Source organism: Bombus vosnesenskii, unplaced genomic scaffold (assembly GCF_011952255.1).
Source record: "Bombus vosnesenskii isolate JDL3184/JDL3185 unplaced genomic scaffold, Bvos_JDL3184-5_v1.1 scf7180000013273, whole genome shotgun sequence".
Lineage (NCBI taxonomy): Eukaryota > Metazoa > Arthropoda > Insecta > Hymenoptera > Apidae > Bombus > Bombus vosnesenskii.
In genome coordinates, this window is record NW_022882931.1 from 4,101,011 (window position 1) to 4,245,189 (window position 144,179).

General features: G+C 41.6%; 5 protein-coding genes across 6 annotated transcripts; 1 reads left to right on the top strand and 4 right to left on the bottom strand.

Annotated features, from left to right (window-relative positions):
- Positions 1 to 3,351: 3,351 nt before the first annotated feature.
- LOC117231704 (diacylglycerol O-acyltransferase 1) lies at positions 3,352 to 91,096 on the bottom strand. Its single transcript, XM_033490375.1, has 12 exons — positions 90,510 to 91,096; positions 79,532 to 79,660; positions 72,202 to 72,296; positions 60,075 to 60,127; positions 54,525 to 54,633; positions 35,519 to 35,674; positions 27,956 to 28,130; positions 26,529 to 26,637; positions 16,629 to 16,673; positions 9,300 to 9,478; positions 5,769 to 5,919; positions 3,352 to 4,813 (listed from the first exon to the last, which is right to left on the bottom strand). Exons 1-12 carry the CDS (start codon positions 90,626 to 90,628, stop codon positions 4,637 to 4,639), a joined length of 1,497 nt encoding a protein of 498 aa, XP_033346266.1. The 5' UTR covers positions 90,629 to 91,096; the 3' UTR covers positions 3,352 to 4,636.
- Positions 91,097 to 101,909: 10,813 nt separating this feature from the next.
- LOC117231706 (protein slowmo) lies at positions 101,910 to 115,243 on the bottom strand. The gene is made up of 5 exons (XM_033490378.1): positions 115,047 to 115,243; positions 114,752 to 114,917; positions 111,931 to 112,017; positions 103,353 to 103,526; positions 101,910 to 103,062 (listed from the first exon to the last, which is right to left on the bottom strand). Exons 1-5 carry the CDS (start codon positions 115,076 to 115,078, stop codon positions 102,826 to 102,828), a joined length of 696 nt encoding a protein of 231 aa, XP_033346269.1. The 5' UTR covers positions 115,079 to 115,243; the 3' UTR covers positions 101,910 to 102,825.
- An 877-nt stretch (positions 115,244 to 116,120) lies between these two features.
- Positions 116,121 to 118,159, bottom strand: LOC117231705 (ATPase WRNIP1-like). The gene is made up of 4 exons (XM_033490376.1): positions 117,672 to 118,159; positions 116,780 to 117,605; positions 116,316 to 116,543; positions 116,121 to 116,257 (listed from the first exon to the last, which is right to left on the bottom strand). The coding sequence occupies exons 1-4, from the start codon at positions 117,960 to 117,962 to the stop codon at positions 116,163 to 116,165; spliced, it is 1,440 nt and encodes a 479-aa protein (XP_033346267.1). The 5' UTR covers positions 117,963 to 118,159; the 3' UTR covers positions 116,121 to 116,162.
- Positions 118,160 to 118,724: 565 nt separating this feature from the next.
- On the top strand, positions 118,725 to 120,568 carry LOC117231703 (uncharacterized protein At4g17910-like). The gene is made up of 2 exons (XM_033490374.1): positions 118,725 to 118,854; positions 118,939 to 120,568. The coding sequence occupies exon 2, from the start codon at positions 118,977 to 118,979 to the stop codon at positions 120,543 to 120,545; it is 1,569 nt and encodes a 522-aa protein (XP_033346265.1). The 5' UTR covers positions 118,725 to 118,854; positions 118,939 to 118,976; the 3' UTR covers positions 120,546 to 120,568.
- On the bottom strand, positions 120,488 to 123,651 carry LOC117231701 (EGF domain-specific O-linked N-acetylglucosamine transferase). Of its 2 annotated transcripts, none has more exons than XM_033490373.1 (10): positions 123,160 to 123,651; positions 122,736 to 122,942; positions 122,519 to 122,667; positions 122,286 to 122,449; positions 122,087 to 122,204; positions 121,865 to 122,018; positions 121,584 to 121,784; positions 121,358 to 121,491; positions 121,196 to 121,298; positions 120,488 to 121,122 (listed from the first exon to the last, which is right to left on the bottom strand). In XM_033490373.1, exons 1-10 carry the CDS (start codon positions 123,337 to 123,339, stop codon positions 120,862 to 120,864), a joined length of 1,671 nt encoding a protein of 556 aa, XP_033346264.1. In that variant the 5' UTR covers positions 123,340 to 123,651; the 3' UTR covers positions 120,488 to 120,861. The 2 variants fall into 2 exon arrangements, with proteins under 2 accessions (XP_033346264.1, XP_033346263.1); XM_033490372.1 differs by having other exon boundaries at positions 122,087 to 122,207; positions 123,160 to 123,339.
- Positions 123,652 to 144,179: the final 20,528 nt, after the last annotated feature.

The window sequence follows — 144,179 nt, forward strand, 5'->3', positions numbered from 1 at the left end:
CAAACGTCGAGTCATTGTTATCGCGCCGGGGAACGACGTGGTCCGTCGCTTTTTAGCGATAACCAAGAGGGCGAAGCAGAGGCGGAACCTCGCTGGATGCCACATCTATCGTCGAGTCTCGAACGTCGATCGTTCCCGTTAACACACGAGTGAACAAAATAAATAAGACGTTGGATCGAATTTATAGGAGACGAAACTGGGTGAAGTACGCCCGGTCTGACTGCAATGTCCTATTCTACTTGACACGATCTACTTGATGGTATCGTTCGAGCGAGGTCCAGACGAATTATTTTTTAACGCCGCTTCCAATTAAACTAACTAAACGAACATTTAAATCCGGTATACATACTTTATCGACACATCGATCCATTTCTTTTTTAATACGAAATCGAATTTTCAAATTACATAGAAGCTTAATTGACGTACAGAGAGTTAATTGACGCACAAATGACTGATTGTAATTGTATTCAATCGAGATAAATTCAGACGAGAATAATATCGCAGTAGCGTTGAAAAATTAGAGAAACTAAACGAAATAATAACCTAACAACAACCTTCGTTAATCACCGATTGCTATTGCTAATAACGTACGCTTGATTTTTAATTTCCCCGTTGCTAATTACAATCATCAATACAGAATTCACACATACCTATCACTGTTTAGGAGCAGCCTGGGCATCCTCCAGCTCCAAAAACCCGCCGTGTGTCCCGGCCAAATCGTTTCTGCTTTTCGTTATCGATGCGAAACCAAATCGCAGGTGCTCGTCTTCGTTCGTAGAAATCTCCCAGTTTCCCGTGAAATCTGCTCTTCGGGTCTGACAGAACCAAAAATTAAGCACAAAAACACAGCACAATCGTCCTTGAGAAATAGCTGAGACCGCCTCGTGTTACCGGCGATCACCAATCGACCGTCTCATACGATACGTCTCCGAAGGCGTCGCGGCGCTCACTGCGGAGACTTCGCTGCGTACCCGCCCTTATAGCATCGTGTTGCGCTCACACCGTGCCCCCTCCCCTCGCTCGGTCCCCTCCTCCAGCGTTTCTCTCGCTCTTCACCCTTCGTTTCAACCCTCTGCACCGTACCGCGAACCTCGTGCACCCCTCGCGCCATCCTGACCACCCACGCCGCCACCCTGACCACCCATACCGTCACCCTTCCATCCCCGTACTCTGCACCGTCACCATTGCCACCACCCACCTTAGAGGATAACGCAAGCGTTCTGGAATAAGCGTTCAAAAGACCAGCCGAAGCATTCTTCGTGTATGCTTCGGTACCTTGTGCGCGAAAAATCGAACGGCTTGAGAAATGAACGTGTTCGAGATGCAGTTTCGCTGATTTCAACGATCGAACGATTGGTATCAGCATATCTATTTTTGTTCTTTTTCCTTTTTTTTCTTTTTTCTTTTTTTTTGGTTTCGTTCGAGAATTACCGATAGATATTTCAGATGGAACTTGGAATATCATTGATTGACATCGAGGATTATCCTTTTTATAAACTGAAGGATTGTTAGCGAAAAAAGGTTGGATGGCACAAGGTCTAGACAGATTCTAATTTACTCGAACTCACTGGCACTCGCGTTATCCCGCTGTAAATCACTTGGACTCGCTCCAGTGCTCGTCATACCGCGCGTGAACGTCACGCTAACCTTCTTCGATTCGTTCCAACTCACGAGGACCGGTTTCAATTTGAGCGAACTTCTAGAATCCACTGGAAATCCTGCGGAATCGTTTCAATTCGTGCTAACTTTTCCCACAAGCACACCGACCTGCACGAACCTATTTGGATGTGTACTGAGAAACTCGTGGATACCTCGACTTCTGTTAACTGTTTCGCAATTCTACTACTCGCTCTAAATCATATTAAATTTCTTAAATTCGATCTGCTTCGAATAGATCGCAGCTTCTCTGACGTACGACCCGCGTCTAATCACCGTTAGCATAGCCAACTCGAGTTATTTACATTAACACAGGACCCAATAGCAAATTTCCCTATCAACTGTTTTGCAATTCCGCCACACGCTTTAACTCATGTTAAATTTCTCAAACAAATCGGAGCTTCTCTCACGTAAAATCTAATCTTCCATCATTCCATCATTCAATTTGAATTAGTCATATTAATCCCGGGAGGGATCCACATAAAATTTTCTAATTTCACTTCGTGCCAAATTCTCTGTCCCCTCGAATCTGTCTCAAATCACGTAGTGTCCATTTCTAATTCACATTAATCCGCTACTACGCTCCTCAAGCCCAGAACTCGCGTCAACCCTCTTTCCAAAGTTCTCTAACTCGCGCAGCGCTCTCGTGTCAATAGATCTAGCGATAGCCGCGCGTATCCGCTCGAATGCGCGTCAATCCGCTTCAACTCGTTTGGATCCGCCTGCTCGTAAGTCTCTACGCTTGTCACGTACCTGCATGGTATATAACATCGCGTCTCTCTGACGCAGACGTATGTCCAACTGTCGGTGGTGAACGTCCCGCATCATTAATTTATCCATCGCCGAGACTGCTCCGGGGCAAACGGGTCGTGACATCCAAGCTCATCAGACAACCAGGAAAGCCCAGGGGATGATGGCTCGAAAAAACATCCTTTTCCGAGCATCTTTGGCCTGGAGATGATTCCATCGTCTTTTGTTCTTTGCTTCGAACGTATCTGGGAGAAGGTGATTGTTTCATACCTCTGCCAGGTGTTGCAGCTGTCGTTTCTTTCTTATTTTCTCGCGTTTCAAGAGCCGAAGGAAATTGAAGACGAAACAGAGCGTTTCGTTTAAAAACATGACGCGAGTATAGAGAGACATGGAGTAACGCGAGATCTTCCTGAGTTATTTCTCATTATAAGGAGATTAGTGAAACAGGTAATTTGACAAATTGTAGGCTTTTGCATATATTCTGAAAGTTGTATACGCGTCTTGGATTCGTCTTAAGGAGATCAGATTCGATTCATTTGATATGGTTTGCCTAAAGAGATTTTTTAAATGTTGGATCCCCGAGATGTTATAACTAATTAAACTGCGGAGTTTTATACATATATGGGAAATTTGAAGTTGCAAAAATACATGTAATATAATATATAAAATATCCAAAATAAGGTATTTATTATAATATTTAGTAGATGAAGCAAATTTCTATTCTAATTCCATCTCTTTAGTTATGTTCATAAAAATAAAAGAAAGTGCATAAAAATCCACAATCTAATTATAACTCACGGATCTACTTGTATTGCAGTTTTAAGTATCAAATGGTATATTTTGTATTAATACTATATCGTTACATTCAGATTTGCTTTCTATCCCAGTGTCGACGACATTTCCATCAAATCTTCTCTGAAGGGATGGAAGTAAATTTAACGAGGCTGGTAACAAAGATCTCGTTTATTCGACAACCAGTCGCGCTCGTACAGCACGCGAGCGGGGGCGCAGGACGAAATCTACAAAATCGTATGTTCGTATACAACTGGCACCAAGTTGCCTCGTTAAATCCTCGGCAGCTGCTCCTTCGTGATACGCAACGGTTGGCCTGAAATATTTACCGAATACGCAACAGCAAACTGCACCCGGGATAAATTTATTACGGCTAATATTCCCTCGATGCGCTCTTACCTCCCTTCCAAGCAATAAAACATCGTCAAATAGAAAAAATATGCTGAATTATTGTCTTAATGCACGCATAATATCACCGTTCGTGCGAGTTTCGCCGTTCGTGAAGTAAAGGATGCTCGAGGATTTATGAGGCACGGGCGCGATCAAATATAAAATCGTTTCAAAAGATAAAATATACATTTTGCACGGCACACGCCATCGATTAAAATGCCAGTCGCGTAGATACGCGACAAACAGTATTTGGTCTTTTCAATTTTATAATTTCATCGCTTTATAATATCGTAATCTTTATGAAAAGGCGATTGATCGAGCATCAACGAAGACGAGATGCACATGAGATGCAGTAATCTATAAAACGCTTGTAACAAAGTAAACAACAGTCTTACAGCAACAATTCCACGAACATTACCACCACCACACGTGAATGAGAAAAGAAGTAGAATATAATACATCGTACGACGTTTTGTCCTATCTTATAATAATAATTATATAATAACTGCGTCATATCGTGTGTTCATGTAAAATTCTCGAACTTGAATCGGGCTACTTTCTCATGATGCAGAGTTAAACATCGATGTATTAACGTATCAATCCACTAGGAATTGTAATATATTCATACTGTCCCACTCGATCCACCTTAAAAGGATAACTGCAATGCTAGAAAAACATCGAGATATAATTCCTATTGGATACCGGCTTACAATCATAAATACGGATATAAACTAGGCGCATGAATTTCTAAACTCCTTGAATCGAAGCATAATACTTAAGGCATTTGCTTGTGATTTAAAATTTCGTTTATGAAGTGTCACCGTTCCTTTTTCGCGATCGAGATAATAAAAAACTTAGACTCCCGTTAACGTCGAGGAATCGTTTGAAAAATAGCTTATACACGGATCGAAGGTAAAGTCTGCGAGGTGTGAAAAACAAGAGGAAAAGTACGATTGATGGAACAGTGGCGAGTTTGCCTCATTCACCGACTGAAATTCTTCTTGCCGACCTCTCTGTAATCTTCGCTTCACGTTCGATTCCTTGTTTCCTATACCGTGGAGTAATCCTCGATCAGGTTCTCACCGAAGTGAGTTATCACGTAATCGTGGTAATACATCATTATGCAAAGTGGTTGTCCGATAATGAGACTCGCCCACACTGTGATATTGCCCCATCTGGCGCCGCAATGCTTCTGCACCTTCTTACTTATCAGTGATAATGGTATCTGGAAAATCAATTAAAAAAGTTTCTTCATCGAGGGTGGCAGACTGCAAATTAATATTAATCCTTCGACAGTTGGATCGCTTCCGAGAAGATGATTCTTCCGCGGGAAACTTTCGAGCGACTGAGATAGCTGATATCGTGTCGGAGGATTTCTTTGGTTCTTTGTGTGACTGGATGTTTGACGAAGGAATTGGTTGATTAAAATTTCTTTCAACTCTTTCGGTACAGTACAGCTCGGATCAGGAGAGTGCCTATTGGCTGAACGTGGATGAACGTTTCAAAGTTTTAAGCCTGCGAAGATCGCGATCCTAGAAATTCCCGCTGCGGTGTATCTGAGAAATGCAGTGAGTTTAATAATATGCACTTCAGTGACAATGTTTAATGCAGTGGTGTAATGTTTCCTCTTTTATATAAAAAGAATGTGAAAAATGAACTAATAAAGTAACTAAGTTTGTAATAATCATTTAAATATAGTGACCAGAATCCTTCATTGATGCGCGTATATCTGTATGACGATCGTTATAAATAATACTAGTATGTTTGGGATATATTTTGTCATAATCTCAGAAATATAGAAATGTCGATGTCATTCTAAGAAATTTGCACTATCAAAGTCTAATCGGGAGCGACAGACACGTAGAAATGTCATATGTAACATAAAAGCACTTCGTTATTAATAAACTTGACAACGCGTCTATAGAAAAATATTTGTAAAAAGGTTTCTTATGTAACTGACAGATTTCTCGCGACTTCTGTAGAGTTAATAATAAATTCTCAAAGCTACTCGGCAGCTATTCTTCATTTTCTTATTCAAATATATGAGGACAAAATTCCCGAAGCTAGCGAGTGCACCAGCGATGGGTGATTATAGTCTCCCACCGTGCCGAAAAGATTGAACATCGGCTCCATAGACATAATTTAGATCGTGAGTCGAATATTATACGAGTAAATTTTACCTGTCCCATCATTCCCAAGAACGCCCACGTTTTGAACGTCTTCAACGGCACGCTGACGAGGTACTCGTGGAAGAAGGCGCTGATGAAGAACACGATGACGGACGCGGTCGTTTTCCCATAGCCGATCTCGATGATGGGAATGTACAAGTGCCTGGAACCAAAATAATCGCGCAAAAACGTTTCGAGCTTGGCCACGATTAAACGGAGGAAAATTACGCGGCCGTTTAATAGAAAGGATCGAGGCGTTCTCTGGCTCGTTTCCCTCGACGATTCTCTGTGCAGCGAAAATACCCGAGAGAGCGTCTCCTCGGCGTGTAGTCGCCCCTATTACAATGTTGTACCGCAAAATAGCGCGCGCAAGCGTTAAAAAAAGGACGAGAGAGGCGAAGGAGAACGAGGATGTAGATAAGGAGCGTGGCGTTTAAGGATCAGCGTGGGCGGAATCGTCTCGAAAAATTAAAGCAATGGCTGTGCAAGTTTGTCGGAATAGCGACACTGTGGTATGTGTCGGTTCACAGAATGGGGGAGGGGAACGACACGAGTCACCGAGAGACAGGAAGAGATCGTTAGCCGGCTTGGTTATCAGTAGCAGTGCATTGGAATGAAGAAAGCTGCAAGACGGCGAGGGAAGAGGAAAAAAATGGCGCAAAGAAAAGAGCCGGCGTACAAGAGCGAGAGAAACGGAAGGAAGGAAGGAAGGAAATTCAAAGGTGGGAAGCTGTCGTCGTGGACGGTTTCGTCGCCGCGATGAAGAGATGTCTTTCCTTAAAGGTCCACTCTCCTTGTTGCTCCACGAAATAGCGGCCCCTTTTCTTCTTTCTGTTTCGTTTTTACCATTCCTCCTTCAATCTCGGTCTTTCTCCTTCTCTCCACTTCCCTTGCTCGTGGTTCTCGTCGTTCATGGAAAAGACGCTTCGAAATATCTTCCAGTTATAGAGGCATTATAAGTGCCGCGGGGAATAAACAGCCTTAAGTGCGCGCACCACGATGCGTATCGGCTTTTCCCATTACAAACCTGAAAAGACGTCGTCTTCGTCGACAGTCGTCCTTCCCCCTTTCCGCCGTCTGCGACCGTCTACGTCCTCTCCCTGTACCCATCCTCCTCCGTGCAGCTTTTCCATTTTCACCTCTCGCGCCCATTCCCCTCCCCGCCCTTCGCTCGCTTTTCTACCACTCGTTGCCGCCGCGGTCGCATGGCTGCGTGCCAGTTGCAGCTCGCAATTGCAGCTGCATATCTCGGCCCAGACAGAGAAGAAAAAAAAGAGGGAAGAAGGAAGAGAAGAACGCGGAGAAGAGTTGGGAGCACAGGTGCAGTTCGAAGAACGTCGAGGGACGGGAATGAAATTCGAGTCTTGGGAACGTCGCCGATTCCGACGTTTCCGAACAGCGAAATAGATCTTTGTTTTTGCCCGGTTTAATTATATAGAATTCAGTTAATTGCAACTTAATAAGATTCTTTCCCGATTAATCTACCTCGGACCGAGGCGTTCACAGGCCTGGAACATTAACTGCGTCGCGTATCTGTCGAAACTCGACCGTTTCACTCGATCTTCATGCACAGGCGTGCACCTCCTCTCCTCTGAGAGTTATACCTTTAGACAGTAAAGAATTATTGTTTTCTCGTGTATCGTTTCTCACGAGATCCCTTCGATCCTCGGATTTCCAACCCTTCCACGTACACGACACCGTTCGTCTCCCGCGGCCCCGCAATAACAACTTTTCCACGGCTACCTTTTTCGAGGATTTAAACTTTCCGCGGAGCTACTTTCGAAGTAAAAGCGGCCGTCGTCACCGCGATGGCGCGAGTTGTTAGCGGCACGTGCACCGGCAAAACCGGTGGAAAAGTGGAAGGCCCTATATGGAAAGTTTCTCGCAACTTTGCTGATTGTATTGAGCAAGCGATGCATAATCCAATGGAACGATGACGGGTAAGACGTATGGGAATAAAAAGTGCCAACAGAGCGTAAGCTCGCGCTTATCTGACAGTGTACTCTGAACAAGATTTATCCAGAAGTTCTTGGAAAATCGTAAATACTAAGTTTGAACTTGACGATAGGTGACTGGAAAAAAAAAGGATATTCAACCTTCGAACAATCGTCAGAGTACCAAAACGTGATTCCATATCGAAAACGTATGAAATCACGTACTACAAAATTCTATATACTGGGATTTGAATATCACGCCTAATTGTTCTCGATTGAAATTAGTTTTTGACGTGTACAGATGTGAATATTTCATTTGTTACACAACGATTCAACTACCCTGTAACAGTCGTGTATGATTCGGGCAAAATGGAAATAGCAATGGTTTAAAATAGAAACTAATTTAAAGTGACATCGATGGTCGGTGTTACGCGCGTAAACGCGGCTACGAATTAATTTTCCGAAATGAACGTTAAAACAGAAGATTTCGACGTGCACAGATCTGCAGGTAGTTCCATTTTGCGGCAGAATAGTTTTCAAACAGCAGCCGCCGTCCGACACCCTTTCCAGTTACACAGACATTAAAAGTACTACTTAGAGTGGCAGCGGTTATATATATAGAAGGGTGTAGAGAAAAGGTGGGAGTGCACGGTAGAAGCTAAAACAATTAGCCGCAGAGCAGTTTCCACAGGGGTTGAAAGAGGCGGCGGTCCGAGGGATGGTGTACAGGTTACGGGGGAAGTCTCTGATTCGCGGAAATTTCTCTTCCTATTCGGAGACCAGACAGGTCCCGGGTTCTCGCGAAAAATGTAATTAAATATTCCTTAAAGCAGGACACACTCGTTAACGAAGTTTAGCCGCTTAGGCGAAAAGAAGCTCGATCAAAAGTACGACTCGCGACTGGATATTGTTTTCTTTCTTTTACCTCTCCTCGCCGATCTACCTTTATGTATCACGCCTCGCTCCTACCATTTACACCGTCTACTGCGGAACTATTCGCCAGGAAAGCTAAGTTTCATAATTTCTGCGCGCTCAAGCTCGAAATGACAATTTGCAAAGCTATTTGAAGTACTGCAACGCGTTCGATTAAACGCGACATCTTCTTCTGAATCTTAATGCAAGTTTGATCATACTATCGATTTTACTAGAAATAACTCGAAGTAGCTATCTTTTGACTCGAAGCTAAATTATGTCTCTATACTATATCGTTAATCGTAAAAATCTGCAAATTACTATAGCCCGTATTTGCAACGTTACACGAACTTCAAGTTTTACCAAATCTATACTTTTCAGCGAAATAACACGATTAACTGTCACGAAACAATACAAGATTCAACATCTTAAAACCTCAAAATTGTAGGTATGCTAGCAGCCTGCTGCGAGATAGAATCAAAATGGTGTAATCTAGCCTAGGCTATCGCTTAAACGTAAACGGTGGCTCCATTTCGAATCGTAGCAATCTACGATCTAACCTTTTATACCGGTATTTTTCGATCGAACCAAATAGGGTGTGCGCAAGATCGTTTACTCGACCAAACGGTGGCTGGTCGTCGCACGATCGAAATCCAGCGTATTGTGGCGCCCGGAACATCGTATCAGTGATACTTACCGCACGGCCCACCGATGTACAGGCATATTCCATGTCCTCCAGAAGGTGTCGATGTTATCCGCGTTCCACCAGTCGCAGTAGAAATTTCGATCAGCAAAATGTAACAGTTCACCCATCAGATTGAGGAGCGAATGGAACATCAAGTAGAAGAAGCACAGCCAGACCAGATGGTTCGGTATCTACAAAAACGCACGAAAACAAATATACGTTCATACGCGTGGTTAAAAAAGAGCATTTGGGATTATAACGAGAGTCGTATGTCAGAAGGGTGAACATTTATTCGGAGAACGGGTGCAAATGGAAGTCACTTTCATCTTCTCTATTACCGGCGGTGAAATGTTTTTCACGCGATGTATCGTTTCGCGCGCGTTGATCTTTGTTAGATCGCAAATGTACAACATGCGAGGGCCAGATAGCCGACAGCGACGCCAGCCAATATTTTATTTCCCTTTGTTTCGTATCTTCGTCCGGGGGCGGCTCGTTAATCCAATGCAAATTCGCGTCTCTCGATATTCCATTCCCGTAGCCTTAGGCGACAGTGCAATTTCGTGTAATTCTTAACCAGTGTTAGCGCACACTCGCCGAGTACAGAAACTGGCTGGGAAGAGTAACGACGCGATGGGAGGAAGAAAATATGATAGCCGCCGAGGCGTAACTACTAAAGGAACATCGATAGCTGTTTCGCGTTGCAGAATATTTGAAATAACCTGCTAATGACGAGAAAAAGAATTAACTGGGGGCGGTACGAAAAAAAGAGAAGGATCGGCCGCGTTATTCACATTGGACTCCAGGGCGAGAGGTAATTCCACGCTCGAGTCAGCGCGTCTTGTTAAGTCTTCTTGTTGCCGAGTCTTTGGCAGCGAATTTCCGAAAAATTGCGACGAAATAATATCACCGGGAGAGTGCAATCGCTGCACAGAATCGCAGAGAAGAACACAGAGGAAGGTAAAAGGCAATCGTGTCTGCAGCGAGATCAGACGGATTCTTCCGGCGTAACCATCTTCCTTTCCGGCTTGCCCCACTCGGTCCAACGAAGAATTTTGAAGTTATTTCGTTTCGAATGTCTTCTCTAATTCCCCCTGAAGCACCCTCGCTGCTTCCGTTGGCCCTTTACGCGCTCCAAAGGACTTAATAATGTTGCCGAGCACAAAGGTCAAGTCTGTTCTGCCGGCAGGCATTCGTGGCACTTTTATGAAAAGAGAGGGAGAGCACATCTTTCTTCGCAGAAGATAGGATCTCCTCTGTCTTTCCTCATTTCATCACTCCTTTTTACCACCATCACCATCACCACACCGCTATTGCGCCTCTCTTCCCTCATGGGTAGTTCACGTACTTCGCAAAAACTTACCTCCTCTTTTAATTTCGTTTACCTCGGGTATGACGTCGGTTAAAATAGTAGAAAGGGGTAGAGCACGAAATCACCCACAGGAGTGGGCGGGATAAAACCTTGTTGAACCGTTTGAGACACGCCAATGATACCACAAAGGAAAAAGTGGTCGGGAGAACTTTGAGTCTCGGCTTCCTGGCCAGCGGCTATTTCAAGAACGATACGGCTTCTACCGTGGCCCCAAGTTTCCATCAAGGAGGAAAAATCTTGGCGGGTGATATGTGACGCGGCAGAGCGAGAGACCCGCGGGAATTTGAATTTTCTCGGTTCGTTTGGTCGGCTCGTGGCAACTAAGTTTTCCTATTAAGCCCGCTCTTTTCAACGAACTGCTCTCAGTTACGTTACATTGTTATACTTCATTCTTCTTCTTTTTTATTCTCGAGAACCCACGAAAAATTATTTCCTGCTTCGGCGAAGCTGTTTTAATCTATTTAAAGATTTAAACCTTTCTTTCCTCTTGATAAACGTTGTTTTAATACATCAGGGACAAGACGAGGACCATGCAGTTACAGGAGTCTAAATTTCACAACTCGTGCCAACTTATATAGAAGATATAACAAGTGTTTAATAAAAGATCGAATCACTATTACGCGAAGCTTGCTGTGCTCAAATAGATCCAGTCCTTTAACCAAACAGAACGAACGTGCTTACGTTTCGTATCAAATGTTAGTCTACCGAAGATTGTATCGTTATTAAAGCAATATTTTTTCAAGAGATCGTCCTTGTGGCTCAAAGAGCGGAATGGAAGATCGATTCCTGATGGGAAATCGTATCGTGCTCGTCGGAGAAGAAATAATGACAAGGTTAAAAAGGATCGGGCAATTTCTCCGTCATCTCGACGAGACGTCTATAAAGTTTGCTCAATTTTTCTTCCGTTCCTGATTGTTATTCTTATATCCCGTTCTTCATACGATAACAGCTACTCCCGTTATATTACATAGCCGCGTAGACCTTGCCGCTGCAGTAAATAGTACGTGACATGCTCCCACGAGGGCAATGATGAGCAGACAGAAAACGAAAAGCGAGAAGAAGAACAAAAAAGAAAAAAATGAGAGTACGAAGCTGAAACGTGGTAAAGATTCCGAGGAAAATGGAAAGAGTATCGATTAACAATTCAAGAATTTTCAAAATGTATACGTTATTAGAGTTACAAAATGTAGGATTAAGATACGACAAAAATAGTCAAAAATATTGCGAATAGTATAATGAACGACGATAAATCTTTCCAAAGAATTAGCAATCAGCGCAAGTCGGATACATAAACGATTACGACGATCGTTGATCGCACTTATCCGCCACTTTTACCCGATCGGTTAACGATACCACCCATCACGATCGTGACTATATTACGTTCAACCATGAGTAAGTACATATCGGAAATTCAATGGACCCTTCTCCGGTCGTAGTTCTGAATCCAATATGCCTACATTATTGATAGAAATCGATCGATCGTTCGTTCCGTATATATACATAAAGTACACATTAGAGTCTAACGCAGGAGAAACTGCAATGAGGACGGGACACGATCTGCACATGGTCGACACCGAATAAAAGAGCAAAAGGAGAGTGTCTGTGTATCCCATGGTCTTCCCCTCCCCTCCTTTCACCTGGTACTTCGTCTTTTTCGTCAGAGGGGCTGTCGCGCGTCAAAGAGATTCCGAAACGAGCGACGAGTGGACGGGGCGAAGGATCGCGCTCGTATAAAGTAGATCGATCTAAGGAAACGACCTCGTTGGCAACGGACTGCAGGAAAATTGCGTTTCCCCATTACGACGAGATTAAAGTCTCGTCCTACATTGCAGTACCGAAACCACCTCCTCTTCGCGACCATCTCTATACACACCGATCCATCCCCTTGGTCGAACATTGCCACCCTCTGTTTTCCAAGTTCAGCCGAGGTTCGTATATAAGAACCGCAATTAACCGACGACGATCATGGTCAGTGGTCTGTGCGAACAGCCTCGCAGTTATTTGCGGTGTAAACGAAAATAAGGATTCGCTCGATCCTGTATCAGGCTCGTGTATCCCGGAGGTGGTCTCCTCTTTCTCTCGAGGGCTTCTTTTCTTCTGCAGACCCTCCGTTGTCGCAGATTTCGCTCCTTCGATCGGCAAACAATTATTTTTCCCGTTTCAAACTTCTTCCACTCTCTTTCTCTCTCTCTCTCTCTCTGTCTCTCTCTTTCTCGCTTCGCTCTCAGCATGATACGGCGAAGGTAGAAAACAAAAGGGGACAAAAGAGGCGCTTCAAGAATGAGCAATCCTTCTCGTGGCGTGACTTATGAGATTGGAAGAGGAGTTTTCGTTGCGTTCGCCCCGAGGAACCTTCGACCGAACCACTTATATCTTCCAGTTAAAGCTTGTGTCGATATCGCTCTTGGAGAAGGTTATTACTAGTCGACTCGATCCTCTGCTCTTCGATTTTTCCCAGTAATCCCCTTTTTCAAAATTATTTGATCGCGTGATCGAGCTTTTTTCCTGCAGAGAAATCGAATAATCCTCGAAGGTGAAGAGAAAGAGGGAAAGAGAGAGGGGGGGGGGGGGGGAGAGAGAGAGAGATGTGGTTGATTTTTCCGCAAAACGTCAGACCAGCTAGACTGTTGTTTACACGTCGAGCCGCAGACGTCGATAATTAATGACGCGATGGGTCCAATTAACTGGCACCCGGCAAAAATTTGTTAGCAAAGCTCAGCCATGCGTGACTTTTCGGCTGGCGTGTTTTAATCGCAAACAACCAACAACACGACTATTATACACGCTCCAGGAGGACATTCGCGGTAGTCGCTTTGGGACCAAGTCATATAATTGAATTCGGTTCACCGAGTCCGGTTCACTGATCGAAACACTACGGCTGGCTAGCTTCGATCTGGAGCATTCGGACTAACGAGAGAATAACGAGCACGGGTAACGACGATCGAATGGAATCGGGCTGACGATCTCGATGGACGCCATGGCAGATTGCCTCCAACACAACAGCGAAGACGCGAGTAAAATATACAGGGTGATTCTTGGCAAACAGCCGATTGTCTTCGATGAGCGAAGCTATGCCATTTTGGCGAACGCTGTGTGGTAAACAATGCAGAATATTTGTTAAATGTCTGTGATAAACTGCATTGGTAGCCTTTTACAGAGACAAGCGAACTTTTATCCAGTTGAACAAACTTCTTTCGATTCGTCGACCAGGCTGGGTAGATTTAAGAAAGACCGAAGTAGTGGAAACGTCGAATTTAAAACTTCCATCGGAACCCCAAATTTTTATACCTCCTTAGATCGATGAAACTGAATGTTAAGGACACGTTTTCTAGAATTTTAGAAAGCATCGATCGATATGGAAAGATTTTTGTTGCGATCTGTATAATTTAAAATCCTGAAGTACGCAGTGAAAAGAAAGATTCCATCAGGAATCTCCGAGATTCGAAGGGAACAACATCAATCATTTCGTAAGAGTCATGCTGTACACATTGTACGATTTCATTCGCGAGTGCTTGTTCAAATTTCCTCGCTCTCAAACGAGAGAACATACATATTCTTCTTCGCGTGCCAATCGATCCTTTGTTTGGCGAGCGTTGGCTCGTCGTTCGATTAATATATCAACTACAAACGAATATCGCATAAAAAGGCGAATATTTCGAAAATGCACGGCTCTTTCCAACACGTTGACCGATATTAAACATTTCAATTGTCAGGCATATTAGTTATACGTGACGAGGCTGTCACAGAAACACCGGTACGGACCATAAATTTACATTTACGGTTTTCCCGCGCTCGCGGGGCTAAAAATCCTTCGTCCATTATCGACGACAGGGGTTGCTTATTTGCACGACACTTGTTTCTAGCCGAACATGGCTTTCACGTTAATACAGGAAAATGTTGTGGACGGGGTCAACTCGAAAATCCATTTTTCTGATTACCCTTCCATTAATGTGACCCCCAATCCCCCATTTTCACCCGACATCGCCGCCGGCTTTTCGTACGCGAATAACAGCGTTCCGCGATATCACATTATACAGAATTAATCTAATGGTTTTTATCGTTGATGATGGACGCGTTGTTCCTTTGATACGCCAGTCCCGACGCGTATTTTACGCATCGTGTGACCCCTTTCAACATGCTACACGAGACTGTGTACTGTTATCGCTGTAAACCCGAAGTGAAAATTTTAATTAACGCATTGAAAGCGCGGTCCAAGGGAGGTGGGCGGGGTGGGAGGTAGAGTATCGGATCGTGGCTTTAATGGTATCCGCAAATGTTACGTGTCAAATTATGAAGCTGTGTTTTCCGAGTTTACGTCGCCGGTTATGGGATAACGCGGCTATTTCCCCTCGCCATTCGAAACTCGATAAAATCCATACACGTAGAACTACGCGGGTTAAAGCTCCCAAGCCCTTTGCAAATGAACGACGCCCAGGAGATATCACAAACTATTCGTATTTCGCGATCGCTGTTTCTGGTGTCACGCAGCAACACCGCCACCAAAGTGAAACAATCGGGTGGGGAGGAATACCCAAGTAAAATGAAGATGCGAGAGAAGCTTCATGAAATTACCTTGGTACGCGTTTTAAAGGCAACGAAAGTACTCCGAATACGAGATGGCGGACGTGGCCTCCCGCTGTTATATGTTTTCGTCGACGACGCGCTCGGAGCTTCTCCACTGCTTTCGGAACACCGGCCAGGAAATACGAAGTTCGTAAGAGAATTATACGTATACGTGCCGCATCGGAGTTACATTGCCTTCCACTTCCGGAATCGACGAAGCAACTTCCCCCGCGGAGGAAAACGTCGCCCCCGGCACGACAGAGGAAAGAATATCTTATTAAGAGGGGGAATAGCTCTCCCTTCGAGCGGTTGCCTCGAGTTGCTGGCTCGATTATCGATGGCAAAGGCAGCACGAGTTACAGGAAAACTCCGTTACCCGGCAGTCTCTACGACTTCTGCGAGCGTATAATTCACGCGGAGACGACGACGCGAAGGTGCACGGCCGGCTGTACATAGGACGAAAGTTGAATCATGAATTCGTACTTTCTGCCGAAAGTTTCACAAGCGAGTGCATTGAAACGGTTGTAGCCATGTTTCACCAAATCGAAACTGAAACGTTCTCGCCGTGTCTATCCGCGCCAGAGGTTTGCAACGACGCACTGTATTAAGTGGTATACTTATCGACGACACGGTTCCCAGTCCTCGACGTTACGAGATCGCACATCGCTTTCACTGTTCCAGCGAGGACCGACGAGTTCGCGAACAGGAAAGGAGATTGAATTCGCAAATATTGCTCCGAGGCTTTCCGCCTAAAAGCGGATGGCGACGGGATGGCAAACGATTCTAGGAGGATCTCGCGGAGAACACAGGTGCAATAATGTTTCGCACAGGCGTCGGTATAAGTTCGTACGTTGCTGAGAGAAAATACGCGCCACGAGTCTGGCTGGAAACAGGAAACGTTCATTTGAGGCAGGTTTAGTAATTCTAACGAGAGAACGTGGTTTCCACGTTTACTATTTTTCGAGGAATTCTTATCGCGAACCGATGAAATACAGTCGGAGGCAAAAATAAGCGGACAGTAGCGAAAATAGGTATCGATGAAGTTTCGTCAAATACGATTTGTTTGCACAAAATTAATTTCAATTATTTACTAGATTATTTATGTGCTACAAGTATATATAATAAATAAAACTTAAACATACAACACTAGTAATAGTTGAATTAAACTTCATTGATGCATACATATGCTTACAGTCCACTTTTGTCTTCGATTGCATTTTAAAAACATATGACTTGTGCTCGTTGTTGGCATTTCATAAAAAAAAAAAAAAAAAAAAAATTTAGATTTCTCACATTAAAAGATACGAATTCTCGTAGATTTAATCACGCTTCGATGATGCAAGCGCTTAAGTGTTTCTGGTCCACAGCACGCGCCTACTTTGTTTTCAACTGAATTGGATTATACTCACGGCCAGTTTCAGCAAACGCTCGGAAGCCTTCGCCACGTCCATATTCTGGAAAATAAACGAAGTTCGATCATTAATACAAAGGAAGTCACGTGAGCGCTAAATAAGGGAAAATAAATAAACTAAAAGGCCGAAATTGGGAGCTGCAGGAACGGGGACGGGGGTTGGGTGAAAGAATGGTACGAAACGAAAGTTCCTAATTGGATTCAAACCTGCGGAATATGTAGCGGAATTCGCCCAGTACGCTCAGAAATTTTTGCACAATGATCGCGATGAACAGTAGTGGCTCGTAATTAAAATTAGCTCGAAATAATTAGCTGGCGTGGAATTCTTGCAAATTCAGTGATGTAAGCACAATTGCATGGAATTTGAAAATATTTTGAGATATTTAAAGATTCTTCGGCCATGTCGATATTTGGCCGGTAGAAAAATATTTGCTACAGTTACAAGAAAAATTGAATTATATCACAATATACTATATACGATGGTATTTTTTTGTTTGAAAGAATAGTATCTTTTGAAAATAAATTCCGATTATATCTTCGGCAAGCGTGCGAAATACATAGGTGCAGATACGTAGATGCAGTTGTGTAACTATTAATATTTATATTTATTCATTGCGGTAGAAACAATGGAAATATATCCTCGAAATTTATCATACTTCGCGTTATATTTGTTGTATATTTTCCAATGAAAATATAATGCTACCAATGTTTCCTCCCTGCGATCCGCGTCATGTAGCAAGGTATCGTAATTATACGTGATAAAGAAAAACGTTCCTGTAAAAAGCTCTGAAATACCATTCCACGTTTAAAGAATCCACTTTATACACAATACTCTACAACCCCTGAATCTCTTTTATTTAACACGAATCGCTAACCATTTTTCTTTTTGAAAAGACAGTGGTAGTTCTTAACATCATATCGAAGTGAAAGCTAAAAAAGTTGAAAATGGAGGTTCAGATACTACGTCAGAATTTAAAAACTGCCATTTAAAGGAATGGAGGCAACAATACTCGGTTTATAAAGGGTATGCAAATGTACATCAATTGAAATGGCGACTGATAAACCAAATGGAGAGTACGAAGTTCCATAGATTAACAGCGTTCGGTAACTGGGCGCAATGAGTACTTGTGGTCGCTGGAAAGTATCCTCTTATTCCCCCACACTCGAAAACGTCGAAGGAGCTTTCCAGCAATGGAATTGATATTTCGTGCGGTGTACTAATTGAATACAGGGGAAGGAAACTACCCTTCCGGCGTTCTGCTTAAGTGGCGGTTTGTCGAGGTCTCTCCGAATGGCACAACACGAGAACTCACGGTGCTTATATACCCAGGCTTACAAATAAATACCTAAAGAGCCTCCTGTCGATTTCAACACGCCATTTGTATGCACACATACACTCAGGCTTACGTAAATACAGAAATACAGCGGGTGTATTCGTGACCATGTAATCTTTAGACTTTTACGGAGGATAAAAATCGCCGAGAAAGAAAAGGAATGGAAAAATGTAGGAGTGGGAAAAAACAGAACAACGATTCGTGGAATAAAATTTCGTTCGAATGAAGAATGTGCAAAGTTTCGGGGAAATATGAAATTATGCGTGTGCAATTTGAATGTAATTCGATTCCGTTTCGGAGACGGCAATTTCGCCAACGTTTCGCAGATTAAAACGAAACTATGTATAATTATATGCATCGTGGGATTCGTAATTACAGTGCTTGATGCATGTTCGTTATAAACCCGGAATATAATATTCTAATTTGAGGGGACCCGCGCGGTCTGGGAACGCTCGAACTGGCTAACGAGATGTTCCATGAATTCGGGCTTAAATAATCGTTTTGATCGGACCGATAAAAATTTCGCAAAGAAGATAATTGACGTTTCGTGAGCGGATATCAAGATTCGTGGATGAATATAATTAACGGAAAAAGTGTGAAAGCTCTTTCGATTGTTCTATTCTACGAATCCGACGAACGATAAGGAAGCGATGAGTTAAGCATCGCGTTGAATCGTTTGATCGTAAACCTGCCAAATTTTCACGGAGTTTAAATACTGTCACAAATACAGAATAAATCGACTTTTGCTCGTTAATGGAGGATTAAATTAAAAAATAATATATTTATACCAAAGTGATGTAAAATATATACCACCCTTTTATAAAATTAAAAATACTAGATAAACATTTGTTGTTTACAAACAAATAAACAATCTGTTGTTGTAAACAAATAAACAATTGTTCAACGAACTATTGATCTGTTCATGTTGGTCTTTTATAATGAGAACCGTCGTCATTGAAACACCCAATGAACATTCAATTTTATCGAAAAGAAACAAAATATTATAAATATAAATTTGTAGTATTCCAACGGAAGTAATTAAGTTTACAGGTATATATGTTTACAGGTTTATATGTAGCGTGAGTAAAGTCAATGGCAAAACAAAATCTTGTTTAACAAAGTTCTTGTAACTTTGATAAGACATCGCTGATTAAAAGTATAACAAATATTTTCCTCAAAATCTTCCTTTTTCATTAGTACTACATTCTAGGAAAAGTAATACCTTTGACATTCACTTTTTAACTCACTCTGAGACTGTAACAGGGCATCGCGTTTCTCGAGAAAATTAAGTACGCGTTATAAAGCTTCATGCTAATGTCACTTCAGTTAGAAACCCTTTGACCCTAAAAGCGATCAAAGGTCCGAAAGGAACTGCTTTATCTTCCCTCTGTGTTTGTAAAAAATGGTGTCACTGTTCGATGACGCGTGGCCCGTCCAAGAAACGAAAAAGGACTTGTTGAACTTCGCCGAAAAACCGACGGTATCTTGAACGATCGCGTTTCTATTTCCAGTTGAAAGGCTGCTTGGTTGGCTCGAGAGGTTTCCCGAATGAATGGTACAGCTTGAGTCGCGTTCACCGCGTGCACAGAAGGGGAAAGTGGAGAGGCGTTCGAAGCGAAAATAAAAAGAGAATGTATCGTATCTTTTCGTATCCTCCTATTTCTTCTCTTTCTTTGTCGCGTGAGATGGTGTGCCATGTGGATCGATCGTCTCTGACCGAGTCAAAGGCCAGAAACCTTGGGGTGGAAAGGGTTATAATAAGCCGTCTCGGACGGAAACGCCAACGGTCTCTAGCTACTAAAGTAGTCGTAACTCGAGCCCACGAACGGTGTTGTCTACACCACTGAAACTGAATACTAGCTTTCACTAGAATGAAACGCGACGAATACTTTTCGTCTCGCGAGGGTCCTATAAGCGTCTTCTCAGACTCGGTAGGAAAGAGACAGAGAGAAAGGGAGAGAGAGAGAGAAGGAGGGAGAGAGAAACAGAAACGAAAGAAGGGACGAGTAGCAAAAAGAAGGAATGAGAAACGGTTGGAAGAAGCCATTCCTTCCTACTCGCACTAGGACAGCTCCGCCGTGGAAGCTTGCGCGATATCGTTTCAATTAGCGATCAGAGATTTACGACTTTGCATCCACGAACACCTTCTTGTCGCGCTACCACGATTATTCTCGAGATACTGACGATTCACTAGCCCCGAATTGAATTCCGAGCGAGTCAACAATGGCTGAGCAATCGAGGGAATCGTTGCTATACACAGAGTGTTTATGTGTGCGTTTTATCTTCCCTTCATCTCGTTCCGTCACTCGCGGCAGAAAAATTAGGAGTAATTTCGAGAGAAGGGTCGCGGCACATCCGATGTTAGCTCGAGCAAACGACGTGGAAGAACACACACACACAATCTCTCCCTCGCTCTCTCTCTCTCTCTCTCTCTTCTCTCCATCTCTTGTTATTTTTCGTCGAATCAATTCTCCTAGCTCTTGTCATTTATTAAATGTCATAACGGACGCAACGGTACCATTCAGCGATGACGTTAGTTCTCTACAAAGCGGAGGGAAGATCGACGGTGGAGATACGTTTTTGAGCAACCGTGAAACTACGTTCCGTAATTGAATTCCCATCACAGTGTAAACGAAAGTAATAGTTCTTCCCGTTTCCCGTCTGTCAGCTGTACGCCGCTGTTATCACGAACAAGCCGAAAGAATTAAGGTCTTCTCGATACGTTTCCCGTCTCGGTTGCTCTCGAGTTGACGTTTGGTTACGGTTCGATACGTATAACCCTCGATACTCGATGTCCAATGCTGAAAGGAATATTCATGGAAGTTCGTTAACGATCGAGTGAACAGAACCTCAATTTCCGGTTGAAGATATCAGGAAACAGCGTCAAGTCGACAAAATAGAATAGTCTGGTTTCTTGCCCGTGTCACGGGCGAAATTATTAAGGATACCGTTTCATTTGCAATAATCACGGCTATCAACCGAACATGGACGATCGGCTTTTCAACTACCACGAGCTGAGATATTTTTACTTGTCGTATTTTATCTTCCGTCATCTCCAGTCACTGTTGGTCGTTTTACCTCTTAGATGGAACCGGACAAATATCCGACAGACTGAAAATTCCTTTCAAACGACAATGTTTAGCAGGATACTCAAGCTCAAAGCCGACACGAGGAGGAAAAAGAAGAAGAATGAGTGAATGGGTGAAAATAAAAATATTGGAAGTCGTCGATGTACAGAAAAGTCGGACACGATTTTTTTCCTTTCTCAACTGTTCGTTGACGTGCGTGCAGTCACGGCCTCCGAAGAAGATTGCATAACACGGCGAGTAAAAAAGAAGGCGAGAGAGAGATAGAGAGAGAGAGAAAGAGAGAGAGAGAGAGAGAAAGGAGGCAGTTTACGACCATTCATGATGGGAAATCGATACGATATTTCATCCGTTTTGTCGTCAACGGCCTCGAAAGTGCGAACAACCAAGCTGCAGAACCTGCACCCACTGACTCACCATCCTTTGTGCACTCTCCAGCACCCTCGAAAATCCTTTAAACGTTCATCCCTTTAAGCAGTAGCACGTCGTCGAGCCGATAAGGTGACGTTCGATGCGACCACGCCGTCACCGTTGCTCTAGAGTGTGAAGTCATTCGTGTGCAGGGATGTGCGCCGTGAAAGATAGGCGAAACGTACAACCGGCTATTTACACGTCACGGCAAACAGAAAATATTCAATGACCTATAAGATGAATGGCCTCTTGCTGGTAGCGCTATTAACCATCAATGTTATGTATGCGCGTCAGACTGAAAAATCTTATCACCCTGCAGAATACCGTTTCACATAGTGAAATTCCTATTTACCTTTAGTACAAATTATACCTAGAGTACAAATTATACGACATCGATGACTCGCGTGACCCGCAGATGATTTTAATCGCCAATGACATGAATCACCTCTATGGCACAACACGAACCCTAATGACGTTTGAGATTGATAAGTTGGTAGCCCGGTGGCGCGAAGTTACTGAGTGAAATCCTTTAGAAAAAATTATCCTTGTCAACCTGTAAACGTTCAAATAATTAATTATCCGGCTATGTTAACCATATAGAGAACCAAACAGTGGCTATGTCTGATTAAGATTAAGTTACGACGTATGTACGTGCGATCTTTCGTCTATAACAGGCACGTGATTCTATCCAGGTGTAATTAATAATATTATTCTCACTAGATACGGATAAATAGCCATTAATACCTGAATGAACGAGAAGTTTGTTAACAGAAGTTCGTTTGACAGTTGTGCTCGTGTTAATTAGTAATACTAAGTTCGATGATGTTCCTGATAGTTGAGGTAGGGTGACTTTAACTTCGGTTTCGATACTGTTTTGCACTCTACGTTCAGTGGCTCGTCAACGAAGCTACTAAAGGAGAAGTAAATTAATGTACACTGTTAATTAAAAAGAACACGCTTTAATGAAATTTCTTGTAATTAAAAAGTGGGAAATGTAAATGTATCAATAGCGAAGTTGCATGCAAATTGTATACGTAATCATGTGCAATTAACAATTGCAATTGTAATAGCAGATCATTTTATTGGAGTTTGAAACCAAAAGAGAAAACGGGCAATTTTTTATTGTAACTTATAGTTGAAGCATACATATAGATCTGGGGGAGGATCAGAACAAAAAGATCCCAAGATGGATGGGATCAATGTAAGAAAAGTAGAAGCGTGCAGACTATTTCTTTGAAAGTGTGACTCGACAGAACTGCTCGAGAAATTTCAGTTACTACGAAAACGTGGTATATATATATATACATATATAGTATTGAGAATATGGTACAATAAAATATACTGGAGTGATATACATAGTAATCTTAAAAAGAAAACACCAATTTCCTTTGAGATAAAAATATTCTCAAATGCAACGACGATATGAGATCTATGTTTATAAACAATGATAAATTCGACAATACTCTCGACATAATTTCGAGTAAACTTCGAGAATATTCCAACTCTAGTGACGCATAATGTTTTCGTTTTCCTCGAATACTGAGCAAGCCTTAAACGGTAGCATGCCCTTAAACAACTAGAACCGGACACTTGGAACACAGAACTTGGTAACAACAGGAGTCGCCCTTAGGCCAAGACAGCCAGTCAAAACTTGGGTACCGCTGATTAGATAGTTCCCGCTAGTTCCTTGTCCCGCCGGTGCTTTTCGAGCAGTTCTCTTCCTGCTCACCTATTCTCCGACGGATTATTAAACGTTTCCATAGCATCGAATCCAGTAGATCGACGTAAGCACCGGCGTTCAAGAAGAGATTCCGCGTCGATCCCGAACAAGCCGAGCTCCATCGGTACACGATTTTCAATCGAGGACAAATTGCTTCTGGTAAATTGTTCGAGATTCCCTGTAACTGTAAGATTCCAAATCCTACGGTAAAGAAGATGGTGTCGAAGAAATAGAAATAGAAATAGAAGCGGTTAAATCTTGACGTAACAATAGAACTAACCAGAGATATTGTTCTCGGTCTCGTCTTTCCCCTAGCCTATAAAGGAATCTTGAAACTGACGACATCGATCGAACTCAAGTAATTACCGTGCAAGGTGCACGAGAGTTAATTCCGGGGTGGCAAGCTCTTTCTCTATCCATTTCCACGTCGTCCGCCTCGTCATTTTCTCTATCTTCGATCGCAACGCCGGTCCCCACCCTTTTTCAACATTTTCTCTCCCTTTCTCGTTCAGTATGGCCACCTCGACTGCCTTTCTAGCCGACAAATTGGATTCGATAATTGCGAATCACGATGGCAGAGACGACAGTCACGTCGTTGATCGTTGCCGGCCAGCTGGCAGGGGGAAATGTCTCCGTCTTTCGACCTACTTCGCGATGGTCTATCACTGTCGCGTGAAGCTTGACACCGAGGGGCATCGAGAAGAAATCGATTTCGTGGATATTGCTTTCCTCTGCGAGCGGGCGCCAATGAATCGCGGCTATCCACGGGAATTGATAACTGCGCCCGCTGCTCATCACATTGTAATTACGCCCCGTCTCTCTTCGCCTTCCGTTTTTACTTCGCGACGACACGCCCCGCGCACCCTCCAAAGCTGCCGCGAGACTGGACTGGCTACTCATTATCTGGATATTATCTTTTGTTGCGCAGACAAAGCGAATAAAAGAGTATATTAACCGGAAGTTTCAGTTTTTTACTCTCGAGAAGTAGCATATTAGATTTTCCGAAGAGTGTTTCCCTAAGTACCTTCCACTATGATAATATTTCAATTTTGGAACTCATAAAAAATGTACGACATCGTGAATACGCTTCTCTTAGCCAGTACCATTAATTATGAAAGAAAATACGAGTAGCTGGAAACTTCTTGAATAGTTTTATAACATTCTACAGAGAAGAAGGTAATAAAAGTGGAGTGTGGTGGTTGTCAATGAAGTGTACAGTGAAAAGCGTCGTTAAGCGGTACGGAGAAACATTAAGAACAACTCTGGAATAACTGTGTTTGTGACATTCTAAATTTTAACATCTGACCATACACGAACGTATCTACTAATTCCTGTTATCAATTCCATTTGCGTGAAACTCTTGATCTTTCTCGCGGGAAAGAAAAATGTGCATACACGTGACGAACCATTCGAAACAAAGAAATCACCAAAATTTCCAACGTTTTAGGATGGTAGCGCATTGGTAACAGCCGACTACATTATACGGCCATCTATGGATATAGCTGGTAAACCGCGGATGTCCGGCGCGGATCAGCCGTGGTTAAAACTGTCCGCGTAAAAGGATCCATTTAAATCCACGAACTGGGCGAACACACGCGGGAAATTTCTGCCACCGATGCACACTGGCAGCGGAGCTATTCATCTCCTCGTTAACGAACAATCAAAACCGCAGCTTGGTTGAATTTTTTCAATTAATGTCACAGAATTAAACGAATAAACGTCAAATTGTTGATCACCCCCGGTACTTCACTAACCGTGAAACGAACTGGAACGTCTGCGATTTAACCGTTAACCAAAGGTAAAGAGTTACGTGGTGAAAAAGGGTAGAAAGAAATAAAAGATGAAAAGAAGGGACGAACAAATTAAAATGAAGCAAAAAGGTAAAGGAGGAAAAAAATTAGTGAAAAATGGTGGCAACGTCAGTACGTTGTTTGCCGGTTCTTCGTATTGTTTCCACGGCAATTGCTGCTCGCGCAACGCTAATTTCACGTGCTGGCAAAATTGCCGTCGACTCATTACGCGCACGAGATCGCCGTTGTCTTTATCGCGGTGGCTGTTTCGTGTCGGACCAATGCTAGGTGAAAAATAATTTTGCGACATTACAGTCTCTCACCCCTTTTCGAGTTAACACGCCCGCGGTTTACCGTGCCATATGAAAGCGACGTAACTCTTCTCTTTCGACTTTTTGACAACGCAACGTTGCGATTTGGCGGCTGTAAATAACAGATACGCCGAGATACGCCGCGATTCGATAACGAATAACGAGGCAACGAGTAAATCGACCAATCGACGAGAATGAACGAGTTTAATTGCCAGCTCACGATCTCAAGTTCCGTTCTTGTCCCTGCCATCGACGAAATTTACACCGAAAATACACCACACCATTACACAGATCGACTGAATTATCAAACAGAATTGCCCATCAATGTCGTTGTTCATTTAACTTTATCATTTTCCCTGGACGGACGTTATTTTCCTGCGCCATTGTATCGCCAATAATAGAAGATACAATCGTATTCTCCAAGTTGCATTCCGTCCAAATTGTCCAACTAGCTTATCCGCCATATTTACAGCTTCAGCCTGATTACAGTCGACTGTGGCGAGATACATCGGCGAAACACGTACAATTCTTGGTAGATTTTTGCGAGAGCCGGGCCTCACGACCATGTTTCCTAACAAATGATCCAGCCTGTCAAATATAACTGGAAAAAGAGGAGCGAAGAGGCCGCTTAACAGCCTGACGAGATAAAAACTGATGGGTCGTCAGGGCCATTATTGTGCGGTGTGCGTAGAAACATGTCATTACCCAGGGGTGCATGGGGATTTTCTGTGAGGAACGGGCGTGCGAGAGGCTGGATAGAACAGGTTGGGGTCGGTCGACCATATATTTGTGCGTATCGTAGCTAGCAGTCTGGGAATTACAAGAAAGATTGATCGTACCTATTTGCTGAAACCAAATTACACTTCTGTTCATCCACTCTCACTATCTTAGGAGCCATTTTGCTTCCAATGGCTAGTCTCCTAGATCTTATTTACGACCGTTCGTATAAATAATTAGCCACCTTAATAACGTTCGCGATACACGTCGATATATCGAACGATAGATTATTATTTATTTCGAGTAAAGAATAAAAGGGATAAACGCGTGATGCATAGCGCCGCGATACTAGTACCGTGGTACTGGTTCAACGAGCACGAAAGTAAAACGGATAAGGAAAATGGAAAATTGTTTTCTATGATGTACGATGTTCTAGAGGGCCGTTTCTCCAGGCGTAATGAGATTTTTCCATCGCGCCGTTGTACAGAGGATTTAACGGGCTATATGAAAGACTAAATGAAACACTTACGCTGAATGGGACTAGCGAATTCTTCACACACGGGATCATCCATTGCTGGAACAGCGACATGACTACTTGCAAGCCGACCACCACCTCCAAGATTCGTTTAATTAGAAATCTGCACAGATAAGTAAAACGTGAATTACGTAATTACAGACTCGTTCAACGCGGACGTAGTAAAACAAAAATATTGTCCCTTGTTTAAATATACTATTTCGCTTCGGAGAAAATGTACCGAGAGTTTCTAGTCCTGTAAAAGCATGACCCATTTCCACCGTACGTTAGTCAAACAGAGTCAGCCACGTCTTTTTAGTCTACGTCACGACTTTTCTGCAAATAATACATTAGCCACGTTGGTTACATTTCTCTTATCATGCACACTCCGTGTACGTCGAAAATTCGCCACGCTCGCCGAGAAAATCCAAAAATATGACTCGACAAGAGGGAATCATGCGATATGACGTTTCTTTTCCCCGTCGCAATTCGTCCCTGGGATTTTCGTGGGCCAACAACTGCCGGTGGCAAGAAACGTCGGCCAGCCACAGACTTCTCTTTCGTCGATGCATTCCATCCGACCGAATCGGCAGCGGCGGCGGCGGCGGCGGCGGCGGCTGTATGCATCGTCGAAATACGTCCGTACAGACGGAGGAAAGTGTTCCACGAAAATCTCCGGGATTCCGGATACAATCGGAAGTACGAACCCGGAAGCACGAAAAGGAATACATCACCTTGCCTCCGGGCGAGTCCATCCAAACGTACCCTCTCTCTATTTTCCCAACAATAGCCCACTTAAATCTAATTTCGCGAACATTTCCGCTCGCCAACTTTGCCTTCTTCCCTTTCGTTTCTCTCTTCCAAAAGGAAGTGTGCACCACCGAAACCGAGGAAGAAGGGAAACTTTTTCGGCAAGTGACGTGCAAACCTGGCCAAGATCTACCACTCTTACGTAGAAAAATGTGTACGCTGCGGAGATTAGAACGAAAAGCAACTTCAGCTGCGCAATTTTCTCGTAAACTGCAGTTAAAAAATTTAGTGATTTTAACAACTTAACCGAACATACCTTTTTCAGAGCGATCGATGTCGATTATTTAAGATGACTAAGTAAAAAGCAGTTTCTTAAAAGCAGGATACTGGAAGAGGTTTTACTTATTTTAAAACTAAATCTATATTTTCAAAAATAGAATATGCGAAGAGAGAAAAAAGGCAATATTGGGCTGTTCTATGATGGATGTTTTATAGAACGTATATTCCAGGCGTAGAATATCCAATGATACCAGGGGTTCTAAAATATACCTCCAGTTTCTCTTCTCTTTGTTTTAAAAATCTTTCCGACAATTTCACCGTGCACGGAAAACTAAAACGTTCGAATATTTCCTAAAATGTATTGATCAAACGGTTTATAAAAAGAAAAAAAAATTCGACCTCTCGCTATTTACCTTTTCCGAATCCTTTGTGTTCTGGGGAAATTCAGTTCGTAGCAGAGGGTAGGCGCCAGGATGTAGTAGTAAAGATCACGGAGATTCAAGTTGTCCGGATATTGCACCAAGACCATGCCGTCTACTTTGTGCTTCGAGTCGTCGGCCAGGTCGCCGTTTTGCTTCGTGATGGAAGCTGCAACAACGAATCGTATCCGCGTTAGACTAAAGGGAGAAAAAACAGATTACAGCGATGAATCACACGCCACGGCTGGCAAGCAACAGGAATTTCGCGAACCCTTGGACAGCCTCTCGTGCTTGCAACCGGGCCAAAACCGGAGAAAAGCAAAAATCGACTAAATAAAAGGAAGGAAAGAAGAGAGGAAGAGAGAAAGAAAAGGAAAAAAGAAGAAAGTGAAAGCTTCAACGGGGAATTTGATGAAAAGGTACCCGGGAAGTTAGTTGCTCCGCCGTGCAGTGCTCGAGAATCATTCCGTGCATCCCCAAGGACCGGGAAGAGCCGGTGTAGTTTAATCTTTCCAAGAAAAACCAGCGAGTATTTAAACTTCGATCCCTCGTGCGACGTAAGTTCAAATTGCTACGCGACTGTTACGGTAGTCATCGTTATTACACGATTTCAATATGAAGGCGGTGGAACACGTTAAAGCGTGGTAGTGTATACCACGACAAAATTTCGCCAGGATCGGCGGAAAGTTTTTCCTCGTTGGTTGACTCGAAACGCGACCGATTCTCATCTATGCGCCTAATCCCCTGCCAGCACGAATAGCTAACTGATAGAATCCCCTCATTTATCCAAATCCAACGGATAATCCAATCTGGAATTCAAATAAGCTCAGTTACGCGCCGGCTGTTACCCGGAAAGGGCCGTGGAACCGAGCGATCGGTCCGATTCGAGTCGTTGCGACACGCTCAACGTCCAAAACGCTGTTTGCAACCGGGAGGAAATCGACGTGACTGCCGCGAGTACCATCGTGCCGACGAGAGACGTTCGGAACGACGCCTAGCGACGTTCCATGGGCCTCGAGCCCTCGCCTCGGGTAATAAGTGCCCAAGAATTCGTCCAAATTAAATTCCTCCTGCCTCTTTTTCGTTCGTCTCACTTCCGTTTTTCTGCTCCGTTCTTGTCCCCTCTTTCTCGCTCTTATTCCACTGATCTCATAGCTGCTTCATTTATTCTCCGTCATGTTTTTTTCCCAGCACGGTGGCTGGGTGCTTGGTACTCAATACCGAACAGCACGGAATTCCTTGTTTCGTCTGGTCGTTGTTCGAGTTAATACGATGCCGCGCGATGATCAACCGATGTGCGCGATAAACCGTGAGATATCGCGAGGATTCCATGCGAGCAATGCCATTGCAGAGATGCGATTGGAATTTTTAATACACGATCCTCGTGCCCGGTGCGATTGCTCCATCGTCGAAATTTGTTGATTGATTCGCAATAGGTGTTCCAATGAGTGAGAAATATATTAATCGAATTGAATCGCTATAACCGACCTCTTTGTCAAAATATCGAAGGACTGTTCGATCGCTTTGCTGACCAATATCGAATGTAATAACCAGAAGGAGTCGAAAAGTGTCGTTAAAGTCTCGGGAACTTTCGGAATTTATTACGGTCGATAACCGGTTTCTATGCGATACTTTGTTCCTCTAATTACCATACGAATCAGCGTGCAATAATTCGCGGGAACAACCACGTCGGAAAGTGGCTGGCAACTGTGACCCGGGTATTTTCGAAAGAAAATGTTCTACAAACGACGTCCATGGATTGGAAACCGTCCGTTGGCTAATGAATCACGAACGTTTCGAGGATCCGCCTGAAAACACCTTCAGTTTATCGGGCAAATAAATTTCTAGAATTAGATCTCCATGTCGTCGGGAAATTGTGGCCAACTGGTATCGAGACAGCCGGGGTCTGTTAGGCTCGGTTCGCACTGTTCCAGGAAATTTACGGGTTCGCCGGATTGCCTTGTCGAAGATTGCAGCCAATCCTATCGGTCGGAAGCTTCGTCTCTTGTACCGCTCAAGCTTAATTTGTGAGATTTCTCGTTCGCTGTGCGATCCTTCCGTTCGATCGTTCGCCTTCCTTTTCCCTTTGTCGCTTTCTTCGACAACTTGCTGCTGGCTCTTTCACAGTTCCAACCGGTTCTATTTTATCACGTCATGAGTTACAGTGTATCATAGATCGGCAGTACTCAAACAATGATATTATTGAGATATGTATAATTTTGCGTGCTAGATTAGATTGGCCGCGAAGTAGTGACACACGTATGTGAATACGAGTGTGTGGAAGTATGTGTGTGCGCGGCGTCTCAAAAAACAGATGAATGTAACTGTTCCGTTGGCAGTGTGATATAGAAGATGGTGAGACAAAGAGAGTACTGAGACGCGTGCAAATGTCGATATCGACGAAGATCCTGGAAATTATTTATTAAATAAATCTAAAACTATTTGAATATGAATTCTAAGTGTGACCTTAGTGTTCCTTTACTTTTATTTCGGTAATTAGGATCCATTCTCAAGGAACAATTCTCAACAGATATGCGTAAGCAATCGATACGTGATTAATTCTATAAAAATTTTATCGTTCAAGGACTCATTTTCAACGTAATCGCGTGTAATTGTTAAAGCTCTGAATAACTATTGTAAGTAACTGACCTCTACCGAAATCTTTTAATTTTGGATGAAAATATCGAATGTTCCGGATATAGATTTGGGTATTAGAACTCTTGTTACTTTAGGAACTTGTATCGATATACTATGCACGATACAAGTTCCTAAAATAACACAAATTCTAATCTCCCGAAGAAATTGGAAAAAAATAGAAATTGCTTCCCTGAATGAAAGCCTGCACGATCTCGTAACATCCAGCTTGCTACCCCACGATGATAAGAACAGAGGGGTGCGAACTTGTTGGGTTCGTAGTTCTCGCGAGTGCTGCGAAGCCCGTGATACCGGCACGTAAGAAGATTTTAGACGCGTAGATGCTTCCGTGAGCTCGCGGTATGAAAGGTTGGACGTCAACGGAGTAATAAATTAGAGGAAATTCGTCCGACAGTAGCATTAAACGACTCTCTTCTCCCGACACATGATATATGACGGCATATTTAACGTTGCATAAGTATAATATTTAAAACCGTAAACGATAGAAATTTTGAAAACAGTGGCCTTGAAGAACCAGAAACTAAAAACTGTTGCAAAAATAGGGTCAATTGTACGATATTTAAAAAAAAACTAAGTTTTTCATATTCTGAAAATTTTTTACAGAAAAAAAATTTACATTTATTACAGAAGGATTTTAAGATACTATTGAACATCATTATTGGGTTACGTGTGAGAATGATATCGAGTATCAGAAAGATATCAGTATAACCACAATGGGTTTGGAATTTCATGCTACTACCATTAATACCAACAGCCGTGGTTTTAGTATGTTTTAATGAACGAATTGGTCAGAATGTGGAACTATGTATAACATTGATATTATAGAACAAAATGTTCCCTACAAACGAATAATTATTTCCAGATTTTTGTCTTGCTCATTACGCGAAAGTAAGGGATTACCACTAACTAGCCGATTTTTGCATCCATGAGAGACGTGAATCCACGAAAAATTTTCCATCTCTGTGAAGTTAGCAAACAAGTTTTATGTTACTACATAAAATCGTTAATGTAGATAATATAATTAAATAAATCCCCGTATTGAAAATTGAAGAATAAAATTTCATCCAACTATAATTTCATCCATTTTCATACTCCTAAATAGCACGATACTTTAAATATTTTATCACGAATTCACTTACACAAGGTTGTTCAAAAATGACTACGACGATGAACAGGATATTAATTCTAAAAACTGCCAACATTTCAAAAAGGAACGTCACGCCACAATGTTAAAACCCCCCGAAAATGAATACCTTCTGCAAATTCCCTCGTCATTCATACATTATTAATCCCGCTTGCTGCAAAAATTTTCAAATTTCTCTGCAAACAACTATCACACGACAGCGCGGTCTTCCCTCGACAAAGCGATGAAAAAAAAGGGGCTTCCTAAGGAAACTCCACGACATTCACCAGGAACTCGTTGGTCGGAATGGCGACGTGGCACGCGAAAGGATAGCCACGAACCACGTTTGGCTCAAGACCGGACCGTTTCCGCTTTATTTTTACTCGACCGATCGGCAAGGTCCGTTTGTTCGTGTCTACGTTCCGAAAGGACTTTCTCGCTTTGCGCTGGCTAAGAGAGACATTAGAGAAGATTGCTTATTGAAAGTAACGTTCGGCGAGAAAGGCCATCGAACTCGTTTTAACCAATCGATTGGTACGAACATCACAGTGCGGCATGTAGTGAACTAATAATCACTGTTCGATTTCGATCTCATTATTTGACGATATCATCAGTTTGTAGGCAAGTGACATAAGTATAAACAATAATTCCTCGATAGAGGATTAGTAGAGCTCGTTTGTACATCAAAATCTAATCACTAAAAATTAGCTTACTCATTCGTTACACATTCCTGTTCATTAATTCTTGTTACATAGCATTTGGTACGTCTCAGACATGGAAAATTTGAGAAAAGGTATATATAGTTTTCATTTTCCAATTAAAAAATTTCTTTCTTTCTTTAAGGAGCAATCTAAAAAGTGGTTCAAAGCATCCTGTAATATTTGTAATTGATATTGTTCTGTGTCAAGAGGGTATTGTATCGCATTGCTACGTAATCCTTTTCTGCTACAAACTGCTACCCTCAATGTCAGTTTTTTAGTGAAATCCTATTCGCAATCGCAACTTGGTTGAACAGTAGATATTCACCACACTTGTTCCAAGAAAATTTTTAAAGTTACACAGAAACTCTGTTCTTTACAAAATGTCGGTACAATATACGATGAAACGGAAGAGAAAATAAATGACTTCTGCATGGTACTTACATAAAAATGGAAAGATCGTTCCCGACATGGACACAATTTTCTATATTAAAATACGTCAACGTGTGTAGTTGTATAAAGAGATCAATAATCAAGACATTTAATCTAAACCAGAGAGTAGGAGAAACCCTACAGACGCTTTTACTCACATTGGATCGCTAATATCGAATATCAGGGAAATTGCACGTTATATGCATTTTTTTTATCTGTGTCCTAAATCCTCATTTAAATGTCACAGATAAAAAGCTTCCGCGAAAGTCGCGTACGCGCGGCAACGTAACGCTCGCAAAAGTCAACACCGTCATTATGCGACGCAATAATACGGCTTGCCTTGGCGTTCGCCCGATAGAGAGCAGAAAGGGTGCAGAGGACGAAAATTACACGGCACGAGGTACAGAGGCAGGATTATACACGCGCTCGTGGCTCCGCCGTAGCTAGGATGCATTCGTCGATCGCGCCACTTCGATTCGATCAAGAGAATCGATCGTAGAGGCCGTGATGCGTACTCTGCTCGCCGCAACCCAGGCGTCCCATCGAATTTCGATAATTATATCAGCCCGCGGCGCTTTTCATACTTCGCTTGGTAACGTTATGTGTGATCGAACAGCGGAGTCGATCTAGCGAAGAATTAACAGTCGTCTAATTTTTCTTAGTCTGAAATTTTCGTTCTTGGGCCGATGAATAATCATGGTAATTGCGCATCTATGTCTGAAAGGAAACGGCGGTCGGCTATGGTCAAACGTTTTAACATCTACATTATCCTACCGCGCGATACTTAACGTTCGACCATTTCTCAACATCTGTACCACGTGTTTCCGGGAAAGGTATCAGTACCGCGACTCACCATTCACATGCATCCACCATTATGTCTTCCTCTCACATTATCTTGGCGTTGATTAACGAGCCTAGGCCGCGAACAGGAACTCAGGAAACGAGAAGAGAACCGGCTACCAAATGGACTCGAATCGAATTTGCAAACAGCAACGTCAGAGGTATGTCTCTTTATGTAAGCGTAACGGTACATCGTACTCATAGAACCAGGCATACAGGCATCATTGTGAGATTCTCTTTTCCATGTTCTACTTGATTATTTGACTAACAATAAGTGGAGCAAATAATACCAACGAGAAACGTAAGAATGCAACGGTAAACATTGCCTTTGTAGGAGAGCAAAGAAAAGATTTCTCTTCTTTCCGAATCTCAATTCCCAAAAGTTTTAGTAATCGCTTATTTACCGAATAAAGATCGTTATTTGCAGAATCACGAATAAAAGGAGCACAATCTCGACAACGATAATACCAGCATAAAAGAAATACGACGCGATTAAACGGGCGAGTGTAGGTGAACGCGGCTTCGTGGAACATAGAGGGAGTAATTTTTTCAGATTGATTTTTTCTAAGTGACTTCTACAGCCCTCGAAGTCTCCTTAAAGCGTCTCTATGGAAGCGGAAGAGTTGTGTAACAGATTTCCACTGCACGAAAGAGGGTCATAACGCGTCACAATGATACACGAGGTCTTTGCAGTACTACCAATCTCCCGTACAGGGAGAAACAGAGGGAAGGCGAAACGAAAGGAGACCGTGGCGTAGGAGGTTGGAGAAGGGTTAATATTCCATGCGGTGAGTTTATTGGGGAAAGGTCGCTCGTATAATTTGACTTTGCCGGGCTGAATAATCGATATACCACCACCTAACCGGCCAATACCCGGAAACAGAGGCGAGGCTGATCGAGAGTTTAAATTGGGTGGAAATTATTCGCCTCTTCCACTACGGCTCTCTGTGTGCGTACCAAGCTGGGATGTGCACACGCGTCGTGACCAAGCAGGACATTCTGTATGCAACTTCAGGAGCGAACAAATACCAACAACGTGGAGGACTGTATTGCGACGCTCAAAAGACGCGCGTGTAGGCTGTAATGTATGCATGTCAGAGTCTATTACGCGTCACGAATATTTGCAGTTTACATCGGCTGGCTTTCAGGATAAATTCATCGCGTACTTTGAACTCACGAATGCATCGTAGCGTGAAAGAAGAAACAGAGTCAGTCGGATATCGATCTCAAGAGGAACATATATAAAACTGATATCCAGAAATAAATCAGAATAGAGGCAACAAATTCTGCACGCTCTTCTGCTTTTTTACTCGTCGCGTTCCTTTAATTAATTTCGCTTAGAATAGAAACCAACTCTGGCTGGTCGCGAAACGTGTATAACCGTTGCACACGGGATTTAACCAGTCGTCCAAAAACTTGTAACAAGCATTTTCGTGTGAGCCCCGTCACAGAGGCGGCCGACCAAAAATCCACGCGCATACGCTGTACACGCCCGATGGTCGACGTTTTTCGGGCGGTATTCGCGTAAAATTAGAGGGTGTTACGCGAAAGCACGAAACAATGTAAAGGGAATGCGTAATAGTTGTTATCGAAAATGCCGGGATGCGCGTACCATGCATTCCGAAATAACGTTTGCCGTTTCGTTCGACGCGATAAATTGATATCGTTGATAGAAATAAACGTCGCGCCGTCGAGTTATTATGCAACCGCAAATTGATACAAAAGTCTCTTGAATATAAAACGTCGGGAATAGGAAGGAAGTGGAAAATACGGTGTCAAAGCGAAATTACGCGAGCATTGTCTACTTACACTGTAGATTATCGCACGACAAAGATTTCCGTCGCATTCTGCCCTGGCTCTTTGCCTTTCTTCGGCCGCTTAGACGACACCACATGTTCACTTGCACGTACGACCATAGCTTCAGGAACAGGATGGCGTACAGCATACATACGTACATGGCACCGACTGAAACAACCGACAAAATTAATTGTATTTATAATATCGCAAATTATCGTAGCAGCTTATCATCGATCGCAATTTTATTTCGTATACCACGGTCTGGAAAATTCAAAAGATAATATTCGCGGCAATCTTGGTGAAATCGTTACCTCTCGACGTGGTTTTTCGTCTACATTTTGAATCAAAGAAAGAAGTTACAAGTACGTCGATCGTCTACGCTGTTAAAGTCAAATATACGAGGAGATATTAATACAATTTTTCGTTTCCTTTTAGTACCCTTACTGTCGAGTGAAAGTTAATTAATTCGCCCCCTTGCCATCTGTAAAAACTGATTACTCGGAGAGCGGCTGTCGATATGTACATTGGATTCTCAAACAAAGTAAAAACGGAACAATAGCCTCGAGCTTACCGATCTTTAATCAAGAAGAACGAATAAGGAGAGACGAAGCAAAATTTACTTTCCGAGAATTTCATTAAACAAATTCCGAAAAATCCATGGCATTCGTTATCCCCGGCGCGTACTACGTTCCTTCTAAATTCAAAAAAAAAAAGAACAAGTTAGAAGGACAAAGAGACGCACCGTTACGAAAAAAAGATGAATATTGAGATGAAAAAAAGACGAAAGAAAGAGAGAAGGGAAAACGGTGTGGTGACATGTGCAAGCTGGTGCACGACGTGCAAGTACATTTTAATCATCGCAATTTTACGCGCCTCCGGGAACGTGACAGCGGATACGTCTGCGTGAATAAAGCATACGCTGTTACACCGGATGTACGTGTCCGAATGTGGCAATTAAAGGGTTTATAAAGCACGGCATTACGCATTCACGGTCGGCAATTTCGTCCACGCTGAATTTATCCTTCTTTTTTCTGCCTACTCTTTCTTTTTTATACTTCCTCTTTTACACTGAACGTCCCAACAAAGCCTGTGACTGAACGAACGTGTAATGATTAAAGGCTCAGAAGCATTTCTCGCGATTTTTCCTTCCGTTGACCGGAACATCGGGACGCGAACACATTTTCTTTTCCAACGCCTCGGCCGTGACTCTGTCCGACATAGTCCGCGTTTAATTATAGCCAACGGTATTTGCATCACGATTTTAAGAATGTCAGTTATTATTATGCGGTGGCAGTAAGGGCTGCTACAGCTAATGGCGCGGAATTATAGACGATGACGAAGCCCGAAGCTCATATTTTCCGATATTTCCATCGATCCTGGCCACCTCCTTCGTCCCGGATTGTTCGTATCTTAATTAAATCGCGTTTGCTACCTGGTTATCCAGGTGTGCTGAGATTCCGTACATTAATGGGACGTGCTCTTCAAGGGGCACGAGTAAAATGTTCGTTTCTTTATTTTTTACGTTTTTCTTTTTTCTCGTTTTTAGTAGTTTGCTGTTCCTATGTTTATCGTGAAACTTTTTCCCAGGACAGGGCTGACCCGTGCCCGTCATCAAAGGCAAAACAGTTTTAATAAATATTTATTCGGATTAAGGTTTTATTTGCATGTAAATAACGTTGGAAAACGCATTGCGTTCACGCGGATGAAATAAGGCCGGCAGCAAAAACTTCGACCTCGAATAAACGTTTAATTGCTGGATTCATAACTTTAGCCGCGGCTAGGCGGTCACTTGCTTCTTTGACTCCTCAGTACCACATCGCATCGTGACGAACGTTATTCTGTTCTCGATTACTCAACGAATTAAACGAGCGAGTCGTTGAACAGAATATCGAACTCTCGTATCGAAGATGAGAACTAAGCAGCTAGAATAAAGTAGCCATGAAACATGATCTCGTTAAGACAAAACGATGAGATAAACCGTTTTTTATTTCTCTCCCGAATCACGTCGCTAGATTTTATTAAAATTTGCAACTTGTTAGTCCAAGAATGATAATGGCGAACGAGGACACACTATGGACCAATCAGAACAAATGCTTCCTGTATTTCGTGTTGATCTTACTTAGCCTACGGTTTTAAAGGAAGTGGAGGTACAACAACTTATTGTTCCTTCGAATCATCTGCCACTACTCGGGCGAAACTTAAAAACGTATCATCGGTATCCGGCTCGTCCGTAACGTTTACAATTTCTACTAAGTCTTCCTCCTACAAAAAAATTTCTGTTTCAACAACTTCTTGATCGACTTACTGCTTGTTTCTCGTTACGACATAAATTTTTGTTCCAATCTATATGACGATAAACACCGAGTATTCCCGCAGCGCATTAAACGACCCGTTGTTTAAATTATTCGAAAGAATGATAATTAATGCATCGAAATCGCCTGATTCGTGTGAGTCAGACAGCGAGATAAAGCTACGATAATGAGAAAGCGAGAAAGCTTGTAACAAGCATAATCGGCCGATACTATCGTTCATTAATGGCCACGATATACAACGATGCCACGAAGGGCTAGGCTACGTTATTTCCAGGAAATATGCACAAATGCATGGATTTGCCGCTGTACGCGAGCTTCCGGAATAACCACGGGAATGTCCTTTACCCGGTTAAAGCGTATACTAATATATTCAACCGTGATGTTCCCTTTGGCCCCGTGTTTTTCTCGTTTTTCGCGCGAGAAATATTTTCTTTGCCACGGTGACACCTGAAAACCCAGCTACAGTGCTAATTAGGAGGATTCTCAGATTCCTATGTGGATGCGTTTAAGTGCTCACCGTTATACCGTCGACGATGCTACGACGCGACTTCTTTGACAAGAAAGCGGTCCTTGTCAGGCCTTGTTAATAACATCGAAGGAGTTTTACCTCGAAAGCATTAAGGGGCTAGATAGGAAGCCCTTGATTCATCTCTTCCCTCGAGCGTAATTTCCCCGATAACTGTCGTAAATGGACGAAACTTTTCAACAGATTCCGTGTTTACCCGCTTTGGGATTCAACCGTGAGTTTCTTCGTTTGACTTCGTTAAAAAGCTATCAAAACGATATAAATATTAATTTCCCGGCTCGAGTTACCATTGTCACGCTCCTGACAAATCAATCTTCGCTGCGGGATAGCATGGGAAAAGGGGATCTGTCCCTACCGTATATCAAACGAAGATTTAAAACTCACGACCCCGAGTAACTTTGAAGGATCGATCGAGCGTGAAGTGGAATCAACGAGGAAATTCCTAAAGAAACTGGAAAAGAGCACGCGTTACAGGATTGCGTGGCAGTTATCGCAAAACGAAGGAAGTACATCTGCGTCCCTGTTTGTCGCTTATACTCGCTCCGAGATTATCGCTCGCACGAAAGTTCGCGCGACTAACGCCGGAATATAATACATGTACGTTGTATACCTGTACGAAGCAAGATAATTGCCAAATGCCGTGACGCAGGTACACGCTTAGTATAGTTTGACACCGAGTACGTTGAAACGAATCTATCTTGCTGAGGGGCGCGCTGCGTCACTTCCAATACATTATGCGTGTGCACGCCTCTTATGCGATTTTGACACGATCGAGTGAATTGCCTTGGATCGACGTTATGGTAAATACGAGACGACGGAATATCTCTAAAATTCCTCGGATCAAGGAAGAAACTTCGTCATTCGAATCTAACTGTCTATGTATTTTTATTTTACTTTACCTTAAACTTCCATTGTTAATACTAAAACTGCCAAACCTAGGAAAATAACAAATCTCTAATTTTTCAAAACCTATAATTATTACAAAAAATGATTTTGACGATATAGTTCATTTCTCTTGAAATGGAAATATTCTTTTCGTTATATAGCCGTCTATATGCAGATCGGTAGGCCCAGTATTAATCCCCTTTCTTTTCGTTTCTTCAATATACCCTTGAACCTTCCTCCCTCGAAAATTATTACATGTCCAGTAATTTTTCAGCGGTCAAGCAACTTAATGCCTTAATTGTTCTATAACCATAGAAAACATATCTGGCGAGGTTTAAGATATATAGTATACTCGAGTTACGTCGATTGAAATCACCGTTCTTGCACGAGACATTACGCCGGAGACACACGCCGGTACGTTTTTCGTGTCCGGTCGCAATATACGAGCACGCCGCAATTGAGTCGCGACAATTTGTCCCTATGTTGGACCGTAAGGCGCACTGTCACGGAAGATTTATACGAAACGATACGCTGTCCGGTAGACTTTTCATCGATGGTATTACGTGACGGTAAATTTTCGAGCGACGATATTACGACATTATAAAACACTGTTGGATAATCTAAATCGCCCAACAACGGAAACGGGATTCTTCCTATTACACAATATTTTTTCCAATTCGCCGATACCGAACTATCGACAGTCGTACAATGGACAGTTATAAAGCGCCGCAACGCCAAAGACAGCGAATGAGTAAGACTATTTATATGCAAACACGTTCTTTCACGTACTCGAATACGTATCGATGATTTTATTACTCCGCTCTCGATTCAGCTGTCCGCGGGAGAGATAAACCCCCGAAGATATATCGTTCGGTGGCAAACAATTTTCCAAAATTTTTCAAGACACCGTCATATTTCATCTCCGACAATAGCGTCGACGTGTAGAAAAGAGGAACTATAAAAAAGAGCGCAAAAAAAGAAAGGACGAAAAAAAAAAAATAAAACAAAAATCACGCCCTCGGTTAACGTATAGAATTATTCTACTGATTTTGCTGCAACGAACACGCCGTTCAACGATGAAGAGACCAAGGGGATTGTTGCATTGTGCAGCCAGCGTGCAACAATAGCGAAAGTTCCACCACTGAAAATAGTTTCTCCATTTTCTTCGGCCGCTCGTCGAGCTGAGGAATTGCCAGTTTTCACATCGGACCCCATTGTCGCCCGGTATACTTCAAGATCCGCAACTCCCGATCTTCGCCATCCCATTTCGACCCGCTACTTCTCCTCTCGATTTCAACCAGCCTCCCCTTCCATCTTCTCACCTTATCCCAGGCTCGTAGTACGACGATTCCTCCTTCCTCTTCTGTCAACTGACACAGTCGTTCTCGTCTATCTTTACGCCACCGTTTTCTCCCTCTTTTTTTCGATCGTACTGATGCCAGAAAAAGCAGACTGATGCATTTTGATCAGGATCCATTTCCGCGTGCCGACTCGAACGGAAGAGACTCCAGGGCTCTTTCACCCTCGCCTAGGAAACGTGTCATCGAGAACGTCCTCTCTTTGAAACACGCTCATACCATGGGTCGACTTAGTTTCTTCATCTTTTATAGGTTCGATCCCCTTTCATCATCCCCGCATCCGCGGCGATTCTGCTCCACGGAATAAACGCCACGATTGCTTCCAGCCGCTTTACAACGAAGCTCTGTGATGTATTGTGAGTCAACAGGTTTTTGTGATTATGCAAAGATTGTTTGCAGTTATTAATTGGAAAGTAAAAATGTAATAATAGAAAAAATAAGGTAGATAGTTTTTACCTTGAACAATTCGAATTTGCTATAAATCTTCCTTTATAATTAATAGCCTTTTATATGAAACATGATCCGATATTTCATTGGATATTTAATTTTCTCCTGAATTTCACATCAATGTATTTAATTTCATTTTTCATCTCTGTTCAGGTAATTCGTTAGAAGAGCGGTGCTTTGAAAGATGTAAATATAAATTCATTAAGGCTCCTAATGGAACCAAGTATCGTGGCGAACGCATGAGAAATTATGACAGACGTAGGATATAGTGACATTTCTCGGTTCGCTGGCAGTAGTATTGTCCCGCCATTAGACAGACAGCGCGATCGTCAGACAAGGGAACAACGTTTCAATATTTTCATAGATACAACGTTACCTATATATATCCGGATAAAAATCGAACGAAATCACTTCGATATTTTTGTAATTGATCCTGTCTGTAATTTAGACGAAAGGAATTTACGAGGATTGTTTTTCCTTCGTTTTTTATTCCATGCAATTCGAGGACTCATGCATATGGAATTGATACGTAGTAACGAACAGTTAGCGAATAATTAATTAAAATACAAATTTGAGGCTCAATATCATATCCTAAATATTTGATCGCTTAAAATGTATGCTCGAGTTGACGTTCGTTTCTCTTTGCCGTTCGACAAATTGCCATACGCGCGATGCGTGAACTTGAAAAAAAAAATATTAATGAACGCGAAATATCGGTACAATGAATCGAAAATCCTTAATTGAGCGCGATGTAGTACCTGGTCTCCCTGTCGACGATTAATCGTTTCATCGAAGCTATTAGAAGGTAACTGCAAGTTCGCGGAACAATGTCGCACCTACGTCGAACGTGGTCTGCAATTTTGTTCCGCGTAGCGTGCACGTTGCATTTAGCGTGACAACGCGGATGCGTGTAGGCGACACACCTGAACTATTCTAACGTATAAATCGAGAATACTGAATAAAATAATCAAATAAAAAAGAAAGAAGGGGAAAAGAAGAATGAAAGACCCAAGAAAGAAACATCAAAAGGGAAAAGAAAGAGAATAAAAAACAACAAACGGAAAGCGGAATCCGAAAAGAGCAGCGGGAGGTCGACGATACAAGCCAGGACGATGGTATATCCTCGATTCGCGATCGTAATCAGAAACGGCGACTGCGCTTCCAATTCCACGTATTCGCCTACCTACTATCCCGCCAGAATTCGTGAGCAAGACGACGCTCATCGTTATCGTCGTTAAAATTTCTGCAATACGTATTCGCTGAATTTCGATGAACCACGGCCGATCGAGTTTACTCCAACGACTATATTCCCCCGGATTCATAATTGTGCAACATTACTTTAAAAGAAAAATAAAATATATATACATAATGAATATATAATGAATGGTATATACAGAATGAAACGTAAAAAAAGGTAGTATATAAATATGCGTGTGCAATATTAAAATAACTCAATTTAGGAAAAGCGTGGTTGATAAAAAGCGTAAAAAATCGTAGCTGGAAATAGATATTTCGATTGTATTTTTATTCCCACTACTTTCTTACTCCACCCGTCGGGTCTGGAATTTATTCTTTCAACGTGTTTTACGCAGAAACTTTTATTCAAGCGTGCATACGCGACTGAATCGAATAAACCTTCGAAATTACGATTTCATAAAAATCCGTAATGTTCGGAATAAAAATGTCAAAGGTGTTTCACGGATGAAAGACGCGCGACACAGCGCCATCGTGAATATGCACGTCAGGGAGAATTGTTTCCTTTTATTTTTCCCGGGGAACAAAGAACGACAACCGAAACGTTATTTTTTAAATGGTTGCATGTCACGGTCGTTCTTTCTATTAGAGCATGAAATGTGATTCGCTGTTACGATTGTCTTCACGACCGACTGGTTCGATGACCAGTTAAACTATATTATTAAACGATCTAACAGTTCCAACTATCCCAGATGTTCCACTAATTAACACGAGAATTCAACGTTATTAATTAACAAGATCCGAGTCCCAGTTCGATTCTATGTGAATTCAGTAAAATAGGAGATACACGGGAATTATAAGCAAATTTCGGCGAACCGAGGGAATTACCAAACGATAGTTAGGAATTAGACGAGTTCCCAAAATTCGGCTGGCTGAAACAAAACGTCCAAAGTTTTCATTAATTAGTTGGAAGAATAATTATCTGGTGGAACGATACTATATTTCTATATTTATTGTGAGGCGATGTGAGTGCCTCGTGTCAATATCACCGCTCCAATGCGCCCAGATGGAATATATGTATGTACTACAAGTAGTGTGACAATAACACGATCAGTTATACCGATTCCGCAATATCGGCGCCCTCGATCGCTGGTATCGAGTTTCCTCCAACGAAACCGCTGTCCGTATCGTAATTGGGGAACTTGTGAAATGCTCTTCCCATTAATTTTAAGAGATTATTATTTGATGCATCGATGCACACAGACAATTAAGAGATCGCGCTGTTAGCTTCGCTAATATTTCTGTCAACGGAAGTATTCAAAAGGTCACGAGACATTTTCTTAAGTAATAGAATTTCTTAAATGTGCTTTTCAATTTTTAAATCTTTTTAAATATTTTTATTACCGACCTACGTTTATTCGGTAAGACCTACTTAATTCTTTAGGAGATAGGATCTCGACATTTTTAATCTTTATCAATTTTTGATACAGCAGGACAGGAATTCATGAGCAGAATTCTAAACGGGGCACTAATACTAAAAGCCAATGCTTTAAAACAAGCCTCGGAAAGTCTTCAGAAGTTACATCAAAGATCGAATATCCATCGAATTAATACAACATCCTTTCAAACCCGATTTTCGTCTGGTTGATACAAAGTGAACACCAGTCAATCTGACGTTGATCAAACAGAATAAACCAAGAATCTCTCTGCGACCTTCCGGTATTCGCTAACAACAAAATCAATAAGAATCTTCTTCAGGCCAGGATACCTGCGAAGCAAAAACGAGGCTGTCTTTATTTTTCGACGATGTTCGTCGATAAATTCACCCGGAGACTTCGCTTCCGGAAGTCGTGTCTTTTGCACGGACGTGCTTGGTGATCGATCGCCCGGCCGTAATTCATCTGGCACGCGTAATTCCATACTTATGTCCTGACGATTCCTCTGTACGTATCTTCGATTTCCACAGTCTGTTCCCGCCCCACTCCAGAGGAACATCTATGATCCTGGCACGATATCCAGTTGGCTCGAGCTTGTAATCACCTCGCGAAGTTACCGTGCGTGAAGCCGGAACTTGGCAAGCTGCGTGCATTCGTTTCACGCACGACTATGCTGATCGCGTGGCTCTGTGTGTTCGTTTGTTTTCACGCGTTTATGGGGTGGATAGGATGATACAGTTGGAAGGACGTCGTTTCTGCTTTTTTCAATTGAATCAATAGGCGAGCAAAACGCATATCCGAGGGATTTTCCTTTCACTAAAAATAGCGTTTTCTCTTCCATTGGTACGTTCGTAAACTGGTACAACATTTCCATATCGGTTTTTTTCTTTCACTCTTTATCTCTCTCTCTCTCTCTAACTACAGTGGTGGGGTGTGCAAAATCCAGCACGTTTGTTTCCACGCTACAAAGATACTCCCTTCCAATAGGTGTTCTTCTAACATAGGCAATCATTTCTCTTCCTCTCCAACTTAAAAAGGTTCCAAACTTTTCTTTCCAATTTTTGTTTCCGATAGTTGTTTTCCCTATACATCTCCCTAAGGTTCTGCTTCTTCTTACTCGTTTAAGGAACGTGTCAGCGATCGGCGCGGTATTCTCTGAAACGAAATTCGCCCGAATAGACTCGAATTAAATTTCAAGCATCTTTCCCCGCGACTTGACCGGCGCTCCTGCGCTTTCTCTTTCAGCGTTCGCGCAATCTCCTAACGCAAAGTTCAATCGTCGTATCGCTCTCGAGAGAATCGATTTCGTCTTACATTCCACGCCGTGACTTCGCAGAGAACTAAACATCTTAACGTGTTGTTGCAACGAAGCTGATTCCCCGAGCACCAAAGAGGCACAAAGCAACCGCTTCCTCTCAAGTTTGTTTCCAGACGCGGAACACAGCGCGCGAACTTCGTATTTCGATGAATCTTTCAGGCGTATCCTCGACCGAGGTCAGACACAGGTTAAAAATGCACCGGATTAAATCGGCGTGGAGAACGACGATCAAAGCGAGACGTGCATTCACAACGGTCTTAAACGTGACCGCATTAACGTGTGGCTCTTGCTTTGTACATCCTTCCTATGAGTTTAACCTCGATCCAGCCACTCCCTACGGAGTCGAGAAACAGCTAGAACGCGACGTTCTTGGCTAGCCGAATCCCTTTGGAAATTCAGGATATCCTCTTGCGAGACACTTGCGCTGCCATCTCTATGCGACTACCTCGAACATTTGCGGGAAGAAAGCCTCCTGCCAGAGAATCCAACTGTATGTTTGATATTCCAAGTGTCCAACTTGCTTTGTACTATTCTTGGTTACGAATTAGTATGAGAAAGCCTTCTGGTATTATGTTGATATACATACAAGAATGCTTTTGGCCAAAAATATTTTCTACTGCGATATACTAAAGTATTATTTTCTGAAAATCATATCAAGTAATTCTACGTTTTAAACGGTGCTGGATGGTGTATAAATCAAGGTTAGGAGTTACTCCATGGGAAAATGCGTCGAGAATGGTAAACCAAAGCCGGCGTTGAACGCAAATCGTCACCGGACGAAGGGTGTCGCGACGACGTTAATATTTCAGTAGCTCAGCCTCGTAACGTTGCGAAGTGACTCTCCGCGTATCGTTGTTATATCTTTACAAGTATGCCGGTAGTTAGAGGCAGTGTGACCAGACCTGCCAGCCAGTTGAAGAGGCTCCTCTATCTGACATCCACAAAGGCTAGCACCCGGTTATCGAGTCAAGCGCTTGCGACGTATAACTCGCGACATCCACCAGCGATGCTGCTCAGAACCGTGACTTCGTTCGCATTATTCGCGCGGTAACCAATTTATCATAATAATTTCGCGTGGATTATCCGGTGTAAACGGCACACCGACGGTTGCCTTTGTGCATTCGACTGCCACGAGCTAGTTAGCCTAACACCGGCTGGCTAGACTCCAGACGTTTCTATCTCAAACCCCTGCGCGCCTGTATCGCTGCTTGCCGGCGAGGATATGTATGGAATTCTTGCACCCCTGGATCGCCATTACGCGCGGCGTGAAAGCGAATCAAGCACGCATACGAGGATGCGTCTCGTTCTCTGCTCGAATGCTCGACCATTCGCGTCTTCTTTAGTCTGGCTCGGCCGTGTTTCACGCTACGTCGAACACCGTGCTCGTTTGAAGTCAACGAAATTGGCTGCTTATAAGGGCTGACGGTTTCGGAGTGTGAGTGCTGAATTCATCGCTTCTTCGTCGTTCCGCTTCTCTTTTTTCTTCTTCTTCTTCGTTTTCTTCCTTCGTTTCTACTTTCCTCTTCTTTTTCTCTCCACCTGCTCTCTGACTATTTAAGTCAGTTCATCCTCGTTCCATCTTAGATCGTTTTCTCTTCCTTTTCTCCGTTCCTCGTCCAATCCTATCGACCATTTCGTACTGGCCGTGTTCTTTGGAATTACAAATTATGCAGCGAACGGTTCGACTACCGCGGCATGAGTTCCTCAGGAATTACAAATCACACGTCCAGACATCGTCCTCTCAGTCTACAAGAGAGATTCGCTTCGGAGAGCGAGAAGCGAGCTACTGTTGGTTTAGGCAGGAACGAATAGGGTAGAGGTTGGAACAAAGGAAACGCTGGATCAGATTTAGGATCTCGGCGAGTCTCACGCCAGAACGGTCGAGGCTGCAGACGTGGTACATCGTGGAACGTAAGAGGCAATCAGTGTGTTTGTACGTTCACATGGAGAGGAAGAGAAGATGGAGATTCGTATGTAAATAACGGCCGAAGAAACGGAACTTGGCATAATTTTCCTAACATAGCCTTGGACTCTTCTCGTTAACGAACTGTTAAATCACGCGATTCCTTAATTAACGAGTTCCAAGTTTCAATATTTATCATCAACATCTTTGGTTACTGACCGTCGTTGGCCTTCGAGATTATCCAGTTTCCAGCAATTCATATTTACCTAACAAGGCATTTACGCGCTTTGAATCATAAATGTTTCTCCATCGAGGCCAGGTTCTGCACTAAAACGTTTACAGGCTTACACCGGAGGTAGAGAAGCTTTGGGCGAAACGGAAATTACGTTCGAACGCAGCCGGATATGTGGCCAGATGGGCGCCTTTCCGCGAATTTTGAATAACAAATCGTGGACCGCCGACTAATTCGTGCAGCCGTTCAACCACTCCGTCCCTTTCGCTGTGACGAAAGGGAGAGAACCAGCCGGAATAACTACTTCGTTATCATGCTGTAATCCACTAGGATCTAGTTGAGCAAACGAGAACATCTATCGTGAATGGGGAAGCGTTTAGGTCGCGCCATTTTCCCGGAATCTGTGTCACCAGTTACCGACGCCCACGTTATAAGGTAAAACGACTCACCTCAGGACCTCGTGGAACCTAAAGATTATAAGATTCATTTAAACTTTATCGCTTCGACCAACGAACTTTGCCGTGTCAAGCGATTTTAATTTTCATTCGTTCTTACGGTGGCTAAACTTCGCTGATATCTGCCAGTAGGTTAAGATGTAGGTTTAAGGACGTGAGTGAAATTTGTGAGAGGTAATTTAGTTCGGACCAAAGTGGTTTGCACCAAAATGTGATTTTAATTTTGTAGCTACGTACTTAATTGTAAGGAAACTATTTCAAGTCGGCAATAATTTTATACTGGGTGAACCTTCTTCAGGATTTTCGTAAATATCATTAATTAGAAAATTATTTTAACGAAAGACTTATGCGATAAAAGATTCGAAACCTGTATCAGAATTTCTTCAACATCATCTCCAAGAGAATCATTTACGTTTGCCACGCAAATATTATCTCCTGCGAAAGTTTCAAACTTACTTCGTGTGAAACTATCTTTCCTTTTACACTATTTTTTCACATCAACAAACTTTCGTTATCGTCCATTTAATCAAATCTTCGAGTCATCGTCCACTAGTTTTCTCTTGAAATGATTTCACAAAAGTTTCCTCTAGTTCCAAAAGCACGCCTACGTTACTCGCATCCAATATCCATCCTGTTGCAGCTGCATTTTTCACCTAGAGAACGTAGATAATGATACTATAACGGCGTTGTACAGCGACAGAGAGACGAACAAAAGAATGACTAAGCTAAACGGGAAAAGAGAACGCCTTATTCTCGGCACGATCTTGAAATATGTCGCCTGGCGGTTTGCTTTCTCCGCCCCGTCTTTAACGCTAACGTGTCACGCGCGTACACGACGTTAGATGACGACAACGACGACGACGTTAGATGACGACGACGAGGACGACGACGACGATTGAATTTTCCAGGCAGACACAACGATATCGTCAGCTCGATTCGTAAAGGCTCGCCTCTTTGTTTCGTCCGACGCGTTATTACGTTCCCATCTGACGTTATGCGTTCGGATTTTACGGTTGGAGGGTAGTCGCATGCTCGTTATGACTTTATGCCGGGTGTATGGCATATCGAGACGTAGGGTGCGTGCAAAGTGCATGCTTCGGTTCGGATTTATAGGTCGACGGCGAAATCAAAAGACGCCGAGAATTATTAGAACGCGGATGCAGGCACAGTATGCGCGAATCACACGAGCTCGAGATTTCCACGCGTTCGTTCGCTGCCAGTGACAGGGTAAGAATTCGCGAATTATGAAATTCTAAGTGACGTCCGGAGTGACAGGGTTCGTTATTATGCCGAGATATCGACTATTGTGCGCTGCACGTATAGCACGTTGTAAAATGCTTCTATAGTTGTAAGATACCAGACAGGAAATAAATAAATACGTTGTTTCGCGTAATATCATCGTTTCCACGGAAGCGAATTTTCCACGAATTTACTACGGCAGCTGTTGTTTTTTGCCAAAGTGAAAAACTTGACGATATTTAATCGCGTAATTGATTGAATGCAAATAAACTGATGAGAATAGAAGGCTTTTAAATGAGTATTTATATATCGGCAAACTCAAACATTTGTTGTATCCTTCAATAATTCTCCGCAATTAAATCGGACTTGCATTAAAAACGCAGCGGCCGATATTCGTTCCCGCGATAATACGATCATAAAACCAGCAAGAGCGTTTTTACAGTGACAGTGAAACATTCGACGCTGCTCGCGTGTCTCGTTCGACGGACGCGTTTCTCTCGCTGCTCTAATTAATCCCGATGAAATCGCGATTAATTACGAAACATGGATGGGCATTTGTTACCTCTCCTATTCGATCCGGCACTCATTCGATTTGTTTCTGCTCGCTGTCTGTCTGTTTCCCTTTTTCCTTTTATGTCAGCCATCGAACAAGAAGTCACAAAAATTCCAGCGGCCCGTCGAGTATCGTACGTCACGGGCTACGCGCGCGTCCGCGAAGACGAGAATACTTGTCCTGCCACAATATGATACCGAGTGCCACTTAACAGTGCGAGTAAACCCTCGACGCCTTTTATTGCATTTGCGGGCGGCAGCTATGCGAATGGCAGGGAGACGCTGAGAGCAACAAAGACGAGAGGTGAACATGGTGCCGCGAGAGATACCGAAAAGGGGAATAAATGGGAGGTCAAAAGCGAGGAGAGAGAAAGAAAGGAGGAAAGACAAGAGAGAAGGCAGCGAGAGAAAGAGAGGCGAAGGGCGAGAAGGGCGCAGGCGGAGGTCGATAGCTCCATGTTTCTACTGGGTGTCGCGTTTCGTAATGACAAAAAGGGAAGCATTATATAGGGGAATATCGAAACTGAATGGAATTCCACGATATTTCCCTGGCCTCGTAATTACAACGGATCTCTTTCTTTTCGACTCTTCGCCAAAATCCAATGATTTTCGCAGTGTTGTCTCGCGCACCTTTTACGTCTCCGCTTCATCATGACCAAACGTGACGCGCGATTCGGCAAGTACGCGAGCGCAAAAATTAAATCGTCGATCCGGACTGCCATTCCCCAACGGCTGCCGGAGCTTTCTAGCGTTCTCTGATCGCTGAAAGGAATCGCCCGTAGCAAGGGATGCAGCGTAAAAGCGCTAATTATCGAAGGAGACAAACGATTGGACAATTCGTTCACTGAAAAACTCGATACGAACGGGACCAGCGTTCAATATGCGACGCGATCGAATCTTCCTCCCCTCGACCAGTCGCACACCCTCTGTTTCTGACTTTAATGGTACGCTGCATCTCCAAAGAGCGGTACGAGAATCACGTGCCACCAGACAATTCTCTCTGGCGCATAATATCAACGTGTCCTCGAGATCCTTGGGCTTTATCGTTTATTCAATTGCTCGCTATTTGGAGGCAAATTATATTCCCAGCGTGATCGCACGCGTTAAATGCCGTTTATGATTGTACATAATGGAAGTTCAGTTAATTTCGAATAAAGATGACGAAACAGAGGATTAAGAATATTTCTATTTATTATGTTCGTACGGACGGGCGATATACGTGAGCACGACTTTTATAAAAAATAAATTTCCATCTGTCTCGCAAGAATCGTTAACGAGATCGATTCGAACTTTCCTTTATTCTACGATAGCGAATTGTCGCGAGTTATTCTGTCGGTGTCAGAAGAAAAATCATTCGAACCTTTATGTAATTTCAGGTCGGCACTGACGACAAATGGAAGCTTCGTTTCATTAAATTTACAATCGACTGAAAGGCTGTCCGCGCCTTTTTCCCGAGAGGCGACGCTAAGTGGCAAGCATTGGCGTCTTTAATTCCGGGGGCCGGCAAAGAGAGCTCGAATAAAACCGCTCGTCGATAATTACGCAGGCTCAGGGTTGCTTTGCGTCCTTTCATGCCGGCAATCGAAAGACAAAACTGCTTTGAAATGCGGCGCGCGCCAGTCTCGCGCAAAGACCTCGAGGTTCTCGACGAGCTCGTGTCTGCGCTAGCCGGATACACGCTCCTTTCTCTCTCTCTCTCTCTTCTTTTTCGAGTGCACACTGCACACCCTCTCACGCGTACGTGAGTCGTCTCGCGTGTCAAGCCGGTGGTCGAGGACCTCGACGAATCCGTGGAAAAGAAGCCGAGAAGGGAAAAGAACGAAGAAAAGACGAGAACGAAGGAGGTGGAACGCGAAGAAGAAGAAGAAAAGAAGGCCGGCCCTTGTTCTCTTGCACAGCCACTTCAATCGTACTACTTTTAGGCTACAGGCGCACTCGCGTCAGACTTCAGAACTTTTAAGAAGCGCTTACACAACCGGATGTACCGACTAGTTGACGTATGAATCTCTATGTGGCTCACGTGTCACGGCCCGAAGACTTTTCTCGCCAGTGTTCACGGATTTGTCCCGCTCACTCCATCGTCGACTTATCTCTATCCTTTCTGCTATCTTTTTTCAACTTCCTTGTCGCGTCTGGAAAATGTCGGGCAGGTAGTTATAGAGAAAGATGCTATAGCTTGGAAGTGGTATAATTCGTCTAAATGACGAATGACTCGAGAACAAGTACGTATATGTTCGTACTAGAGACTCGAGAATTGCAAATTCAAAGAGTTTGTGCGTGTCTAAGATCCTTGAAAATGCGGAATGATCGAGAACAAGGGAAGTCATACAAGACTCGTGGGCAAGAATCATTTGTAAATTGGCACGGTCTTAAGTTAGGAAAGATACAGTTTTTCAAAGAATCAAAAGTTGTTTTAAGAATTATTATTATTGTATCGTTTAATTATTATTGCAGATAGTCGTCATTCTATACACGTTACCCTATACGGAAAGTTGTTTGCAGCTCAACATTCCTATATTGGTATATGCAATTGTACAGAATAAACGGTCTTTCAATTTCCTCTTAAAATGCAAATACTAGAATGAAAACCAATGTTATCTAAATAAAGCCACTTTATTATTACCATAGGGCTTTCTAGCAGAAGATAAAACGTTTAAATCCGGCAAATAATCAAACTTTTTTGATATATTGTTATGCAACAGCATGAAGGAAGAATTGCTACAGTTTTCTGCTCAAGATAGAAGATTCGCAATAAACTTGCATGTCTCAGTCAAGGAAGAATAACTCGGAAGACATCATAAAACCCTGCAACGAACACAAATCGCTGTAACATCGTGTACAAAAGAAAGAAGAAGGAAATTCCCCAACGAAAGCATCTGCTCCGGTAAAGTAACTTTCTTATTATACGCGCCTCTTGTTAGTTTCTTTAATCCGGTATTCTTTAATCAACGCGAAACATCTGTCTCGCTTGTTTCCACCCTGTGAAACTTTAAGCGGCCGTTTATGATAATGCGTCAAGAAATTCGGGATCGAGTTTCGTTTGAAGAATCGCGAGCCGCTTGCACCGATAGCAGATGGAAATATCAGGGAACGTGTTTGTGGTTGAAGATGTTTTAACTCGAAATCCTTTAATTAGAGTGCCGTCTTCCTCGTATTCCTCGATGTGCTTACTCTTTAATTGCTTTTCTTCGATCGTTCTCAGAGCGCTTCGCGCGGTTTCCGGCGATCTCGAAAGACGCTCCAATAAAATGTCTTTTAATTGAGATTCGTAGCTGCAGCCCCCTTTGCGATCAACTAGATCGGCGAGAAACTTTTTTACCGACTCTCGCCATTCCGACTTTAATTATTTGTTTGGGCTTCATTCACCTACAGCTGGATATATGTACACGGGCCAACTGGTGTAAATTTGATCATTCGAGAACGAAGCAACGCGATCTACTGAATGATTTGCACGTTTAAGAAACATCACTGAAAGTATTTCATAAATAAAAATACCTGTTTAAATGAGAAATTATTTTTAAAGAACGTTACGCAGAATTCGATGGAATATAAAATAAATACTGAAATATATGAAATATTATGATTGAACTGTATCCCACAAATAACGAAATTTTGTTTCCGTGGTAATTCAAGTTTCAAAGTCCACTGGCAGGTCGGCGTAATCGAACGATCGATCGAGTCGTAGATCAATCGGTGCATCGTGTAATTGCATTCGTGTGGACGATGACACTCGACCATCGAATCTCACGGATCACCGTGCGTATTGCATTTAAATAGAATTTTTGATACGGCGCTACAACGATGTCCGGCATGTTCCCCGTAACGAGAATTCAAGCACCGTCACGCGACGTCGAGCCGGTCAGAAACGACTAATCAAAATCGGTTGAAAATTGAAAATTTGCGCTAATGACGAGCGTAAATCAATCATATCTCATTAATCAACGCAATATTGGCGATCGGCATGAGCGTGGCAGTGGTAAACAGCGGCGAGGCAACGACTCGGTTTACCTTGGTCCGGGTAATTAAAATAAGAAAGAAGGAAATAGAGACGATTCAAAAAAAAGCCGGCAGCGATTCGATTTTAACAATATTCTGCTTTGCAATGGCAACGTATTAAACGGCACTGCGTAATATTGGCGTCGTGCACGATACGGTTTCGTTAATTAAACAGCTTAGCGGACACCAATATCGCGCGAGAAGAGACGCGATGTTCGCAATTCACGGAATGCTATAAAGGTTTTACGGCAGCTGAAAATTTCGATTCGACATTCCTTTCTTTGTTCGTCGCCGACTTCGTAAGCTTTCGCATTTTTGAAGTCCGGCCCGACGGAATAATTCAAAATTATTCGACCGTAACCGTACGTGGTGTGCACTCGTAAATGGACTTAGAAGCTTTTCACACGTGGTTGGAAGTAAGAGTCGCAGTGAAAACTCGCGCTATTCTCTTTTACGTTGAGTCGTGGATTCCGTAAAGCCATCGGTAATACTATACTTCGTTATAAAGGTTTATAAAATATGCTTGTGTGATGAAGAAAATTTAAGCGTCTTACCCACGCGATAAGTAAAATCGTCTTAGGAAAAGGAAATATTTTCCAACGTTCCCCTGAAGTGCTTCAGTTACTGGCGCTATATACAGCAGCTCGCGAAAGCATTCGAATACTTATAGAAACGTATCATTTTACGAATAATACGGATATTATGTACGTTATACGAACGATTTTAAAACAAACCTGCAAACCAATGTGATCATGAATCATGATAATTGAGTCTCGCAACAATGCTGAAATTTCGAAATGTTTTATATATAATATACACGTGGAATACATATACAAAAATTGTCTACATTAAGCGTTCAAATATTCTAGCGAGCTACCGTACATGACGCGAATAATAAACTCTTTAAAATATCACGACTCTCATGATATAGTATTAAACGTAGAATTAAAATTTATAGCTCGGCAATGAATTGTCAGCTTAAGCGGTCTCTACATCAACGTCTATGGAAGCCGAAACGTCGTTACGCCACGCAAAGACACTGCCACAACACTATTTTCCTACTTCCTATATTTCATTTCGATGGGTGGTCGTCGTACACGAGCGACGTCGTCCGTACGAGACCGAGAATCACGTTGAACGAAATGATACGTAAAATGGCGCTTACACAGGCTGAATCCGGAATCCTTCACGTGGATGACCACCATCGGCACCAGTACCATCACGATGAGGTTTACGACGTGGAACACCATTCCTGGCCCGTGAGCTATGATATCCTGCGGCACAAAATAGAGAGGTACAAGTTACGAGCGGAAGTTGCTTGCAGAGAGCGCGTGGCACATGAAACGGTACGGAATAGAAGGAGGAGAGACAGATAGAAAGCGAAGAGGAGGGTTGAACGGGAAACGCGGCATCCTCGTTCTCAGCGTGGATAGACGCGCGAGGGTGGTGGTGACCGGAGAACGGTGAGCTTCTCAAAATACGAAGGCTGAAATGCAGTCCGTTGAACTACCGAAAGTCGTTTATTATCCATGCAGAGGCCCCGTATCCGGCCGTGTCTGTTGCGGAATCCACTGCAAAATGAAACGTTCTTGTTCCTGCTACGAGGGTTGCTTATTTAAATATAGCGCGACAGGAGTTCGAGGACGTTCTATTCCCTAGCTACATTCAAAGGACATTCGTTTGATGCCGTTACATTCTTACATTGGTGATATATTAGATACATTGGTGTTATATTAGATACGATGGATTCTTCGATCGATTCTACTTTTACTAGTGTAATATCGTGGACAAAAGGCCTAAGAGATATCGGATGAATCATAAACAGTATCGCGAGAGAGCCAAGGCGCCGCCAGGTCCATCAATGTGTCGCCGATCCTTCAATTGAATAGTTTCGTAGAAAAGACCTACGTGACCCTGGCTACGAGCAGAAGCGGAACACGTGCGTGGTGGACCTAACAAAAGATAAAGGGATGCTAAGGGAGAAAGACGAATTAACAGTCGGTGTCAGTGGAGAAGCCAGGGAGTGCGAATCGAGAAGTCAGAGAGTATGAGTTGCGTTGTCGATATAGTGTGGCTAATGTTGTCGAGAGAGTGTGGTCCGCGTGAGAGAGAAAGAGAGAGCGTTGGATCCGTGATGACGAGAGTTGCAAATTAACTATTGAGTTGTCTAAATTATAGTACGTTATTGTATTTAGTTCCCGTTAAACAACCATCGTTTCCTGTTTAATCAATATTTGTGCAATCCATTCATTGTAAATTAATCGTAATAGTTTACGATACTACGCTAGCTTTATTCGATTTGATTCTTTTGCATTACGAAGCAGACAATCCGAAATAGTTATACACCGATGTACGCGAAGACAGCGGAGTGAAATTACACAGTCGGGCTAGCATTTAAAACATTGGCTACGAGATACGAGCTGTTCAACGCCTATAGCACGATGAAAAATTAAACGATATTCAGAGCAGGGTTAGTTGTTTAAAGGCGTCGTACCGCTGCTTTTAATACGGTACCTCGCCTGCGAGATTACGCGTTGAAAATACACGATACGCGGTGGTAAAGCCAAACAGCATGCTGGCGATGAAACATTTTCATCTGATATAAAATATTCCTAGACACGTTTCCGCGTTATATTTCCCACTGTCGGCCTTGCCGTGTGCGTTGCGCTGTTTGTTCGCCGTTGGACCGCTCGAGAGGAAGATAAAAAAGGTACAAACGAGAAAAATAAGGACAGCCGTTCATTACACATTCCGTATTTACGAGCTACGAGACTCTTAAGGTAGACAGTGATGCGAATTTTTCACGAACGTTACAACGTTCGCGAATGAAAACACGTTACAGCACGCCGCGCCGGTTGCCTTTCTTCGAGACCAACCTTCTCGCTGCCGGCCAGGCCGATCTTTCAAGTTTTATGAACCGGCCAGAGCCCGGATAATCGACGAAGCCGTACATCAGCCGGACTAAACTGAAAGGGTATTTGTCCAGTCCGCAACTAAACCGACGGCGACCGGTACGTCAGAGCAAATATTTACGAAGCGCTTGACCCAATTACGTGGGACAAAAGAATACCATGAATTTCAAGGGAGGTCCGGCAAATTGCACAACTGAAACATTTACGCGCGTGCAGCGGACCGCGGATGGAGCACACGCGGCGACCTCCGTTCGTCTTCGCGGGCACAAAGAGAGAAAACGCACGAGGGCGGAACGAAACTGGCATAATAATTCCGTTGTAACAGTGGTAGAGACCTCTTTGACTGCGACGAAACGATCACGGTGACAGAAAGGTATTAACAGGAAATGGAATTCCGCCTGATCGAATTAACAGGACATGTTAATCGAGACAAATGGATCTATCGGGATAATCAGGCGAGCTAAAAGCCACGCTAATACTCGTCCCGTAAAACCGTGACATTACTTACGACGCGTCCTCCACTCTCGACGTTAATAAAACGCGGCCATTTGCATTTTAATTAGTAGCACGCTTCAATCTTCCGCGTTTTTTTTAATCTATTCTCTTTTCCCCCTTTCCTTTCCACCTATTCTTCTTTTTTCCTCTTCCCACTTTTATTTTATTTCCCTTTTTAACGTCATGTCTTCTCATATATATTACGCGCGATACGTTTTACGAGCTTGATAGAGAAACTGATCCCAGGAAAATTGATAGGAGACGCGAAACAGGGTTGAAAATTGCACCGCGCGGATTCCCGTTAGTTTTCGGGATTAATTTGTCATGTATTATTCATACATAGGGTGATTATTCGTGTCGTCAAATTATTCATAGTAGGTTGTTGCCGTGCGATCGTCATTAGTCGAATTATTACTCGATTAGCGGCCGACGATTAATCAGGCTATGGTAATTATCAAGTTCAGCAGGCCGGTACTGCCATTGGTACTATTTGTTACAGACAGGAAATTAGCTCCCAGAAGAATGTAATTTCGACCGCTGACTCCGAGCGATATACTGATTATACGTTAAAATATATCGTTTGCAAGCGACTCTTGTATATACATGTGTTTGACAAAATTTAATTAAACCACACACGTTTCATATAAAACGTAAATATAATTACCCGTTTTGTTGAGGGGGCGAACGTGGGAGAAACAGGTAGAACTTTCTATACGATGACTGTCCCTGTGATTGTCCTGATGATAAACAATCGTCATCCGATCAGTTTGTAATTTATCAACGTGTTACAATTAGCTAGATCTTTTTAATCGTTAATGAATCTCACCTGATTAAAAGTTGCACGAATTACCGAAATTGAGGTATCAGATATATGTAGATATGCAAACACGTATACGGATATTGAACTTGAACAGAAAGCACGGGAATCCATTCTAATTAGCGACGCAGGAATTCGAACGCCACTCTGCTCCAGGCGACAGCTGAATTGCGACTGATTTTAAAACAAATTTAACCCGAAAAGGAGTACGCTAGGCGACAAGGACGGTAAATATTTCGTCTCCTTTACGTACCTGGAATAGGCACTGCGATCCGAACACGTAAATATTTACACGATTCGTTTATATTTCAGAATACGCAGAAAAACCATAATAAAAACAACCCATTCATCTGGATGAAATTTCAGTTTTTAAATATACGTAAAATTCACTTCGTAAACCTATTAATCAAAGCGAATTTAACAAAATTTCTGTTCTTCCTTCTCCAAACAATGAAGCCTAACGACGAGGCAGGCTCTCCGGTCAGATTTTTAAAATTCGTGCAAAATTTAGATTTACGAGGATGGATTTCTGCTGTACATTGATCGATGTACAAGGTAGTCCCTGAGCGGAGTCAGCACGAGCAATGTTTACGCTGACACGATACTAGACGTGTATTTGCGTCATCGCCAAGGGGAATATACGATATAAGGTATATAGACGTTAGCCAGAGCATCGCTAATTCGCCTCGGCGTAGGTAGAAGGGATGAGAGAGAGAGAGAGAGGAAGATGAGAGTCACGGTTTGCAACGTGGTCCTTACGCTAGGCCGATCATCAAAACTGCGATGTGCATTTCATAGCCTAGTCTGACAATCTTTACTGCTTCGAGATAAGAAAATAAACTCTTTAGATTTTATGTTAAACTCGCTATTATCGCGTTTGATAAAACTTCAGCCTTCACGACATTGTCCCAATCTCCCTGCTCGATCCATGGAAATAAGTATCACCGCTGTGGTTCGTAGCTGAAACTGTCGATCGAATCGATTCGAACCAGTGAAAACTTCCACTTTTGGTTAGCTGGGTTCATAATCCGTTACATTAACAGGGTAACCGAATTTCCAGCGGTTTGTAAAAGAGAGAAACAAATTGAAATAGATTCGGGGAAATGTTTCTTTCGGCGTTAGCTTACGTGCTTCACCGACATAGCATGTCGACTTAATATCCCGCAAACTGCACCTGCATATCAACAAGCTTTCACTTAATAAACTTCGTTTAATCCGCGAGTTCTGTCTATGTGCAATTTATGCTGATCCAGCTGCGAGCAAGGTTTCTACGAGTTAGTTCGATTTCCAGACTGATTTGATTAGAACTGAAGCTTCTACTTGGTCAGAAGAACCGTACGCTTTAGCCATAAAATTCTCGTGATTTTTACGGAACTGACGTGACTCGCATATCTTGAAACGTACTATAGAAGAGATTTTAGTATGAGACAAGGATTGTTTCAAATATGAAGAAATTTTTTGTACAGCGGTCTAATTGGCGAAAAATTATTTCCGCCAGAAATAGAATTACCGGTGGGGTTGATAGCGGCGTGATTATGTGACACGTACAGAAAATCCATATATTCTTTAAGAACGGTCTGCGCCGGAGTCGTAAACTCATAAAGTTTCAAAATTACTGACCAGGAAATTGCTTTCGTGCCGTTGAGGAACTATAAACGAAAAAATGTAATTTTCAAAACGTAAGTAGCCGCGTCCGTGTTGACTTTACGACTCGAGCTGGTTCGCGGTGCAATCGTTTCTGCGAACGTTTCCGCGGAAGAGAAGAGAAATTAGAAATTAGATTTCTGTTTGTGAGGTACCGGCGCGATAATTATCGATCCACGGGGTCGTTTGAAACGCGATTTCGCGCCGTATCGCGAGCAACCGAGCCTCGTTCGATTATTCTCTGGAAAAATAAAAGGGAACGACGGGCGTTAACGCTTCCCGATAGATTCACGGGGATGAGAATCGACAGTTTAGCAATGCAGGCTGTAAAAGGCGTTCCCGAATCGGAAGCAACATGGTCGGCTTTAATACGAGAAAAATGCAACGATCCGCAGCAGCTCGTCCCTTCTACACGTCTGCCATTTTTGCTTCACGAACGTGTAAAGTTTCCGGCAGCGACGCCATATGCTCCAGATATTATTATTAGTTTAGTTTAGCAACGTGCTTCTTGCCAAAAGGGGGGAGGGGAGAGAAATGGAGGAGGAAAAAAAGCAGCCGCAAAACAGGTGAAAAATATTTTTCCAACTTTCGTCTATTTCCCTCTTAACCAGCCGGCACGCGTTCGTCCCTCCCTTTTCAACGCTATACTCGGCCGATTCACTTTTTGTACTGTTCTGTATGTACCACGAAAAAATGTATAAATTTTCCTGCACGCTCACGCGTAAGAGAAAGTTTTTTAATATCACCGCGCATCCTGTGTCGTTCGTATTAGCACGAGGAATACGTTTACCGCGGTTCGTTTTAAAAAAGTGGTTAGGTTACCGGCGATATTAAAAGGGTTACTCACCACTGACAGGCCCTTTTCGATCAACAAGCAGAGGCCTATGGGTACCGTAGAATCTGCAACAGGCCAAAAAAAAGATATATTGAAACAAATAATTCAATGATGCCGACTGACGAGTGAGAGGAAGAACGAACGAATTCCGGACAATCCATTCGCCTGGCGAGTGGCCCCCGTTCGTTCGTTCATTCGTTCGTTCGTTGCCTGCTTTTTCGAAACGACAAACTTTCAAAAGGTCAGTAACCCGGGTTCCAGTCCTCTGCAATTGACTGCAGACAGCAAGTGACGAGGGTCTGTCACACGATGTGACGTTCCAGAGGCAATCGAAAGGATAGCGAAAAGGGAGCAAAATAGAGAAAGAGAAAGGGATGACAGGAGAAACAGTAGCGCACGAGGTGAAGGCTGAGCATCGAGGATAAACGTTACTAGTGATCGAGCGCCTCGTTGGTTGGTTGGCTGCAAGGGATAACACACAGGGCACACACGTATACGATCATACACGAACAACCCTGTGAAAAAAAAGGGGGGGGAAACCGATATCGAGCTAACAGAGACGAAAGTAACTCACCAATAAATCAGCTAAAACAGCGCACGCTACGAAACGAAAACCTGATCAAAAGTCGTGTTCCTACAAGGTAACAAAAACGGATCGTATCTTCTTTGGTATAAGAAACAACAGGTATGGTGGTTTTGATAAATGTACCTTCGAAAACGTAAATCTTGCAATTACGGTCTTTACGGAATTTGTAGATCTTGAAAATATTCTCGAAATATTTGGAAAATGGGCGTAAAACCTAAAAAGTTCGTGCGTTAAAGTTTCAAAATCTGGAAATAGCCATCAAAATCTGTTAATTTCAAAATGATAGTTATAGTCTGAATATTTCAAAGCGCCCACTAAACTTCGAATATCTAAAAGCGATTGATATTCATAAAAGTTTAGACGACCGTTTGAATTTAAAATGTTAAAAGTAAATATCTACCATTATATAAAAAAAGAAATTTCATTCTGCGCTATAAAGAGTCAGTGTAAACTTAAACCTGAGAAAAATAGGCGGGGATTATGTAGAGTATTATGCGAGATATATTGTTCGCCACGGTTTTCTAGCCAGTAATGAGCCGTGACTACTGATTTTTTAGGCGCCTCTCGTTTCAGTTGCCGCTCAAAGCGTTACATAATTTCTAACATTTAAATTTCTTTCCTCCACTATTTTTTGCTTTTATTCAGCCTGCTTTTATACGCTTCGTTCCATCCTTCATCATGCAATCTTACTTTTATTACGTTATAAGCTTTTTATAGCAAAATAAAAGAGAGAAAGGATATGGTTATCGAAATAAGTAGAACTCTGCTTAATATTAGCAACGTATCATAATCAACTCCTTTATGGATAAAAACCAATCGGAAATCAAATAAAGGAAATATTGGAAAGTTGGGAAACTTTCCAAAAATACGAACCCACAAATGAGTTGCAATAGAAACATTCATAAAATACGAAGTTCATTCTCCGTTCTTTTCTTTTATCATTCTTTAAGCAATTTCTAGGATTTGCCGAGTCAAAACACTTTGGTAGATTATGCAGGATTCAACGCAAACCAGCATCATAGCACAGGTACGTTCGTACGATTTCATTTCGAGTGGTTCGTCCTCATTCTTCGAAGTATCGTCCGTCCCAGCGGATAAAATATGACGAAACTTAAATAAGTTTAAGAGATGCAACCGTACGATAGGCACGCCCGCAAAATTGAGAGCCGCGAGGTCCTTGCGGAAGCAGGTCACGGATCTCAAACACTCCGACATTTGCAAATGAAAATGTTCTTTGCGTTAGGAATATCGACGTGAATTAAACCGCGACGTTTTAATTATGATAAAAAGGTATTGTGACTTTTTGTCGTACTTTACCGACACGATTATCTATCTTAATACTTAACCAACGACGTTAAGTCCAATACTTATATACTATACGATATTACTATAGGATAAAGGCGTAACAAAAAAAAAAGGAAAAGCTTCGATTACACGAACGTCGAATCAATTTTATTTCAACTGCTTTCGATAGAAGAGTACAGCGTATGGCACGTACGGCACTTGAGGACATAAAACGGATAATTAAAAAGGAATTAACGACAATTACAGGCTATCGCTGGCAAAATGAAAACAGTTGCTGTCCGATGAATTCTTTGCTATTTTACAAACAAGTCGATATCAACGTGCTATCTCATCCGCGATCGTATTCACACCAGGGCCGGATAACAAACGTCAAAGAAGCGACGTTCGAAAATTGAAAAAGCGTATCACGAACGAGGGTGAATGATGGATAATATCTCTTGCTAAACTTTCGCCAATTTCCGATTAGTCACCAACGCGTAGATCGAAATCAATCCTCCAGCTCTTCCCCTCTATTTTATTTCATTATTAACGGGGCCGGCTAGAACACATATCGATGAGCCTGTCCGGCAAATACTTCGTTAAATATTTTTTTGAACAAACAATCGCTCGATCTCGTTGTAGGCCGGCTTTTGTTTGATTAAAATATTTGCGCGTGTGGTTACCTTGATCGCACAGCGTTAATTTTTCGAATCAACTGTACGATTTCGAATTGATTCCAACGGCTGAAAGGAATGCATTGTGAAATCCGATTTACAGAAAATCGAACAGCCAAGCTGGAAAATATAGTCGTCTGGCCGTACGCGTAATGCCTAATTCTTTTCACCGACAATATTTAATTTAGTTGGTTACATTTCGAACGCACTGTGTCACCGAGATACCGACCACCGCCAACTTGATACCATCGCGCGTTGAACATTTTGGTTGACAGACGCGATATCCTCGCGTTTTTCGGTTGAAAAAAGAAATTCAAGTCCAGCCTGGCTCGAACCTCACAAAAGCGGCAAATAAAAAAAGAAGAGAGTAGGAAAAGTGGCAAAGGGAGAGGCGACGATTGTTTTTTCATGACCGACACGTGTTCCCCGTCGACTAATTACGAGTTCTTTGAATTCGTACGCGTTTTACGAGTTTCCAGCATTTTTCTGGCCCGTACCACAGCGATTCGTGCACGCGTATTCACTGTGTGCTGAATTACGCGCACGTGCGGCCGCCTGTACCAAGGAAGACAAATAGACTTGATCGACGAATCAAATGCGTTGCATTAAGCAAGGGAGACGTGAAAAAGTCGGTTAATTATAGAAAAGACAATTAATAGAATAAATAGCGTTCGCGTGTTTCACTATATTTTATCGGACAACATGCAAAGCACACGAATACACAGTAGAGGAAATAAATTTCTTCTGAAGTGGCGTTCAATAAATTCACTGAAATTATTACGAGTGCGCCTCGACTGGAAAAAATTTGTCATTATTTCCGAAAGAGGTACGCGAAGCTTTTGTGGTTCGTATAAAATGTAATTTTTAAAAAATCAAATCACACAAGATATTCTGTTTCAATTTTCCTTTTACACGGTTGGATTTTTCTATGTTCGTTCATCCGATATTCCGTTATCCAATCGCAATAATAATTTTAATCGAACTAAGCTATTAACAAAGGAATTCTATGTTTCGAGTTTATTATTCGAAATGAGAAAAGACACGTCCTTTATCGCATTACCATTTAAGAAGACGTTTCGCGAAAGCAGTTTTACGGGAACACGCATGAAAATTTCACCGATTTCAGCAAAGTGGGTGTATCGATAATTCAAGAACCGTATCGGTTCGGCGTGACACTAACATATCGCCACTTCAATCCTCCCCCGTTACTTAATGAGAACAAACGATTCCTCATATTTGAAGGTACAACCGAATCCCTTGTTCCTTCAGCTGGGACCCTCTTTACTCTCGATTCTTTTCCCTATGGAAACGACGCCGCGAGAAAGGGAGAAAGAACAAATTCAAGTGACGTTGAGTACGGCTTGCTAATAGATATTAATGGAACCCCTTTTGCCGTGGAAATACGACCGTTTTTCCATGCGAACGAACAGCAGGGCATCTTCGTTGCTTCGTATCGAGTGTGAATAAAAGAAGAAACGGGAACTAAAAATACGGGTAAAGATACTAAAGAATATAAAAGGAACGCGTTCATATCGACGCTGGAGAAAAATATCCGGAAAAATTAGACGACAGGAATAACCATCGGAACGTGTTATAAAAGAACAATAGAGTATACGCAAAGTATTATACACAATAGAAGCATGCGACTTGAGTTTCACGGTCTCAATGCATTTACATAACATCTAGTTATCGAATTTACGTCGCGTTTCGCATAATTGAATCGTCGCACGTATACGTTCATTTCTTTGATTTCGTCGATGAATTTATTGTATCACGATGGAAAGAAACTTGAAGGGAGACAGTTTGTTTGCACGACAAACGCATCGAATATGTCGATGATACACAGCTACGGCTACGAAGCCGATTAAATGTTGCGAGACTAACAGGAAATTGGTTACATATATCCCGATACCATGTTTACGGCTACAATTTAAACGAGAACGTCCTGGTTCCTCGCGACAGTTTTGTTTTCACGGCATAACGGTCATGATAAAATCAAATTTTATGCCCTGCTAAAAATCTGCTAGCATAACAGGCCGACATGTTATTTTAATGAATAATTGTGTTCGACGATAAATACGCAGGACGACAATGAATAGCTGCGTGTATCATTTTATCCAAGGCTGATTAAACAAAATTACACTGTACACGGAACAATAATCCACTACAGATCGATTGTTAGTGCTCACAAATAGAATATCATATTACTAGTTCGCATAAATTGTTCATAATTGTCGATTAGCGAATATCATTCGGAGAAAGAACTAAATAAAAAGTACGGTGATCCTAAATCCTGCGCGTATTAACGTGTCCGCAATTGTGGTAAACGCCAGACGCAAACTTTCGAGTTTCTCTGGCGCCGAAATTCTTCCGCGAATTTCCTAATGAGCCACGGCAGGCTGCTCCCTAACGAGTCAGCCGTCGTATTAACGGAATCAAATTTTTCAGGGAATTCATCGGGAAGGTAGCGAGTACGAGTGAAAAAATTTTTTCTTTCTCTTGTTCCTTTTTTTTCCAGCAAGAGGAAAAGACAGAGACGAGATGAGCAGTGGTATCTGGGGCCTCGAGGGTAATCGACCTCCACTCTTGAGCACCTCTCGGATCTCAGCCGCTAATTAAGACTTTTACTTTTTCCTTGGTAAGTCTCTTCTATCTTCTCGAGTGTCCGGAGGGTGGTAGAAGGAGGACACGACGACAACCGGTGTTGGTTGCGGACGTGGGTTCGTGAAAAACCGTGGAGCGAGATGGCGCGAGTGCACAGCTGTCGGGAACGGGACTAAGAGGATGGCCGACGAGATAAGATCAAATCCGAGCAGGCAAATTTTAATTATATCCCGACATCGAGTTGGCAACATTCCGTCGTTTTTAATAAAACTTTCGTAAAAAAAAAAAAAAGAACGGACTGGAGAATGGCGGAGGATGGGAGAAAAGCCGAAGGATTTTTCATTCGTTGATCTCCTTTGCCGTGCAATTCGCCAACTGCATTTTATAATTTATGTGAAAACGATTTGCACCGTGATTAAATGTTGAAAACAGAATGAAATAGACGTGAATAAAGAAGTTGGCAAAAAACGTTACGAGAGAAGCTGTTTGTACCTATTTAATTTAATTAGTATTCTGGCGCAAGAAAATTTGAATCGGCCCGTCGAAATTTCCAAAATATCGTTAATAATATCTGGCGTATTTAATCACCGGTTCGAAGGGAATGAATCACGTGGAGGCGCAACGGGGACTCTATCAATTCGAACGCAATTTATCATTCCGCGGTTCGTGATAAATTACAAAAGGGCTGCAGATTTTGAAATGGGGGAATTACGTTGCTACCCTCGGCGAGGTCCCATCGTGTCGAATAATGGTAACTAGAGATCCGAGTAACCTGCTCTTCGCGTGGATCGTCAAGGGTACCTACGGTTTCGATATCGGAGTCGAGATTCTAAATTGCGCGCATAAATCTCCGACGGTGAACGATTCGCAAAAGCGAGGTCGGGAAAGCAGAGGGTTAAAGTCGCATGAGCCCGCGAAAGCCTTCGTTCGAATAGTGCGAGCTCGATTCAGGATCAAGGATATATGAAGAGGAATAGCATGGAAAAACAGGCCTGACTAAAGAGAACGAAATACTTTGAAGGTTGAAAACGAGAGAGAGAGAGAGAGAGAGAGCAAAAGAAAGACAAAGGGTGCGCTCGAGATATAAATACTCGCTTGGACTCGAGAGATGAGGAGTGAAAGCAATGATTTTCAGTCGGTAGTTTCTTTTTCTCCTTTTTTCATTCTCACGTCTTCTTCCTCTTTTCCTTCCTTTGGTCCGCGTTTCCCCTTCTCTCTATTTCTTTCTTTTTCTCCATTGCGAGCAGCGGCGTCATCATCAACCAGAAGAGCTTCACAAGTACCCTAAACCACGGGGTGCCGAGTGCTAATTACGAATAATTATGAGTACTAATTAAGGCTTCCCTTTGCAGCGGCGCACGAATTACGAGCAAAGCCGTACGTATAATATACCCGTGCTTTAACGGCGCTATTAAACGCATGCTAACACCATAGAAATGATCAGCTTTGAAGACACGCAATGTACCCGCAAACACGAAACTTTCGATGGGTTCTCACGTGCACCGGGGACAAACCCTGTCCCTCTCGTTTACGTGGAATTATGTAAATCGAGCGCGATTTAATCATTGCTTTACACGCTGTTACTTCCATGTTTTTCAATTTTCTCTGCTACTTTTGCAATAAGCGCTGGATTAACATGTAAAAATGGTTTAATGAGCGATGAGATATTGATGAAAATTTCGACAGGATGAAACAAATTGTCATTATCGAAAATATATCCGTAACAAAATTGTCCGCGATGCGCTTTACCAATGTATAAAAGGCTATCGAACTTTGAAAAGATTTTAGCCTACTCTCTTTATCAATGAAAATTCTGTCTTTCGGATGACCGGACGTTTATAGATCGTGTTTCAAGCAAAACAGAAAAGTGTACCCATTTAACTAACGGATCGTGAAAAATATCGTCAAAGAATTTATCAGTCAAAACTCCATTGAGTTTCCACGAATCCTCCAAGTCTCTTTCTTTTAAATCGAACGTATTACCCCTTAATAAGAACATAAAGGGTCTAACGAAACACCCTTTGCTTCGAGTTCGTGGTAAAAGATGAAACATTCTTTGGGTAATTCCCTTCACGAAACCCGTTGAATTGCAAATATGTTTCTTGCGTGGGTAATTGGAATTCGATTTCCATGCCCGGATGAATAGCCAGCCGAGTGCACAACGCAAAGTCGACAAATGTATCTGATAAGCACGGCATTTAACCGACTGCGTCGGCAACGATACGACATTAAGCCGAATACGCGGATGGTGGATGCGTGAAAGGCTTTTTGCAGACGCAATCTCGCATATAATTCGATTATTATAGCCTGGTCCGTGTATAGGCAGTGGATTAAGTAATTCATACGTTGATTCGTGCGCGTCTCTATCGTTTCCAAAGGCTGTGTCTCTAACGCGACTAGACTACGGTTCCCACAAATTTCCCTGGTGCTACGTGAAAATCAGTTTCCACGATTTTGCCACCGCTACGAACAGACAGGAACGATGTACACACGACGCACAGTCGAACCGACGACGCTCTATGGTCGCCGCGGAGAAATAAAATCAGCCGCAGAATGAATTAGGGTCGCCGCTATTGGCGTTGCGGTTTTTTGTTCTTTCCCTTTTCCAATGAAATTTTATTACATCCTTTCGTTCGAATTACCTCCGACCAAAGTCGAGAAATTTTTCATATCCACGTCAATTACCAGTGTTGGAGAAAGTTTAACATTCCTCGTAGCCCAAGAATAGCTAGTGATACCTGCCAGCTGTTTCTCTCCTTTATTTCTTTTCTTCTCTCTTCTCCATCCTCGTTCCTTCTGCGCAACTACATCAATGGGAAAAGTTACCGGAGCCGTAATTCGATTTGAAAGCGATTCCTCCAACCGAATCGGTACATCGCGCAAAATGGAGCCGAACTTTACCGGACCGTCGATTGTTTCATAGGCCGGCCATCGTTGAAACGACGGTTATGACCGTTAACGAGGCCATGGAAAAAAGCGCCGAATTATTTCTTTCAATGGCCGCTTTGCAGCTACCACTTTCCACCGGCTAATAACGTTCTCGCGGTTTTCAACTTCGGGATATTTTTTCCATCGCTGTTCCTCTATCCTCTGCCGAAAATAAATTTCAATGACTGGTATTCCAGAATGCGAGTGCATCGATGCTATTAATTCCTCTCTGTTGCAGCAGAAATCTGCTTCAAGTGGCTGATATCGGTGATAATTACTTGGATTTTTCGCGCACGAGTTGCTCACGATAACGCCACTCGATTTGTGTCGCTCCTATACAGGCGAGCTATGCACCAATGGATCCAAATACTGGAAGAATTATTGATTTCATATATCAATTTGTCCTTGTTCCGGTTACCGTCACTTGCAGCTTAATTTAAATCGCGTTCGGTCTTCCGAGTTTCCCTGATTTCTGTTCTTCCATTCCTTCATAATGTTTCATCCATTAGCGTGGACGGCGGAACGATCGAATGTATGCAAGAATCTTGAAACGTTTAAGGAATTGATTGGAGTTTACTCAAGACAGATTGATTTAAGGCTGTCGGTAAAAGAAGTACGAGTTTCCTTTCGCCAAGTCGAATCTGAAATCTTACTTCGAAAGATCGGGTTTCTTTAAATAAGAAGGAAAAGGTAGAGGTTTGTAAGATTTAATATTTCCACGGGCAACGGTTACTTTGATTTCAAGCAGTTTACTCTTGACTATTTTTTAAGGATATTTTTCTAGCAAAGTTAAGGGGATTTAGTTACGTCCTGCGCGACGTTACAAAGACTGCAAAGCAAGATCACAGCAAGTCTAACGCCATCTGTTTGTTGCACCCTTTCGCATTTGCTCTTCACTCGTTATGTCACTTGAGAACCGTGCGCATTGAGTTACAGTTAACTTTAAGTTTCTCGAAACTTGGCGTCCCAAAACTTCTGCGAAACCATCAAACGGACGCTTGCTATAGGTGGTCCAGGAGGAGCATTTCCCTCGAAAGAAACGCAAGGGCTGAAAGTGCGTCTATTCTCTTCCCCTCTGGTCCACTTTTTCTTCCACCTCCAATTCCGGTGAGTCGAAGTTGTGCAGTTTCTTCAACCGGAATATGTGGATTCGAGAGAAAGGAACGTACAAATGCGGACGTTTTTATCGCGTACGAGTTTTTTTCGCGCAATTCAATTATACTCTTAATGCAATGTCTGTGTTTCGTTTCTCTGTCGACGCCAGGATGCTTTCGAATTTCCGAAAAAGAAATACAGCGCGGGCGTGTTGTACAATGTACGATTGTTTGACGACCGGATTCTCCGGCGCGAAGAAAAGCAGATTTCGAGTATTACCGGTGAAACTTGAACAATAATGTCATAACGCATCCCTTAACCCGATGCCCCTCTCGACATCAATTCCCGTGGCCGAGTGCTGTGGCGAAATTGCATCGCGCCGTCGCCACCGCGGGCGCGCGCCCCTGTAAAGTATGCAATTAACGCTTGGCGTGCGCGTATGAAAAATACATTTCCCCGTGGCCTATCAGATGGCAGTCATTCTGTCGGATCAACGAAACAATTCCGTTGAAAATGATATCAGAATGCGAGTGGCGACCAAGCGTCAACGGCACGTTAAGCAATGAAAATTCACCGGGTCTCGTAAAGCTGTCAACCTCTTTGGTCCTCTATTATTCAAACTTCGAAAAGATTAATTAAAACTGGCGAAAAAACAGCTAGCAACCTGACGGGAGAAGTGTGTCGGACGGCTAATCAACGTAGAAACCGAGAATAAATCACGGAGGTCAGCCGTTTAAACGGTATAATTCGCGCTTCATGACGTCCATGGAATAATTAATCCCCTAATCGCGAAAGAGCGAGCCGCGAACTCAGGGAGGTCCTGCCAGGGCGCCGTTTAAAAAGCAATCTCGGCAGCCAAGCCGTACAGGAGCCGTGAAAATTATTATGCGAGACCCACGGCCACCGGATAGAGGAGGCAACACGCCGGAGGGCTGTATTCGCTTCAACGAACGAACTAGACTATAAAAAGAGGAAGAAGGAAAAAGAAGGGAAAGGATGTTAAGGCTCTGCAGTAAGGAAAGAAGGGCTGCCACGACGAAAATTCTAAAATATGAGAGCTATTAACCGTAGTTCCCTATGAGCATTACCTTCCCTCATGTGTAAATAATGCAAGCTACCTCCCCCGGATCTCCGCTTCTTCCCTCTTCCCCTTCCTCTTCCCCGTTGTTACCTTGCAGCCTCTCTAACCCCGTACCTGTGACCCTGTACGTGTAATCTGCAGGCTTGCACGCGGCCGTACAACCCGCCGGCGCAGCTGCGGAACGAGAGTTTAAACGCATATTCACGAGGTGTTTCCGAAGCATCCAGGCCCCCTTCTCCAAAATCAGACGCCGGAGGTTCTTTGTAAAAGCGTTACACAGAGAGAAAGTTTCCCAGGGAGAAATTAATTTCGCTATCTAATCGCGAGGATAATTAGCCTTGAGAGTTGCGGAGTATCGACAAATTGATCAAGAGGCTCAAGAGGCCGGTTTTAGTAGGTCATTTCGTTGCGTTGGCTACTTGTTGTGTTAGTCCTGATATTCTAGGCGTAGCTAACTCTGTAACTGGCCGAATATTTGAAACATTGTACCCGTTAATCGAGTGAGTCGACACGCCGTGCAAATTCCACGTGACCGACTGTTGTGCAACGCGAGAATTAATGACAACGTACAGGTTGTTAATAAATTACCAAGCTGAACCCACGGGCAACATCCGACAGAGGTGAAAATGTTTAAGAACAAATCACTCGGAACATTTTGTAAATATCAGATCGTCATTTAAAACAATTACTTTCGAACGCTACGTCAGAAGAGAAATTTGTCGGTATCTTACAAAAAATGTTCGTCGCGTATTCTTAACGGCGTACGTCGTGAAAATTCGCCTCTTCGTGCGTAAATTCAGTCGGGTTAGCCGGACTCTCCACAGCTCAACCAAAGGTAGAAACCAAACATTCACGACTCCATGTACTCGCACTGGGAGCGAATGTCGTGGTTCCAGTTGAAAACGTGGATAACCGACTGCATCGCACGGTAGTAAAAGGACAATGCGCAGGCAGCGGTTGGCAATTCCAAAAACGGGCTTGGTAGAGCATCGAAATTTACGCGTACCGCCACTTTGCCGCGCTAAATTTCGTGCCTTTTAAGTCAAGCTTTAAACGACGATATAAAGGGTCGTCCTTTCAGTGATAAATTTGAATTCAGCCAGGATCACTGCCTCGGATGGCCAGTTTGTCTACGAACCAGACCCTTGTGGCCACCTTGGCTTTCGACTGACGCGTTACGATAAACGCGGGACGCGTTAAAACATGCTTTTGAAAATTATAGTCAAGCAGGTTTTTGAAATTTGCTAGGCAATTGTACGAGTTCATAGCAGACATACTATCGTACGAAACCAATTGTTTACCAGTTGTTACATCGATTCAGTTTGGTTTGAACTTTAGTTTGAACTTTTGATTCTAGTTTAAGTTTGGTCTTGGTACGAGTTTGATTTTGGAACAACAGAATATAGAACCGTAATCTCAGTTGAAATTGTCCAGAATCCTTTTTACTTACAATAAATATGGTATCGTTTCAATTCTCTGTAAACGTTTCGGTCAAAATTCTTATACAACAGTTATTTTTGTTATCTTCTCAACCCGCATGTCCAACGTAGATCCGCACGGACGAGTCACACGCTAATTACTTTTACATTTAAATTAGCAGTTTTTGCTCGCGTTCCCGACACATATTATCTTTTTACACCGCCTCACTTTTACGTAGTACGTTTCTATTTTCGCGCTTTCGAGAAAAGTCGAGTAAAATATGACGGGAGAAATACGAGGAATTTCCCTGAGCGCGTACATTGCAATTTTTGCGTGTCTGATAATTGTATATAATATGTAGTCTAATATTTCCTGTTTGATCTTTATCTATAAAGGTACAAGCATCTCGCGTGCTTCGTAATTTTCTGTTTCAAGAATTTCACCGTTAGAGATCATCGATCGACTTACAAATGATGAGTAGAATCGACGGATGCTCTTCGCCACCTTCGTATTTGCCGCTGAAGAACAGGAACCATTCCCACGGATCCACTCTGAGCCCATACCTACGGTAGGACAAAAGAAAACAGTATGTAAACACTTCGGGAAGAAGAAAAATGAAGGAACGCACTGTTCGTTATTATCATCCCCCTGTCACCCTTGTAGTTTTATTTACGAAGTCACGTGACGCGAGTGTCTACATCGCGATACGGGTCGAGGGGCAAAGGCGTCGTTATTAACGTCCGTTTTCGGTGCGATGCTTCTCACGGGTCCTTGAAGAAAGAAGATTCGAGACACGAAAAAGGGAAGAGCGAGGAGTAAGCGAAATAAAAAGTCACAGGCCCCTTGATCCCTTTGTTCTTCGGGCAAATAATAAACGACGCCCTGCGCTCGCTTCTAAAATTTAAAAGAGGGCGATGGACACGGAGGGAGCAGAAATGGAAAACGATCCTCTTCCTCTCTATTCCAGCCCTATCCCATCCCTTGTCGTGTAGCAATCTCGCGGATAAATAAATCGACGTCAGCGAGATTCGATTATGGAAAAACTAGCTGATTCCTCTTTCGATCCGTGTAAATCCTGTAAATCGTCGTTCCACTGTCTATTAAACATACTTTCATCCGAAAGAAAAACGACTCGCCAGTTCACAGTACATCGAGCTCCGCCCCGTGACCAATTTTTATAGCTCTATATCGACGAGATTTATCGTGCGCCATCGTATCAATCCGAGCCATCAGAAACGTTTGTTGCACACGACCGCCGGCGATCATGGAAGACAAACGAACTACATTCGTGGTCGGCTAGCGAAGGAGAAAAAAAAAATTGAGCCGAAAGGTTAACCGACACTAATGGCTTCAGGTCGAACGCGTCGGCTAACGATGATGAACGAGGCTTATAGGTGAAGTAATTAAAGTATTTGAAGTGGGCGCGGTTCGACATGGGGCCACGATATTTATTGGGACGCGATCGCTGGCCTATTTCGTTCTTTTTTTCTCCATGTACGTCCACAACCACTCCTTTTCCACACCCCTCCGTCATGCCGCTTTTTGTCAGCACAAACGCAATCAGTCACGTTGACGCGGGCAACTATAATTGAAGAGCGAGCTGGAAAAATCAAACGTTTATAATTGATAGCTACTGTGCGTACTCCATGTACGGTGGCGAGCCGAAAGTGATTCGAAAGGGAACATCAATCCTCTTATATTACCATCCGGTAAATCACTGGTCGGATAGAATGCCGCGTGTATCTTTGTGCAGTTTCACCGATTGAATTGTTAAACACTTTGCTGGACCGCGAAAAAAATCGATACACGTCACCGTCTATCTAGGATTGACCGTGGTAATACGAGTTAATTCCTATCGGCGATGTGAATGAAACATACAAAGCCGTGAAGGCAACGAGACATCGAAAAGCGCTTTACCGATGCTGCGAGAGAAAGAATGACGCGACATGGAAACGATGTATTTTGTTTTTCGAAACCAATGGACAACATGTAATATAAATATCTTGATTTCAATCGTAATATTTCCCCGCCGCTTTTTTGACACGATATGGAGTCGTATGAAAATTGTATGAATTATTCAAACGTTAATCTCCGATGCTTTATTGGAGGCTGGTTTGCGGAAATTGTAAAATAAACTTGCCGCAAGTTATAACAAAAATATCCGCTTTCATGCTATGGAAGATAGTTACGACAAAACACGAAGGTTGTCATTAGGGATACATTCACGTACTAGGAAAAGGGCACGGTTAAAAGAGCGTTACGATAACTCTCATTTTCATCAGTCTTCATTCACCACGGTTTCTAAATTACCTATCAATTTCTTCAAGCACATTCTTTACTTGGGGAGTGGAACTAGCTTCTAATACGAGTGTTTGTTGTTACAGGAAAATGTAATTTGCGTTGCGTTGCGCCTCAATTATTTATCATATCAATATCATCAATATACGCAATAGACACTGAAAAGAAACGTAGTCAGACAAAAATAAACTTACTCTATATATAAATATGCCATTTTTATTGGGCAAGTCATGCTCGATAAAAAACAATCGATAACTCTGGCAATCAAAACTAATACAAATTTATGAGAAAATCGTTGAACGATAGCTCTATCTCCTATCTGATAAAGGCTAGCCATCTCCGCTCGCGTTCATCCCTCGTCGTTACAACACAAACGTAAAACTGACAGTACGTACAAAAATTGCAATCGACTGTCTCGGCTTTAGAGGCGTGGAAGTGTACGTTTCCGGCTTAAAAGTTTATTGGATTTATCAAAAATACGATGATCGGTGGTTGTTTACTCCAGATAAGCCTGATAAAGTAACCGAAACAACATGAACTCGAGGAGATATCCGAACCATCGAAATTCATCGATCTAAGGCGTGAGTAGGAACGATATTAAATTTCTTTTGCCGAACGAGAATAGCCGTTCTGATCTGGGCGAACCCGTTAAATCCGCGCCCGTTCTTTGCTCATCGAAGTTCGTTAATACAGCGTCACGATAAAATCCCCAATTCCACGTCGATCCAGAAGAAGAACGGAGATGGATAAAGAAGGTGATCGAGAAAAGAGTCGTACACTCGTGTCGAGCTAGACAGAGGTAGGTAGGAGGAAAGGTAGAAGAGAAAGAGGATGATGGCTGGAGAAGTTTAGATTGAAAGAGTTACGACGTCAATATGAAACGTTTTTGTGTAAAAACGCGACCGCGAATGGTTCGCGTTAAATATTAATAAATGAGGTCAGGGATGAGGATGTGGTTTATCTTACACCGGCAGCCGGTGAGCACGTTTACGTTGTTACCTTTTATCGTTGGTCTAAAGAGAGTGGCCGCCTGCCACGACACGGCTCGGTGATTTGATAGTTTACGCGATCGAGCTATAAATGAGCAGAGGCGCATTGACACACATTAACCAACACGTTCGCGTCCCTATATAAACCGGGGCAAGCAATATTTTTCTCTCCTATCGAAACAGTCGAGACTCCGGTGTGCGTTCCGGTGTAATGGAACGACATGTAAAAAAAGCCTTGGCTGTCTCTCTAGAGAGGCCACTAGCTAGAAAGATCAGTGACCTGTATGGTCGGCCGTGCCATCATTGATACGATTTAAAACCTCGTTTAGGGGTGTAATCCGGTGACCTGGATTTTGTCCGGCAGCGCATGATCATCTAATGGAATTTCAAGTTCATAGTGTAATTGGCGCGATCCGATTACGAGTACAAAGGTTTACCGTGCAATCTGTCAGATTAAATCACTTTCCGTGGGTCGTTAATCGGATTAAAGTGCTGGCGAAATGTGCATGCAACTCGGCGTAAACATCCAACAGTAGTATCCTCAATTAGACTCAAAAGCACGCCAACGACTAGCGATCGACTTGTCAACGAAATTGCGTTCACAATTATTTGAAACGCGCATAGAAATTGATATAATTAAATAAAACGACGGTCCTATTGTAATTAAATTCGACACGAAATACAGGGATAAGCACGAGGATGTAGAACCGTAATCTTTACAGCGCGTAAGTGTTCATTTTTCAAGTTAGTTTGCAGGAACTCTCCGTCATACAACGCGTACTCAACTTTCACTTAAACGCGTGCTTATTCGTGCATACACATTCACACGGACACACGTCAACACATAAGCGTGTCCATAAACCTGAATAAATCCTCTTAAAACAGACCTAAAGCTACGGACACTTTAGGCCAAACTCTAAAGTAAACTTATTTCTGCAGGATAACGCACTTTGAGCCTTCCTAGTGAGAATGTCGTTCTAAGCTACTTGGAAATAAATCTCATGACGGCAGCGCCGCGACCTCCGTTCCCAAGGGATACAGTTGTGGAATCTCTAGGCTCCGATGATTGATTTATGGCGCGGGAATATCGATATACAGAAATTGAGAACGAAGATAGCCGAACGGTACGGAAACAGTGCGAAACGGAAGCTATCGCGATGCCGGAAACGACTAATGCCATTTTTTCGCGCTCGGTAATACCGGGCAACGGTACAGTTCCGAGGATTCTCCGACTATAGCTCGAGTAATCCGGATGAACGGTGGACGAGTTTTATTTCTCGGTATGACGTGAATCCTTGCGAAAATCGCGGGCAAAATAGAACGACGGAGATGTGAGCGTGACACGATGAATCCGACTGTCTCTCCACGACGAACCCGATATCGAATCGTCGAAAATTTCCAAAGCCGGACATTGTAATCGTTCCTACGAATATGAAACTCGCCAACGAAGCTTCAAAAAATAATGGCTGAAACTTTATCGCGACTCTATACGCTTTCACGGTTGTTGTTCAAGGGTATTTGTTATCATTCGACACATCAATGTATTTTTGCTCTTTGCGTTCGCTCTTTCTCGATTTCACGCAGTACTTTTAACCGATACGACGGAGATTTAAAAAATCACAGGGAAATAGCGCGAGTTCGTTATTCGACAGACGGAGAAGAAGAGCATTCGCTCGTTTATTCTTCCCTTCGGATAATTTTATAACAAGTTCCGCGGTTTTTATTCCATACTTGCTTTGATCTTTCGTGAATTCATGAATTTCCGCGAGGAATGTTAAACATAGAAGGACGTTCGTCTTATTTCGCCGTTTGATTCCATCTTCACGGTTTCACGAATCGCGTCCTCGTAAACTCGACCCATTAAGAATTGCACGAAGCTTCGTACAGTTCTAGTTTAAGTGCATAAATTATGAGCAGATCGTGGACCTTTCAAAAAGTTTCTCGGACGCCGCTACGAGAAAAGACAAGGGGAGGGATAGAAACTTCGATACCTCTGTCTTTCTATCTCCATGCCTTTCCACGGACTTTTATCGATAGAACCGGAGTCCTTCGCCGAGAGTCTCGATTAATTGAGTTTTCTTCCTACTTTTTTCACTTCGCAGAGAAACGTCCTCCCACTTTCTTACTGTCGTGTCTCTTTCAAGCTCCATCCACCTCCACCCACGTTTCTCCGCGTCGATTAATCTCGATCGCCGTGAAATCGCGTTGCTTGCTTCGCCCTATTCTAGTGACTCGACAAACGAACGCTTTTTCTTGTATCCGTTCCAGGCTTCAACAGATTTCTTACGAATTCAATTATCATGGAACAAGTGGAATTTAAAGAGGCACGAAAAATTCATCGAATATAGGCGAATGTATCTATCGGCTGAAATGTATTTGAAATAGTCTATAACACAAGTTCGTACTAACGATAACAACTATTACTTGATATTCTTTAATTTTTTCTTTTTTTTTCGTGGAAGTAAATAAGAAAAATATCTTATCTTGAGCCTATCACGATATAGAAGGCTAGCCAGAAGGCTAGCATATTTTGAGTCGAATAAACTACTCCAAACTATTTCAACACTTCTTCGGCAAGTCACTCTTCTTCGAGAAACTTGCTCAGACGTCTAGATAGATGGTAATTCGTGAAAGAGAATCACGCAACGACTTTCTAGCTCAATTACACCCTCTTTTTACGTTGCTACATGTTCAAACGCAATGTTAAATGTGTCCGTTATAAGGATGTTCGCACCCACACCCTTTGTAATCGAAACCTGCCTTTAAGAAGACATCGAAAGTGTCTAGAAAGACGCTGTTGATGATTCAAGAAATAAGGCGACAATATCAAAGCAGATCAAAACTTCCTAGAAATTCTACGATCGGAGAATAATTTGCTAAATCGTGTTGACTGTCTCGAGAACAATTGTCGCTGCTAGTCACGCGTGGAATCATTTCCTGTGTTTGTTCGGAAAGTCTTCAAGTGACCTGCAGCAGCGTTTGTTTTAGAAAACGCTTCGAGAATAGCCCGAGCAATTACGTCGCGAAAGTTTCTTTCGAAAGTTTTTCTACGCTTAACGAGCGTGATAAATTTCTGTTACGCGCTCCCAGGAGCTAGCGGACCCGAGGCCGAGAGTTTACAACGGCGATAAAAATCTCGTTGAAATTATTCATGGGCCGAGCTTGTACTTCGCCCTTCTCCATTCAACGGCCAGAAAATTGGTAAAGGAGGAGCAGGGGGAGGTAGGTTGTGTCTCTCGCGTGGCGAAATCTTTCGTTCGAGATCAGACTCGCGACACGCTGTTAATTTTAATCAACCCGGCAACGAAAGAATCTCATTTACGCCGTTCATAAATTAATTAAATTTTAGACAGATCTGTCCTTGCGGCAAATATCTACATTTCGCAAGATACATTCAGATATAGCGAGTTTGGCGAAAATCGATCCGATAATTCAATCGAGATTCAACCAGCTCGTAAATACATAGATTCTGTGAAATATAGAAATGCATTTATTGGCAATGTTATTGACATATTAGCGTGGCTAAATTATATTCGCCTTTTCACGTGTTAATTAATGCGCCCATACGTGTATCTCTGGTAATAATCTTTATAGCGGTGCAAAGATTTTATCGGGACCATCGATAATGATGTAGTTATCGAAATAGGTTAGACTGCCACGAAGACTTTGATTTTCGACAAGAATGACATCAATAGATCCAGCCAGAAATTCTACATTGTGTCCGAATGACAAGGGAAATCTCATTTTTCACTATTGACTTGATTGATCCCTTTTTTGTTTCTACCATACCGGACGAATTTCAGGTGAAAAAAAAGCTTGGGAAAATCCTCCCAACGTATCTCAAGCTTTACTTCGTCAGTTCGCTGATTAACTAAAATTTATCCGTCGTTCAAAGCTGCCATGCTGTTTAATTAAAATTTAATTTGATATTTTTTCTTTCGTAATTTATTTTTCGTCCTTGTCTCTTTCCCTGGTCTCCGTGACAGCTTGATGAAGTTGTCGTTCCCAGGGATATTTCCCCCTTTATGGTATTATTCGAGGCTCGAGCGAAACCTTTCGCATTTAGGGGCTTTCCTTCGTGTTTTTCACGCCCCATCCCTTGACCAGTGGCGTGATCGAGAGGTCTACGCTTCGATAATCCATTTCGCACGTACATTCGAAAAAATACCCCGGGGACATATCGAACGCTCAAGCTTCAGGTATCTTTGCAGCGGATAAAGACATCAGTGTCACGAAATGACACTGGTTTCTTTGATAAATTACGCTCGCGACTACGCGCCACGTAAATTGCTACAAATAATTGAACGTCGAGATTTTCGAGAATCTTCCGCATTCTTCTTGCTCTTTTTATCCATCGTAAATCCTATAAATTACTGTCTCTATGATATTACAGGGCAGTATTGCGTCCGGTGTAGTATGAAGTCTAAAATTCTCAACGAATCCGATCACGTGTCGTCCACGATACATTTGATAAGCTAGTGGTTTTATCAAGATTCTCGGTATACACTCACTTTATGAAATTTTCGAGGAGCAATCGGATTCCGCCGATGCCCAACAACAGGAAGCCCCAGTTGACGAATCCCGTGAAGTTGCCGAAGCCCGAGCTCCAGGAGAACAGACTGTCTCTGGGACGATGACATCTGTAAGGAAAAAGAACGGTCCAAGTTAAAAGAAATTCTCATTTCAAATCGATATCATACTGCTCTGGTCCGCGATATAAAGAAGGAGAGGCATCATAGATACATCACTAGAATAAGAATGGAACAATAAAGCCGCTTCCATACCCGTACAGTTATATGCATTTCCATTTCAATTTACGAAGAGGTACACGATTTATGCAACGTATTGAAAACATTTGCTCAAGCTTCTCCTATTTCCTTCTATCTTTCCTATCCACTCGGTTACTCCATCTTCCTTTTTTTCTCCCTTCATCCTTCCCTCTCGGCAAATATATACGATTCGTGATCCATACCACCTGAAACGAACGCTGGTAGAAACGAACAGGCCATGCCAGACAAGCGTATTAAGGACAGTTCTATTTCTGCATCTTCGAAGGAATATCGCTACCGTATCTACGCTGTATAATATAGGAGAAATGCTCGGCACATTGGAGATTCCTTCTCACCTACGACATGGAACTTCTATGGCTATTAAGTGGACAATGTTAACAATACACCAGTTCTCCATCTCATGGAATTTCAATGGCATATACAACATCGCGATGAGTGGCAAATACAAAAGCCCGTCATCGCCTTAGGTATCTCTCACGCAGATAATACACAGGGTGAACCTGAGTAATCGGCTTCCACGGACTACTGATATCATCCCTTCGTGACTGCGAGCGCGACAAGGGCTGACAAGGACCATCATGTAAACTTTTCAAAAGCGTTTTGTCTCGAAGCATAAAGCGTTCAGGGAGACACTTGTTCTTCCTCCGGATAAGACGTGCTTGCCTGAGTGTGAGAATTTAGGGAGACGAAACAAAGCACGAAGAGTTCACGGCGTTGGTTAAAAGTGGAATACACAAGTCTACTCTAACCTATGCCTTAGATAGAAATCATTCGCGAATTTTTCTCTGCCATCAAAAAATAGACTGCTACTCAGTATTTAAACTTCGATCTTCTTACTGTCCGTCTACCAAGTTCTAACTGGTTTTTACATTAGGACATGATTAAGGTTGAAACTACAACGGCTTCTAAGCCGCCATCGCAGGAAGCCACGAGTCTTAAGTATTTACAAGGGAAGATCCTACGAGCAACTCGATTGGAGAGTTCAATCCCCTTGACGTTAAGTCTACCAAATCTCAAAGGAACAATACGATACTGGATAAAACAAAATGAAAAAGTGGCACAGTGGTGTAGAAGTTGCACCGTGAACGTAATACCGCGATTAAGCCACGAAAGATTAAAGACAGCGAAAGGAAGTCTTTCCTGAAATACTGCGCCGTTTGTCCCTCGTAATTACCTGACAGAAGTCCCTTATTTCCAGCAACTATGTGCATTTAATGTGATCGTTTAACCTGGCCGCTGTCTCGAGTAAATCCTAACTATTACTCTGAATTTATGGCAGATCGTGGTAATTAATAGAGCCGCGATAAAGCCAACAGAGTCGGCCGGAGAGCCGCACAGGAAGAGCTATCTCACACTTCTGATACTGGCCACGGCCTGCATGGCAGGATGCAGACGTGTCACCGAGAACTTCCATATGCATGAGTGCTACTGTACTGGGTGTTCAAAGTGTCGCGACCAACTTGCCCTGAACAATAGGGCCAGAGCAATAAAAGCGTAAACGGTCTTTCGAGTACTTGCATATGGTTAAGGTGTACCACAGGGACCTGTACGCGTTCGCGTGAGTTGAGATCTTAAGTGGTCTAACAACTGTTACAACGTCTTTTCATTCTGACGAAATAATTCAGTGTAAACACGGCGTGATTACGATCGTGTTTAATATTTATGAAGGTTGCTCGTATCTTCGTGAGATATCTTTTAATAAACTTGGAAAGAAGTCATCTCATATCCGTTAGAGAAGAATAGTTTGCAACTCGCTGTTTCGAAAGAATCTCTTTGTTCGGAGAATTCTTTTAGAATAGAAATAATCGCAAATCTTTGTTTTATAAAATTCCACTGCCGACTGACGAGAGGAAGGGCAATGTTTCGGAGCACGGAGTCGTGATATCAGTTAGAAACAATGTATTTCCGCGAGGCTGAGGACGATCCACCCAATGACCCCTGACAAGAAGGCACAAGTTACCGTCTACTTTTCAAAGTTTGAGGGTACTCGGCATACTGCTTTTGGACCGGCATCTCTGTTTCTTACTGCTAAAATGGAGGGGACTTCTTTCCTGTAGATGCGAAAAAACGGTCGCTCCCATGGTGAGAAAGTTCGCGGCAGTTTTCAACACGACTCGTCGATGGCGCGTGTTATAAGCCCCTCGATTATTGATGTCGTAAAACGAGGCGGCAAACTTTTTGCCCGTAGGCATTCGATAACAAGAGACACCCCTCGTTCGCTGTAACGCAAAAACATGGTTTAATTTTCGTGAAAATAATCTTGGTAGACTCGTTTACGAGAAAACGTAACAACAATCGTTCCCTCCCTCGCCGTATATAAATCAAGTTCGCGGAATAATGTCATTAAAATTCATTCGTGTCCGATTTAGTTTCTTGTTGAAAAATTGCGGGCTATATGGATGTATCTTTCGATACTACTGCGCTACTTAATGTATTAATTTAAAAGTTCACTGTATCACAAATATAATCCTACTTATTTTCACGTCACGAAACATGTAAATGGAAGCGTATAAAAATCGCGTTACTATGCGCTCGACGTTATTGTGACCGCTAATTAAAAAATGTGGCCAATCGTTGTTTCCCACGTTAGACAAGTCGACGCGGGAACAATCTTCCATCCACCAGACACGCTGCATGCGAGCGTGAAAACGTGAATGGAAAGGGAAGGGAATAATCGGCGCATACCAGTAGCACGAAACGGAATAAAGAACGGTAACGTATTTTTGCATGGTGCACCGAAACGAAATAGCGAACGATGTTTTGGTATAATTACCCAACCGTGCGATCGAACCGAGTAATATGGTTTAGTCTGGAAGAGTTTTTGTAAACTGGGCGATCTACGTGGACTGTCCAAAAATCCGGATCATTCCAACTACTCTCGATTTTCCATTTGTTCATTTCAGTTCGTTAATTTTCCATTTGTTCGCGGTAAACTCCCTCAAAAACACGTGAATATCAACATTTAAAAACGCGTAAAACTCTATTAACTCTCTGGCTTATTCGAAACTAACCGTATTTCGTCTCTAAACAGAGAAAGTCTAATACGAAAACCTCCTGACCTATGAACGGGCGTATCGTTAGTTAATTACACGCTCATTAAAATTATCGATACTGATAACGAAGCGCGACGTGCTCCGTGGTCCCGCAGTGCCAACCTGAGTAATTGTAGTTCTATTCACGTAATTAATATTCGGAACGGCGTATACCGGTAACATTTTATTGCTCGGTGAATTATGCGTACGTTTTGCACGCACCAAAATCCATATTTGACGCACGGCGAATCGTAAACTTAATACGAACGTCTGACGCAACTAAAGTGCCATTATATCGGGGGATACGCGTCGTCACGATCCAAGTCATGCTTATCCGGCCGCTCATAATTCGTTTCACGATAACGGACATGGTCCAACGGCCATTATCTAAACCGCACAAGTCCATGAAAAGTATATTACACGCTGTCAACATTCGTGGTGGTTTCTATTATACGGCCGGAATTGAAAGGCTGCCAGTAGATTGTCGGTCGGTTATAGGGCAATTTCGAAATTAATAATTCGATAAGAAGATCTTTCCAAATCTTTGGAAATGATACTCACTGTTTTAAAGCATCATTTTCGCTTAATCAACTAAACAAGATACAGGCTACAGATACGAACTTGGAAATAATTTTGAAATTCCAAACTTTTCATTTTCATTTTTATCGCAATTTACAAATTCTATTAACTTTATTGGGAAGCTTGAAGTTATCAGTTCGTTATAGGTATCGTCCTCAAATAGCTGTTCGGTATCCATAAAAAGAAAAGATGTTTCGATCGAGTCTATTCTTCAACTCTAGTTCAATAAGGTTTCTATATTTTTATCTCGCGAACTATGAATGAACCAGCATCGATACAGCTACTACGTCTCGCAAGAAACCGGTAGGTAACACTTGATGCGATCCCGAAATGCGAGAGACGAGGGGAAAGACGAGCACCCACAAAAGGGAGCACGGCACTCGCGTTTCTCTTTCATCCCCTTAGCTGTTCCTCGAATCTGAAGTCAGTCTCATCGGATACGGAAGCGGGGAAGCCGTTGTACATACAAGAGCGGACACGAAGATGAGAGGAGGATGGGTAAAAAAGGACGGAGACGAAAGGGCGTAGAATGGCAGAAAGGGGCAGCAGGTTCATAGGATTCCCGTATCTGCCTTGCGAATCTTCCTGACACCGGAACCCTCGTGAATATTTAAACGATAGACGGATATACATATATTACCCGTGTAATGAGGGAGGAAAACTTGCCGCTCAGCCAGCCGCCACCGGCGAATCGGGAGCAAACGAAAGAGAACGGGCAGTAGCAGGAACAGTAGAGGGTAGAAGAATACTCTAAATGATTCATGAAGGAAAATTAAATGGCGCCTTAAACAGATCTTCTTCCTAGCCCGATTTTCGTTCACCTCGTCTTCCTTCCGTTCGTCGTCCTGTTCTCCTTCCAAGTTGGAAGCACACCGGAATCGATTACCAGGAGCCACGGTATTCCGTCTTTCTCGCCCCCTGTCTATCTGTCGGTTCCGTCCGCATGTCTGTCTGCCTGTTTTATTGTCCCCCATCCTTTCACCGCGACATCCCTAACTTTCGCCGTTGCATTCCTTCCGTTCACGATCCCCGAGGTTCATCAGAGTTCCCCCCTCGCCTGTTGTAAGAAGACAGCCTCGTTGTTGGAAATATAAATCCTTGTTCGACAAGGGTAAAGTCGGAGTTAGGAACGTTTAGACTTTGAAGAGAATTCTCTCTCTTGGCTACTTGGATTGAATTTTTCTACACTCCACTATTTTTATTACGGTAACGTCAATAAATTTTCGCTGGGAATTTAGATACGGCTTTTAACTGGATGTATTTCAATACTACGATATTTCCTGCCTAACATTTGGACAGCAGCGAAATACCATTTTAATTTTAGTTAAAGCGATTCGTTTATTTTAGCCGTTTTCAATAATCGATTTTGGCAAGTAGATTCCGTGAATGAATGAATTCCAGGGACGAATGAATCGCGGCCGGTGATGTGGATCGTGCGGGGCAACACCGAATCCAACCTCAAAAACCGCAATCGTCTTCGTGCCTAATCCACCAACGCTCGTTCAGTCCCTTTCTGTCGACGTAATCGCTTTCCATTGTTCTTCCGGCTGATTTCACGCGCGAGATTCGACACCAACGCCGCAATCTTCCGCGAAGAAAAGAGCCGTACGATGAAAAGGGAGGAAACAAGAGGAAACTAGAAAGCGACGGCCGGATTGACAGCACAATACCGTTAATCCTCATTCGTTTCGAAGTCGTGTCAGCCGAAACGGTGGCGCGTCGTCCAGTCCGTCCGATGACGAAGATTAAAAAGTTTTTGCCTGACTAGACGAATCTCCGAAAAGAAAAAAAAGAAGGAATCAAACGTCGAAACAACTGGTAGATAACAAATAATGCATTTTCTATGAAGGAAATAAGACAGCGAGGAAAGCTTCGAAAATAACGAGACCCAAGTATCGCTAGGTACTTTTTCAACACCCGACGCTGCGAGCTACGAAAAGGAGGTGTTAGTTCGAACACGAAGGCTTGTGATAATGATACGAAGCCTGGGGATGGTGATGATGAATGTGCATGAGCGGCAAATTAAAATCCTCGAGGAAAATCTTGCGCATTCCCTTCGCGAGTCGTTCAATACTGTAACACCGAATGATTATTTCCATGTACATACACATGCATATATCGAGGAGAGAGAACGCAAAAGAATGTCCGCGAAATAATCACCAATCTGCTCTGCTTCTGCTTCCTCGTAGCTGTTATCGATTCGAATATCGAGCCCAGAGACTGGATAAGAGCAATCCAGCAGTTGGAAATACTGCAGAAATATTAGCAAATAGTAGGTGAGAACGTATTGATAACACCCGAGAAAGGGCCGCAATATATGCGAGAGAAAGATGGGGAGGAAAATACCTGGGATATCATTGTTATCCGCCTCTCATTCGACTATACATTAGCGAATGATTATTGCCCTTCAGCAATAGCATGTCATTTCAGGGCACAGACAGACATATTGGAAAATGTTCATACTGGAAGTTAATGGCATTCTTCGCCGTCTAACTATATAACGTGTAATTACAATCCGTGTCACTGCGAGAATAACAAACTTTTTTGCTTTGAAATGGACGTTGTTGGGTGAATATTTTACGGATAGGCACTGGCTCTACCACCAGAGCGGAAGTCATCGGGGATTAAATTCAATTTACGGGTAAACACATGCGAGCAGGATGTTCGCATCGAAGGATCGTGCAAACGGAAACTTTAAAATCAATCTGGAATTGAAAGATCGTGCAAGCCAGACATAGCTTTCCGTGTGAATTCCTTCGACCAAAGGGTTTGATCATTCGATATTCACCGCGTCCAACGAACCCAAACGCGCTCGCGCCTAATTGCAAAGTTGGCGAAAACAAGAAGTATCTGGCAAACACGGAACGGGTAAATACAGTAGGGCTCGTTTGTTTAAGAGACGAAGGAGTGGTGTGCCATCTCTGATTCTCCGGCATAATGGACGATCTCGGGCAAGAAAGCGAGAAGCGGGGGAGGAGGTAGAGGAGGAGTGCGAAATGGGGAGAAGAAACAACTAAAGGTAGAAAGGTGCTCCTTCGCGAAGAGCAAAAGTAAGAGAGAAAAAAAGAAAGGAGACTTGTTTGCAGGTCATTATAGCTTGTCAAAGGGGCAAGAGAAGATTTCACTGTGTTTTCGGTAGCTGACCTCTCGCTAATAAAACAAAACTTGTCGGAAGGATGTGTTCTGAAATAAAGCGCCCCTGGCATCATCATCGCCAGTGTTCATCTCGTCTCGCTAATTAACGTCCGTTTGCACGAGATGATAACTCCATCTAAAGTGACTACGTTTATTTCTTTTGGTCTCCTACCACTCCTGTTTCTTTCTTCCTTTTTTTTTTTTTTTTTAGCGGAGCCTTGTTCGCAACATTTTTCCCGCCAGTCTCATCGTGTCTCTAAAATCCAAACAGAAAGCCTCATGAATTTTCTTTTAGTCTTAACGCTCCTCCAGATTTAATCCTGTTTTTAACGCATTAATTTTTGATCGCGCGCTCGATTAGACCGTGGACTTGATTAAATTTTTTTCCACGGCGGATAGATATTAAAGCCACACGCGCGCGCGAAACTTCATAAATCTGAACAAATGGAATTTGCCCACTGCTCTGGCTTCTCCAGCCGCCGACCATCCTCCCTTTTTGTTTACGGAGAAATATTAACGCGAGTTACAGCTTTCCCTCGGTACTTTCACGAACGCTCGAGGATTCTTTGATTAGCGATTCTGATTGCAGGAACGCGGCAGGTCGCGGAATCTACGTTTTGAATTGGGTACGCCGTAAACCGATCATGAATTTATGATACTTCATTGCTCGCGGGAACGCGTACGAATTCACGAAAGTATTTCCGCGATATATCCCGGTTATCCTGCACTCCTCGTCTACCGCCGCCTCTTTTCCCTATCACAATATGCTTTTGCCTCGTCACTGAAATTAACATTTTAATTAAGAGCATGCTAGAGCAAACGCGCTGCCAACCATTCTATAGTAGATATTAACCTCGTCAGCTATTTTAGAAGACGTTACGAAAAAGCTTGGGAGGCAAAAGTTCAAATTAATATATACGTTACGATTCTCATTGAAACAAGATATGCCATATCTTGATTAGCTTTATTCAAAGATTAATTCCTTCAGCCTTGAATTATAAAGCTCGCGTTACGTAACTAACTCGCAGTTTAAACGACTCATTGTCGCTCGTATAAATAGCGTTCGATGGAGAAGCAAGAAAAAGGGAATAATTAATTACGGCAGGCTTATCGCGTAAAAAAAGTGGACAGGAGATTGTTAATTACTGTGAACAGAAGTGTGCGGTTTGTTCCAAGCGCACCTATGGGAATTATTCCGTAATTCGTACAAAGAGAATTCACAGCACTCTGTTGTTCCGATTCGCATTACCCAATGTGCACAGCGATACTGTGTGACCCAACAGGACGCGGTTTTTGAGCGTTTGATTTGTTAATTAATAGAAACCGTTTGCGACTGCATTTTACTACAAGCAACATAACATTCGGTATCGAACGAGCTGTATTGTCGTTTTAATTACGTGCCAATAATCTCTTTTTGATACTTATTAAAACAATCTAGAATTTTATTTGAAAACTTGTAACATATTTTGCTACGTTCATAAAATAAGATTATAAAATGTTTGCAGCCTTGAAATTATGATACTAGAGAATTGTGTAAATTAACATACTTTATTCTGTATGTACAATTTTATTTTGTAATTTGTAATTTACACAATATGTTAAGTACATTTGTATTTAAACGTAATTTATTGTATGAGTATTGATTTTTTAAGCGCATCTATTATCATAATTAATTCCAACGAATAGAACAGGAAATGTAGCAGTAAAATTTACGCGTGTATGTTAATACTGCGCTTTGCTATAAAATACCATCAAGTCCGCACACGAACAACTTTCTGTTTGTGTAACCGAAGCGAGCCACGATTAAGCCTGATATATTGCTATTTATATATCAGCAAAGTCTAATCTAATAGCGTGCAAATATATCTTAAGACAATTCAGTGCATAAACCAACAACGTTATCGGCTAAACATGATAGAATTCCGTGTACATACAATCTTCTGAGCGAAGAAAAGCAAGCATTATTTCAGGATTATTAACGACTTTAAGCCGCCATCAGAATATTCTGCGTTTTTCTTGCAATCTACGACATGTAGGATGATTTACAATCGCATATTGAAATCTCGAGAACTGCCTTAATTACTTTAAATTCGTTGTAAACAATCACGTGAGTATCGAATGAATTATCATAACTTAACAGATATCGAATAATATATTCTTATCGTTCAATACTACCGTATTAAGTCATAAAACGGAACTGAACGATCAGATGACTAAACGTCACTGCGATATTTTCTTCAATTCGTTAAAACTTGAGAGGCAAACGCCTGAAGTATTGACACGCAATTAAGATTCGTTCGGCATAAAACGGACAAGGCTTGATTTATTACAAAATGCAAGAAACGAGGAAAAAATATATAGTCGGATTAAAATTGGTCGATCAACACGTTCCGGAACCCGTTCATTACTTATTTCAGACGTCTAACGAGATCTTATTGATCGTAAAGTTAGGACAGTTAATTGTCATTCACTTTGCTTGAACTTTAAATGAAGCTTCAGCCGAGGTTCCCATTGTTTTCAAGCATGAAGCTCGAGTATCACTGTCGGTTATCGCGAACCTGGCATCGAGATAAGTTTCCCTGTTGCAAAGGAATGGGGACTGACGCATAAGCGTGGGGAGAGCGAAACTCAATAATTATGCCATAGCTAGAGAACGAATTATCTAGCTGTGTTTTCTTGACGTGCAGTTCCATTAGAAGAGGCGAACGGCTCGTTAAGAAAGTTTTCATTTCCACGACGTGCACTCAAGACTGCATTCGATTGTCTGTCCTCGTGTTCGTTCTACTGAATGAACTTTAAACAGCTTATTCCCACCTCCAACTTTGTTTCTGAAATCATCCACGTCACTGCAAATATTGACTATCGCGTTATTCACTTTCCTAAAACCAGTTCCTAATTTGTCGATGTTTAAACTGGTAACTTTGAAAACGAGATTTGTCTTCGATTTCTACACCAAGATATTCCATATTTCTATGGAGACATTCTTCGATAATAATAACGTCTGTAATACGATCCAGACGTTACGGCGTTGGTCGCTGCTTCTACTTTCTATCGAATTAGGTGCATGAATACAATCAAACAATTAAACACCAATTACTTGTCAACGTAAGTGTATACTACGTCTAAGACGTTACGTGAACCTTAACCCTGTTCCAAATGATAAAACTGTATCTTATCATCTCTTCAATAGTAGTGAAATATAGAGTTTATATCAATAAAAATTTGTACGATTTAAGCTACAAATCTAATGTTTAAATAGCGAAACCTAATTTTCAATTGATGTAACACTTGCCTTAAAAGGATATAATATTTTTATCAATTCCAAAAAGGTATGTAATGAATCTTTTTCATCTCATTAGCCCTAATTTGAATTCATTACTCCATATCGGAATATCTAAAAATCGCTCGATTCTGCCATAAGCATAAATAAAGCCTGATCAAATCGGATAGAAGAGAGGTGTTTTATCGTTAGCCTGAGTCATCTCAGATCACCTATAGAACAGATTAATTAACTAAGGACGTGGAAGGTATTATGAAACGAACTATAGGAAATTTATGTGCACTACACTACCGACTGACCTCCGCATCGATTATGATGTGCGACAGAACGGCGTGGAGGAACGTATGTTAAAACGAGAAAAGGAATGCAGCGTTCGAAGGAGGGGATCGTGAATTCACAGTTGTGCTCGATCAGAAACGAAACGCGCATGCGTGTTGTTTCGTAAAGTTGTCTGTTACGTTGGAGCAACTCCAGAGAATCAGAAAATTTTGTGTAACCGTATTCTCGTCGACGTCGATCATCGTCTCCTCAGCGATACTCCCTTACCGACAGTTTCAAACGATCATCGGAAAAAACGACAAAGTGTTTACGTGAACCGTAACAGAAATCGACTTCTAGTTCGTTTACACTCGAGACTGTTTACAGTCGTATATAACAAAAATGTAAGACTCACGGTTTGTCAGGCTGTGATTTACGTGCCAACATTTCCGCTTTTTGGATCTCCTCGGCCCGTGTCACGCTTTTCGTCCTCCTTAACCTCACCTTCGTGTCGTTTTCATGCTCTATCGTCATGTTGGCACTCTGCGACGAGGGACAAGTTCCACGCGCGCTCTACGCTATGCAGGGGTTCACACACAATCGTACACAAACTCACACGTGCGCAATTAGCTCGGTGAGTCGACTCACGCTTCACGTTTACACTAAGAGAAAAGAAAGCAAAACCGGACAAAAACTGATCGAAATAAAACGTTTACTTTCATTGATGACGCGATAGACCTGATGAGGATTTACAGATCGAACTATAAGATCCTATAGCTCCACCTGGTTTGTTTCACCTGCAAAGTGTCGATATAGCTAGACCGGTATACTTAATCTCTGGCGTTTTTATATAGTCAGACCACACACGCGATCGTGTTTACGAATAGACAGTCACGGTGATACTACCAGCTTTCATTGGCCTTCTCGGTCCGTTGTGTATTTATCTTTGTCTTCTATAGATAACTAGTAGTAACTACGCTTTTTCATAGGACCATTTCTCGATCACGTTCTCTAACTTGAATGTATTTTTTAATATAGAGGGCATGAGTGTTTTGCTTTTTTTGGCGGGTTATGCAAGCTCCTTTCAATTTGTTTTTTCTTGGTGGGTTATGTAAGTTTTTCACAATTTGTATTACCTGTATTATGGAAAAATAAAAGATGAATATTTTGAGTAAAGAAAAAAATAAATAATATGCAGACATGTTTTTCGACTTTGGCTAATTACATCGTGTAGCTTGGTAGAGGGAAGGTATTAAATAAACAATACGATTAACTAAGATAAATTTGAAGTGACTAACAGGAAAAATAAATATACCATGAAATGACGCAGTATAAATTCTTCTTATATGACTAACCAGTTATAGTGTGATATTTCGTAGTGTCTGTAATGTCTCCTACATAAAAGACTGGATAACTGAGGATCGTTCTAGTATTTAGAGCGGGTGCAACTCGAAAATTATATTCGCAAATCACTCTGCCACGATCTGTCGTTCTTAAAAAATTAATGCCTGTTTTTAAAAACGAACTACACCATAAATGGACCGTGCTGAACGTATTTATATTCTAGCTGGCTTGCAACAATTAGATGGTCTGGATCATCCTTCTCAAAAGCTAGACAGTTTATACAAAATGCTTTGTCAGTTTTTGCTTTATCAGATTGCCGTAGCTGCTTTGTCACGAACAATTACCTCGTTGTCAGTTGTAGCACGATTCATTAAACATACTGTGTAATTGTGTCCTGACTGCGCTATGTAATTTAACTTCTTCAAGGTTGTAACTTTAAACGCAAACGCGCTCAAGCAGCTTCACAAATGTTCCCCTTTCTCCAGTTCTCGCCGATGAAAGAAGCTGCTCTTACCGGCTCATGACATTTAAGACGCGAACTTCACGCGAATAATTAGGTAATTACTTATAATCTTTAGAGAAAATCTCGAGGGCTTAAACGTCAGATGAACGCGCGCACGCTCTGGACGCGTCCATTTTTGCAATCGTTTGGATAACAGCGAATGTAGTCCGCAATTAAAATGGATAATTACCGTGTATCGTAATCCGGCTTTACGGGTTGAAACTTCGTATTTTACAGTGGTAGTTACAATTTGATGGCATTTTTGTTCCTCTGTTTCTCGTAATAAAACATAATTCCCTCACCTGTGTTTTCACAATCGAATAAGGAAACCAATGATGTATCGTTCGTTGCTTCCTTTGAATATTCTGAAATTGAGTATGTTAAATGAGAAAAGATATATATACAATATGTACAAAGCGAATAATTGAGGGAGAGGGATTTTACATTAAATATGCTCAGTCAGAAACGCGATGGCTTAATTACAATTCGATTTAGATTCGTTAATACATATACATATTTTCAAATTATCAAAGAAAATTTTAATTGTTGATAAAATAACATTTACTTTTGCTCTTACTCGCTCACTGCTGTCTCTCCACGAATATCATTTCCACGAATATATCACCATGGAAAATCGTTAAAAATGATTTAATGAAATTCATTCGTGTTCACGCGGTAATTATCTTGACAAAATATCCATTAAGACTTAAGATATCGCAAGCTTTGCTTTTTGAGTTTGCCGATTGGGAGAAGCCCCCTCTCGCTTCGTCTCCATCTCCGTGCCGTGGAAACCCGGGAACTCCAATGAACGGTCGAAAGTTTCGGAGTAAATAAACTGGTGGCCAAACACGTGAGACAATTTCGCGTGTCAATTACGCGACTCTTCGAATCCTTGACTTAGCTGAAGGACCGTCGAACTCTGAAAAGACGAGGATAGACACCAGTTGGAAGAAAAGCTAATTAAAGTGGCGTATTCGAGGGCGGAAACCCGCAGATCCACGACAAACGCACAGGAAATCCGTCCCTTTAAACATCCCTAATGCCACGATGCATCCACTTCTGAGGATTCACAATTAAGCGCGTCTCTTGACGAGCATCGTCGTGAAACGCTATCAAGCTCGTTACTAATTATCTTCAGCCACGATGTATCAGAGCTCGCGAAGCGGAATGTTGCCAAATGTAACCACCTCACGTCGCCAACTGTAACAACACTTTCACGTTACATAATACATTCGTTTCAAACAAATTCAATAGTCTGACGTAAGGTAGTTAGAGGCAGTCGATTCATTTTTCAAGCTTAATTATGAGCAGTTCAATTTTAGATTTGTAGCTCAGGGAATGATAAGTATAGAAGTTGCTAAAAAGATAAGCAGGATAACATTTTTAAAGAATGAATCACGAACTTTCTCTTTTATTTTGTTTATTTTTATACATTCTTAACCATAATAGAAACAGTAAATTAATAAACATCTATACACAATATGAATAAATTACGAGCATAGTGACGACGAACAAGTAATCGTTAAATACTTCCTTTTATTCTTACAATCAAGGCATAATGTGGGAGATACACCGAATTCACAGGAATTACTTATGAATGACTAGAGATTGGGACCGAAGCGGATATTTATACTGGAATATCAGGAACGAATGAGAAGCAATTCAGAGAATACACGTGGAGATTTGACATGCATAGTGTTACGTGCGCTTTTGGCAGCACGTGGTAAGAATGTGTGCTGTGCAAGTGGAATTTTTAGGAATGCGATATGATCCAGAAGCGAGGGAGAGTTCCGCATAAATGATTACAGAGTAAAGGAAATTGAGAACTATCGTTATTAATTCACCAATAAATACAATTACCGTTATTTCATTTTATATTTTCTAATAAAAGTCTGCCAGCAATTCAACGTTCCTCCAGTAACAGGCGCGTTCCGTAAAGTTAGAGCTCAATTAAATTCGGCTGCACTCTATCAAAACACATTCTCCTTGGTTTCGTTTATCACGCGAATGAAATACAACCTAGCCAATGAATACAATGAGCCGATCGTGTGTTTGCTGTACCTAACCGCAGCGAATTTAACCTGCATTTTAGGCTGAAAGGGAACAGCTTAGCCGCGAAAGCTAGCGCGAATATATTGGCACGTACGAACAGTAAGCAAAGTCTATATTCATTCTCCGTTTCGCCTCGTTTTCCACCCGTACGCCGGCATGTACATTTCGAATAGCCGTTTCCATGTAGGGAGAGCGAGATACAGGCTGGAAGGAGGAAAGCCGTACCAGTCGTTTACGAACTCCCTTTATGGCCAACCACGGATATTACTGAGCACGGTGGCAAGCACGTTACTCTACATACGTAGTTACACGTCGACAGGATCTCCACAGACATCTGCCGACCCAACGGTAGAGCGGGTTTCCAGGATTCGGCGGCAGCGCTTATACTCGACAGGGCCCTTTTACTGGCCACTTTGCACCGACCGCGGTATCTAATATCCTCGGGACAGTGTCCTCGATTTTAAAAAACCCTGTCACGCAACGACCGTAATAAAAGGGACACAGGAGTGGGAAATGGGGAAATTCTGAAAATTGTGCGGAGGGCAAAAAGCGGGGAAAAAGCGTCGTTACCGGGATGTTGGTGAACGTGCAGCCTCTGTGAAACCATGGACAAGTCGATTAAACGATACCTAGCGCGGTCGAGTCCCCACGGGAGATCTTCTCTGGCGACGCGTTTTAAAATTGCACCACGCGCTTCTCTCGTCTCGCTGAACCGCCAGAAAAAATAAGCTACGGTTTATCTTTCGCAAGAATAGCACGTTTCGCGCTGGTTCCTCGACAGAAAAAAGGGAAAAAGGAATTTACCAGTACGGAAGTGTGATTTTTATCGAATGATCGTTCGATGCTGGAAAACGTCATTGAAGCTGCTCCGAAGGGTGTAATTCTCGGCGCCAACCCACGACGGCTACAAAGAAACTAGCCTTGTAACGTTTCATGTGACGTGATCCCGTTATCTGGCTACTAAGCGGTTCGTTAAACGTCTTTCACGAGCGTCTCGAGTAGATCGTCTTCGAGAACGACCGTACCTATCGTCGCGGTCGTTTACAACCGATTACGTGCCCAATGATCTCGCGTGATTAAACGTCACACGCGAAACTCTTGTAAAGAGGAATAAAAGCAGCGAATAGCAAGTTGAACAGCATTGATACGATCTGCCCGTGTTCATACATAGTTCGATCGTAATAATCGAACGATAGCGGTCAAAGTCCCGATCACGCGGAAAAATGTTGAGACTAAAATATCCTCTACGTCGTAGCATCATAGCATCGATCAAACAAAGGTTTCATTTATAGCGGAAAGTCGTGTAAATTTCCAGTCTATGATCGTTTAAATTTCGAATGGTAAAACAAGAAAAGTTACAAAATCGTATTAACGATTATCATCCTCGCGTGTACAGGAAATTGCAGAAGTTGCACGTACAGTCTCGCAAACATCTGTCAACGTCGAAACGTGTCTGGATTCCATCGAGCATCAAGTGGCATTCCTTCTTTCCTTTCTATTCATACGTCAGTCGCTCCAAAGAAAAGGAGGATCGGCGGAACTTCAACGGACCAAGAGCCCATGTACGAAAACTTTCGCAATATTGGTCGAAACATTCCCATCCTTGTATTATTGCCTTCTTGTTCTGTAAACCAGCACCGAAATAGATTCGGTGACCGACTGTATGCGAGATTCGCGCTTTGTATTCAGAAACCGTGTCGTGCAACATGGCATCCGGCCGCGCTCCTTACCACGTTGTCGAAATACTCTCGATACCTAAACTTGCCCCTTGATGTATCGTTATTGACCTCGTGGAATTGCAAATGATCGTACCTATTCGTCGTTCGCCTACTCTTTCGCGAATTTTGCGTCCAAACTAAATGAAAGAAAAAAAAACGAGAGAGAAAAGAGAAAAACGATACCGGTGGAGCGTTTTGCGGTGGAGTTCACCGGCGGGTTGGAATTTATTTTTCTGGGATCGAATTCCCTCGAATGGAGCGAGACAGCGTTAGCGGACAGTTGTTTCTTCGCGAAATTAATTCGAGCCCATGGGATCGTGGTAAAGGGCCGAACAAGCCCGCAGGACGACTATATTTCAAAGCCCTGAAAAGCTGCCGATACAATGGCACAGACGACGTCCAGCCACACCAGTACTTGTCTCTCCTTTGGGCTACTAAATAAATTAGACTCAGTCACGCCCAATTGGAGTTTCGTGTACGATTTTTCATGGAAGCCGTGCTACCGCTTAGCGCGATTCATACACGCTACACACTCACATCGGATCCAATCGATGTATTTTTACATGGAGCTACACGTTTCAGTTTTCACGATTTTACACAACTACCGTTTACATAATTGTGTATATGTACGATCTTGGGATTGTATCAAATAAATGGATGTCTAGTTGGTATCTTCGTATTTCTGAGTATTCGTAATACGTATATGTACATATGTATACAGATACGTATACGCGCGTATTTACCACGCGAGCGAACGATATCCGAGGAACGAAAGGAAATGGTCCTACTATCCGCGAGGGATTTGAGAAATACGCGAACGCATACAGAGCGAACTGTTACCGCAAATCCACCGATTGAGCTTTCGCTGAAAGTCTGCTTATGGGGAAGAAGCACAGACAGCCCTCCGTTGACTGAACTATAACGGGAGAAATCTCCTTCGGACTGTTTCACCTCGGGGGCGAATGTAAATTTCGCGTAAACCCTACGGTAACAGGTTCATTTGTACGAGAAACGCCGGACGAGAATAAGCGAATAACCGCGCGAATGAAAATCTTTGCTGCATCTCCGGTGAGAATTTATTACATTGAATGCGCCGCTTCTTTATGCGAATGAAAATGAAAATTAGACTGCATGCCGGTTTAATCAAGCTGTGACTAATTCAGGAATCATTGGTATCTCTCGTTTTCATGTTGTTTCTTAATACAAACTCTACGAATCCAATTCTTAACTTGCATTCTTATATATATGCCTCTCGTACGTGTATTCGAAATAAAGATTTATCGTTTTCTCTAGATAGCCACCAAGTCCATGTAATCTACGAACAGAATCCGAGTAACAACCTAATTTAAGTCGTTTAAGATCAGGTCGTTCGGTATGTCGTTGGAAAGAAAGATAGGTAAGAATGTGGAATCCAATCAATCATTATCGTTAATCCATCGTCTACGTTCGAGAAGGAGATCGGTTGTTTGCAGGCCTGGCGTGGCTTAAGGATTGCACTAAGGGCTGAGGATGTGCGGTCTGAGTCTTAGAGCAATGGAGGGTGCGGCTGCCTGTAGCATGATCCTCCCTAAGCCGAGGCTAAGAGGCTATTAGTTAGCTCTGCGAGCAGCGACGTAACCCCAAAGACTAACACGGTACTTACACCTTCCTGCTTCGTAGAGATCGCAAGATATTCAACCAACTAGTTCCCATAGTATGTTTGCACATGGAAGGTGAAACTGGCGATATTCGGAGAATAGCGTCGCCGCGCAAGATCAACGATAAGAAATTAATATTATAACAAACTTCACGAGCATCGGTTCCAGTGTTCGCCGCCAAGCAATTAGAGATACAATCAACTGTTCCCGGATTACATGTAAATGAAGTCTCAACGGAAGTACTTGGTCGGATTAGATAAATTAATTCCAAGAGAAAGAAAAAAAAAAAAAAAAAAGAAAGAAAATCGGGATAGTGATTCGGCGTAATTTTCTTCGTAATTTTCTTTTTCCGTATCAGGTTCTAAGAAGTCAACGGATTTTGAAGAAGAAGAGAGTAATCGGATAAAAATTACAGGAATTATTCACACGATTTAGCAAAGAATTTCCCATTTTATTCGTGTTAGGTATAAATTACATGAAAATGGAATGTATTTTGATAAGATGAATATTATTATTAGTGGACAAATTATCGAGGAGCTACGCATTATGCACAAACCCCGTAGAAGTCTATCGTAAGCAGCTAATCTTGCCCTTTGACCCTCCTCCCCGTAGCGTTTAGCCCATACACCCCTTCGTACATCAGGAAATCTCCGCAAAGCCGATTAGTAGTCAGAGCACGTCCGTTATTAGCCATTCGGCCGGATGTGGTCTAAAACTACTAAAATCTGAATCGATCTCAACGATCTAGAACGACCCTCCTTACTAATTTATAGAGCGTCACAAGTTATATAACAGACTGAAACTTTTTTCTCGGGCAGCTTACCAAATTTTAATGGAATTTTACAAACTAATTAAAGATTCAATTATAAAATAATTAGGAAATTACACGTGTCGTTAAAAAAGTGTCTACTATCATTTCATCATTAAAAAATTGTTATCGCATTATCTTCCTTTGAACCCTGAAATGGTATAATGCCACAAAGGTGAGACAAGAAAAAGAAGAGTAGAGAAAACGATGAAAATACGAACGAGGCTAGAATCTAGATTGGGTAAACAAATTTCGCATTATACACATATTCTAGACAATCATAGTAGGTTCGGATTTTGTAAAAAATAAAGTACAAATGGCGCAAAATAAATGCCGAAATGGCTAGCTCGCGTGCGACTGCAAATGGATCTGAATTAATTAAATTAATGTTCAACTGTAGCCGGTAGCAATGCCGGGTCATTGGAACCACGATCAAACCTATACACCGTACGAAATGGTATGGTACTCTGGGGATGCGTAGCTACCTCTTTGTTATCCAATTTTATTCTTTTAATCTTTTTCACGGTTCAATTATTTTGTCTCTACCAAAAAATACAGAAGAAAATCTCTCCAATTTTAAATATTTTATGCGTCGCTTTATCGATATTTGGGACAATGTAAAACCATAAAAACTATTCAATGAACTTCCTTGCCATTGGATGAGTTTGGTTCGTAACGAGGAACAAAAACGAGCGTGAACGAAATCAATAGTTGTTGCTGATTTTCAGCACGTACGACAACAAATTTTCGAGCTTCCCCCCCCCCCCTTTCGCTGCCGATGTTGCGAATATTTGCAAAAGCACGTTTAGCAAGAATACCAGCGTTGCACCGAGAAACGATGATAAGGGGTGAAAACCGGAGGACGTTAAGTTTAGAAACAAGCACGATCGTAAAAGTTGCAAACTTGAAGCTGCGCTGGTCGACGAAGCGAAAAGCGGACGAGACTGGTACTAAATATGAATCATAAAAGAAGCATAAAGATAATTGTATGCTAATAGGCAGAGCGTATGCGCCACGTCGCCCAGAACAGCTCAACATCTCCCGTTATTACCTACGTAGCTGCGTTATACCACCTACACACACGAATCTTCACTGTTTCTCGCCGTACAATTTCTGTGATACGACGTTGACACGAGCTAATTTCATGTGATCAAGTTTTGCGAAAGGAGCCATGCGGAAAAAAGAACATATAACCTGTTATACCTTGTCCCCATTTCATTTAAGAACCATTCTTTCATCTTTTTATTTTATATTTGCTTTCATCTTTTTCTATAATACTTTTGATGTTGATGATCAAATTCCTATATGATACATTATTTTTTCTTGCTACTTTCAAATGTATTAAACTTCGTTTTAAGCTAATTGAACGATCATTAATAGAATAATAGAGAAGGTACTAAAAATAAATCGAGCGAACTGATTTTAATTAAAATTAATTCAATTGTTCATTCAAATTATTCGAACGATCAATTTCGCTGAAAAGGTTATTCTCGAAATTGTAGAAAATTTCGATGGAACCGTGCAAACTTCCAAACGAGTTCTCGAATTAATACATCGAAAAAGAGAATCAAGAATTGAATTTATTATTCCGAACAAAATTCTCAACTACCAACGAATAATTTGCTGTCGTCTCTTAAAGTCAAGAGAACAATGAAAAAGTTGAGAATAGAAAGGAATGGATAAACGAGGCAGTGACCGGGAATGTGTGGAGTGTGGTTTTTCACGAGCTCGTGAATTGAGAACCGGAAAATCAAGAAGGATCTTCTTGACCGTGTCGCCGACTTTTACAGTCGATCGTCCCGAGAGCTTTTACGAGCCTTGACGAGAAAGTAACGTCACGATGTGTAAACCATGAGCCTTTTCGACAGCCACTCGAGCCTTTGAAGCTCTCCTTTTCTTTCGGCGCTGAACCTAAAGGAATGGAAAATGGAGCAGCCAAGGACAGCCTTGACAATATTCCTTTCAAAGCTCGAGAGTAGCTTTTAAACAAGCTAACTCGAATATTTTCAAGCGGTTGAATATCAGCCTCCAAGATTTATTTGATAATACTGTTGTAATAAAATGAAAAAAATACTGAACGAATAAGTGATATTATTCGTTAGTCAGAATTTAACTATGCAAGTTTTAGAATGAATTTGATAGAAATACTAAGCACTTATATAGAGTACAAGAACAATAACAGTTAGATAACAAGCGACCCTTTGTCTCGCCGCAAACGATCCAGAATAAGGAAGGTACCTAATCGAATTTTGCAAAACTTGTTATGAACTGATTTGCCACGGTGCTTCCTTTGAAGGTGCACTCGCTTGCAAAATACCGAAGTGAGAACCGTACAGACAATTAAAGATGAACAATGCAACGCGGTACAGTCATTGATGCGCTCGAAGCTATGCCCGGGCTGAAGGTTCGGTCACCTGTACTTCCTCTCCGATTCACTGGCCGGAGAACCCTTCAAATTCCCGGGCTTAAGTTTCCGGCTGCAATTTTGTGTTCCGGCCGGAGTGGCACGAAGACAGGCACGACCGACTATAATAAAAGTAAGGTAAAGGGAAAACTGCCACTTTGTCCTCAAAGCGGGGTGCGCGACGTCACGTGCAACCAATAGCCACAGGCAAGCTTTATAGGAACAAACGAGGCCACTTTAATTTACGAAACTTGCTCGACATGCACGTCCAGGGGACATTGATTTACTAACGTACCAGAGACTAAGCGAAGTGATTCGACAGGAAAACCGAACAGACATCGGAGGATCGTGTGCGTGAGCTACCTACAAAGGATACTAGCGGCTCTGTGATCGGAAGCTGTCAATATTTGTCTATGTCCGGTAACCGAGTAGCGAGCGATGAACCGTAACGTCATCAATTATCTCTTACATACCACTGGTCAAGCCTGATGTCAAATTTCGTCTGTTTCCTGCCCCATGCACGATGCCACGATTGCAGACCTCACGTGCCACTATCCACCCTCTTTCCCTTCCCTCATTCTCTTTCTCTCTATCCCACCTATTCGCTCTCCATTGTCCCTCTTTCTACTTACCTAGAGAGTTGGCCAGCCAGATTTGAGTAAACCGATGGAAATTGTCTCTAGACCACCGAGAACAATAATGACCCGGTCGAAATTCCGCTTCGCTGGAAATTGCTCGGGCGGAATGTCGAGACCAGTCCTCCATCGTTGAATCGATACTTGGCCCGTATTATACGAGTGTGTTTCGTTCTCGACGCGTGGTAGCACTCGCTGACTCGCGCGAATATTCCCTCAGGGAAATCGGAGGAGGACAGGGACGTCGAGTAGAGATATCAGGTATTTCGTGGTGTACGATTTCAAATGATACGAGTATCGACGAACCACCTGGGACAACGTTTTCCAAAGATGGACCTGGGTTTTCTTATTTCTTTCCGTATCGCGAGTGACCGCTACAAACTGGCTAAAACAGAGACAGCTTACGTGTTCTTATAGTCATTTACTGTTGAATTTGTTCATCATTATTATAATTGAATTTATTCATTATTGTAATAATAAATTGTAACAACGATAGGAAACAATATAATATACCTGTTGCTTTGAAAATAAATATATATATATTTCGGCTTTTATGGTCTCCAATTCAACTATCAGAGTAGACGAACTTAAGCTCTGCTTTAGATCCTGATCAATTGACATGAATTATCTGTGCACTAAATGTTACGCGATGTATCTAGTTTGTTGCGTCCTCTTATGATTTATGTTGCGCTTTATTTACTAAATTAACTACTACTGCAACTGCACAAGCCTCACATTTATGCAAATGATTAATTACATTGATATGCTCTTTTTTAGCAACTATAGGAAAGATATGTCACTGACACTACGATTTAATACGACAAGACTAAGTTTGAACACGTATAAGGTTGAAGACACGTTTGAAGGCACAACTGCCTCAGACAACGTTTGACATCGTTTTAAAGAATTCTGTGGGTTTAATACTCAAACAAATATAAAGCTAAAGAAATAAGCGTTTGGTGAAATGTTCAATCAGTCTCATAGACAACACGTACATAAAACATACCTGCTGTCTATAAAATACGTTACTGTTATATTTTCAATGACTTTCTCGTTAGCAAGTTGCTTTCAACAGAATTTCTGCAAAAACGAATCCTTTTAATATTGAATCGTGATATTATCAGTTATCTCTTTTTCATTAACTACCGCAGCCACATCTCTTTTACTAAAGCGACTTCTGCGGAACGATTGACGGTAAAAAATGTTTCTTTTTTATTTCTATATAAATTAGTAAACTAACGTTATTTTGTACTTTCACCGATAACCTTGTTTGCAACACCTCTATTCCTTCATTCGAAAATTATTAAGTCTTTCTCTGAGCTCTAAAAAATATATTATATCCATATGAAAAATCCATTTATATAATTGGATATTTATACGTTTGATAAAATAGTCTTCTAACTGATAACAGTTCAATAGATTAACTCATCAATCTTATTGGCTGTACAGTTATTGGACAACAATATAAAAATTGTTAATTCCGTCCCTCCCGTGTATACTTTTGGAAATAGCACCGAAACTATAGTGAAGGGAATTGTTTCTCATCGAATCGTTTTATTTCATTTACAATCGTTCCATCGAAGATCTACATAGCGTTAGTTAAAGAGATTGAAGCTAGCGTGATATATTAGCTATAACTTTGGTATCGACTGTGACGGAGGTGGTACTGTCAAATTCTGAAACTCATCGAACGACTTCTTCGCTACGTTTTGAATATCTTCCATGCCCTGTTTCGTAATATTCGTGATGTCATCGAATTGCCGACGCGTTTGATTGAGTAAGTCGTCTGTCGATTTCGCGGCAGTGGACGCGATATCTTTCACTTCTGATTGGAGTTTCTCGATGACCCATTCCACTGCTTGTCGTCCCTGAAACGGAATCAGGCGAAGACACATCGTTACCGTGCGAAAATCAAGCAATTTGCACCTGTGTATCGCGATTTCAGCATAATTAGCAAACTCTTACGAAATCTTTGCACATGAAGAGACCTATAAATATCTATCGAATAAATCATTGATTCGTTCTAAATTTAAAGTGCGTAAAGATTCTATAAAGAGCTCGAACTTGTACTGTCGTTCAAACAAAACTAAATTTATATACTGCGTGAAACTTTGTTAAACAATTAAATTCAAAGCTACTAAAAGATAGAAGTATTAACCTTATTCGCGTTTTGTTCGATCGTTAGTGTCAGTAACCTTTCTAGATGGTCTATGAGCGGCACCCCTTGGATAGAAATTACTGCCTGTTGTGTTAAAAGCGTTGTCTCCGGATTCTCTGGATGTGGTGAATACGTGACTACTTCACCGACCGAAACGTGCTTCCCCAAGCTTATCTGCAAGCAAAAGAAAATAATGTAAACTGCACATAGAACAATTTCTCGCAATTCTTGTCATTAGATGCTGAAAGTCTCTTATTTCAGTTACGTGTGCTTGTATCCATCGCGTGTTGTACAACTCGCGGGGTTAGCAACCTTCAGATAGATGGTTAGCCAACATTATCGAGATAAAAGGTTTCCACGAAAGTGACGCGGTGCCATGAATAATCGATGCCACGAAATAAAGGCTGGCAACGGGTTCGTGATGGCCCTTGTGACTGAACAAAATCGATGTTCCGTTGACCATTTAACCGACGTTGCATTTCGAAGTCTTTTAAAGATTCGTTATCCCGTTCACTGATCGTTAAATAAAACATTCGTGCGCGTTTTAGAATTATTCAAAAGACATCGGGTTCTCCATTCTTTCCTTTCACGTTGCAAACGTAATGGCACGTACATATGTACAAATGATAGTACAGATGTAAAATAAATGGTCACGATTTCACGGTACCCGTGTGTATCGTTTAACAGCATATATGGGCGATGTAACTACATCACGGGGTTTCTACGAAACAGATAAAGAACCAAAGTACAAACGTCTAATGGTCTGCTTTTACATTGGAAAAATTGTTATTACTTATGCTCTATTATGTTATTACGTATGAAAAGAGCCTGCAAAAAGTTCCATACTAAGTAATCATAATGTTCGAATACGAGAGTCAAAACAAGAGTACGTCTGGCAAAGAATCGTAATCAAAGACGAGCCCAATGAGATATTCGCGTGTTCTACGTTCCTCGAGTTCACGAGTACGTGCCGACAATGAACACGTCTGAACGGTAACGACAATGATACGCCCACCACTTCGAAAATTACATCATTATGAGCTCCATACGACTCGTTCGCAGCAGTGCAGCTTGAAGCACTGTGGCCGCGGAGCTGGAACAATTGAATCGCGGGGGTGCAATACGTTTCACGGGGGAATTAACGCCCGCGGCACATTGTGGATCCACACTGATCGAGATAGAGAGACGCGGTTCTCTATACCCTCCGCCATATTGGCAATCAGTGAAGTCGACTGTGTTACATCGCGCCCAACTATCCAGTCACCGTACGCTTCGTAGTCTCTCCAGCCCCCAATCTTGCGCTGCCATCGCCCCTGTACAATTGCAAGAGGTCAAAAAATTAACGCCCCGCTTCAACTAGCGTTTCATCAATTACGCGGATCGGGGTTTAGGGAAAATGCGAATGGTTTAATTCGTCAGCCATCGGGGAATCGTTATTGAGACGCGTTCAACGCTGTCGAATACAGTTCTTTGTTCTCGCCATCGATAGAACCTCTATTGACGTTACACGAGTGTTATACACATCTACTTCTATCTCTCTCGTTTTGCTCTCTTTTTATCCTGCTCGTTATTTACTCGAAAATACGGACGATTGTATAATAAAAGAAGTAAATATCGAGAACGATTTTTCCCTTTAATCCTGATAAAAGTTACTTGGTAGAAGCTCGGTTCACTCGAGGGAATTTTTCCAAGTCTTACACGCGGAGCTGCGATTTTTATGCAGGTTGAGAGTAATTTTCTCGCGGAAACTACGAGAACGGTGTAAATAGAATTCTTTTCAGTGGAGATAATTAGCACTTCGCGTCTCTCTTATTATTTAAACGTTTCAAGAACATTGGTTCGGAGATTCTGCTCGGTGTATGGGAAATAAAGAAAGACGAAGAAAAAGAAGACGAGGAGACTATAATTGGAAGGACGGATGGTTTCATTGTAGCTTCCGTAACAAGCGACTCTGAACGTGATAAAGGCGTGTTTTTGAGCGCGGTAACGAGAGCATGCTTCCTACCTTTACGCGAACTGAAATCATCGTGATTAGACGTCAAATAAAAAATCTTTTGTTTCTCCTATTTCCTCATTCGAGATCCAAGATCTCAACGTACTTGCATAACCTAACGCGCATAATAAATTTATAATCTTCATCGAAATCGTGTAGTAGCTTCGTCGTAATCGTACCCTTAATAAGTTCCATTTGAAATATAAATTTCTGGGAAAAATGAAAATCCATTTTGAGCTCAACCTACTCTCGGGAGTAGCTTCGAAACATCGACTCTTTCTTCAACGTCACAACAAATCCCTTTTCCACGGGGAGACATCGGAAGAAGAACTTTGCCAGAGAGATATTCACCCCTCTCTTCTGCCACAACGTAATCATCTTTCGTTGTGTATCATCAGTGGCCCAACGAAAAGCATCAGAAGAGTGATGCGTTAGTATCGTCGCGAAAAAAATAGAAATAAAAATAAAGAAAAAAAGAACACGTGGAAAAGGTAAACGCCTGGCGCGCAATTTAATCCTATCAAGCGGACGATCGATCCCTCTTCCGGTCCTGGCGTCAACGACGAAGTAATTAATTTTCACTTTTTTTCGGCTAGGCTGTAGAGAGTACGAAAAGCGTACATCGTCGATCCTGTCTCCCCTACCCCGCGTCCGATCTAGTGCATCGGTTAATTGAAATTTTTTTCATCAGCCGCGCGTCGAAACCGATGTTTGCCAATCCCTCGGTCTCCGCAGCAAGCACGGCGTTTGCTTTTCATTTACCGCAGCGTTGCGGTATGGTCACGTTTAGTAGCGCAGTTAGGGTGAAAGTCGTTAACTAAAATCAAGACCGCGGTAAAAGAAAGGAATACACATCCGAGGCACGCGAAGCCGCAAAATTTAACGTAATCCTAATCACACCGAGCCTCCTATCTTCTTATTAAATAACTTTTTTAAGTCTCTTGAGGTGCTTGAATCCTTTTAACCTAGAATCGAAAGAAACAGGGTAACGCCTCTCCAGGAAAAGTAAAGATTTCGCGAAAGAAGTAAACTCATACAGGATGTTAGATGAATTGAAAAAGTTCCAAACTTATCAATCTTCTATTCCATTTCTGATTTACACTGAGATTACCAGTCCGTACAAAGTAGCAGAATTAAACTTTCTTAATAAGGAAAATGTGTGGACGTTTTGTGAAAAGATCTAATCGCGGTTATAGAAGAAGAGTGTAAACTATCGTACAAACGCGTCCAATCAAGAATTCCCGTGATTCCGTTTCATCCTTCGTCGATATAACGAGGAGAGAACGAAACGGTAGACCAAGCTCTGTGAAGGGTCGTTGTGCGGGCTAAAGGACGTTCTTCAATGCGCACTCGCGAGTAATTAGCATCGCCGCATAATTGAGAGGACTTTACGGATCTAGCTGCAAGCAGCATTATTCGAGCCATGGTATGCTCCCAATTCGACCGTACCATTCGATGCCTCGAGAGGGTGCCATGGCCGGAAGCTCAAATCTAGCAGGACACAACGTCGGAAACTGAATCGACCTCCAATAGAGTTTGGGCCTCGGGCTTTCTCTTGCGCACGATAATCGCAGATTTCAGCGGATTTTGGGGAGATTCGGAATCGTGTGCTGACAAATCCGTATTAGATCGTGTAAACGGGAGCTTCCAGTCATCTGCTTCTGCAGTCGAATGGATACGCGTGGTTTCCTTGCACATTCGATTCAATTACTTGTTTCCACGTGTATGTACATTTCTGAACAAACAGAGCCGCATTCCTAATCCGAATCGATACTCTCTGTGACCATTTTGATTCATACTCGTGAAATATTCGAAAAGGCATGGGCGCAGACACGTATGTATCTCTCAGTGAGATTTTTACGCGTGACAAACTACCCGTGAAAATGCGTACGCGATACGCAACCAAACATTTTCACCCTCAACGTTAGCGCATCTGCTGTCGCGAGATCATTAATATCCATTCTGTGAAACTTTCCCAACGAGTCTAGTGGATCAACTCGGCGGGAAACATTTCGATGGGAGCGTCGCGTGACAACACACAGTCGACAAGGGTTCAGAGGGATCAACGGGGTTTCAACCCGAAGCATGTACACTAGCATCGTACAACGCGCGAATCCCGCTAGTCTGAAGTTACCATTTTTCATTAAACTGGCCCACCGTCTCCGTGACTCCATATTTCAATCGATTCAAAAAATGCTGCCGCTGCCTGCTGCTATGTCCGTATAAAAATACGTAAATGCCATGGCGGCGGACTGGTACGCGTTCTAGGAACACGTACCCTTCACGGCGCGCATTCAGCCACGTACAATTTGTTGTTTTTATGATTTAGAGAGCCGCGAGTATAATAATTCAGTCGGTGGCACATTCAGTCAGCATCGTGCACCACCACCCAAATGCAACCCCCTCGAGATCTCCATCAGCAGAGTCCACGGGGAGTCCCCGAACACGACTAGGATACATCACCGATATACGCGTCCGTTATTAATTCTCGTCCAATGCCATCCCCTTCAGTCCCTAGTACCTAGCTATATACTTCTATCTCTACCGTGTCTTGGGTTTTCGCAGTCACACGCACGGAAATTCGTGGCAGGACGAAGGAAGGATCGTTAGAGAGAATACACGAGTCGTCGCTGATAAAATATTGTTCCGATTTATTGTTCCGATTTGTGTCTGGCAACGTATTGCGGTAGACGCGCGGGAACGGAAATTCGATTGATCTATTGCCGTTTACTTTTCTACGATTTCGAATATGTAGAATCTATCGGGTCGTTTGTAAGGCTTTCGCGAATCCACTCAAACATTTTTTCCTTCCAGAGGTATCATTATGTTTTGATCGACTTCTGCCGGTTCAATTTCCCGTATATCTCTTTTGACTAGCGATTCAAGGAAATCGTGCCACATAGAAAATACGATATATATGAATCGATAGAGTTTGTCATACCTAAACTTTCTAAAAAGTTAATCAGATAATTGGAAAAACTCTCTTTAAAAAAATTATTAGTGCAGGTTTATAATGAAGCTAACGCACGAACGAAGTATGTATATACACATTTTATTATTACCGTTTTTTTACTGTATTATAATTATTATATATTTATTACTATTATTGTATATTTATATTACGCTTTGATTAAGATTTGCTGTGCGACACGAGTCCAATAAAAAATATTACTACCAGCATCCCCGTTGGATACATCAATGCACACAACAGCTGCAAAACATTTACGCAGACGTCATCGAGGTTGAAAGTCAGGCGCACCATGCAACACGTTTTAAATAATAACACGATTAACTTAACGCGATCAAGCGTCATATGTTGCACGAATGCAGTGTGTCCGTTTGATAATCCGATAATATCATCCATCCACCTGCACCACCGGGAGAATGTTTCATCGTTTTTTCTGCCGATCGGTTGTATTCATTGCAACGTGATTCCCCAGACGCTAACGCAGGCATTGTTTTAGATTAACGGTAGGCGACTCTACAACGTCACAATATTTACAGTTCCGCTACTTCACGATCCCCACCAGAGTATCGGAACAACAATCCCCACCAAAGTATCGGAACAACAATCCCCACCAGAGTATCGGAACAACGATCCGACATCCAGTATCTCTTCAGGAGATCCATCTCTCTGCATATATCCCTGAATCCATGATCAACTCCAAAATATGCAACGACCGACCAGTAGTCTGACCAGTACATACCAGCAACACTAGAGAGACTCAAGCCCATTATGTTCAGCTTGAACTCGATGCATATGCGCCAGATGCATTTAGGTTCAACGATACGATGCCGCATTACGTTCCAAACGGCGGCACGATACGTATGCATCTCGTGTAACGTATGCAGCACGGCCTGCTGAGAGGGGGTAAATTGCTAAAAGATATCTCCCCCTTGGGATTCGACGGGGATAGGTTATAACCTGGCCCGGACTCTGCTCGAGCTTATGTGGAATACATTGCCTCTGGTACGCTTCTCTACAATGTTCGTTTGTCCGCGTGGTGCGTACGCCCTTCAATATTAGAGAGAACGTGGCTTAGTACGCGTGCGAGGATGCGAGCGTATCAACAGCGTGCTTGCACTTATACTCGCCAAACAGGCCGAGCATAGAGAAAGCGTTGACATCCCGCCGGGAATTGTTCAATTTTAGTTAAAGTTCATCTCTAGCCTTCAGCGTGCAGAAAACGCGGAAACGCGTCCCCGTAGATTACGCAAGCGTGGGACGATCAGCGAGGAAATATCACACGACGCTTCCTACTGCTGTCTCGCCTTAATTAGAAAGACGACAGCGGGAAAGAGGACGTCAAGGGTTGTGAACGTGGATGCCTGTGTCCTGCGTACAGTGTACAAGACGAACGACCCGCGTGACGAGGAAATTCCACGTTTGTATCGTTACTGGCAGCGCTATTTCACTGTGCATTGATGTGTCGCACTAATCCATAAGTTCGTGTACATTTCCTTTAGTAACAGTACAGTCAAAAATTAACCAGCATGCGCTCGAATGTGTCGGATCACGAATGGGTCTTTCTACTTCCCAGGATACGTCCATGTTTTTTGTATACTCTTGCACGGTTTCCTGTTACACTTTTATATTCGTTTGTATGATGTTTAACAGTGACATATTTTATCCGGAATCTCTAGAATTACTTCTGGGAATTCATTGCAGCGGTACTGCATAATATAAGCTCCATTTTTTTTAATTTATTACCTCCGGTCACTATACAATAACGCTTCGAAATGTGTTCTGTTTTTAAATAATTAAACGTATTAAAGGAACCAGGCAACGCATAATGTATCCAAACATGCTATTTAGGCAATGAGCACGTATTGTGAGATCCGTGTTGTATCTCGTTTCACGATAGCTCCGTTTACGCTTTATACTTGATGTATAACGGCAAACAGTAGAGTTACATATAAAACAGCTGATAAATGGACAGCTAGTAGCTGCGCTCAGTGTTTCGCTGTTAATGTTTACGTAACAAGTCAGCCGCGAATTTGCACATGTTTCAGTTCATATTTTAGTAAAATTTTCTAACGCAGATATTACCGAATTCAAAATGCTTTTTGCCACATACGCTTCTTTCCAAAAATTATCCCGATACTTCACGCATGGAAAACAAACACGCTTTTTTGCGCGCCAGTAAAAGCATCTCCGTGTACAAATTTGTGCACGTCTAAATACCCGATACTAAGGCTTGTTCGTGTATCAAGACTCGATAAGTAAAAACGATCGACACGACGGCAACTCCTTGTAGATGGAAAGGTTGCACTTTTTGTACAGAGCCATCTGCGGATCGTTCATCATACCTGTAATGCATCTAGCCGCCCAGTTTCTCCTTTTTTCCTTTTTTTTGACCGAGGATCGAGCGAGGAAGCGAGCGAACGATCTTCGACGCGTAGCAAGAGAGCAATGCTTCGGTTCCCTTTCCTTCGCCGTTTTCCGCCCTGTCTTCCTAAAACCCTCCTGGCACGTCCCTCCGAAGAGACCACGAAGCTATGCAACTCCCGGTAATGCGCGCATCAATAACCTATCATATCCAACCTTCTAGATGCGATGCGATGCTATACGCCCAGACTCTACGATGTGCCGATCTTTTCGTGCTTGTAACTCGAGTAAATGTATCTACTACTCGAGCTACAAGCTCTACGCGTCCATAATTTTCACCGCGGTAAATATTTCCGTGAAAAAGAACAGGAAGACCGATGGTGACACTTTTGTTTGTAGTTATTTTTCAAAATATAAAATTACTCACGTATGTCAACATGTTTTTCAATTATACCGTGTATTACAAGTATACACGATGAGCATGGGTCGTCGAAAAAAACGGAGTGTAATGCTACAGATGAAATTCCACCAACCTATTTTCCAATTATTCTTGCTGATCTCGACTCGAATGGAATTGAGAATATATTGATTGTTCGATTACACGGGCACACGAGCAGCACGTGTGTATGCATTGCACTTCGTTCATCAAATTTATTTTCACTGCTCAAATGAATTGCTAATGCAAGTACGAAAAAGGAGTAACTATATCGATGGTGTGAAACATTAAAATGCTCGAATACCAACGTGTGCATGTTTAATATTAAAGAAGCATCCGTTCTTTCGCAGGCTTTATCGTCGAATTATTCGTTTCAATTAGATCGATACGAATATAATACGATTCAACGATCCGATACGAAGCAACATTTGCACCTTCGATATCGATTTATTCATCCTCCATTTATCTCGTTTCACGAAGATAAATTACAAATGCGGTCAGAGCACTTTGTCGAGTAATATGTGAGTAATAAAGAGCAAATGTAATGAAATCTCCGTAAAAGCATGCTTCATAGGAGTTCTCATTCGACTGATTAAACATTATACACGATATTTCGATTAACAATATGAATTAAGTGGGAACGAGCCGTGGAACTATTTCTGCATATCGGGGCAACTTGTTAACAGAGCGTTAATGTGAAGTATCGTCCTAATGTAATCGTGAATCTCTCAAAGTATTTCACTAATTGAAAAATTGTTTGACAATTGACATTACATTAAAGTAATCTATATAAATAATACAGAATTATTAATCAACTTACGTTTACCGTTCGGACTACCATTTCTTTAGATTCTGGATTTACTTCGCTCCATTCGCTGGCGTAGTATGGACCTTGATGACCGAAGAACTACAACAAGAACAAACAAAATTCTTTTTCACAAAGATTCATTCAAAGAGTACAAACTGCAAGCGATAATAATATCAATATACATGGAGCATTTACTGATTCAATTATCTATAAAATGAGAGGAATTTCTGTCGAAGGTGCAGCATGTTCGCATAACAACAAGATATGAATTTGTTAAATCTTTCAATGTTATATAATATATAACAAAGATACGACAAATTAGGGTAATTTAATTTTATCAATAAAAGTACAACATCTACGTCACTATACATTTACATTTATATCAAAGCATATTAAATTAATTTAAAAGGAAGTTCATAAGTCTACCTGTGTTTATGACTTACTGTTCGCTTCTAATTAATTATGTTCCTCTGATTAATTATACTTTAATTGCGCGACCCAGTCAATTATTACAACGTCTATAAAGTCATTCCCGCATCGGTTAATGTTCGAATATACAACGAAACTTGTTATTTGAGTACATCTGTTAATTAGTCAAAAATTTCCGTCGATGCAGCAGCAGGCTCGACGAATTCGTTCTCCTGGTGGAAGAGAAAGGGAAAAACTAAAAGAAAAACAGGGAGGAGGTAGCTAACTCAAGTTAAAACGAGGCTTTGCACTTTCCCTTCCGTCAAGTAATTTCAAGAGTGCCTAAACGTGAAGGCGATACCTTTCTCCTTCTTTTCTATCTTTTCGTTCCACCTACTATGCATTCGTTATATACAAAACTGTGATTCGAGGCATTCGAGCGAGAGCGCCAGCACAACAGGATGGCTTTGCGAAATGGCCAAGCTTATAGAAAATCCTGCGAAAGGAAGCAATTCGCCGAGCCGAAAAGGATTCGAAGCTGGGATCTCCCGTTGGCTGAAGAAGAAACAGGACTGAGAGAAGAGGTTCTAAGGGAGGCCAGTCTATATTCCAAAACGCAGGCGCCTAGCTGGATGATTGCCAAAGAGCGTAACATTGGTGGGAGCGCTCATTATGAAAGTTGATACGGTGTCGTTGTTTTGTAATTCCCTCTAGTCTCGAACCCGAGTCCACCCCGCATCTTCTTCTTGCTCGACGTTGTCGAAAGTTTCGAATTTCCTGCTAGCTACTGCCGCTGTTTGTATAGATTGCTTGGTCAAACGGCAGGGAACTGTTTTGCCTATAAACTGTTATCCGGCAAAGAAGGAATGCATAACACCCCGTGTAGATTGATTTCTTACGATATCCAAACTTCGTAATAAACTCCACTGTTGGATACATGTACATGATATTTTAGGCTTAGTTTAGAGTAAGACTGTAATGTATGAAAGTACTTACTGAACAAGTGAATATAAAATAGGGGAAAAACGACTATAATTGTCTATCTAGCATTTTGCATGCTCTATGTCTACTACATTGATATAATGTATTAATTTAATATTACGGTTTGCCAATATGTTCATAAGCTATATAATTTCTGTAAAAAGGATTAGCCTGGCATTAACTTGGACGCTTCTGGTACGTCAAGATCACTGTTACTAAGCCAATTATATAGCAGATATATGTTATCTAATTGAGGGTTAACCGATGTCTGATTATAGAAACGCATAATCTATTTAGAAAGTAGGAACAACGTAACGAAGACCTTGCACGCGCCAAATGTAAATCTATGCTACATTTAAGTAAGGAAAATCATTGATTACGCAAGTATAAACGTATCTTGTTAACTTGCACTGAGAGGCATTTTGCCAATCCTTCTATCGTATTACGAGCGTAATTACTCGTATCGATGTATTCATACTATATTGTAAATGCAATTATAAATAAATCTCTTTGATATTTATAATTTCCAAAATAAGTTAACACGATAAGTTCTTCGCGGCTGAGACAGGAAGAGAGATGAAAAGGTCGATTTCGATAAACATCAGCGATGCATGAATAATTTGTATATAACATATCTATGACGACGCTCGCTGCTGAAAATCGATAAGCTAAGCCGTTTCTAAATTTTCCTCAGCCAGAAAATTAACTGAAACATGAACAATCTTAATCGACGCTAGCGCTAACGTGGTAACTGTAAGAATCAAAACTGACATAATGGAAGATTTTAGATCCTTGAGGCAAATGAAATTTTGCAGAATGATTAGCTAGATATGCATCACAAGTAAAGTAATTATACTTCCTGATACAGAATAATTGAAACAAACAAACATTCTCTAACACATCAATCACTGTCATGCATTGCAAGATGAGAATTTAAACTTTAAACTATTCAAAAACCTCTATCTTTTTATGTGAAATAATACTCAGTATTTCAAAATAAAATGATAGCAAATAAAAGTAAAAGATCTTTTCGATGGTATAATATAATATAAACTAAAATAATTTAATAATATAACACATTGTAATACGTTGTAATAATATGATTATCTCTAACTTGAAATATTCATGAATCTAAGGATTTAATACTTAAAGAAAGAAGAAAGCTTATAAATAACCTCTGTACTTCTATTACTAATATATAAATTGTATTACAGAGTTCATACTATAGCATTCTAATTACACATAATCATATGATTAAACTTCAATGACAATATGTTAAAGATATATACATATTTATAAATCTGTACATTATTTATTGAATTCTGTTCAGTTACATCCATTAAATTAAATTCTATATGGTTGCAAAACATGAGTTCATTAGAGAGGTTATGTTCAATACTACATGAAATGAATAACTTCAATAACTATAATTTACAATACTTACTGGTGATAGCCATTTAGGAAAACGCCATTGAGTGGTGACCAATCTATGAGAATAGAGAACACCGTCCCTGACTTCTCTGTCGATGACATCTGTACCCAAAACCGATGGATTTAAAGGATTTGGATACTTTCTGCATGCTGCTTTCACAACGGTGTCCCATGGATGACTACAATCATAAAGCAGATTGAAATTTTCTGTCATATAATTTTTTTTCTGACAAGAGCATATGATAAAGCATTTCTATATTCTACTTTTGATAGTTAGAAATGAGAAAACATTTACAAAGAAAACTTACTCAAAAGTATGGTGTGATGTCCACAACTTCATGTTTATAGAATTTTTCAATATAACGTATGGTTAAGACTATAATTTAAATTGTTAATAATCACACGAAAACATTACTCACTAGTACTATAAGGTTCATCTACCAATTCCAAAACCTGATGTAATATAAAAGACAGTACGAAAGGTCTCCACTTTTATTGTATATTGTATATTGATCCACCAAGAGTTGGTATACCTGCTTCTAGCAACCAATGAGCTTGTCTCCAGTTCAATCTGATTGGTCTATCACAGCGCGCTGCTTTCTATTAATTCAAAAATATTAACTAATCAAATCACGTTTAATTTAGTCATAAAAAGTTTCCTTTAGTAATTTTAGTTAAACAATTGAAGTAGTTCGGAATTTTAATATTTATTTGTATTTTGTATAAATAGATCATCTAAGCATTTAACCAATCAAAGGAAGACGGTGAGTGGCATTATTGCAGAATATAATTTGAGAAGAACAACGGTAAATATATGTACTCTTTTCAAAAGAATAACAATTGAAAAATGTAATATTACTTGCAATATTTTCACAACCAATGAGGTTTTCCCTAATTCAATCTGATTGGCTATTCTTCTTGCAAATTTTTCAATTGAATCTGATTGGTCTATCGTTAGGCGGTACTTTCTATTAATTCAAAAACGTTCGGACGAGGAAGTCACGTTGAATTACATCCGAAAATCATCTCGTTAGAACAGTGAACTATAATTTTTTATATTGTCAAGATTATTGCTTCTGTTTACTTTTTACTTCTTTGTTACTTCAAATCAGTAAACAATTTCAATAGTTTTTTGGATTTAATATTTAATTGTACTTTCTCATATAATCATTTCGTAATGTTGACGTTGGCAGCGACGTAAGTCGTAACTCTTCTTCATTGTTATTAATTGTTATTCAAATTTTAATAGTAGTTCATGCGATTTTGTAATTTCAGTAAAATATGTTCGACTTATCAATAAATTAGACTTATATAACTTTATTTTATTTATTTCAATGTGTATGAAGTAGAATTTGTCTTGTGTAGGTAAAACAAATTGAAAATTGTTTTTAGAAGAAAATATGTTGGGCGACATAAAGAATTTATCAACTTTCGGAGAAGAAATCAACATGCTGTAAGCTAAATGGTAGATAAGTTTGAACGTCTTTCTCTTTATGCAATAAATTTTCTTCTTGGCAACCTATAAATAATAATAAGAGAAAATGATAAAATTTTATGTTAAATGTTTAATATCTTACCAAAAATAGCATAATGTTTTTCTTGTTCCGTACTATCTCTGATATGTACTGGTACTCTAGGTTGTGGATTTTTGTGGTTTATAATTATATTTTTAGCAGATTTTAAAGCATTATACACAAGTTGAGACTTTGGTGCTCTAGTTAAATATATGACACATTGTGCTAAAATCACATCACATTCTGGCATTCCGATCATTTGACATCCATGCATAGTATGAACAGCTATGCCTAGAATTTAAAATTAATCTCTTATGTTACTGTGCTATTCATTACAATATTAAGTCACTTATCAATATATTTCAATATATTTCACCCAAAAAGATCAATGTGCACCTTATAAAAATGTCATTTTAATTAGAATAAAATATTACAAAGTTTTACTTCAAAGTGCATTCTGTTTCAAGACAACTGCAAGCTTTTCATTTTCCTGCATTAATAAATAAACTGTTATTAATCATATATACCTAAAGCATCAGGGTCTGCTAAGCCAATATCTTCACTTGATATTCTTACTAATCTTCTTGCTACATCCACTGGATCTTCTTTAACTGCCATAATCCGTGCTAACCAATATAAAGATGCGTTTTCTTTGCCAGCTTTTATTGATTTGTGTAAAGCAGAATATAAATGATGAGTATTATTATGTTTATCAGATAATGTATGTGCTTGTTTAAGACTTTCTTTAACATCGTCAAGAGTTATTGAAACAAGATGAGAAGAACTTAGTTCGTTTAACACTTTACTTTTAACTGCCAGTTCTAAACTATTTAATGCAACACGTGCATCTCCATCACATACCTCTGCTAGCCAATCAATTACCATCTGATTAATGGAGAAACATGGTTTAGAACTACAGCTTAAACTATACTTTAAATTAGTCAATAAAGTTTTTTGTGGAAAACTATATATTTCTCCGTTAATAGATGAAATGGCTTTACAAAGAATATCTACAATATTTGATACCGTTAACTTATTTAAAGCAAATACACGGCATCTACTTAGCAGAGCAGAATTTAAACTATAAGATGGATTCTCTGTAGTTGTACCAATTAGAGTAAATGTGCCTGCCTCAATATGTGGTAAAAAAATATCTTGTTGCAATTTATTAAAGCGATGTATTTCATCCATAAATACAATAACTTGATTGTTCAATTTTGATTTAGTTTTTGTTGTGTTAACAATATTTCTGATATTACTCACACCAGAGGATGTTGCAGAAAGATTTTTAATATGTACTTTTTCTCCATGTATTTCTTTAATTAGTTTTGATATAACATTAGCTAAAGATGTCTGAAAAATATTTCAAGAAATAAGTATCAATAATTAGAAAATGATACAAATTTGTAAATATCTTACCTTTCCACATCCTGGTGGACCCCAAAATATCATGCTAGGAATATGCCCTTTTATTAACAATTGTTTTAGTATTGTGTGAGATCCAATAACTTTTTCCTGCCCTATGTAATCATCAATGCATGTAGGCCTCATTCTTTCAGAAAGAGAAATGGATTCTTTATTTGGTAATGATTTCTGTTGATTCATATTTGTTATATTAATCACTGTATTGGCTTTGTGTTTCTTTAGTGGATTTGTTTGATTAATATCTTCATATGAAAGAGATCTCTTTGCTGTTGATAATGTTTCCATTAAAATCGTATCAATTGAACCAAAGCATTAACCAATATTATTTTCTACATCATCTATAGAGTAATCCTTTCTGCATACTGGACACAACATAGTACTCAGATTTTTCTGTACATTGTTCTATACACTGTATCAGTTGTGTTGTAGTTTGGATTTTGTATTGTTTATTTTCAATCAATTTATAATATTCAGATATATTATTTATCATTAAAATCTGATTATTTCTATCAAAATTAAGCGTGAAGAAAATGCGTTCCTTAGTTTGAACGATTTAAATTAGATTTCTGACATTAAGATGAGTCGTAGCGTCATCTATTGCTTATTGTATACGTTTCGGTTATTACAGAGATACATATTATCTGTCCAACAAAACGAAGCAGTAAACGTAAACAAAATTTGATTACTGTGGCTGCAACTATTGGCTACCGACTAGTGACACTCGAATGATACTAGTCGGTAGCCAATAGTTGCAGCCACAGTAATCAAATTTTGTTTACGTTTACTGCCTCGTCTCATTGAACAGACCATACATATAAAAATAGAGTGCGTGAGCGAGCTGAAAAAGCAATAGAGTAGAAAGAGAACGAATCATGGAGGTCCCTTGTCCCCTTGATCTCTTATCACAGTCCCCTTATCCCCTTGCACAGTCACGCAATAAATTATAAATGTAACGTGTAACACTGATCAATGAGGGGTATAAGTGAACATGCTGATTTGGCAAAGACAGAAGCGACCTCTATGCAGCGTTCTCTTTCTATTCCTTTCTACCATTCACTTACACGGCATTTGACTTTCGCACTCTGTCTATGTCTCTATAGGCATTGTCATTAACTTAAAATACTGATCGACTTGAATTATTTGTAACTGCAGTTTGCATAAAATGTAATATTTTGAGGTAGATATTCAGATAATGTTCTTCCAAGTACGTTGGGATTTTCGTAGTATTCTTCTATTACCAATAAATATTGTTTCTTTACAGATTTTGTGTCAGGACAAATAATTATTCGTTGCATAAATATGTCAAATACATGGAATAGAAATATCTATCGCCAAGAACAAGAAGCATTTGTTTCTGGTCATGGTGGAACAACCTCCAGAGAGGTCATATATGCACTCATGCCAAATATTTGTAGTATTCTTTTAACTAAAACTGCAATGGGTCTTTTAGGACGGATTATTCATAAAAATATTAGGGTTATAATAGAATTTGCGTTAATTGTAATGCCATGTATTTTATGTTGTACTGTATTGTCTGATTATGTTGTTACAGTATGTTGTGCCATGATTATAATATCTATTATTAATATTTTATTATTAGGAATTAATTCTGATGTTACATCAATGTACAATATGAGACCGGCTAATGACAAAAGGCCCTTCATTACAAATTTTAGAGCATTCACTAACTTAATAACAGCAATATGTATATTAGCGATAGATTTTCACATTTTTCCTCGTAAATTTGCCAAAACTGAATTGTTTGGGTATAGTTTAATGGATACTGGTGTCGGGTTATTTATATTTGCTAATGCTTTAGTGGCTCCAGAAGCCAAAGACTTTGCTCTTAAACCCAGAATAGGCTTTTTCCATACTATATCAAAAAATATAAAGCATTCAGCAAGAAGTTGTATTCCACTTTTAATATTAGGCTTTAGCAGGTCTGTTGCCATTGAAGTTTTAGGTTATCAGAAGCATGTTACTGAATATGGGATTCATTGGAATTTTTTTATTACTCTTGCCTTTGTTAAATTATTTACTAGTTCTATAACAAGTACTATCAATTCAAAGTACTCACTGTTATCAGGAATTTGGATTTTAGGAATGCATGAATATGTTTTGAGTACTAAGGGGTTGAAGGAATGGGTTTTGAGTAATAGACCAAGGAATGATTTTATATCTGCTAATCGGGAAGGTGTGGTATCTGTACCTGGATATGTTGGGCTTTATCTAATAGGTGTAGCAGTTGGTAGGTTAATACATTCTACTTATCAGAATTCACATGCACAAGATTCGTTACTACATAGGCATAAAACATTTCATATTAAATTATTTGGATATGAATTTGATGCGCACTATAATCAGTCTATGATTTTATGTATTAAATTGTCCTTGATATCAGCGCAAACGTGCGCAGCTACTTTATTTTGCGATGCATATTTTGGAGTATCTAGACGATTAGCAAATGCAGGTTATTGTATGTGGATTCTTACTTTAGGTGTTATGGTACTTACGTTATTACTATTGATAGAAATAATATGTGACATATTAATTCATGCAACCATAGATTCGAAACTTAACCAGAAGACAAAAACATGTAAAATGAATGTAAAAAGTAAGCGAGATAGTGTGGCTGATAAATGCGAGAAAGATATGAATAAAAATATAATTGAGATACTCGAAGCTGTAAATTACAATGGTCTATTTTTCTTTTTATTGTCAAACTTAATGACTGGCGCGATTAATATGTTAGTACGTACGTTATATTTAAGTCACTTAAAAGCTTTGCTAATATTGATTGCATACATGGCTGTAAATATATTATCGGTTTTATTATTGTACAGAAAACAGGTACAAATTAAATTATAAATACAAATGTACAATTCGTTGTACTGATTGTAGAGTATGCACTTTTCTATATCGTATAATTAAATAACGAATCAGCGTGAACAATTAGTAACTTCGAAATATTTACACTGCCATTGCGTAGACATGTCAAATTGTATTCCATATTTATTGCTCCTCTTTTTTTATTAAAATAAGTATATACATATATTTGTATAAAAATAAGTAAAAAGTTTAGTTGGTAACAAGTCGTTTCTTTCACTCGATATTAATACTAATAATCGTGAGCCTATTATTCACAGGTTTCGTTGTCATCGAAACACATTACCTAAAATATTTATCATAATTCATCTTTGGATTGAATGTCAGATTTCAAGTTGGTTACTTTCTTCGACTTCGGAGTTGCATTTACATCACTTGTTGTTCTAGTCTGATTTTTCATTCCTGTTCTCTTATGTTGTAATCGTCCACTGATAAATCTTTTGAACAAATCATGATTTTTCACATAATCCGTAGCCTGTGAAACTATACGTAAAAATTCTTTGACATCAAAACTGTAGTTAGTGAATTTTGCGTGTGCTCCTCCATCAGGATGTGTACCCTGTACAGAATTTCAATTAGTCTTGCAATAAATGTTGAAGAAATTTTTTTTTATTTGGAATACAATCGCTTACGGGATCTTGTTGCACTAGCATTGAGGCATTTTCCCATGTAAAGTACTTCACACCGCGTAAACGGGCGAGATCTTTATAACATCCTGGATCTTCGCAATTATATCTGCACAGTAATTATGTATGAGATACATTTCCGTGGGAAATCATGTCTGTTATACTTACATCTCAAATACTGCAGCCCAATCTGGCAAAAACATAAGATGCGTTAATCCAGCTCCATGTATTCCAATAAAAATGTCAGAGTTTCTTGTAATTTCTAATTGTTTTTTGAATGATATTTTTTTATTGTATACTACCTGAGAAGGAAAACATGTTTTAAATATATTGTAATTATATTTATTTAACACCTTAATTAATTTCTTATGCCATATTATTAGAACCTCTCTACCTTTCGCACTTTATACTCCGGATTTTCCTTCAAAGCCTTTGTTAATTCATCCTCGTTCAAAATTCTTCTATATTGAGTATCTCTGCTAAGTAAAGTAACACGTATCCTTTGGTTCTTTCTTTCGTGATGAGGTATACGTAATCTATGTAACACGTGGTCGCCGAAAGCTTTAAACAATCCGCTCTTTTCACAGCCATAAATCTAAAAGCGTATCCATTGATACAAAAATTGCTTTGACCTTATGATCGTGATCTCAAGAAACAAAAAGTGAGTAATCGTACAAGAGGTGTATTATAGTAAAGACCAAAAATCATTCGTGGTAATAGGGGAAACACGAGATTCTTGAAGCAGACGGTTTCTCCGCGGAACGTATGTAAATCCCAGAGTGGATTTCTCGTGAAAGCCTGGAAGGCGTCTTGGAATGCAGAACGGTAGCTGAAAGTAAGAGAGAATTCATGGTATCTAGTATCTCGTAGTTTTCGTATTGCACCGGTGTCAGTTACCTGTAGCTTTCCCAGATCATTATATGATTATCAGTGCTGAATGCAGCGGGGTGCGAGAGGTTTACGTGTAATGACGCGTATAAGTTGAAAAAGTCGCAAAAATGATGATACATATTTACTACTGAAACAGAATGACTTGCGTGTTCGACGAATTTTGCATCACAGTCATTAATCGGGAGAATCATTTTTTACGACTTACTAGCGTCTATTTTCATTATGTACGTTGGCTTTTCGATCACGATATCACAGTCGTGGTTGACAATCGGCGGTCGAGGTAATTTCCGGAAATTTCGCAATTCAGGTCCCCAAGATTGCAATGGGCTAATATGGTCCGCGTTTTCTTGCAATCTTTTCTCATTTAATCTGGATGATCGAGATAATATGAATACTAAGCGAGATAAAAGTAATTGATTAACGCATTGCTTTAATTACGTGCAATATCCTCCAATTTGGCCCTCTTTCAGAACATCCATCTTGTATCGTATAGGTTCTTTTCTTTGAATTAAATCCGTGAAATTGATCATTATGTTCCTTGCTCGACAAAATCTCATGTGCTCCGAACACTCTAGCGATGAGTCGTCCTATGATCGAAAGTATGAAATAAGAAATAAAAGAAAGCATATATTTCTTTTAATTTAGTCAAACTTACCACAAACAATGGTTTGCAAAATATCGACATTTCTTTCCTTTGGTCGCGTACGTAGCCAAAATCGCCTTGAGCGTAAAATGTCTCTACCTGTGCTTTTTTCGTTGTTACCCATCCTCTGTGATCACCTGGACATTGAGGAACGGAAAAGGAATTTTCGGCTTTGCAATTCGGCTCGTAACCCCAACAAGCTTTGGTATCAAGGCTATCCTAAGTTTTTCCAAGAAAAATTCTTCGTTAATATCTTTCGTAAGCTCGAATTTTATACAAGTGTTTGCGCGTGTGTCCAATGCTTCCACGACTATCGTATTACGCTTTCGTGCAAATAATGAAAACGAAATAACAATGAGAAATACACCGGGCATATAATTTCTCCTTTAATCAATAAATCCTAACAGAATCACGTTATTAACAAACCGCGTATTACCTTGTATGGACAGGCGGTATTATTACGGCACTCTTCGGCCACCGTGGGAAAAGAGTTGAAATAATACTTGATGTGATCAGGCGGCAGATCAATTTCCGTGTAATTACTGTATGTTTGTGTGATCGCGAACACCAGTACGATCGTCACTGAGTATTTAATACTTAACGCGTTATCTGTCATCCTAGCGAGATGCACTAATGAAAATTAAATCGAGATTCCCTGAGAGATGGTGTCGTACACTCGCTTTACAGAGTGACTGCACGGTGTGAATGGAGGAGGAACCACCTGTACGAGCGAATGGGTATATGACCTCACCTACTGTGCGTAGGCTCTGTCACACAAACATCAATGTTCATGTACACCCACATGAACGCGTATCTTCTTAAAAAAATCGGTGAAAGTCAATGTTAGAGGTAGACACGCGGTAACTTACATCATTTATGGCGCACTAATGTGACTATCACAGATAAGGTGTACGATAGATTCAACACCTTATGGGATTTCGTGTTACATTTCCTGAAATACCGATCGTGCAAAAAATCAATGGGTTTGTTTGTGCCCTCTATGGTTTTGAGTGTTGAATGTAAGAATCTAGAGATTATATACATACATACATTGAATTCAATCACCAAAGTTGATAGAATCAGCAGAAATAATAATGCCTCGTTTGCTACATTCCTATATGATTAAAATGGTCAAAACCTAAATTAAAAATTATGTTGATATCTTTTCTTAGAGTGTAAAAATATTATAATGACGGTCTTATCGAAAGAAGCTTGGGAGAACAGACATTTGATTTCACTTCCAGGTCAATTAACTGCGTCGATAATCGACGTTTAATATACATAAATACATACATAGATATTTTTATTTTTAAATTCCTGATATATACCATAAATGGATGTTAGGTTTTCTATGTTAACAATACTTGTTAATAAAATTTCTTCATAATCAAGTATCGGGAAAAGCGTATTTGCCTGTTGTAATAAATGTCACTACCAGTGTTATCGATTCAGGATAAATTCAGATTATAACACAGATGAGGTACAGAAAGGAATTGCAACATTGATTAATTCTGTACCTCGCCTTCTTTTTTCTTACTTTATTGTAATTTAATTTTAATATTGTAGTTATTATTAATTATTATTGTAATTATTATTAATTAGGAAGTACAATTCTATTATAAATTTAGGAAGTATTTTATTTCAAGTTTAAAGATTTGTTTTTCATGTTCTTAAACCTTTTAAATAATCAACGTTATATTTTTAAAAAGAAATTATAATATACCACGCATTGTAACAGGTAAATTTTTTACATCCTCCGTTTCCACCATGGACTTCGATGGTTCCTGCTTGGTGACCATCTTCGTGATAATTTTCTCCCGGCTAGTGCATCACCGATGGTAACGTTCATCGCATCTAATCGTGAGTCATATACATTTTTGTTTCTCTGGTCACTCGATCATGTCGTAACATGAAAGATCCGAGTCGACACGGGTGGCTGATTGTATTAAGCAGAATTTTTGGCGAACATAATGATCGCGAATACTTATTGTACTCGTGAATAGTAACATTACTCTTTCTGTGTTATATTTATTAATTCAGGCTAGGTCTTCTTGCACGTGGAGATTTTAATAATTAGTTTGAAAATATATGTTTAAAAATATGTTCATGGTAATTATTTATAAGTCCATATACTATATTATAGTATAAGGAATTCAATATAAATACTTGAAAAATATCCATACAAGTATGATTACATACATGAATTAATGTAATACAAAATAAATTTGAATAAAAATAACAGACAGAAGTGATTTCATTTGACAATTTTGAACTTCTAGCGTAGAAGTCGAATAACCTCCGATTTCGTTGCTATAAAAGCAGTAACTCTTATGTGCAACGATAATGGCGACGTAATTTCATTTCTTCCTGCATGATAATACTGAACCTTTTACATGACCGTCATATGATAAACTTTAGTACAATATGAAATATAAAACTCAATGTTTTCCGTATGAGAACGTATTAAATTTTACGCGCAAGAAGATACTTTGCTGCAGGTGGATTTTTTAATCAAAGCAATAAATTGAAACACTGCCTCAATGCTTTTGAAAATATGCTTTGATAAAGGGTTCGCCTGGTATCATTTCTATCAATATTAAAACAGAGTCAATTATTTCATTTCATCGAGTTTTACTAACGAATACTTATTATAAAGTTAATAAAATTCTTAGTATCTTTTTCGATAAATATATCTTTTATTTATTATCAATTTCTTCAGTCAATAGTTTCAACAAAAATTAGAATTTCAATAATTTATGAAATTAATAAGGTAGAGCCATTATCACGTAAAATAAAGAAAGAAAATACGAAATTAAGAAATGTGAATTCGTTAGATACAAAATGGATAAATTAATCTTTTTTCTAATCCAGGATTTTTAAATTTTACAGATTTAAGCTTCTCCGTGTTAATAGTCAGGACCTCGCTCACGTGCCAAGGTGCTACTTGGGTGGGAGAAAGGTCATAAGCACGATGACTTTATAACTCAACAATTTTTCAGCGACTGACAACGTGTTAGCGTATCATGCACGACGTATTGTTCACATTGTATATGCGTGTGGTTAGGCTGTTGAATTACGTTGATTTTTCTTTTACTGTATTTAGAATAATTTTGAATATACATATGAGAAACATATATATATAGGATATAAGATATATTAAGAAGATATACTAAGAATACGGAATGATTCCTGCAAATGGCAATCCAATTACAAAGTACAACATTTTTCCAAAAAAATGATGTAATTCTTTTGGAAGACAAACATAATCTTCTTTTTTTCTTTTTGTTTAGAGAATTTCGAGTCTAGAGGTAAGTTTCAACGAAGTTTCAGTAAAAGCAACGAAGCGAACAGGCCCGGCACAATTTTGTCGTAGAAAAGGGCAACTATTAATGACTCCCCATCTCCTGGATGACTGGATTACCCAGAGTATAGGAAGTCATTCTCGTTACTACTTTGTCATTATGTTTGCATTTAGTAGTATTTTGTTTTTTTGCCGATGTACAGCTTGGTACATCATCATGCTTAGCAAATGGTAAATTTTTATTAGTGTTGCGAATGATAAATGTCAGTTTGAGTATTACAAAATAGTTCAAATTTTGAGATATAAGTCAGAATTGCGAATGAATATTTATTTCGGTTTGAGTTAAAATAGCGAGAACATTCCAAATTCGGTTTGATATTGTGTTGCAATCATATTTCACACCTCATTTTATTTTGTTTTTAAAAATAATAGATTATTTTATATTTTAAAAATAAAAGAGTAAAATATTAATATATATATATTATAATTATATTATTATATATATATTATTATATAATATATATTATTATATATAATTATTATATATATATATATATATACATATAAAGTAGAGTTCTATACAAGTACAGAATCACATAAATGTTACAATTGAATTTCATCTTTAGGTTTCAAATCTACTATGCCACGTCGGTTTTTTGGTGAAACCTGAACAATCAGTATTATTTCGTATATAATTACTAATTGCATTATTATACGTATAGCTTACAATAACACAAGCTTATAATAATAAGGCAAAGACTCAACACAATAATAATGATGATAATAAATAAATAATAGTTAATAGATACAATTGTGAATAATACGATTAAGAATTATATAGAAAATAATATGTGCTAATTGACTGCGGCTAGTAATTTCATAATTCAATTTAGTTGTAATTCCAACCACTACTAATGTTGCATTCTTATTCTGTGCTCAATCGGCAAAGTTGGAAATGATATTGTAATGGTAAGCAAGCTGTAGTTAGAGTCTTTGAGTATGGAATTAAAGAAATGCAATTTACTACTTTCATCTTATTTTGTATGTACTCCTCATTGAATGTTTGGTGCACAAAGTATAATTTATTTATTTTTCTCTATTATTTTACGTAGATATTCACGTCATTCTTCTACTAGAAATCTCTTTTACCAACTAAAGCTACATTAGAGTATCGCATAAATTAGTTCTCTTTGCAATTGGTTTTATACTTCTTAAAACGTCAATTTAAATTTTCCTAAATATTTTTTACACGAATCGATCGCATTTATCACATATGCCATTTAGCTAAATAATTCCCAATAGCTAAAAAGTTATAGGAAATACAAGAATCATTACTTCACAAGTATCGTCAACTTTCGCAAGAAATTTGAAATTGTACTTTCCAGATTTTAACTTGAGAAATTTGTATTCTTCGGAATCAGTTTCACAGATATATCTACGTAGATGACGTACCTTGTTCTCGTAAAAGGCATGACTGTATAGTGGTAGGTCTAACGTTACTATTGTCCAATGTCAGTACAGACTGATGGGTTTCGTTATTCAGCATGTTTGCACGCAAAATAAACGCTGTATTGACTCTCGATAAGCCCACGAGACGCACCTTATGCTAATTCCTCGTGGATACGTCAAAAACCGTTTCGATGTATACGGTAGAGACAGTTCGATCTTCTCTCGAGGCGTGGCCGATGTAGATCGTATCTTCGCAGTTTATACGATTTTGTTCGTCGAAGAGAGATTTGAATCTAAGGGTCTCGATGTGTACTGCTTGAAATACACCGAGTCCCACACTCGGTTAGGCATGAATCGTTACGTAATCTAGAAGACTCGGATAGCTGCAGTTCTCGTTGCTCGCAGGTGTCTTTATCTGTTCGCCAGAAATCCTTTCTATGCAATTAAAGCCAGGTTTGGTACAGTTAGACATTGTGGTCAACAAAAGGTACGTGTACGTCGGGCTAAGAAAGTTATTTATTTGGTACAACGATTCCTTTCTAATTTCAATTTCGTATATATTCTATGCGGAGACTCGTGGCGAATTGGATAAACATTTAATGTTACGTGGGAATACAATGGACGTGAAACTACAGTGAAAACTTTGTTTCGAAACACTCATGCTACAAAAGCGTAACTCCGCTTTCTTCTGTAACCCCAACTTCTACTTTAGTAGTAGGAATAGTTCGAGATAGATACAGAATTCTAATCGAGACAACATCGATCGGTGTTGGACAGTTTCACATGGTTATACGCGATCTGTGGGAATTAACATGGATACACTTCGATTCTTCTTTGAGTTCCGTATTTATCGATAATTCACAAATCAATGCTAATCGATGCCAGAGAACCGAGATATCGGATAGGAGACACAATAGCGTACCTCTGGCGTCAACCTGCCATGGCGTGACCCGGAAACAGATCGCTTCGAACAAGCCGGTATATATGTATGTACAAATACACGTATATATCGGTGGAGACATACCGGACTAGCCGGCATGGATCGCCGCGGATAGATGGAGGAAATGATCTACATCGATCACGATCACGGCACCCTCACCCTGATCCGCAACGGGCACGGTGCGGCTACAACGGTACCTCTTCGTTGTCCATTATCGACGAAATCGCCATCATCTTTCTTTCTGATAATTTTATCAGTCTGAATCGGCTTTTGTAAGTTCGCGGTACGATCTGATCGGGGAGCGTTATTGATCGAGTCTCGGGATGAAAAATGCCGTTGCGCCGGGAATTACTGAATCGAACCAGCTCTCTCGACCCACGCTTCGAAGAATGGAATAATGGCCGGTAACGGAGCATTTGTATGATCAATTTCGCGACAGGATTGCGTAACGGTTTGATAAACGGGCTTCACGTGGAACTGTAACACGTAGAAATGTGGCGTGCAAGTTGTAAAACGAGCGCGTGGCATCGGTATAACGCGGATTGTCCCGCCACGGTGGCGCCACGCTTCGCGGGCGACACGATGCAGCCTACGCGAAATTCAGCGCTATAATGTTTTCTTCATAGAGCTCTTAGGGGTCCTCCCGTGGTAACATGGAGAAAATCGTGGGGGCGGCGCGTCACCAGTCGCGATTGCAACGGATGTCTTGCGAAACCAGAACATGAGGCACCCACGCGGAGCGTGAAAAAATTTCGCGGATACAAATTTCCCCGGATGCACGTACTTTTCGTTACATTTCTCGTGCAACGCTCTTCCAGAAAAAGTTGCCGTTTCCATGGCCGGATCCGAATAGTTGCGTCTATCAACCTGTGCGAAGCGTGCAACGCGTCGTATATTATCGTGAATCTACCTGCGTCTTTTCTCTTTCCCACCCACGCATCCCATTTGAATACGTATACAGACATAAAGTGTAACGATTGCCGGTCCTTCTGGCCACGTAGAATCGTTCGGTTATCGGTAGACAATGCTTTGTAGATCCTTGGAACAACAATCGTAAGTGTACGGGTTACTGCCTATAAAATAATCGACGTAAATCCTGATTTTTCCGATGGAACAATTCGTGGAATGGGTGACTCGGCCCTTTGCTTTGGAGAGTCATTGCAATGATCGGAGATACTTTGTTCTAGAATTAAAGCGTATATTCGATTCGCAAGATAGGTATCCGACGACGTTTGGAAGTCAGAAATTAGGTATTTTATTCTCGTACGATACGTTTACACCTAGTCGTTTCTTCGATTCGATAGAAAAAACTTGCTTCATTATTCCATGATAATTTCGAATGCAACAAAGAGCCCGATCTTTCGAAATATCCGATTTATGGTGCGAAGTACCATGTAACAGATCTCGCGGTAATTGAGAAACCGAGATCTAATCTATCCACATTTATAATGAACCAAATTAGAATCCGATTATCTCGATTGCTTCGAACCGGCGTACGTTAGACAGAAATTGCCCGGCGGCATTAGACGCACGGCAGAGAAATTCCATCACACGCTAGCTTCTCGTTAGTGCCGGACTAATCGCTTAATTAATAGATGATAAATGTTTGTAATTCCGTTGGCGAGCCTCCCGGCCCTCTACACGTACTTCGTTACTGTGGCCAATTAATTATCTAGAGGAAACGATTAAATGGAGACCTGCATCCAACTTAGGGGACAGGGAAGTCATCTTTTTATCAACCGTAAGGGCCCTCGAATTTTCGACAAACGATATATCCTCCTGCGCCATCACGAGGTCACGGGGTTATGGTTCCTGATGTCGTGCGAATGAAAAAAACGCGCGAATCTTAAAATATCGCATGGGGGCTGGCGAAGTGAGTTTAAGGTTTCCTTCGCGCATGAAGTATCTTTAAATTTAAGACGCGATTCTTTCGAAAACCGTACGACTCGGCATCGAATAATTCTCGAAGCGCGACAAGCATAAAACCCTCCTCCATTGAAATTAATATCAATTGCTGTACCGATCTTTGTTCGCGAAGTTAACGGTGCAGATCAGAGTTATATAATGAACTGTATACATGTATGTATATAGCATTTATATAGAACGACGAATGAGTGGATTTTTTTCAACACGAACGAGAAAATGTTGGCTACCCTGATGCAACAATGATGAATAATTCCTCATAATTATGTCACTAATTGAAAAGTATGGGAAACAGGGATCAAGATGATAAATAATGTTCGGTAGTTGTTAAATCGACTTTCCTTTCTATCACCCTATACTTACGGTTGACACCGATTCCACATTGTAAACAGCCATAAACGCACGTTATACTCCTAATCACAGGTATAAATCGCGTATAGTAATGAAATACTCGAGCGATACGGCAAACATCGTAATCTCGTATAATTCATGATGGCGCATTACGTCGTTGTAAAACGAAAATGTTAACGATAGTCGTCTTATTACAATAAATTCAATAAATAAATGGGAATGCGATCTATCATTGACGATGACAAACTCGCAGTTCGTTATACAATATGTACTCACACTCGAGAGTCTCTGGATCGTAAATGGAAGACAGTAATTGAAATATTAATGAGATATCAGACAACACGGCAGCTATGATACGTTATTATGTTGGTATGAAAGTTGTAAGCGGAAGAAGGCTTGGTCGCATTAATATGGGTTCGAACGACAATGTGTACGGCTACGAATAACACGAGGACTCTAACGAATTATTATCACTCCACAGGTCGATTGCGATGGAACCATAAATCAAAGCTTTGTCACATCATCCATCTTAAATGTGTCTTAATCTTCCGAGGGACACGGCTACCACATTAACCGTAGAGTGGAAAATCTTCTGCGATTCAAAAATCCTAGCACGATCGTTTAAGCGTGGCATCGTCTAACTGGCTCGTTGTTTCTACAAGGCAATTGCTCCTCTAACTGTTCATATCCGGAAAATAAATTGGCGAAGGAAGACGAAACGTCTTGACGAATGTTGACCAGTACGAGTGTTTGCTTCTAAGATGGACGCGCGCCAGAGGTGAAGCAGAAATAGAGGATGTTTTTGCTAACGTGAACGACAACTTGTCCCGCGGTGTTCACGATTCGACCTGGGCTACGACCTCGGAGTCGTAAATTTTGCGTCATAGCGGTTGTCACCGGCTCACCTTTTTACGAGCGTACCACGACTCGTATTCACGGTTCGTTCTCCAGATATATCCACTGCACCGAGCCCTTGGTTCGGTCAGCAGTTGTTAAGAGGATCTCCTGGTTGGTAATCTCTGACAACGACTTTGGTGTCCCTTTCAAGATGCTTCTCTTCTTACGTTTTCAAGAGTGTGACCACGGTATGAATCAAACGGATAGTCAAAGGACACGGATTTTTTTAAACCGTGAGATGTTACTTAGAAAAGGTTGTGTTCTCTTTTAGCCCAGAATCTTTTCTAAAGTAGTACACAGTTGGTTCGAAGATACGGACTCCTTAGTTGATAGTTTCAGAAGGTTGTTTTACGTTCTTTCTTCAACGCCCACTATGAGCAATGCGTCAAGGCACAGAGTCTCGTTCGATTTCTTTATGGCCATCTTTACGCGTGCCTAACGTTATAGACTCCCATAATCCAGCTCGGTATCGACCTCACATGTTGGGTTTATGCATTTTGTTCATGACCCCATGATTTATAATGGAAGCAAATTATTTTAATTATCATCATGACACGTGGAACTTTCACGGGAGAAAATAATCTCGAAGCGGAAATACCGAATGTCGCGTAACCCCCCGCAGTTGGTGGCTGACAGTGCCGCGACGTGGCGCGGTTGCATTGTGCCAGGCGCAATGGCGGCAGCTTCGAAATCATTAGAGAACCCATTTAAGACGCTTATGGTTTTTAAATTGAAAGTAAATGGAGATGAATTGGACGTTTATCATCTGATAAGCACGCAAGCTTTCTGCATACGATTCGTTGGTCGGCGTACGGTTCACCTAAACGTAATCAGGTGTGCACGGTTCCACAATGCAAGCGCACTTACACGAACGGAATCTAATCATGGACAGTGATATTGCATGTAAGGAATAGGAATCGTGCAGGTGCGGTCTGACTCGTGAACCGTACGAGAATTCACGTTTCCTCTCTCTTTCTTCTCGGCACCTTTCTCTCTTCGCTACCACCACGGAACCACGAGACGCGAGGAACCGATTCGCACACTTCTCGCGTTTCCATAAAGAGACGAAGAAAGTGCCATGCATTCCTGGACCGGTGTGGTCTACATGGGAGCGTGAAACAGCGTTCGATCGTGGTGGTGAATGCACGGCAAAAAGAAACGGAAGGACACACCTGCGCTCGTCCTGTCGGCGAGTGGGTGTTTCGCGATAGAAAATGTCATCGAGCCATATTCTTCGATTATCGTACTCTTTTCGCGATTTGATTCGCGTTCAGTACTAACACATATCGACTATGCAGCCAGTTTGTACTACAATTATCATCGAACCGTTCTTTGGTCCCTTTATGTGCATAATTCAGATCTCAGGAGTATTTTTATTCGAATTGTTCTGTCTGTTGGAGAATAGCTTGCGGAATTTATTTTCCGTCGGAAAGTCGTTTGTCCTACAGATCACGGGGTTAAGCGCCGAAAAATCGGTGGCGCAGCGGGTTGTCCAACGGCAGTACGCACACATTCCGGGTCGAGGCAGATTGGCTCGACATCGAAAACTGTTCTGGCCGAAAACTGCTCCACGAATCCCTATATCAAGTGCCCCGGTTATCGGGCCAGATCGAGAGAACAAGGACAGCCACGGCTATAATCGTGGATCAACTTCTGGCTACGGACCTGTCCTCTACAGGTACGAACACTCTGTACCACCGGCTCCGCCTATTTATCCTCCATCGTAGCGTACATTCTCATATAGTACTCTTATAGTAAGACGATATTGGATTTTCACTTTAAGATCCTACAAAAATAAAGGAAAAGACTCGGAAGGTCCTAATCGATCGAAATGAAAGTTAATCGTATTCGAAGAACATTTAACTCATCGTTGAACGATTTTTCATGACGAGCTAGACTCTAGGGGAACTGGTTAAACAAGAATTACTAGTTGTAACGAAGCTCGCGAATACTAGTCCTGCAATTACCGCTTCTCGACGCAATTGCGTTTTTCGTTGATCCTTAACTATTACTTGAGCAAATTGAATACGCGTCGGTATATGCCGCCCTGGCTGCGTATCTGTCAGTGATATGGCTCGTTTTATAGCGTGTTAAAACATAGAATTCTAAACATTGAATCGCATTACAGTCTTATTTGGTATACGAATGTCATCGATAATTAGACAGAATGATGTTACAGCCTGTTATCGTAAATATCTTCCGTTATGGATAAGCGTACATTTGATGTTGCCTTTAATGACCATCAGAATGTAGGGATTATATCGCTTAATTAGCTCTACCCTCGGCTGCTATCTCTTTTATGAAATCGTTAAGCATCCTTTGCGTGTGCTCCTTATCGGATGTTTTAAGCCACCGGGTCTCGATGTGTTCTCCCGTGTTATCTCGTGCCTACTGTTAGCTACTTAAACCGACTTCCACCAACGTGATCGTACTTTTTGTCAGTGCTATTAAAAGATCTCGACTATTAATCCGTTGAAATTCGTGATGTCTATCATATTGATTAATTCATTCGATTATTCGAGAAACAGGTTTAATACGAGAACGATTGATCGAATGTTCAAAGTATGTAGAATTTACTTTTGAACGAAAGTCAAGGAAGACGTCGACGAGCTACGATCTACGTATTTTCTAAACCAAACCTCGTCCGTTATTTCACAGTGCCAATCTTGGATTTGCGTAATCACAGCGACAATGCGCGAATAGAACGTTGTCATCGTTACATTGACATCGCTGGTTAACATGTTGCAAGTGTACACTTTCGCAGCCTTGATATTTCTGTCGATGCCCCAAGATGACCAAGCCGATTTTCGCGTCACTTCGTGCAATGCAGCGTCCCAGTACGTCTCTTTACACGTTGGGAGCGCCGTGACAAATTTCAAAGTTGCGAATTCTCCTTTCGCCAAACGGGCATCTAATATCTGACAAGATATTACTCTTGAGAGAGAGAGAGAGAGAGAGAGAGAGAGAGAGAGAGAATAATAACAGCAATTAACACCGAATACCAAAAGTCTTTATTACCGATTATACCCAATCGTAACGTTGAATTTCAGGTTTCGTTTAGATCTGGTTTACTAGATAATCACCGTTCCTTTCGATGTAAGAATCCTACGCTCGCGCGAGCTATCACGAAGCACAGCTTATCGAAGTAACTATTTATTTCTCTGGAACGTCGAAAACATCGTGGATGTAAAGAGAATGGAAGTGATTGATCGCATACTAACGACGAACGCGAATAAACGTTTCGTACATCGTGAAGACCTATATTTTTGCGTTGAACGCGAACGAACCCAGCGTGATCCAAGAGAAGCAGGTAGATTCTTACCGCGGTACTCAACCGAGCTGTATCTACACCCGCGTGTAGCTCCTTTCTGGCCAGTCTATGAATCACATAGGAGTAAGAAAGGGAGAGACAAAGTACAAAGGGGGTAAGCAGGAAACACATGCAGAAGGAAGGGGACGGAGAGACAGGCGGAGGTCGGTGCACCACGAAGGAAAGCAAAGGAAAGACAGCACAGGGCAACCCGAGCAAACCGGGGTGGTCTCGACTTCACCGTTGACTAACTGCGACACGACAAGCTGCCATACCCGGTTAAACTCTCCAGAGACTCGATTGCATTCGACGGGGAACAAATTAATGTTTGCTCGCCACATCTGGGTCGTTCGGAGTTTCTGGGGACACGTATTCGCGCGTCCCAAGTAACCAAGTCGCCCGTATATGCGAGTATCGGTCGAACTTATCGATGACAAGGCGATGAAACGTATCGAAATACCTGGCACGAAGACGCGTTCAATGGATATTTGATATACAAGCTTCGACCAAAGGATACTGGCATTCAAATGACGGCAGGTGAAGTCAGCACCTTCGAGCGTCGAACGACTCCACGCGTGATCCACGGTTTAATAACCTTGTCAGGGGAATCGGACACGTCTCGTGACACCGAAAAATTAGATTTATATCCGAATATTAAATCTGATAGAAGAGCGCCAGTCATTAATTCGCATAATCGTCTAAAACTATTTTGACAGAGAATTACACAAGGTGCGTATCGTAGAAGCGAGACGATTAATCGTGACAATTTGTTTCATCCATTTTAATGTATGTATGCATAATCGCTGCCATTTGTTCCTCTCTCCGAGACAGCCGCACCCGAATTCGGCCTTCTGTTCTCCTACGAGTATAGAACTCGATCTACTCGAGGATCTAAGAGCCCGGTCCAAGTTATCCAATAAAGGTAGACATTCGTTAAACCGTGGTTGCCGCAATAATTACGATCTAACGATTTCCAGGATGGTTCGATAAGATCCGGCGCATGGATCGCGCAGAGACATAATCTATAATTACATCGGCGCGCTTATACACCGATACGAAATCGCAGGTTCGATGCACGCATTTGCACTATCCACGAACCATTGCAACGCTATTCTCCGAATGCCGTGATGCAACAAGTATCTAAACGAAGAACGAAACAGGAACGATTCGCTTTATCGCATCTGGTTAAAACCTGGTATTATTACCAGTGTTATTTTCTAGCGGTCGGAGGACGGTAGCTGCGGGATCGTCTTACTAGTTTTCGAGATGGGTACGTTTCATTTACGGAGCTGTCCGAAGGATTCTGGCCTAATCAAGTTGATCCGACGAATGGCAGCGGCTCGGATAAGCACCGGGACACGATGAACATTTGCAGGCGGCTTCTCCAAAGAGAAGCGCCCGTACTTACGTCGTTTAGATAAGAGGCACGATGGCCGATATGCATAATATGTTGGCCCATATTGGGACAACCAAGCACCGCAGGTTCGAGCTGCGAGACGCCGGAGAGCACGAGGAACGGTGGAAGAGAAAGGGCGCCGACAACGCGTGGAACATCACGCCAGGGATCGGCCTGTTATTTGGCTGTCAGTAATTCAGTAGCCTCTCTGGAACCTCTGAAGATCCACTGATGCCGCCCCTGAGGAACCGGTAACCTGTCTACCAAATCGATCAACCTGTATCTCGTGCACTTACCCCTTCCTTCCCGCCTTGTCTTCCTTTCGCAATCGCGTTCGTGGCGGTCTACCTGCACCATGGACGAGACCACGCTTCTCAACGTATATTAATCATCGTTCGACCAGATTTACATATCCTCCTGTTTAGTCGTACGATCGTCTGCGTAATTATTAGGGAATTTATTAAGGAATGACAAGAAATTACCGTAGCAGCGTCTCCGATAACTTACACTATACGAGACAACGTGTCCGTTCTCTCACATGCCGTACACACATCAGACGCGCATATTTCCCTTCCATGTTCTTATCTCGGCAGTAGCAAACGATACCGTGCGAGCAACCGTAAACTAACCACGATAATTATTTGCATTCAACCGGTGTGTATCCATGGAATAAGATGTAGCCATACATTCGCCAGGAGTTTCCATCGCCTGCAGGATTTCCCATGTAACCGCCGTAGTCCGCGGATCCTCGTATATACGTATATACATATATATACATACAATATACCTCCTAACGACATCAGGAATTCGCTTCTCCTTCTTCGTTTCCTCCGGACGATGTAGCGTACGATCGTCGGCATACATTCGCGTACCGCCAGGTGCAAATTCTTCTGACATCATCGTCGATGTACGTGATGCACACGTTGCACTTGCACGGCCGGCCAGCGCTGCCGTTGAGTGCACTATACCACCGCGTGTATACGTGCAACCTTCTTTAACCGCACACGTGAGTGTGGGTGGGAGTGCGTGGCGCCACTATGGCGGCGTCCAGCGGAGTTCCACCGAGAAAGATCGTGTAAGTGAGATGGAGGAACTGGAAGAAAGGTGGAAATAACATTCAGAAAGGACGTAGAACGGAGAGCACCGATATTGGAGACATTCTCCTTGGCGTACACACACTGCGTCCACTTATTAAATCACTGTTAAATCGTATTACGACTCCTCCGTTCGCGGAACGCATCGTTGTAATTTCTAAGCAATAGTCCCAGCCTTCCCCGCCTCGCTCTGTCTCTCACGAAATTTTTCCGATAGACACACGTCGCGCTGGGTTACACTAGCTTATTCCGCGACCGTATTAGCCAGACCCACGTCGCGGTATATCATTTGGATATAAATTATTACCGAACGTGGAACTCCGTTGTTACGAGACAGTAATTACCGCGATGCTAGTACCCGCGATTGTTGCTGCCTGTCCTCGTCCAAGGATTCCAGGGAATAACGACTCGCGTGTAATTCATTCGTGAAATTGTTGCGGGTGTCACCGAGCGATAAAATCCTCAGGGCTTGTTGTTGACTCGACGAAAGTCGTTTGCTCTGAACGTGTATGCCTACTGTAAGGTATATCGCCAATTTTCTTGGTGCACGCAAAACCGCTTTTGAAACGACATTTTTCTTCGCCATCTTCGGGCGATCCGTAACGTATAACAGTCATACATTTTTGCACGGTCTCGCCCTTTGCTCACTGGCGATAATTCAGGATATCGATTTGGTCGACCAGTAACTTATATTTTGTACGACCCGGATTATTTCTTCCTCGCGAAAGCGCAGCCTATTTTTTTCATCGTTCTTTTCTTCCTCTTTTAACGCACGCAATCGAGCAAAGCGAGCATAAGAATTATGTCGACGGCTCGTCGGCTTTTACCGCGATATAGCTCTGTGTAAGAAAGAAGCAAGGAGATTGATATAGTGGAACGGTTTTATGGTACACGTTCTAAGCCCGTGCCATCGGTCTGGCCTCCGTACACGTCAACACCGGCAACAAGTCCAGCCTGGTCCAACGCGATGTATCGTGATTGCGAGGTCGTTCCAAATTGGAGAAACGTTTGCATCCGTCGTTGCGTACCGGTCCTGTCGGATTACCCAATTCTTTATGCAATCGCTTGTCAAGCGTTTGCGACAGCTCCGATCGAGCTGCTCTCGATTAAATTTGATCGAAGGATCCTGCGAACACCGTTACACTCCATCGCCTCGTTACAGAGGTTACACGAGATACAGCTTCCCTGAAGACGGCTTTAAATTTATCCATTCGGATTATAACAGAACTTCGTTCTATATTCGGCAGGTTCCTGTTCGATTCTACCATATTATAATCTTCTAGATTGAGTCGAGGTTTGCGAGAAACTTCACATCGAAAGATACGAATTTGATATGTCGATTCGATCGCTTGATTGGTTTAGTCGCGTCTCGATTAGCGTTCGAAAGGGTTTTTCCGTGACTCGATCTGCAAACAAACGGCACTCTGTCGCTAGTTTTACGAGGCTCTCTTCTCGCATCATAACATCTAAGCGACCCTATACGAGTTTGTCAATGATCCGAGCCACACCCGCTGATTTTATTGACGTACGAGCGGTCATGGCGCGTGCTCCGCATCTTGGCCGAAGGTGCTGAAATCGTTTTACCTTGCGTAGCCGCGAAAAGATTTCACTTCTGTTTTATCGCTATGTATCCACGGAATATTTTCCAACCCACGTGCCGCATTTAGCTCAAGTTCGATCCAATTGCGTCAAGCGTCTCGTGAAAATAATGTTATCCGTTTCATCGCACAGACCTCGTCGTTCGTTGCTTAATTTCACCCGTACGATTTCATCGAACGATCCTATTTCTCGCCAACGATTAAGAACGCGCCTGGGCGTAGTCTGCAAGTCTATGTAAGAGGCTTGAGGAGGTTCTGTCGATATTTATCAAACACCGAAAACGAGCGAAATCCACGGGAATATCTTTATAATGCACACTGATACCAACTTACTAACCACCGTCTTACTATCTCGACCGCGACCGAGATCGCTGAACGATCGTGGCTCGAGAACAAATATCGCGTCGGTGTATTAATAGTTGCAGTGATTACCATGCCATTACTGTACAACGTCATTATGCTGAACAGTACACGAAGCAACATATTCACCAGGACGCGGCACTATATCAATCCGCGGTAATATCGTTCGTGCAACAGGTTGAAGCAGATACACCTTATCGCTAATATCTCTCCGCGAGCGCGCACCTACAATCCTCTCGACGATCGGTAGGTTTCTCGAGCATCACTAAATTACATCAGTCTACGCCGCGAGAGAATTTACATTTCTCATTTGACCGCCTGATATCGCGTGTACGTTCTACGCTTCGTGAGAGGAGAACTATTTAACGTCCGCGCTTGTCGAGAATTTGTCTTCGACCTGTCGCGATAAGACGAAACCTCTAATAATACGAACACAGGGAAGCAGCGATCTTTCGACCGTTTTATTCCCTTATCTTTTCCTGTTCACTTCGATGCAACATATCGTGCGCGATGTCTTTGGCCAAGATAAATACCCTTTTATTATAATTGTATTCTTCTTACTTATCACTCTGTCGATTTCATTCATAATCGCTTCTCATGAAAATTCTGCATTATACTAGTCGAAACAAGTTCGAGTAACTTTTACGTTCTTGGAACTCTATTCTTTGAATTCGTCGATTATCAACACCTGTTGGAGATTTGTTTGTTTCAAGTCGTAACAAGAGCGTGTCTCTGACAAAAAGTCGACGCAAAGAGCAAGTACCCCGAAAGGGGTTAAGCGTTACGAGTCAACCTGGACAGGGAGTGCTGATCGAGCGAGATCGGAAGGCGGTATCGTAAATCATGTAACCCAATTCAATAAAGCACTATGCCCTTTCCCTCTAACCAGTGCCAGCAGGTACAACCTGAAGAAATCCCGAATGTGTCCATAACTCAGCGGGTCTCTCCACCGACTCTCCGGATCTACCTTCTCGATCCTCTTGCGATCGTACGTGTAAGACGTACGCGTTCGCTCCTCTTTTTTCTTTTTTTCTTTCGTTCTTTCCTTTTTCTCCTATCTTTTCCCTCTTCCGTTTCGACTGGAGCCGACGCGAACAGGAACGTGCGGCCGCGCGGCCGCACCTGAACACGTTCTACGCGTGCGTGCTGTCTGATTTGTAGAACAATATTATCCTCGAATGCACACGTGTCTACCGCGATAGCATAAATTCGAAGGAGAATCAGTGAATCGAAGGAGTCGAAACAGGATTTTCGGTGGTGCTCGTGCGATGGGAAGCGTTTGTACGAAACATCGTAGGTGGAAGTATCTTTGGGACAATAAGGATCTCGACTGTTGGAACGTAGACCAATATACTCGTATAAATTATGACACAGAGTGGAGCACGCGTACGTGACTCTTGTGTCAGTGGGCATGTTTCGAAAGAGTCGTAATTCATGAACATAAGTAATGGAAAAAAGCGAAAAGAGTCGATAAGGAAGAGCAAAGGGAAGAGGGAACAGGGTGCAGTCCGCGTAGAAGTGGGAACGGCGTTGTGTTGCGGCTGACAGCAGGAGTCTCGGGTTAGGGACTTAAATCATCGTGTAACAACGACGGTATCGACGACGGTGACGATCGACGAGACCATAGTCTCGGATCTGCGCATCGATCACTCGTGAGAAGAGATCGATACACGGACGGCACAGGGATATAGGGGAGTCGACGTTCGTTGTCGGAAAATATATGGCCATGTGGTGCAGTGACACGAGAGGAACACAACCGACGCGTTTGCGTTGCGATTTTTCACCGAGCCACGGATGAAACGTGCCGATCGATGCATGTCTTCTCTGTTTGGATGGCGAAAGATCGCGAACAAACTTGAATAAAACGAATCATAAGGAGAAGTGAGAAGGCAGGAAGAAGCGAGATTCGGCGAAGGATGGAACGGTACGGTACGCGACGACCCATGGCGATCACGATCAGCGTCAATAAATAAACGACGGGGTGGAAGGTGGGCAATTAAGGAAGACATCAGGCGACTAATGAGGTTACGCCGTGCCGCGACGAGTACTTCTCCTCGGCAACAGCGTCGGCGTGGCATGGCGTGGCATCGAACGATGAAGGAGACAGTACTCGCTTGAGGTGAATAAAGAAGAAAAGAGAGGGAGGACTCGGTCACGCGTAGAACCAGCTCGCCGGTTCGAGGCACTGGAACAACGATACCGAATCACGATATCGAGAGCGAGTGATTCGAACAGAGGTGGAAGAAGCAACGAGGAAAGAGGAAGGGATATATAAACGACGGATGGATTTGAACGGTCGAAGCTATACGACCGCTGCTGTGGGGCAGAAGACAATGCGGCATAAATCACGAACGGCAGCAGGACGCCAGCCGCCGTGCCGATCGGTCGATACACTCCGATACACGCTCGACGAACTAATTGCCCGTTGTGTCTATGGGAGGGTAGAAATCGCGGTCTGATTGCCACGAGAATTGAGGAAGGAAGTCGTGTGCCTCTAGTCTGACGATCCTCCGAGAACGGATAATCATCTGGCACGGAGGTGCGGCTACCCGCTCGTACAAGGTTCATCTTCGTAACAACCACGGGTAGGAAGCCGAGTACGTGGCCGATCGATCGAGGGATATTGCTTAATTCCATTCGTAGTCTATTGCGTTACATTTCTAACAGCACCGAATCGCTTCTCCGTGACCAATCTTTTCGTATTTCTATGTTAATAAGATATTCCGATATGTGTTGTAGGATAACATTATTCGTCGATGTATTAAATGTTTATCCAAGTCCAGGTATTAGAAATAGTTTTCAGATATAAATACCTTAAATTTTTTTACACTCCCGTCATTTTAAATCGAAGCAAGCTTTGAAAACGGCGCGGTAATGTCCAAAATTCAATATTCTCTGCTTAATGTGTTTCTCTCGTAACCATCTCGTCGATACGAGAAGAGTGCATTCCGCCTCGGAGCAAAGAAACCATAAAACCCCTATGAGTGATCGTAACCAGAAAACGAAGAGGCGACCGAAGAAGGCAGCAGCGCCTTACCCTAGGATCGAGCGCGCGAGAGCCCGATAGAAACCCGTTTCCGGGTAGAAGGATCCACCGGTGCGGTTAGCACGATGCCCCAAAGCGGGTTGACCTCGAGAGACCGTAGACTCCGTAGGTCCAGGACGGTCGGAGCTGAGACCATCGTCCCTCTAATCTCGCCCGTTCCTTTCTATGTATGCTATTACACGGACTCTCTGTGCTATGAAGAAGAACGTCTCGACCACGGCTGTACGAAGTTCGACTGCCACAGCTCCGAGTGGTACCGGCAGAAGGAACGAGAGAAAGAAAGGAGACGGAAGAAGAAAAAGGAGAGGGGAGGAATAAAACAGGACCAAGAGGAGCGAGCATCTAGATCGCGGCGGAACGTCGCGTCCGCTTCACTTGGACGAAGACTCGAAAAATGGCCTCGGGTCGGTTTCCGGGTCACGCGTCCGTCGAGACGCTGGAGTATCAGGTGTCATTACCATTGCCTCGAACTCCGGGTTCCCTCGATATGCTGCAGGGATGTTTCTACTCGAAGCGGGATTCGCTGCTGAGAAAACGACGAGTACCGTATGGTCTCTACGGCCACTAGGGCACGAAGCGAATCCTAGATGTGGAACGTCCAAGTGTTCCCAGTCACGCCCTCGCACGATTTTGCGTCTCTTCTAGAGCGTGCCTCCTCTCTTCGTTGAAACAAAGTATCCGTCGTGTCTGTAAACGTAGTGGGAATGTATCCGTGTCTCGGTTAACAGCCGGGATTTTCTTCGATACTTTTTTATATCGCGAAGTATTTAGAGGACCTTTATTCGCACGAACGAAACGATTCGATTCTAGACGACTCGGAGTGTCACGGACGTGAAAGAGAACAATGACCAATCGATCGAAGAATCCTTGAGGTTAAGTCTGATCGTCCGATGACCGATCAGGGGTCACGTCATTCCGTGAAGATCGAAGAGATGTCATTGACTGGACCGTTACTTTCGAATATACCAGCAACTGCTCCTCACGATTGAAACACCACCTGCGAAAACCCAATATCTCGCGATCTTCGACTGTTAACCTTTTAGTTTTTTGCAAGCCACGATCCTTCGATAAACCACGAGACACAAAAACACATTGTCGCTTAATGCGTTCTTTTCGTTCCCGATCTATATTTGTCCGAGAAAATTGAGGCAGGTTCGTTCGATAAGATATCTCATGGGTAAGAATTTCATTTCTAATGGGACACATAAGTGGAAGCGTTACTACCGATTTGATCTCGGTCTCCCTGTCAACTCTATTGACTGATCAACATCATTAGGTGGATTCCCTTCTCTCCGTAGCAAACACGGATCAATGGGATTCTGATCGAAGGTAGAATCTTGGTAGTCGTGGACACGGTGCTTTAAATGTTAATGGGGCCTGTCTAATGATATTCGGTAGCGCGAACGAGCCAAATAACTCGTTTCTCCGAGACCTGCACCGTGTATCGTACCGTTTTATTCCTTCTTTTCTCTCTCTCTCTCTCTCTCTCTCCCTCTCCTCCCCATCTCTATCTTGGCACTTAATGTTGTCCTCGTGCTTACGATAAGAGTCCGCGATCGTTGACAAGAGTTAAGCTGATTTCGTGGAATAATACGGACGAGATGGAAACGACGAAATGCGACTTTCACTTCTGACATCGGCCGGAGCGAGAGTCCATTACCGCTTTGTCGTGTTCACATCACTCAAAAGCCGGCAGAGACCTCCATTCTCTGCAACTTAGTGAAAATTGTTCCCGTTTTATGCCCGTTTGCCGTTGTTCACACGACGCCTTCTTCGATCTCTCACGACCCG

Bases quoted from the DNA above. Each gene is read 5' to 3' on its own strand.
- LOC117231704 (XM_033490375.1), bottom strand. From the start codon at position 90,628: ATGACGATAGAGCATGAAAACGACACGAAGGTGAGGTTAAGGAGGACG. The intron at 60,128-72,201 runs GTAAGTCGATCG...GGCCTGTTGCAG, and splicing joins GTCGATTCTACTCATCATTT to ATTCTACGGTACCCATAGGC. The intron at 4,814-5,768 runs GTAAAATTTACT...TTGATTTTCCAG, and splicing joins TCTTGGGAATGATGGGACAG to ATACCATTATCACTGATAAG.
- LOC117231706 (XM_033490378.1), bottom strand. From the start codon at position 115,078: ATGAAGTTGTGGACATCACACCATACTTTTGA. The intron at 112,018-114,751 runs GTAAGTATTGTA...TTCTTGTTGTAG, and splicing joins TTCCTAAATGGCTATCACCA to TTCTTCGGTCATCAAGGTCC. The intron at 103,527-111,930 runs GTAAGTTGATTA...TTTTGCTTGCAG, and splicing joins TGGTAGTCCGAACGGTAAAC to ATAAGCTTGGGGAAGCACGT.
- LOC117231705 (XM_033490376.1), bottom strand. From the start codon at position 117,962: ATGGAAACATTATCAACAGCAAAGAGATCTCTTTCATATGAAGATATT. The intron at 117,606-117,671 runs GTAAGATATTTA...AATATTTTTCAG, and splicing joins GTCCACCAGGATGTGGAAAG to ACATCTTTAGCTAATGTTAT. The intron at 116,544-116,779 runs GTATATATGATT...TTTAAATTCTAG, and splicing joins AGCAGACCCTGATGCTTTAG to GCATAGCTGTTCATACTATG.
- LOC117231703 (XM_033490374.1), top strand. From the start codon at position 118,977: ATGTCAAATACATGGAATAGAAATATCTATCGCCAAGAACAAGAAGCA.
- LOC117231701 (XM_033490372.1), bottom strand. From the start codon at position 123,339: ATGACAGATAACGCGTTAAGTATTAAATACTCAGTGACGATCGTACTG. The intron at 122,668-122,735 runs GTAAGTTTGACT...TTTCGATCATAG, and splicing joins TTTGCAAACCATTGTTTGTG to GACGACTCATCGCTAGAGTG. The intron at 122,019-122,086 runs GTAACTGACACC...TCTTACTTTCAG, and splicing joins ATGATCTGGGAAAGCTACAG to CTACCGTTCTGCATTCCAAG.